Genomic DNA, 141,123 nt, shown 5'->3' on the forward strand with positions numbered 1-141,123 from the left:
GGGCGGCTTTTGTCCCCGCAGAAGGAGGCTCGGAGCTCCCGCCCCGACTCGGGGTGGGCTCACACCCGGTTCCCTCCCAATCCCAAAAAATTCCTCTTCCCGGGGTTTGCTTTGGGATGGGTTTGGGGGGTGCTGGAGGGTCCCAGGGGAGCTCCTGGAGGGGACTGGGGTGGGGTGGGATGGGATGGGATGGGATGGGATGGGATGGGATGGGATGGGATGGGATGGGATGGGATGGGATGGGATGGGATGGGGTGGGATCAGTGGGATGGGATGGGATGGGATGGGATGGGATGGGATGGGATGGGATGGGATGGGATGGGATGGGATGGATGGGATGGGATGGGATGGGATGGGATGGGATGGGATGGGATGGGATGGGATGGGGTGGGATGGGATCAGTGGGATGGGATGGGATGGGATGGGATGGGATGGGATGGGATGGGATGGGATGGGATGGGATGGGATGGGATGGGGTGGGGTGGGATGGGATGGGGTGGGATGGGATGGGATGGGATGGATGGGATGGGATGGGATGGGATGGGATGGGATGGGATGGGATGGGATGGGATGGGATGGGATGGGATGGGATGGGATGGGATGGGGTGGGATGGGATCAGTGGGATGGGATGGGATGGGATGGGATGGGATGGGATGGGATGGGATGGGATGGGATGGGATGGGATGGGGTGGGGTGGGGTGGGATGGGCCTTAAGGTCCCTCCCAACCCATCCCAGGATTCTGTGACTCAAGAACATTCCCAAAACCCCAGCAGACCCCTCATGGGGCCAACAGCTCTGCTCCAGGGGGGATTTGGAGCAGGAAAATGCCCGAGGGGTGGCCATGGTGCCAAGCTGCGCCCTGCTCATCCATTCCATTCCATTCCATTCCATTCCATTCCATTCCATTCCATTCCATTCCATTCCATTCCATTCCATTCCATTCCATTCCATTCCATCCCAATCCCACCTCATCCCATCCCAATCCCATGGATCCCATGGAGCCCATCCCATCCCATCCATTCTGTCCCACCCCAATCCCATCCCATCCCATCCCATCCCATGGATCCAATCCCACGGATCCCATCCCATGGATCCAATCCCATCCCATGGATCCCATCCCATGGATCCAATCCCATCCCATGGATCCAATCCCACCCCATGGATCCCATCCCATGGATCCAATCCCATCCCATGGATCCCATCCCATGGATCCCATCCCATGGATCCAATCCCACCCCATGGATCCCATCCCATGGATCCCATCCCATCCCATGGATCCAATCCCACCCCATAGATCCCATCCCATGGATCCAATCCCACCCCATGGATCCCATCCCATGGATCCCATCCCATCCCATGGATCCAATCCCACCCCATGGATCCCATCCCATGGATCCAATCCCACCCCATGGATCCAATCCCACGGATCCCATCCCATGGATCCCATCCCATCCCATGGATCCCATCCCAATCCCATCCCACCCCACGAGAACTCCTCCACGCCGACAGTAACGGCAGCGGATCCGCGCTGCTCCGCGGGGCCCGCACAAGGAAAACCCACGAGGCATCCCGGGATAACAAAGGGAGATTCCCGGGAACTCCTGGGAGCAGGAACCCTCTGCTCGGCCGCGCCGGCCTAACAGCCCCGACTAATTTCTAATGCCGGTTTTACGGCGGATCCGCGCGCCGGCCCAGCCGTGCACACGCAAAGCCGGGATGGCCGGGAATTTGTCTCCCGTTTTAAACTCCTTTCCAGACATTAAAGGTGAAGCGGACCGTGGAAGCGCCTCGTCGGCTCCTCATCCGTGCGGAAAACCGGGAGAGGGAGGAGAGCTGCCAGGGCCACCAGCAGCCAGCCCGCCCCGTCAGGTTAATTAATTCTCCTTAATTACGTCCCTTGGAATTTTCTCCGGGTCGGTGCCGCCCGCCGGGGTTTGCGGGGAGAGCTCGGCCTTGGCTTCCCGGGAAATCAGAGCGGGAGGTGGCGCTGGGATCCAGGCTGAGACCCCGGCCAGGCCCTGCCTCTTTAATGAATTTTTTAACGGCTTCATCGCCTGCCCAGCAGCTTTCTTTAATTGTTTATTAATTTATTAATTTCATTTGTTTACCGCCACCCGGAAGTGGAGCTGTTTGTCCCGGATGTTTGGGACGGCGCCGGAATAAGGTTGGATTTAGCTGGAGCCGAACCTTGCCGGGGTTTTTGCCCGTTTCTCGTGGAATTTGCAGCCTGGCTTGGCTCTGCCCTGCTCCTGATTCCCAGATTTCCAAGATCTCCTTATTTCGGCGAGGTTCAAATGACCTCTGGGTGCTTTAATTCCAGAGGGCTGTGCTCCTGCCTCTTCCACTTTTCCCATCTTTTTTTGGGGGGGAAAAAAAACCGGGAATAATGAAGGAAGCTCAGGCAGGGCTGGCACGGCCGTGACGTCGTGTCATCCCTCTTCCCTCCACGGTGACATTCCCGCCCTTTCCATCCCGTTATCCCTCTGCTCTCCAGCGTGTTCTCCCTCTCCCCTTCCACCACGGCGCCTCTGGAACGTCACAGCTCCACGCGATTTCCTTCCTAGGCCACGGAGAATTCCAGGATTTCATTTATCCATGGAAACCAGCGGCAGGGCTTCAGGAAAGAGGGAGGCTTTTCCCGACTCCCTTTGGACATTCCGAAGTCGTCATCTGCCGGCATCAGGCCTTTGTTTTGTCTGGAATTCTCTCCCGAAGCCATCGGGATCCCTTGCCCTGCCTCATCCCTCGGGGAGAATGAACGAGCTGCTTCGCTGTGGTCTGGGAATTCAGCCTGGGAATTCAGTCTGGGAATTCAGTCTGGGAATTCAGTCTGGGAATTCGGCTTGGCTGGGCTCGGCGCTCCTCGTCCTGGATTTACTGACGGATTGGCCGGATGGAACCTTTCATCTGGGAAAAGCCCAAGGAATGAGTAACCTGTCTCCTGGAGCGGGGATCCAGACGGGCTGGATTCCACAAACCACCTGGGATTCGTTGGGATTCGAGCAAATAAACCGGATGGAGACCAGCCGAGGAGAGAGCACGGATAAACCTCGGGGTTTTAACGGGAATAGCGACAAATCGCGGCTCACGTGGAAACTCCAGCTCCGCTCTCCCTGGGAAAGAAAGAGCTAATTAAAAATTCCCTAATGAGCCCGGGCTCGGAGGCTGAGCAGAAGGGAAGCACCTCGGAGCGGCGAATTCATTGCCAAGGACGGAAAACCCTCCAAGTGCGACGTGTTGCAGGGAAAATGTCACTTTATTGGATGTTCCCTCGTCTCGCTAACGAGCTCGCGGGTTCATTTTGGCTCCTCCGCTGCATCCCGGGCCTTGGCTCCCTCCTCGGCGGGAGTTCTCCCAGTTTTCCCAGTGGGAATGGGATTGTTCTGTCCCATTAGATCCCGGTGGGAATGGGGCTGTTCTCCCATTAGATCCCGGTGGGAATGGGGCTGTTCTCCCACCAGATCCCAGTGGGAATGGGGCTGTTCTCCCACCAGATCCCAGTGGGAATGGGGCTGTTCTCCCATCAGATCCCGGTGGGAATGGGGCTGTTCTCCCATCAGATCCCAGTGGGAATGGGGCTGTTCTCCCATCAGATCCCGGTGGGAATGGGGCTGTTCTCCCATCAGATCCCAGTGGGAATGGGGAGGATCAGGAATGGGCAGAGCTGGGATTGGGATGAGCAGGAACAGGATCAGGATCAGGAATGGGCAGAGCTGGGATTGGGATGAGCAGTACAGGATCAGGATCGGGATCAGGGATGGGCGGAGCTGGGATTGGGATGAGCAGGATCAGGATCAGGATCAGGAATGGGCAGAGCTGGGATCGGGATGAGCAGAGCAGGATCAGGATCAGGAATGGGCAGAGCTGGGATTGGGATGAGCAGGATCAGGATCAGGATCAGGAATGGGCAGAGCTGGGATTGGGATGAGCAGAGCAGGATCAGGATCGGGATCAGGGACGGGCAGAGCTGGGGCTGGAATGGGCAGGGCAGGACCAGGATCAGGATCAGGATCAGGATCAGGAATGGGCAGAGCTGGGATTGGGATGAGCAGGTACAGGATCGGGATCAGGAATGGGCAGAGCTGGGATTGGGATGAGCAGGATCAGGATCAGGATCAGGAATGGGCAGAGCTGGGATTGGGATGAGCAGAGCAGGATCAGGATCGGGATCAGGGACGGGCAGAGCTGGGGCTGGAATGGGCAGGGCAGGATCAGCACATCCCGAGCGCTCCGGGATCCCGCGGTGTCCCCTCACTCCCGGGGACATTCCCGCATCCCTGGGATCCACAGGACGGCTCTTGCAGCCCCGCCCGGCACCGTGGGCGCTCCTCTTTCCCTAATTCCCCGTTAACTGTCGGCGCTCCCGAGCTGTCCCCAATCCATCGGTTACACCCCCAAGGATCCGGGCCGGGAATAAATCCCGTGCTCCGCCCGGGGCTGCCGCGGCACCTTCCAGAGGCTCATCCCGGCGCTAATTCCATGGGAGCGCGGCTCAGCCGCCTTCCCGGCGCTCCGCATCCCCCGGGGCCGCGCCTGCAGAGGGGCTGATAAGGGAATCGGCTTTGGCCGGTGGAATCCAAAGATCCCGAACATTCGGGGATGTTTATCCCCGGTAATCAGCTCTTCCCCTGGATGTTCCCCGGGAAAGCCTGGATTGCGCCCGGGGGCAAACAGCTCTCATTAATATTTCACTTCATTTTCCTCCTTTTGTTTTTTTTTTTCCCATCTTTTTGTAATTTTTTTCCCCATCTTTTTGTATTTTTATTTTTTTTTCCCCCAGCTCTCAGAGCCTTGCAGGAGAGCGCCGGGATAATTTTCCCATCTCCCGTGCTCGCCCGCTCCGGCAATCATCGGATTCAATCACTCGGGCGATGTTTTTATGGATTAATAACGGGCACTTTGGAGAGCTGGGAGCTGCAATCTGTACAACCTTAATGAGCACCGTGGGGACCCGGTGCCATGGTTTCCCAAATCCTCTCCCTGCTTCCCTCTAAATCATTCCCCGCTCCCCACGGCTCTCCTGCCTCCAGCACGCCGGGCTCCCCGCTGGAAGTTGTCCCAATTAATTCTTTTTTTTTCCCCCTGTTTTCCCTTTTTTTTTTTTTTTTATTCCCCACCCCCGCTTCCCTAAAAGCTCCGGCTCTGACAAAACGTTTGTGTTGCGCTGGAGCTGCGGGGTGAGGGAAAATCTCCGCTCCTGGAGCTGGGAATGGCGGGATTGGAGCTCCGCAGGTGGCCGGGAGGGTGACACTGGGGACGGGGGTGGGCTCGGGGTGACACCACCGCAGCCAGGGGACGCCAGCAGGGGTGGGCACCTCTCCCTGGGGCCATGGAGTCATGGAAGCGCTTGGGTTGGAAAAGCCCCCCAAGGGCACTCCCAGCACTGCCAAGGCCACCCCTGACCTGTCCCCAGCGTGCCAAATCCGCAGGGATTTACATCCCAGAGTGCCACACCCGCAGGGATTTACATCCCAGAGTGCCAAATCCGCAGGGATTTACATCCCAGAGTGCCACACCCGCAGGGATTTACATCCCAGAGTGCCACACCCGCAGGGATTTACATCCCAAAGTGCCACACCCGCAGGGATTTACATCCCAGAGTGCCACACCCGCAGGGATTTACATCCCAGAGTGCCACACCCGCAGGGATTTACATCCCAGAGTGCCACACCCGCAGGGATTTACATCCCAGAGTGCCAAATCCGCAGGGATTTACATCCCAGAGTGCCACACCCGCAGGGATTTACATCCCAGAGTGCCACATCCGCAGGGATTTACATCCCAGAGTGCCAAATCCGCAGGGATTTACATCCCAAAGTGCCAAATCCGCAGGGATTTACATCCCAGAGTCCCACACCCGCAGGGATTTACATCCCAGAGTGCCACACCCGCAGGGATTTACATCCCAAAGTGCCACACCCGCAGGGATTTAGATCCCCATAGGATGGACCAATCCCTGAATTCCTGCCCCGGCAGGGATGGATCAATCCCTGAATTCCTGTCCCGGCAGGGATGGATCAATCCCTGAATTCCTGTCCCGGCAGGGATGGATCAATCCCTGAATTCCTGCCCCGGCAGGGATGGATCAATCCCTGAATTCCTGTCCCGGCAGGGATGGATCAATCCCTGAATTCCTGTCCCGGCAGGGATGGACCAATCCCTGAATTCCTGCCCCGGCAGGGATGGATCAATCCCTGAATTCCTGTCCCGGCAGGGATGGATCAATCCCTGAATTCCTGCCCTGGCAGGGATGGATCAATCCCTGAATTCCTGTCCCGGCAGGGATGGATCAATCCCTGAATTCCTGTCCCGGCAGGGATGGATCAATCCCTGAATTCCTGCCCTGGCAGGGATGGATCAATCCCCGAATTCCTGCTGTTTTTCCTGTGGACAGCCCTGGAACAGCGCAGCCCGGGCAGTGACAAATTCTCTTTTCCGAGCATTCCACAAGTGCCCGATTTATTCCCAGCCCCGTCCGGGGGGAATCTCCCAGCGCTTCGGAGCGGATCCAACTCCTCCTTTTCCCCGTCTGTTTACTTCCCGGGATTTTCAGCGGCTTTTCAGAGGCCTGTTCCCAGCCCGCAGCAATTCCAGAGCCCCGGGATGCAGCTCGGGGTGACTAAGGAGGAATTTATGGATTTATGGGGCCGTGGCTCCGAGTCGGGACAGAGGCCTCGGGCAGCCCCAGCCCAGACTGGGCTCAGACTGGGAGAACTGGGAGGAAAAACAGGCCTGGATTTCCCTGGATTTCCCTGGATTTCCCTGGATTTCCCTGGATTTCCGTGGGGAAGCTCACGGTGGGTGAAGGAATTTCCAATGTCTGGTGCTGAGCCGGGAGCCGGGCGGTGATTCCTGGCTGGATTTACGGCCGGGACGATCCAGGCCTGGAGAGGAGGAGCCCAAATTCCTGCCGGGATGGGGCTGGAGAGGGATTCTTTGGGATTCATTGGGATTTGTTGGGATTCGTTGGGGTTCCGGCTGCAGCAGGGATCGCGGGGTGGTGGAGTCTCCTGAGCTGGGAGGGATCCACAAGGAGCATGGAGAGCAATTCAATCCCAAGAATTCCACTCCGGGCATCCCGGAGAGATCCTGGGGGGGGGGGGTTGGCACCCCTCGGTGGCTGGGGACACCCTGGGGACACCCTGGGGACACCCTGGGGTCACTCTGGGGACACCCTGGGGACACCCGGGGGACACCCTGGGGACACCCCGGGGACACCCTGGGGACACCCTGGGGACACCCTGGGGGCACTCTGGGGACACCCTGGGGACACCCTGGGGACACCCTGGGGACACCCCGGGGACACCCTGGGGGCACCCTGGGGACACCCTGGGGGCACTCTGGGGACACCCTGGGGACACCCTGGGGACACCCTGGGGACACCCTGGGGGCACTCTGGGGACACCCTGGGGACACCCTGGGGACACCCCGGGGACACCCTGGAGACACCCTGGGGACACCCTGTGGACACCCTGGGGACACCCTGGGGACACCCTGGGGACACCCTGGGGACACCCTGGGGACATGCTGGGGACACCCCGGGGACACTCTGGGGACACCCTGGGGACACCCTGGGGACACCCTGGGGACACCCGGGGGACACCGTGGGGACACCGTGGGGACACTCTGGGGACACCCTGGGGACACCCTGGGGACACTCTGGGGACACCCCGGGGACACCCCGGGGACACCCTGGGGACACTCTGGGGACACCCTGGGGACACCCTGGGGACACCCGGGGGACACCGTGGGGACACCGTGGGGACACTCTGGGGACACCCTGGGGACACCCTGGGGACACCCTGGGGACACCCTGGGGACACCCCGGGGACACTCTGGGGACACCCTGGGGACACCCTGGGGACACCCGGGGGACACCGTGGGGACACCGTGGGGACACTCTGGGGACACCCTGGGGACACCCTGGGGACACTCTGGGGACACCCCGGGGACACCCCGGGGACACCCCGGGGACACCCTGGGGACACCCTGGGGACACTCTGGGGACACCCTGGGGACACCCTGGGGACACCAGTGCCACTTGTGGTGGTCACTCGGTGCCCTCACTGGCCGTCCCTGTCCTGAGCATCCCTGAGCCTTGTCTGAGAATTCCCCACTCCCGATCCTCCCCTGCCTTGGACATTTCCATCCCTGAGCGTCCCTGTCCGTGTTCGGCCCATTCCTGATCCTCCCCTGCCCATCCCAATCCTTCTCCCGGTTCTCCTCTGTCCCGGGAAGCAGCGCTGGGATTTTGGGAATGCTGGGGGGTGACTTTGGAAGAGCCACCCGTCACCCCAGGGCGCATCAGAGGCACCCCGAGCTGGGGGGACAGCCAGGAATTGGGAGCAAAATGGGGACACTCGGGAATTGGGAGCAAAATGGGGACACTCGGGAATTGGGAGCAAAAAAGGGGGATTCGGAGAATTGGGAACAAAAATGGGACATTTAGGAATTGGGAACAAAAATGGGGACGCTCAGGGAATTGGGAACCAAAAGGGAATATTTCGGAATTGGGAACAAAAAGGGGACACTCGGGAATTGGGGGATGATTCCCTTCCCTGCCCCAGGAGGGTGAGGGAAGCGGGAACTGTTAAAATGCGGCAAAAAAAAAAAAAAAAAAAAAAGGGGGAGAAATTAATAATTATCCAAAGCTCATCCCTATCGCTGCTCATCAAAAACATTCCCGAACTCCACGCCGGGCTCCTTTCTTCTCCCCGCCTCCAGTAAAGTGCTCGAACATCCCTTTAAAAATTAAAGGAGGAGGGTTCTGGAAGAGATAAGGGATAATTGCCTGGCTTTGACTGCGGCATTGATGTGAAAATGGGATTGGAATTACTCACTCCGGTTGAAAGGTTAGTTGAAGGTTATTACAGGAAAATTGTTATTCATCCTCTTTTTTTTTTTTTTTTTTCTTTTTTTCCCCTGTGCCGCTGGATAGCCCCAAAGATTAAATCCGGGGAGCGCATAATGACCCATCAGGGCGGACAATGGTGGGAATAATCTCCAGAGGCTCCCGGGAGCCTTGCCTGAATAATTCATGGCTCAGCAGCCCTCCCTCCTTCCCTCCCCGGCAGATTACACGGGAGTTTTCTTTGGGAAGAGATCATTTAAAGGAGATTTTTTTTTTTTTAATAAAAATAAAAAAACTCCCCCAACCCACCGCGCTTTTGGACGGAAGTGGAATTACCGGCAGCGTTCCCGAGGTTTGTTTATGCCTTAATAAATCTCCTTCCCCCCCCCCCCCCCCCGCTGACCTCCGTGCCATGGGAACAAAACGCCGCGGGATAAAGGGAGGCTTTGTGTTGGGATGGAGCTGGAGGAGCTCCCGGGAGGTTTTTCCTGCTCCGGGCAGAGGGGGGGAAAGAAAAAAAAAATAAATAAATAAGAAATGGGAGTGGTTTGGGTCACCTGGGAGGAGAAATGACAGGATTATTGCTCGCGACTCTTCTCCCTGGGAGGGGAGGGAGGAGCGGCTCTGGGCCTGTTCCTCCCGGGAAAATCCTTCCTCGTTAGTTCTGGGATGGGACGGGGCTGCAGGAGACACTTCGGCTCCACGCCCCGGCACAGAGGCCTCAGCTCAGGGTGGATGTGCTCCGAATCACGATAAATCTGCCCAGAATCAAGAGAAACCGGTGAAAAATCAACAGAAATCGGTGCAAAATCAATAGAAACTTACCTCGAATCAATAGAAATCTACCCAGAATCAACAGAAACAGATGCAAAATCAATAGAAACACACCCCAAATCGAAAGAAATCTACACAGAATCAACAGAAACCGATGCAAAATCAATAGAAACCTGCCCCAAATCAATGGAAACCTGCCCAAAATCAATAGAAATCTACCCAGAATCAATGGAAACCTACCCAAAATCGATATAAACCTGCCAAAACCCAGTATAAACCTACCCAAAATCAATAGAAACCTGCCCAAAATCGATATAAACCTGCCAAAACCCAGTATAAACCTACCCAAAATCAATAGAAACCTGCCCAAAATCGATATAAACCTGCCCCAAATCAAAGGAAACCTGCCCAAAACAGGCAGATTTGTATTGGTTTTGGGCAGGTTTCTCTTGATTTTGGGCAGATTTATCGTGATTTGGAGCACGCCCATCCTGAGCTGGGGGCTCTGTGCCGGGGCGTGGAGCTGAAGAGTCTCCTGCAGCCCCATCCCATCCCAGAACTAACGAGGAATTCTGGGATTAACGAGGAAGGATTTTTTCAGAAGGGTTGTCAGGAAGAATCCCGGAGTTCAAGGATGCCAGCGAGGACGTTCACGGATTTAACGGAGCTCCGACAGAATTTCCCACTAAAGCTCGCGTCAATAAATCATTTTTTAATTACGAGCTCCAATTATCAGCTAAGCTCGGCTTAACGATCTCTGGAGTGGCTCCTCCTTCAGAGACCCGGCGAGGATCCATCCATCCATCCTTCCTTCCTTCCTTCCTTCCTTCCTTCCTTCCTTCCTTCCTTCCTTCCTTCCTTCCTTCCTTCCTTCCTTCCTTCCTTCCTTCCTTCCTTCCTTCCTTCCTTCCTTCCTTCCATCCTTCCTTCCTTCCTTCCTTCCTTCCTTCCTTCCTTCCTTCCTTCCTTCCTTCCTTCCTTCCTTCCTTCCTTCCTTCCTTCCTTCCTTCCTTCCTTCCCTCCCTCCCTCCCTCCCGCTATTTTTTTCCCAGCTCCTGGAAAATCCGCCCCCTCCTGACCCAGTGCCCGTGTGTCCGATGAGATCCAAATGAAATCCGGGCCTCTCCTGAATCCGGCAGGGACATCCAAAGGCCCATGCAGAGGCCGTGGCTGGGTTCCACCCCCGGCACGGGCCATGAGCCAAGGGTTGATCTAGGGCCGGCTCCGGGGTGGGATCACATTCCCCAGCCTGCCTGGGGCAGCTCAGGAGGACTCGGGTGCCCTGCGGGTTATTCCGGGATTTGGGACATGTGGCGGTGCCGGGGAATCCTCGGGAGAAGGGGATGGATGACTCCCGGCCGCTCCTCGGGATCCAGTGGATCCCTGGTTTTGCCCTCCAGGATCCCGAGAGGGATTCTTCCCGTTCTCCATGGGATCCGGGCTGGGAATGACAGCGGAGTTTGGGAAGGGAAGTTAACAAGCCGGGAAAAGAGGAGATGGATGGCTCTGGAATGCCGCAGCCCCTGCACTCAATGTGCCATGGATGATTCCTGATGGGATTGGGCTGGGAATTGGGCTGGGAATTGGGTTGGGAATTGGGCTGGGAATTGGGTTGGGAATTGAGCTGTGCTCCGTGGCTCCGCACTGACCTGTTCCTTGGGAAATTGGTCTGCCGAGAATCCTGGGATTCCCATGTGGGAACGGTGGCTCCCCTCAGGCTGGATCATTCCCGGCAGGAGAATGTCCAACATGTGCATCCAATGGATGAAACCAATGGATGTATCCACCACGCGCACCAATGGATGCATCCAATGTTTGTATCCAATGCGCATCCAACGGATGGAACCAATGGATGTATCCAATGTGCATCCAATGGATGGAACCAATGGATGTATCCAATGTGCATCCAATGGATGGAACCAATGGATGTATCCAATGTGCATCCGATGGATGGAACCAATGGATGTATCCAATGTGCATCCAATGGATGGAACCAATGGATGTATCCACCGTGTGCATCCAACGGATGGAACCAATGGATGTATCCAATGTGCATCCAATGGATGGAACCAATGGATGTATCCAATGTGCATCCAATGGATGGAACCAATGGATGTATCCACCACACGCACCAATGGATGCATCCAATGTTTGTATCCAATGTGCATCCAACGGATGGAACCAATGGATGTATCCAATGTGCATCCAACGGATGGAACCAATGGATGTATCCACCATGTGCGCCAATGGATGTATCCAACTCTTGTATCCACCATGTGCATCCAATGGATGCATCCAATGTTTGTATCCAATGTGCATCCAATGGATGCTTCCAATGCTTGTATCCACCATGTGCACCCAATCCATGGAACCAACACCGGCATCCCGTATGTGTGTCCAACACTTGTATCCATGTCTGTCCAACGCATTGTATCCATGTTGTATCCGTGTTGTATCCAACACGTCCACCTCGTGCGTGGAACCAATGGATGCAACCAACTGATGCATCCAAAACGTGTGTCCCGACGCATCCATCCAACGCTTGTGTCCAACGTGTCCATCCAACGCCTGTCCCCACTCCACGCGTCCAACACCTGCATCCCACCTGCGTGTCCAGCACCTGCATCCCACCCATGTTCCAATGCAGATTCCAAGCCCTGAATCCCACCGGGAGCGCGCCCCAGCGCGGGCTCCCGCAGCATTCCCCCCTCCTCATCCACGGGGAATCGCTGCCCTCCTGCCGTTTCCCACCTGCCTCCACCTCTCCGTGCCCGGATTTCCTCCCTGGCCGCTCTGGGGAAGGATTCCCCATCCTTCCTCAGGAAGGGTAACGGCATTCCGGCCGCTCCAGGACGGACGTTTGTCCTTTGGATTTCCCTCTGGATTCATCCCCTCTGCTCCCAGGCCAGGAGGCAGCACGGATAGATTTTCCTAAGATCCTTTCTCTTCCATTAAAAATATTGGATGGCGGCATTGACAGAGCCCCCGGGTGGAAAAGGACGAGGAGATATTTCCGAGCGGTTTTTCTGGCGGCTGGGAATTCCAGCTCCTGCCTCTTATTGACCTCTAATTGTTTCCAGCAGGAGCGGGAGGACGGGAAGATCAATAGGGACGGGAGAGAGTTAAAACCCTCCCGGCGCACTTCACTGTAGTTAGGAACCGCTGGAATTCATCTTCCCGGGATTTCCAGCGGTAATTGGGACGTCGGGATTGCTCCGCGTGCTGGATTCCACGCAGAGCAGAAATTCCCTCCCCAGTCCCGCTCCCCACCTGGTCCCAGGGCTCGGAGCAGCCTCGCGGTTCTCCAGCTGCCTTAGGAAATCCAGGAGAGGCAAATCCGGGAGGGATTTTAAAGGAGCAGGGGGATTGTGGCAGCTGGAATTCCACAGGAAAGAAAGGATGGATAAACTGAACGAGGAGAGCGCTGACACGCCGAGATACGGGAGAGGATGTGGGAATGACGGGAATGACGGCCGGGAGAGAGGCCTGGAGCTGGGTTTTCCCGAGGCTGGGAATGCTCGGGGTGATTTTGGGGAGGGGACCAGGTGGGCACCGCCGAGTCGGTCCCATCCTGGCCATTGGTGTTTTCCTGGGAATTTCGCTCCACCAGGAGCTCCTCTGGCCTGTGGTGGTGCCGGTGGCACTCCCTGTTCCCGATGGAAGTTCCCTGTTCCTGCTGGAAAATCCCATTCCCAATGGAATCTCCCTGTTCCCACTGGAATCTCCCTCTTCCCGCTGGAATTTCTCGTTGGAATCTCCCTGTTCCCGATGGAATTTCTCGCTGGAATCTCCCTGTTCCCGATGGAATTTCCCAATGGAACCACCCTGTTCCCGCTGGAATCTCCCTGTTTCCATTGGAATCTCCCTATTCCCACTGGAATCTCTCTGTTTCCACTGGAATCTCCCTGTTCCCGCTGGAATCTCCCTGTTCCTGCTGGAATCTCCCTGTTCTCACTGGAATCTCCCTATTCCCACTGGAATCTCCCTGTTCTCACTGGAATCTCCCTGTTCCTGCTGGAATCTCCCTGTTCTCACTGGAATCTCCCTGTTCCCGCTGGAATCTCCCTGTTCTCACTGGAATCTCCCTATTCCCGCTGGAATCTCCCTGTTCTCACTGGAATCTCCCTATTCCCGCTGGAATCTCCCTGTTCCTGCTGGAATCTCCCTGTTCCCACTGGAATCTCCCTGTTCTCACTGGAATCTCCCTATTCCCGCTGGAATCTCCCTGTTCCCAATGGAATCTCCCTATTCCTGCTGGAATCTCCCTGTTCCTGCTGGAATCTCCCTGTTCCCACTGGAATCTCCCTGTTCTCACTGGAATCTCCCTGTTCCTGCTGGAATCTCCCTGTTCCCACTGGAATCTCCCTGTTCCCACTGGAATCTCCCTGTTCCCGCTGGAATCTCCCTGTTCCAAATGGAATCTCCCTGTTCTCACTGGAATCTCCCTGTTCTCACTGGAATCTCCCTATTCCCGCTGGAATCTCCCTGTTCCTGCTGGAATCTCCCTGTTCTCACTGGAATCTCCCTATTCCCGCTGGAATCTCCCTGTTCCCACTGGAATCTCCCTGTTCCCACTGGAATCTCCCTGTTCCCACTGGAATCTCCCTGTTCCCGCTGGAATTTCCCGCTGGAATCTCCCGGCTCCGGCGCCGCTGTCACCGGGAATGGCGGCCCAGCCCTAATCTGCCATTAGCGCGTTCAGCACTAATTGCTGGCAGGGTGCCACGCGCCTCTCTTCCCGTTTTAACAAAACATTTATGCACGGAAGATTTAATGCCAGGTATCAAGCATATCATTGTAAATTTACCACTAATTAAGCCCAATTAAAATAATTAAATGGCTGCGGAGTCGCGAGGCGAATGAAGAATCGCATTTCCTCTCGTGCGCTCGCCCCTCTCCCGGCTTCCCAACACACAAAAAACCAACCAAACAAAAAAAAAATTCCCATTTGGATGCGGGAAGAGAGAGGGTTTCATCCCAGCCGCACCGCTGGGATGTGGGGGGAAGGTCTCCAGGACCTCCGGAGATTTTCCTTTCCGGGGGGTGAGGGATGGATGGACAATCCGAGAAATCTGCTCCTCGGAGCTTTTGCGTCTTCATCACTGCTCGGGGTTTTAATCGGAGCCCGGGCCATGGATAATGGATTGGGATGGGATGGGGTGGGGATGGAGTCCAGGAGCTCCAGGGAATGCTCTGCCTGGAGATCCAGGAATTCCAGGGATTGCTCTACATGGGGGCTCCAGGAGCTTCAGAAGCTCCAGGGAATGCTCTGGGCAGAGGTTCCAAGAGCTCCAGGGAATGCTCTGGCTGGAGATCCAAGATCTTCAGGGAATGCTCTGCATGGGGACTCCAGGAGCTCCAGAGAATGCTCTGGCTGGAGATCCAAGATCTTCAGGGAATGCTCTGCATGGGGACTCCAGGAGCTCCAGAGAATGCTCTGGCTGGAGATCCAAGATCTTCAGGGAATGCTCTGCATGGGGGCTCCAGGAGCTCCAGGAAATGGAGGTTCCAGAAGCTCCAGGGAATGCTCTGTATGGGGGATCCAGGAACTCCAGGGAATGCTCTGGTGGGAGCTCCAGGAACTCCAGGGAATGCTCTTGGAAGGGCCTCCAGGAGAAACGGGAACTCCAGGGGATGCTGTGGCCGGAGGTTCCAGGAGTTCCAAGGGATGCTCTGGCCCGGGGCTGCAGGAAATCCATGGGATGTGCTGGGCAGGGATTCCAGGAGCTCCAAGGGAAGGAAGGAAGGAGGGAGGGCGGGAAGGAGGAGCCCACCCCGGGGCGGTCCCGTCCCCGCTGTCGCTGTCGCTGTCGCTGTCGCTGTCGCTGTCGCTGTCGCGGTCGCGGTCGCTGTCGCTGTCGCTGTCGCTGTCCCCTGTGTGGTCCCAGCCGGGCTCACAAAGGCCTCAAAGCCCCTTTTGTGCTCCGCCCGCAGGTTAGGCTCGGCTCATTCGAGGCCAGCCTGGCAAAGCTCCGATTAACCTTTGCTTTCCCAGGCACGGCCTCATTCTCCCTCGCGGCGGCGCCCCGGGAAGGGGCCGGGAAGGGCTGGGAATGGCCGGGAAGGGCCGGGAATGGCCGGGAAGGAGTTCAGGTCCTGGCAGATTGATCCCATCCCTGTGCCCTCTAGTCCCAAATAAAGTCCCCACTGGGCAGGATGCCGGGATGAGATCCGGCGTGTCCCGCTCCTGCAGGATTGGGATGTCCCGGGATAATACAGCGTGGCTGGAAGAGCCACAGGTTTGACCTTGGCACAGGTGGGAAAGACGGGACAGGTGGGACAGGTGACCTTCAATAACATCATCATACCACTGTGACATCATCATCATTGTCACCATCATCATCATCTTCATCTTCATCATCTTCATCTTGCTGTTACATCATCACAACCCTGCCATGACATCATCATCATCATCATCATCATCATCATCATCATCATCCGGCTGTGGCATCATCATTGTCACCATCATTATCATCTTGCCGTGACATCATCATAACTCTGCTGTGACATCATCCTCCTGCTATGACATCATATTCTCACCATGACATCACCCCCAACAGCATCCTCGTACTGTGACATCATCACCCACAATGACATCATCTTCATTCCATGACCTCATCCTGTTGGCATCATCATCCCAACATGACATCATCATCATCCAGTCATGACATCATCTTAGCACAACGGCATCATCCTTCTGCCATGATGTAACCTCCCCGCTGTGACGTCATCCTCCCGTTACGTCATCCTCCCCACCATGATGTCATCCTTGGTTTCCCATTCCGCCATTTTCTGGGAATCTCATCCTTCCCCAAGGGACACCAGAACAGGAGCCCACACCCTGCCCAGGTGTGTCCCAGGTGTGCCCAGCTGTCCCAGGTGTGTCCCAGGTGTGCCCAGCTGTCCCCAGGTGTGCCCAGGTGTGTCCCAGGTGTGCCCAGCTGTCCCCAGGTGTGCCCAGGTGTGTCCCAGGTGTGCTCAGCTGTCCCCAGGTGTGCCCAGGTGTGTCCCAGGTGTGCCCAGCTGTCCCCAGGTGTGCCCAGGTGTGTCCCAGGTGTGCCCAGCTGTCCCCAGGTGTGTCCCAGGTGTGCTCAGCTGTCCCCAGGTGTGCCCAGGTGTGTCCCAGGTGTGCTCAGCTGTCCCAGGTGTGTCCCAGGTGTGCCCAGCTGTCCCCAGGTGTGCCCCAGCTGTCCCAGGTGTGTCCCAGGTGTGCTCAGCTGTCCCCAGGTGTGCCCAGCTGTCCCCAGGTGTGCCCCAGCTGTCCCAGGTGTCCCCAGGTGTGCCCAGCTGTCCCCAGGTGTGCCCAGGTGTGCCCAGCTGTCCCCAGGTGTGCCCAGGTGTGTCCCAGCTGTCCCAGGTGTGTCCCAGGTGTGCCCCAGCTGTCCCAGGTGTGTCCCAGGTGTGCCCAGCTGTCCCCAGCTGTCCCCAGGTGTGCCCAGCTGTCCCAGGTGTGCCCAGGTGTGCCCAGCTGTCCCCAGGTGTGCCCCAGCTGTCCCCAGGTGTGCCCAGGTGTGCTCCAGCTGTCCCCAGGTGTCCTCCCGTGCAGCTCCAGCTGCTCCCCCAGATCAAACACCGTTTTTTGTTACTTTTCTCCCCGGGTTCCCATTTTTCCCTTTTCCCTGGGAACGGCCCCCCGCGGCATTCCCAGCTCCGCGGGCAAACGGAGCCGGTTGTCTCCCTGTTTGCTCATCCCATCCCAAATATTTGCCTGCCAAGCCCAGCGCCGCCTCCCGGGACGTGCGATTACCGGGATAATTAAGCAGCCGCTAATGAGAAAGGATTCCCGGGAATTACGGGCAGGATTTGTTCTGGCAGCCGGGAGGCTGCGGTGCTCCGATCTACCTGAGAGTTAATTAGTTAATTAGCGCCGGTGGATGGAGCACACCTGGAGAAAGCGGGCGGCCAAGAAAGGCTCGGGTTGGTTTTCCAGGATCCTGTGGCGGGACGCGTTTTTCCCGTGGGATATTTGGGGGAAAAAAAAAAAAAAACACCCCAAAATCCTCTTTCTTTTGGGGGGGATTGAAAGAAAATCCTCTTTCCTTCAGCTTTCCATAGGTTTGGGGGGATTTGGGATCTCCAGGAAAGGCTCAGACCACGAGGATTTGGGGCGTCCGGCTCCTCTGGGGGTTTGGTGGGAAGGGCCGTGGATTTTGCGGATCTTTCCCGGTTGCGCAAGCCCGCCCAGCCCCGGGTGACAAACCCCGCGTGGGGGGGCCGGCCCCGCGCCGATTAATTAGGAAATTACATTTATATAACCCCTAATCCCCCCCCACCCGGGCCGGGCCTTAGGGAATTACATCCAGATTAGCTGCGAGCCCGAGAAAACCCCCGGGGCCGGAATGATCGCCCCCGGGGGCACAAATCCCAACGAGCCGGGGAAAAACGGCCAAAATTCGGCTTTTTTGGAGTTTGTTTTTTAAAATATCCATGAATTCCCCCAGGGGTGAGCTCCGGAGCTGATCCCGGCTGAACGTGGCCTTCGGTTTGCTTTGTTGTTGGTTTGCTTTTTTTTTTCCCGACCGAAAAAAAAACAACAACAAAAAAATTGCGTTTATCCTTCCCCAACATGTGTTCCCGAAGATTACAGGGCTGTAATCCCGCAGGGGCTTAACCCAGGCCGGAGGGATTCGGGAAACGGAATTCCCTCCCCACTCCCTGCCTGGCTGGCATCGGGAATCCTGGTTATGGAATTAGAAAGAACCTTGAGGGATAAAAGGGTGGGCGAAGGAGGCCTTGGAATACCTGGGGGGATTTGGGGGGGGAGCGGTCACAACAAATCGTTTTTAAAGTGGGTTTTGGGTTTTTTTGCCCGGATTTGGGGTTTGTTTGGGGTTTTATTTTGGGGAGGGGGGCGGGTGGATTGGGAAATAGGCCGTGGCTTCGGGGTGATCCCGATCCGATGGTTGTAAGGGACGTGTTTTCCCTGGAATTATTGGGAGAAATCCAGGAGGAAGCCTGGAGGCTTTGGGAATGCTCCATGAACGGACAGAGCTCTGAGCGGGTTCCCTGCTCCGAGGGAATTTTGGGATGAATCCATCCCGGAAGGCACAGGGAGCCCAGGACATCCTTGGGAACGTCCATCAGGAGCGGGGGAAATTCCTGATGGATTCGGGATAGGCTGGAATGCAAGGAGAGGCCTCGAATCCCGAAATTCCCTCTGCCCCAGGGAGTCTGGGATGATCCAGCTGGAGCTGCCCCCTCCTCATCCCGCCCCGGTGGTGGGATCTGGCAGGAGCGGGATTCGTTCCGGGTTTGGGAACTGCTGGGGATGGAATTGCAGATCCTGAGCATCCTGTTGACTGGGATAATTCCCGCTGTCCTGGGATAATTCCCACTGTCCCAGGATAATTCCTGCTGCCCTGGGATAACTCCTGCTATCCTGGGAGAATTCCTCCTGTCCCGCGATAATTCCCGCTGTCCCGGGATAATTCCTGCTGTCCCAGAATAATTCCCACTGTCCCGGGATAATTCCCTCTGCCCTGGGATAATTCCCGCTGTCGCGGGACAATTCCCGCGGTCCCGGGATAATTCCCACTGCCCTGGGATAATTCCCGCTGTCCCAGGTTAATTCCCACAGTCCCAGGTTAATTCCCGCTGTCGCGGGACAATTCCTGCTGTCCCAGGTTAATTCCCGCTGTCCCAGGTTAATTCCCGCTGTCCCAGGTTAATTCCCGCTGTCCCAGGTTAATTCCCGCTGTCCCGGGACAATTCCCGCTGTCCCAGGTTAATTCCCGCTGTCCCGGGATAATTCCCGCTGTCCCAGGTTAATTCCCGCTGTCTCGGGACAATTCCCGCTGTCCCGGGACAATTCCCGCTGTCCCAGGTTAATTCCCGCTGTCCCAGGTTAATTCCCGCTGTCTCGGGACAATTCCCGCTGTCCCGGGACAATTCCCGCTGTCCCAGGTTAATTCCCGCTGTCCCGCTCCCCGAGAGGATCGTGAGGATTAAATGAAATCGTGAGGCACAAATTCCAGCCCAGACCGGCTTTTCCCGCTGGGAATCCGGGTTAAAGCCTCGGGAAGCGGGAACGTTTCCCTTGGCCACTCCCGAGGGCTCATTCCCAGCCGCCAGGCCTGGCCCGGGGCGCTGGGAGCGAAGTTTGGGATCCCAAACCCCGGCTGGGATCCCCTGACCCCACCTAAGCCCTCCCATGGAAGTGGGGCTGGATCCAGGGCTGGCTTTGCTCCGCCAGGACCCAAATCCTGCCAGATTTCCCGGATTTGGGGGATTTTCCCATGGATGCAGCTCCGCAGGGACACCTCCCGCCATCCCAGCCGGGCCTCGGGCACTCCCAGGGATCCAGGAGCAGCCAGAGCTTCTCTGGGAATTCCACCCCAGCCCCTCCCAGGGAAGGATTCCTTCCCGAATTCCCGGCTATCCCTGCCCTCTGGAAAAGTGGGAATGAACCCCTGGGATCCTCCCCGAACATGGACCAACCCCAGGCCCGCCATTCCCTGAACTCTCCAGGAATTTTCCCCTCCAGGCCTGGGGTAAAAAATCGGTTTTTTGGCCCCGGATCCCACAGCAGCCGCGGAGTCTCGGGGCTGCGGGTTTCCCCTCCTGTCAGGCGGAGCGAAGGAGATCACCCCGCTGCAAACCCCATGGAAAAGAATTCCCTTCAAAGTCCCTGGCGGAGCTCGGTAAATGACGAGCTGCTTCCCGGAGATACCGGGAGGTTAAAGAAACAAATCCCAGCGGCTGCTTTTTGTTTTTAAAGGGAATAAACAACCCCGGCCCCCCCCAAAAACCAAACCTTGGGGTTTTCTGGGGTTTGGGGCAGACCCCAAACCTGGGGGTGGAGGTTTGTCCCCCTCCGCTTGAGGGTGGGCAGGGGATAAACGGGATTTGGGGAGAGCGTGCAGGGGTGGTGGGAAAAGGGCCTGGAGGAGGAGGAGGAGGAAGGGGAGGAGGAAGAGGAAGAGGGGGAAGGGGAGGGAGAAGAGGAAAAGGGAGAGGAGGAGGAGGAAGAAAGCAAGAAGGAAGAGAAGGAGGAGGAGGAAGTGGAGGAAGAAAACAAGGAGGAAGAGGAGGAGAAGGAGGAGGAAGAGGAAGGGGAAGACGAAGGGGAAGGAGAAGGAGGAAGAAGAAAACAAGGAGGAGGAAGAGGAGGAGAAGGATGAGAAGAAGGAGGAGGAGGAGAAGGAAAACAAGGAGGAGGAAGAGGAGGAGGAGTGACCAGGGGCCCAGCAGGATTTGGGATCAGCCCCGGCCAGGGCAGGACGTCCCCCGGGACCCCGGCAGAGCCCACCCAGCTCGGGGCTGTCCCGGGACAACGGGTCTCCTCCTCCTCCTCTTCCTCCTCCTCCTCCTCCCAAGGCGCAGGAAACGCGGTTTCGGGGGAAGCCTTTCCCCCTCTGTTTCCCCTTTCCCCCTCTGTTTTCCCTTTTCCCTCTGTTTTCCCTTTCCCCCTCTGTTTCCCCTTTCCCCCTCTGTTTCCCCTTTCCCCCTCTGTTTCCCCTTTCCCCCCTCTGTTTTCCCTTTTCCCTCTGTTTCCCCTTTCCCCCTCTGTTTTCCCTTTTCCCTCTGTTTTCCCTTTCCCCCTCTGTTTCCCCTTTCCCCCTCTGTTTCCCCTTTCCCCCTCTGTTTCCCCTTTCCCCCTCTGTTTCCCCTTTCCCCCCTCTGTTTCCCCTTTCCCCCTCTGTTTTCCCTTTCCCCCTCTGTTTCCCCTTTCCCCCTCTGTTTTCCCTTTCCCCTCTGTTTCCCCTTTCCCCCCTCTGTTTTCCCTTTCCCCCTCTGTTTTCCCTTTCCCCCTCTGTTTTCCCTTTCCCCCTCTGTTTCCCCTTTCCCCCCTCTGTTTCCCCTTTCCCCCTCTGTTTCCCCTTTCCCCCCTTTGTTTCCCCTTTCCCCCCTCTGTTTTCCCTTTTCCCTCTGTTTCCCCTTTCCCCCCTGTTTTCCCTTTTTCCCGTTTCCCCTTTCCCCCCCCGTTTTCCCTTTTCCTTCCCCGGCCCCCGCTGGAAGCCCCGAGGGATTCCCGGCCTCCCCAGTTTTCTCGCGGATCCAGATCTTCACGGGCCGCGGGCTCGTCGCTGCCATTAAACGACACGGCGAAGAAGGAATCGATATTTATGGATCAGCGCTCCGGTCGGAGCCTGTCCCGGGATTGCGGCTCCGGGCGACGGGCGGGACAGCGAGGCCAAGGTCAAGGCCTCGTCGGGCGAGGCCCGGGCACTGACTTCCGAACGGGGAACGCACTGAGGGGCCGGCATTTCGCCGCTCCCGCTGCCCCTTCCCATTCCTGCCCTTTTCCCGAGGATAACCCGGGCCTTTTCCGAGCCCCGAACGCCTGGAAAAACCCGGGAGAAGCGCCCGGCTCCTCGCACCTCCTGCTTTTCCGGCCCGAGTTTTCCATGGGGAAAGAGCCCCGAGCTCCTTGGAGGAGGATGGGTCCTTGGGAAATTCATCCTGAGAGCCCAGAGGAGTCAGGAGCAATCCTTTAAAAATTCCTGGGTTGATTGGGATCTTTCTGCACCCCTTAAAAACTTTCTGGGCTGGATTTGGGATCATCCCTGCATCCCTTAAACCCTTCCCGGGTTGGATTTGGGATCATCCCTGCATCCTTAAACCCTTCCCGGGTTGGATTTGGGATCATCCCCGCATCCCTTAAACCCTTCCCGGTTGGATTTGGGATCATCCCCGCATCCCTTAAACCCTTCCCGGGTTGGATTTGGGATCATCCCTGCACCCCTTAAACCCTTCCCGGGTTGGATTTGTGGATCATCCCCGCATCCCTTAAACCCTTCCCGGGTTGGATTTGGATCATCCCCGCATCCCTTAACCCTTCCGGTTGGATTTGGGATCATCCCCGCATCCCCTTAAACCCTTCCCGGGCTGGATTTGGGATCATCCCCGCATCCCTTAAACCCTTCCCGGGTTGGATTTGGGATCATCCCCGCATCCCTTAAACCCTTCCCGGGTTGGATTTGGGATCATCCCCGCATCCTTAAACCCTTCCCAGGTTGGATTTGGGATCATCCCCGCATCCCTTAAACCCTTCCCGGTTGGATTTGGGATCATCCCCGCATCCCTTAAACCCTTCCCGGGTTGGATTTGGGATCATCCCTGCACCCCTTAACCCCTTCCTGACTTTCAGCTTCCAACGGGAAGTTGCTCCCTTTTCCTACCTGAAATCGGGAGCCTGGCTGGCCTAAAAGAAAAAAAAAAAAAAAAGAGAGAAAAAAAGAAGAAAAACTAAAGGAGATTTTAAAATAATTATTATTTTCTTTTTTAGTTTTTTTTTTTTTTCCCCCGGCCCTGTTCCTGTCTAATTCAAGTCTAATTCCAATGTCTAATTCCAGTGTCTATTCCAATGTCTAATTCCAATGTCTAATTCCAATGTCTAATTCCAGCAGCAGCCGCAGTGGTGGCCTCCGTGGCTGGAATCCAGGATCCCGGAGGGCTTTTCCCAGCCCTAAATCATTCCCTAATTCCGCGATTTCACCCGTTCTTTACAGCGTCAGGTACCTGCCGCTCGCAATTCCCAGGGATTTCACTCCCTGGAGCGGGAGGTTTTCACTCCCTGGAGCGGGAGGTTTTTCCCTCCCCAATCCCTGCAGAGCTGCACCCCGAGCGGGAAATGAGGCAAAAAGGAGAGATTTGGGGGAAGAAAAAAAATAATAATAAAATATATATATTTATTATTATTTTTTTTTTTTTTTTTTTTTGGCGCCCCGTTTATCCCCCCCGCCCGCCCCTCATTAAAACCCCGCTGGAAAAGTTCCAGCCCTGAAGCAGCCCCGTGCTCCCCTCCCCGGCCGCCTTTATTTCCATCACAATCGCCCCCAGCCCCCGCCAATTGTGTCAATTATTCTCCTCCTCGGGGGCCGAGCCCGGGATCCTTTTGTTCCCCGGCTGGTTTTACAAAAAAAAAAAAAAAAAGAAAAAAAAAAGGAAAAAAAAAGAAAAAAAAGAGCGAAATATCGGTGAGGTTTGGGACCTTTTAATCCCCCGCTGTAATTACCGCTCCCCGCAGGCTCGGGCCGCGGGCTTCGGCCTCCGATTAGACACACAAAGTCCCCGCTCTCCATCAAAGGCTTCCTTATCTGCCCGAGACAGCCCCGAACAACAAACCCGGCCCCGGAGCTCGCTGTTTATCCCGCCAGGCCCCCAAATAAAGAATTCGCCGCGGCCAAACAGGCGCTTTTTAATTTATTATTATCATGATTATTATTAATAATATTACTATTATTATTTTTCCCTGAGAACGGGGGCCGCCAGGATGGGAATGACAGCGAGACCTTCCTGAAGCGCTTTTTTTTTTTTCTCCACCGTTTTAGGCGTCGTCCCCCCCCCCTCCCCAAAATAAAAACCGCGCCACAACGGAGGATGAAACTAAAACGACGCGGAGGAATAATCCCCCATTCAGGCCTGAAAGGATTATTCTAATTACTTTGATTATTAAAGATCAGACAGATTTTTTTTTCCTCCTCCTTCACCCCTCCTCCTCCTCCTCTTTTTTTTTTTTTTTAAAATTTTTTATTTTTCCCCCTCTCTCCCTGCCAGCCACGCAAAGCAAACCAAGCCCCGAAAATCCAAATCCTCGCTTGGGAATTGAGGAACGTCTTAAGCAAACAGCGAGGGAACAAACGGGCTGTGTGAGGATCCGCAGGCTCCGGCAGCCGGCCCGGGGGACGGGGCGGGGGGAGGCCGGGGGGGTCGGACCCTTTTGTGCGGCCTCAATGGGGGCCCTAAACGCCCCCCCAAAGCCCCCCAGAGCCCGGGGGCCGCGTCTCGCCCCTTTTCACATGCAAATCGCGGCCTCGCGGAGGGGGCTCGGGCCCTTTATCCCCGCTCCGAGATGCCGGCGTCAAGCTGCGCCCGCCTGAATAAACCGGGAATTTACGCTTTGGTGGCATCGCCCAGGGGTTTCTTCCTTGGGGTTTTTTTTGGGGGGTTTGTTGGGTTGGTTTGTTTTTTTTTCTTCTTCCCCCCCCTGCGCGCAGATGGTGCCGCAGAAAACCTCCCCTCGGTCCCCTCTCCCTCCCCCGCTTAGGGGCCGCGGTTGGTTTTACGGAGTTCTGTTTGTTTCTGCTGCTGAGGGCTGTTAATTTGCGCGGCGGTCTCATTAGGCCTAAACCCACCAATTAATTCCTTTTGTTCTCCTTTAAACGGCTGATTCCGAAACATTTCTCGGCAGCCGCGGCGGATGGCTCCGAGCCGCGCAGCCCCGGCAGCCGGCCCGCCGGAGCTGGGAGCGCTCCGGGAGCCCCGCAGCCCCCAAACCTGGAATGGCCCGGGAGTCCTCCCCAAAAAACCTGGAATGGCCCTGGAGTTCTCCCAAAAAATCCTGGAATGGCCCAGGAGTTCTCCCCCAAAAATCCTGGAATGGCCCCGGAGTCCTCCCCAAAAAACCTGGAATGGCCCTGGAGTTCCCCCAAAAAACTGGAATGGCCCAGGAGTCCTCCCCAAAAAACCTGGAATGGCCCCGGAGTCCTCCCCAAAAAACCTGGAATGGCCCTGGAGTTCCCCCCCAAAAATCCTGGAATGGCCCAGGAGTTCTCCCCAAAAAACCTGGAATGGCCCTGGAGTTCTCCCAAAAAATCCTGGAATGGCCCAGGAGTTCTCCCCCAAAAATCCTGGAATGGCCCAGGAGTCCTCCCCCAAAATCCTGGAATGGCCCAGGAGTCCTTCCCCAGAAAACCTGGAATGGCCCAGGAGTTCTCCCCAAAAAACCTGGAATGGCCCAGGAGTTCTCCCCAGAAAAACTGGAATGGCCCAGGAGTTCTCCCCAAAAAAACTGGAATGGCCCAGGAGTCCTCCCCAAAAATCCTGGAATGGCCCAGGAGTCCTCCCCCAAAATCCTGGAATGGCCCAGGAGTCCTTCCCCAAAAAACCTGGAATGGCCCAGGAGTTCTCCACAAAAAACCTGGAATGGCCCAGGAGTTCTCCCAAAAAATCCTGGAATGGCCCAGGAGTTCTCCCCCAAAAATCCTGGAATGGCCCCGGAGTCCTCCCCAAAAAACCTGGAATGGCCCTGGAGTTCCCCCCCAAAAATCCTGGAATGGCCCAGGAGTTCTCCCCAAAAAACCTGGAATGGCCCAGGAGTTCTCCACAAAAAAATCCTGGAATGGCCCAGGAGTTCTCCCCAAAAAACTGGAATGGCCCAGGAGTCCTCCCCAAAAATCCTGGAATGGCCCAGGAGTCCTCCCCCAAAATCCTGGAATGGCCCAGGAGTCCTTCCCCAGAAAACCTGGAATGGCCCAGGAGTTCTCCCCAAAAAACCTGGAATGGCCCAGGAGTTCTCCACAAAAAAACCTGGAATGGCCCAGGAGTTCTCCCCAGAAAAACTGGAATGGCCCAGGAGTTCTCCCCCAAAAACCTGGAATGGCCCAGGAGTCCTCCCCAAAAATCCTGGAGTGGCCCAGGAGTTCTCCCCCAAAATCCTGGAGTGGCCCCGGAGTCCTCCACAAAAAACCTGGCACTGACCCCTGAGCCCTCCCCAGAAAAATTTGGGACAGCCCCAGGAGTCCTCCCTAAAAACCCCTGAAATCTTCCCCGGGCACCCCAAATCTTCCCCCGCAGCCCCAAATCCTCCCCAGCAGCCCTGGCCCTGGTCCCAGCAGCCCCAAATCTTCCCGAAATTCCCCAGGCAATCGTGGGATCCTCCCTTGGCAATCCTGGCACTGGAGCTCCTTATCCATGGAAAACCCTCATTGTCCATGGAAAATGTTCCCTGTCCATGGAAATCCCTCATTGCCCTTCCCTTGGAAATGGGGATTGGGGACAGTTGGGATGGGGACAGGGATTTGGGATTTGGGATTTGGGAATTGGGGATTTGGGGACTGTTTGGGATGGGGACAGGGATTTGGGAATTGGGGATTTGGGGCTGTCTGGGATGGGGACAGGGATTTGGGATTTGGGGCTGTTTGGGATGGGGACAGGGATTTGGGATTTGGGATTTGGGGCTGTTTGGGATGGGGACAGGGATTTGGGGCTGTTTGGGATGGGGACAGGGATTTGGGATTTGGGGCTGTCTGGGATGGGGACAGGGATTTGGGATTTGGGGCTGTCTGGGATGGGGACAGGGATTTGGGATTTGGGATTTGGGGCTGTCTGGGATGGGGACAGGGATTTGGGGATTTGGGGATTTGGGGCTGTCTGGGATGGGGACAGGGATTTGGGAAATGGGGATTTGGGGCTGTCTGGGATGGGGACAGGGATTTGGGATTTGGGGATTTGGGGCTGTTTGGGATGGGGACAGGGATTTGGGATTTGGGGCTGTCTGGGATGGGGACAGGCAGGTCCCAGCCTGGAGCTGCTCTGCCCCCGTGTCCCCGTGTGTCCCCAAGCCTGTGGGCTCCTGGACACTCTGGGAATATTCCTTTTCCCCCTGGGAATGCTGCTGCCCCCGGCTCCTTCTGGGGCGATCCTTGGAGTCCCAGGCAGGTCCTGAAAGTGTCCCTGGGGTCACCCTGGTGTCCTGTAAATTCCATGAGAAATTTATAGCCGGGACAGAATGGAAAAAACGGGGAAAGAGGGAAAAAACCCGAAACAAAACCAACAAATCCAAACCCAAACCCAACCCAAACCCAACAACCCCGCCGGGCTGTTCCCAGCCTCCCCGGAAAACAGCGGGATTCGCGTTCCCGGGGTGGATCCCGGTCGGTTCCGAGGGGAGGATCCCGGGGGGAAGCGCTGGCAGAGGGGAGGGAGCGGCCGCTCCTTTAGGGAAGCGCTGGAGGAAACCGGGCGAGGTTCCTGCGGCTCCGGAATTCCAGGCTGGGATGCGCGGAATCCCAGGGCCCTCCGTTCGCATGGAAAACTCCCAGGGATTTTTTTTTTTGGGGGGGGGGGGATTTTGGGGGAGCGGGGCGAAGGGAGGGGGCTGGATGCAGGGCTGGGAACATTCCAGGGGCAGCCGCAGCTTCCCTGGGAATTCCAGCCCAGGCCGGAGTCCTGCAAAGCCGTGGGAGGTGCTGGGAGAGGCGGAGGCGTCAGCAGCTCGGGTTCGGCCCTTGGGGGGCGTTAATTGGAGGCGTTAATTAACCCCCGGCAGGTGCCGTGGAGCCAGGCGGCGATCTCCCGGTTATCCCGTGCTCTCCTCCTTCGGCATCCCGGGTGTGCCCCGGGAGCGGCTGCTGGGCTGGCACCAGGGCTGCCCCCGTGTCCCCCGGCGTCCCCGGGGTCCCTGTCCCCAGTGTCCCTGTCCCCGGGGTCCCCCAGTGTCCCTGTCCCTGGTGTTCCCCGGTGTCCCTGGTGTCCCCAGTGTCCCTGTCCCCAGTGTCCCCGGTGTCCCCGGTGTCCCTGGTGTTCCCCGGTGTCCCTGTCCCCAGTGTCCCTGTCCCCGGTGTCCCTGTCCCCGGTGTCCCCCGGTGTCCCCGGTGTCCCTGTCCCCGGTGTCCCTGTCCCCGGTGTCCCCGGTGTCCCTGGTGTTCCCCGGTGTCCCTGTCCCCGGTGTCCCCCGGTGTCCCCGGTGTCCCTGTCCCCGGTGTCCCCGGTGTCCCTGTCCCCAGTGTCCCTGTCCCCGGTGTCCCCGGTGTCCCTGGTGTTCCCCGGTGTCCCTGTCCCCGGTGTCCCCGGTGTCCCTGTCCCCCGTGTCCCTGTCCCCGGTGTCCCCAGTGTCCCTGTCCCCGGTGTCCCCGGTGTCCCCGGTGTCCCTGGTGTTCCCCGGTGTCCCTGTCCCTGGTGTCCCCGGTGTCCCTGGTGTTCCCCGGTGTCCCTGTCCCTGGTGTCCCCGGTGTCCCTGTCCCCGGTGTCCTCAGTGTCCCCGGTGTTCCCCGGTGTCCCTGTCCCTGGTGTCCCCCGGTGTCCCCGGTGTCCCTGTCCCCGGTGTCCCTGTCCCCGTCCCAGCCCGCCTTTCCCGGGCTTTGGGTGGGATTCCCAAGAGCAGGAGCAGCTGGAGCAATTCCAGAGGCCCCGGAGACGCTCTGGGAATGTTTCCCTGGAGAAGGGAAGGCTCCAGGGAATCCTCAGGGCTGGAGGCAGCGATGTCCCCTCTGCTGCCCGCCTGGAACATTCCACGTCCCCCCGGCGGAGGTGACACGGTGCCGGCGAGGTGCCACCGCCTGTGTCACCTCCTCCAGCCACGAGCCCTCGCGGCCTCTCCCAGCCTGGAAACGCACCAAAAAACCCCCCAAAACCGCCAAATTTTATTAAAAAGCACCAAAAATCTCCCAAATCTCATCAAGGCCCGGCCGGCCCACCCCAGAAATCAACGTTTTAATGCAAATTTTTCAGAATCTTTTTCAAAGTGGGAGCCCCGGGACAGCCCTGGGGACACGCCGGGCTCAGCCCCGCGGGGTGACACCGGCACAAACAGCCTCCGCCGGGATTTTCCAGGATTTTTTTTTTTTTCCAGGATTCCTGCTCCCCGGGATAACGAGGCGCCTGGAGGATTTTTTTGGTTGGGGGCCGGAGGTGGCTGGGCGGGGAAGTGCTGTGGGAGGGTGTCGTGGAAAAGCCTCGGCTCCATCTGGGAGCTGGCAGGGAAGGGCTGAGCTCAGTCACGCCTCGTTATGAATAGCAGCCTTTAAAACCTTCTTTTTTATTTTTCTTTTTTATTTTAAAATTTATTTTCCTTTTTTTTTTTTTTTTAATATATATTTTTCTTCCCCACCCCGAGGTAAATTCCAGCTGGGATCAACACTCCGCAGGAATTCCCCCGGAGGAAGTTGGCCCTTCCCCAACTCATCTTGTAAAAAATAAAAAAAAAAAAAGAAAAGAAAATAAAAAATAATAATACTAATAAAAAGATCCATTATTCCCGTGGAGCTGAGATGAAACAATTCCCTGGAATTAACGAGGCTCCTTTTGGCCGGCCGAGGTGCTGCTCCGATGAAAAGTTTTTATGGCTGCCCAGAAAAGCCAAAAATAAAAACCACAAACCCCCAAAACTCCCCCAGGGGGGTGAGAACGGGGTCTGGGGCTCTCCCAGGGCGGAGCGGGGGGTGCCCCCAAACCCATCCCCATCATCCCAACATTCCCAAATCCCGCAGGGGTTTGTCCAGGCTGGAATCAGGGATGATCCGGGATCAGCGGGGGGAGTGAGGGGACCTCGGTGGGGGACACAGGAGGGGATTGGAGGCGAATCCAGCCCCCCCTGAGCGGGGGAAAAAAGCCTGGAGTGTCGGGGGACATCCCTGGAGTGTCGGGGGACATCCCTGGAGTGTCGGGGACATCCCTGGAATGTCGGGGGACATCCCTGGAGTGTCGGGGGACATCCCAGGAGTGTCGGGGACATCCCTGGAGTATCGGGGGACATCCCTGGAGTGTCGGGGACATCCCTGGAATGTCGGGGGACATCCCTGGAGTGTCGGGGGACATCCCTGGAGTGTCGGGGACATCCCTGGGGACGGGAATCCGGGGCAAAGGGATTCGTGGGTGGCGGAATCCTGGCACGGGTTGTGCTGGAAGCGACATCGGGGACATCCATGGGCGGGGACAGCCCCCCCCGGCCGCGGGCACTTCCAGGGATCCGGGGCAGCTCCGGGAATTCCAGCCCCGCCGCTCACACCGCGATCCCGTCCCACGTCCCGTCCATCCCAGCCCTCCGGCAGCGGGGAGCCCCTCCGCGTGTCCTGTCCCGTGTCCCCGCTGTCACCGACCCTGTGCCAGCCCCGGCGCAGCCCGGAGAAACGCAGCGTTGGGATTTTATTTTTAATTTTAATTTTTTTTTTTTTTGGCTGCTGGGTTGTTTTCGCTTCCCGCCTTGGGCTCCCATTGTTGATATTTTTGTTTTTATTTTTTATTTTTATTTTTATTTTTTTTAAATTTTAATTCTTGTTTTTATTTTTATTTCTATTTTTATTTTTTATTTTTGTTTTTTATTTTTTATTTTTATTTTTATTTTTGGTTTTATTTTTATTTTTATTTTTTTGTTTTTATTTTTATTTTTATTTTCATTTTTTTATTTTTATTTTTATTTCATTTTTTTTTCCAGAGGGGATTTAAGCCAAATGAGTTTTTTGGGGTTTTTTTTTTTTGTTTTTTTTTTCCTCCTCTCCAGCCGCTCTCCAGCGGGATCCCGGGGAGCGGGAAGAGGAGCAGGATGAACCTTTGGAAGCGATGCCCCCCCCGTCCCCGGCGCAATCGTTCATTAGAGCTCAATTAGTGCAATTACCAGCGCCGCGGGGCAGAGGCGGCGCCGCCGGAGGGAGCGGGGCCGGCGGGAGCCGCACGGGCGGCGGCGGCGGCGGCGGCGGCCGTGTCCCCGAGGGGCGCCGCCATCTGTCCCCAACAGCGGCGGCGACACCCGGGGGACCGGGATGGGAAAGGGATGGGAAGGGATGGGGAAGGGATGGGGAAGGGTGGGAAAGGGATGGGGAAGGGATGGGGAAGGGATGGGGAAGGGATGGGGAAGGGTGGGAAAGGGATGGGAAGGGATGGGGAAGGGTGGGAAAGGGATGGGGAAGGGATGGGGAAGGGTGGGAAAGGGATGGGAAGGGATGGGGAAGGGTGGGAAAGGGATGGGGAAGGGATGGGGAAGGGTGGGAAAGGGATGGGAAGGGATGGGGAAGGGTGGGAAAGGGATGGGGAAGGGATGGGGAAGGGATGGGGAAGGGATGGGGAAGGGTGGGAAAGGGATGGGGAAGGGATGGGGAAGGGATGGGGAAGGGATGGGGAAGGGATGGGGAAGGGATGGGGAAGGGATGGGAAGGGATGGGAAGGGATGGGGAAGGGATGGGAAGGGATGGGGAAGGGATGGGGAAGGGATGGGAAGGGATGGGAAGGGATGGGGAAGGGATGGGAAGGAGCTGGGAAGGGAATTGTTGGGGAAGGACGGAAAGGGATGGGAAAGGGTTGGGCAGGGGCATCCCGCTATCCCGGATTCCCTGGCAGGCAGGTTGTGGGGATGTGCTGAGGCACAGCGGGACGGGCTCTGCTTTGTCCCTGGGGTGGGCACGGGGGACACGGCATGGCACGGCATGGGACACAGGACATGGGACACACGGCATGGCACAGGGGACACAGGGCACGGCATGGGACACAGGACATGGCACAGGGGACACAGGGCATGGCACAGGGGACACAGGACATGGGACACAGGGCATGGCACAGGGGACACAGGGCATGGCATGGGACACAGGACATGGCACAGGGGACACAGGGCATGGGACAGGGGACACAGGACATGGGACACAGGGCATGACACAGGGGACACAGGGCATGGGACAGGGGACACAGGACATGGGACACAGGGCATGGCACAGGGGACACAGGGCATGGCATGGGACACAGGGCATGGGACAGGGGACACAGGGCACGGCACAGGGGACACAGGGCACGGCATGGGACACAGGGCATGGGACAGGGGACACAGGGCATGGGACAGGGGACACAGGGCACGGCACAGGGGACACAGGGCACGGCATGGGACACAGGGCATGGCATGGGACACAGGGCATGGCACAGGGGACACAGGACATGGGACACAGGACATGGCACAGGGGACACAGGACATGGGACACACGGCATGGCACAGGGGACACAGGACATGGGACACAGGGCATGGCACAGGGGACACAGGACATGGGACACAGGACATGGCACAGGGGACACAGGGCACGGCATGGGACACAGGGCATGGCATGGGACACAGGGCATGGCACAGGGGACACAGGACATGGCATGGGACACAGGGCATGGCACAGGGGACACAGGACATGGGACACACGGCATGGCACAGGGGACACAGGGCACGGCATGGGACACAGGGCACGGCATGGGACACAGGGCATGGCATGGGACACAGGGCATGGCACGGCATGGGACACAGGACATGGCACAGGGGACACAGGACATGGGACACAGGGCATGGCACGGCATGGGACACAGGACATGGGACACAGGGCATGACACAGGGGACACAGGGCACGGCATGGGACACAGGGCATGGCATGGGACACAGAACATGGGACACAGAACACGGCCTGGGACACAAGGTGACACGGGACACGGGACGTGGGACACAGGACACGGCCTGGGACACAAGGTGACACGGGACACGGGACGTGGGACACAGGACACGGCCTGGGACACAAGGTGACACGGGACACGGGACGTGGGACACAGGACACGGCCTGGGACACAAGGTGACACGGGACACGGGACATGGGACACAGGACACGGCCTGGGACACAAGGTGACACGGGACACGGGACGTGGGACACAGGACACGGCCTGGGACACAAGGTGACACGGGACACGGGACGTGGGACACAGGACACGGCCTGGGACACAAGGTGACACGGGACACGGGACGTGGGACACAGGACACGGCCTGGGACACAAGGTGACACGGGACACGGGACGTGGCAGGGCCCAGCACGGCTCTGCCAGCCCCTTCCCAGTGCTCCCCTCCAGGGACACAAACCCAGCCTGGGAACAGCTCTTGGGGAACTCCAGGACCATCCCGGGGATCGGGAATGACCCTGGGAATGCGGGAATTCGGGAATGCTGCTGGGAATGCGGGAGCTCCATGCCGGGAATTCGGGAATTCCGCTGGGAATGCGGGAGCTGCATCCCGGGGTTCGGGAATGCCGCTGGGAATGCGGGAGCTGCATCCCGGGAATTCGGGAATTCCCCTGGGAATGCGGGAGCTCTATGCCGGGAATTCGGGAATTCCCCTGGGAATGCGGGAGCTGCATCCCGGGGTTCGGGAATGCCGCTGGGAATGCGGGAGCTCCATGCCGGGAATTCGGGAATTCCCCTGGGAATGCGGGAGCTCCATGCCGGGAATTCGGGAATTCCGCTGGGAATGCGGCAGCTCCATGCCGGGAATTCGGGAATGCGGCTGCCGCACCCCGGGGCTCGGGAGCCGCCCGGTGCCGGGTCCCTGCCGGGGCAGGATGATCCCAAACCTTTCCCCGCATCCCCAAATCTCGGGAAAGGCGGGGCCGGGGCGGCCCGGGAGGAGCCCCCAGCACATTGAGGGGATGGGGGAGATGCCGAGGGCCGGGAATTTCTCCCGAGCGCTGGGAATTCCTGCCGGCAATGCCGGGCTCCAGCCCGCCTCCAGCCCCGGGGTCCCTGTGCCCCCCAGCCCTCCCCTGCTCCTGCCTTTCCCCCAGCTCCGTGAAATTCCAGGGATCGGAGGGGTTCACACACACTGGCCTTGCGGTTCAGCTTTAGTACATTGACTTTTTTATTCTTTTTTTTTTTTTTTTCTTTTTTTTTTTTGGCCCTTTTTTACAAAAAAAAAAAAAAAAAAAACCACAAAAAAACAAAAAAAACCAAAAAAACCAAAAAAACAAAACCAAAAAAACCTCCCCAAAAAACCCCAAAACCCCCCCAAAAAAAAGAGAAAACACCGAAAAAGAAACACAACCAGTGGTAGTTATTAACAGCTGTACAGATTCTGCTACAGAACTTTGGTGTGAAGTTTGGAGAGCCCGGCTCCGGGAGGCTCCACCAGCCGGCGATTAAAATCATTCCTGCTTTTCCCAGAGTCCTGGAGGTTTCGGGGAGGGAATGAACCGAGCAGAGGCGAGCCGCAGCTCCGGGGGCCACGAGCCGGGGCTGAGCCCCAGGCCGGGGGGGCTCTGGGGACAGGGCAGAGCCCCCCCAGCCCTCCCCATCCCTGCAGAGCTCCGGCCGGGAGCTGGGAATGCAGCAAGGATCCCAAAGAAACCGACCCCAAAAGAGTCCCGGGCCAGCCCCGGGCCAGCCCTGGAAACGCTTCGCCCTCAAAGCGGATTTTGGGAGAACTTTGTTGTTGTTTTTTCTTTTTTTTTTTTTTTCCCTCGGATCATCAGTGCCTTAAAATGGATCCCCGTCCTCGCAGCGCCGAGCCTGGAATGTTCCCGTCTCTCCTTCCCATGGAAACGCCGGGAATTACAGGCCGGGAATTCCCAGGGCGGCTCCTCCTTCCCCCAGCTCCTCGGGATTGGGATGGATCCCGGGCAGAGGCGCAATCCATCCTCCTCCTCTCTCCCCCCCTCTCCGAACCGTTCTTCCCCCTCAACCACCCTAAAACATTTTTTATTTTATTATTATGAATTTTTTTTTTTTCTTCTCCTTTCGGACCAGATCCAAACTCGCCCCCCCCCCCGCAAAAAAAAAAAAGAAGAAAAAAAATCAAAATCCTTAAAAACGCTGTATAAAAAAATTCCTCTGCCGTGTGCTACGATGCAGGCGAGCACTTTCTGCTACACAAATACTTTTATTTTCCCGTTTACGTCTTCGGGGGGGCGGGGGGGGGGGATGGATTTTTTTTTTTTTTTTTTGGTCTTTTCTCTCTTTTGGGGTATTTTTTTTTTTTTTTTGCGTCCTTTTTTTGGAACCCTTTATAGTACAAAAGGCCTGTGGGGGGCGGGGAGGGAGTTGCTCCATAAAACCAGAAGACACAAGACCATAAAAGCCCACGAGGACCACAAGCAGCCCCCCCAACCACCACACACAAACCCTACTTGTTAGTAAACTTTTTTTTTTTCGCTTTTTTTTAAAAAAAAAACCTGTATTTTTTTTTTGTCTTTTTTTTTTCAAGGTTATCAATTCTAATTCTTTTTTTTTTTTTTTTTTTTTTTTTTACTTTTCATTTGAATACAAAACACATAAGAGTTTGCTATTATCTTTCGTGGCTCCCTGAGCTGAATTTTTTTTTTTTTTTTCTTTTTTTCTTTTTTTCCTCTCTAAGCTTTTCTTTGAAATCACTCCTCGTTTTGCTTCTGTGTCCGAAGACCAAGAAGGGCTTTGCGTGGGCTTCCCCCTTTTTTTCTTCAAACATCCAAGCACGGAAAAAAAAAAAAAAAACAAAAATAAAACCAAACAAACAAAAAAATCCCCCCCAAAAAAATAAAAATAAAACGGATAAATCCATATCCTATAAAAAAAAAATAATAAAACCAACCAAACCCCCGAGGTGATGGTGCTGATGTCCCGTCAGTAGCTGAGGATCCGAGCGATTCCCCACCATCACTAACACACCACGCACGACAGGAGGGAACAACTTCTCACCCGCGGGACGCCTCTGCTCAGCCTGGATGGCAAAGAAAAAAATAAAAGTCCCCACGGACGATTCCGGAGATGAGGAGAGGAGGAGGAGGAGTGGGGGGGAGGAAGGAAAAAAGGGGAGAAAAAAAAAACCAAAAAACCAAAAAACCAAACAAAAAATAAAATAAAAAAACCACCCCCCCGCCAAGAAGAAAATTGCCACCACCAAAACCATCAGTGGAATACAATTACAGCAGACAAAAAATACACAACTAAGTGTACTGGGAGGGTTCTCCCCCCTTCCCACGCTATTTCCTAGTCCAGTATTTACATTTTTCACAAGTCTTATGCGGGATGCACAGGAAAAAAAAAAAAACCCAAAAAAATAATAAAAAGTCCCAATAAAAAAAAAAAAAAAAAGGAGTCCTTTTATAGTGCCACCAAAAGCCAGACGGAAAGAACCGGGGAAAAAAAATCAAAAAAAAAATCTTGAAAGAAACCCCAAAAAACCTTAAAACCAAATTTTTAAAAAAAAAAACCCAAAAAAAATCCGTTTAGGGCTCCCATGTGTGCCAAGAGTCGCAGATGTCCAAATAAATCCGAGCGTGGCGGAGCAGGGCGGGGGCCCGGGGCGGCCCCTCGGCGTTCCCGGAGAATTCCCGAGCGCTGCCAGTCCCTGGCTCAGTAGATGACCTCGTAGACCGTGGCCTTCTTGTCCCCAGAGCCCGTGACGATGTACTTGTCATCCGCCGAGATGTCGCAGCTCAGCACGGACGAGGATTCCTTGGACTGCGGAGGGCAGCAGGGGACAGAACCCGTCAGGTTTGGGGAGAGAAATTCCATCAGATTTGGGGAGAGAATCCGTCAGGTTTGGGGAGAGAAATTCCACCAGGATGGGAGAGAACCCGTCAGGTTTGGGGAGAGAAATTCCACCAGGATGGGAGAGAACCCGTCAGGTTTGGGGCGAAATTCCATCAGGATGGGAGAGAACCCGTCAGGTTTGGGGCGAAATTCCATCAGGATTGGGGAGAAATTCCATCAGGTCGGGAAATCTTCCATCCGGTTGGGATCCCAGGCTGCCCCAGCAGCACCCAGGCCCCGTCACCAACCCGGCCATCCCAAAGGATCTCCCCTCTCTCCAGGCCGATCCGGAAGGGGATTTTGGGAGGAGCCCCCACCCCACGCCCATCCCAAACGCTCCTACCTGGAAGATGCTGGCTCCGTAGGGCGTCCTCCAGGCGTTGAGCAGGTTGTCCTTCCCGGTGCTCACAAACCACTTCCCTGCACCGGGAATTGGGGATCAGCGGCCGAACGCCGCCCCGGCCACCTCCCCGTCCCCACTGGCTGCCTGACCCCGGGGATTTGGGAAAACCCGGAGGTTCCCTGCGGAGCCCTGCCCAGCCCGGCTCGGCTGGGACAAGCCAGGCGCTGCTTCCCGCTTCCCACAGCCGGGATGGGGTTATGGGATAAACCCACCCAAACCAGGGGGGATTTATGGGAATAACCACAGCCGGGATGGGGTCACGGGATAAACCCGCCCAAACCAGGGGGGATTTATGGGAATAACCACAGCCGGGATGGGTTACGGGATAAACCCGGCCCAAACCAGGGGGGGATTTATGGGAATAACCACAGCCGGGATGGGTTATGGGATAAACCCGGCCCAAACCAGGGGGGATTTATGGGAATAACCACAGCCGGGATGGGATTATGGGATAAACCGGCCCAAACCAGGGGGATTTATGGGAATAACCACAGCCGGGATGGGTTACGGGATAAACCGGCCCAAACCAGGGGGGGATTTATGGGAATAACCACAGCCGGGATGGGATTATGGGATAAACCGGCCCAAACCAGGGGGATTTATGGGAATAACCACAGCCGGGATGGGGTCACGGGATAAACCGGCCAAAACCAGGGGGATTTATGGGAATAACCACAGCCGGGATGGGTTATGGGATAAACCCGGCCTAAACCAGGGGGGATTTATGGGAATAACCACACCACATCCAGGATGGGATTTATGGGAATAACCACAGCCGGGATGGGTTACGGGATAAACCGGCCCAAACCAGGGGGGATTTATGGGAATAACCACACCACATCCAGGATGGGATTTATGGGAATAACCACAGCCGGGATGGTTATGGGATAAACCCGGCCCAAACCAGGGGGGATTTATGGGAATAACCACAGCCGGGATGGGTTATGGGATAAACCGGCCCAAACCAGGGGGGATTTATGGGAATAACCACAGCCAGGATGGGTTATGGGATAAACCCGCCCAAACCAGGGGGGATTTATGGGAATAACCACAGCTGGGATGGGTTATGGGATAAACCCGGCCTAAACCAGGGGGGATTTATGGGAATAACCACAGCCGGGATGGGTTATGGGATAAACCCGCCCAAACCAGGGGGGATTTATGGGAATAACCACACCACATCCAGGATGGGATTATGGGATAACCACAGCCACATCCGGGATGGGATTATGGGATAACCACAGCCACAGCCGGGATCCCCATCCATGAGTGAGGGCTCCACGAGGGGTGTCAGGTGGAAGTCACCCCCGAGATGACTTCAAGGTCTCTCCCAACCCGAGCCCAAGAATTCCCCGATTCCAGGACGCCCGGCCCGGCCCCGGCTCACCGCAGTAGGCGAACTTGAGGGAGAGGACGCAGCTCTCGTGCAGGTGCAGCTGGTACTTGTCGGGCTTGGTGTGGTGCAGCACCTCCACGTTGCTGCTCTCCATGCCCACCGCCAGCCACTCGCCCGTCGGGCAGTATCCCAGCGAGAAGATCTGCGGGAAGAGGGCGGGATCAGCGGGAATTCCCAGCCAGAGACCCTCAAGGTGCCTCCCAACCCAACCCTTCTGGGATCTGTGGCGCTGCTGGAGTTGCTGGCCAGCTCCAAATGGGTGAGAAAGGTTTGGAGAGGCAGATCCGTGGGTTTGGACGACTCCAGCCCCATGGATATTGCTGCCCTGGCCAATAGGACACAGGGGTTTATGGGGATAACCCCACCACAGCCAGGACGGGTTTATGGGGATAACCCCACCACAGCCTGGACGGGTTTATGGGGATAACCCCACCACAGCCAGGATGGATTTATGGGGATAACCCCACCACAGCCAGGACGGGTTTATGGGGATAACCCCACCACAGCCAGGATGGGTTTATGGGGATAACCCCACCACAGCCAGGATGGGTTTATGGGGATAACCCCCACCACAGCCAGGACGGGTTTATGGGGATAACCCCACCACAGCCTGGATGGGTTTATGGGGATAACCCCACCACAGCCAGGACGGGTTTATGGGGATAACCCCATCACAACCTGGATGGGTTTAGGGGGATAACCCCACCACAGCCAGGACGGGTTTATGGGGATAACCCCATCACAGCCAGGATGGGTTTATGGGGATAACCCCACCACAGCCAGGATGGGTTTATGGGGATAACCCACCACAGCCAGGACGGGTTTATGGGGATAAACCACAGCCAGGACGGGTTTATGGGGATAACCCCACCACAGCCTGGATGGGTTTAGGGGGATAACCCCACCACAGCCAGGACGGGTTTATGGGGATAACCCCACCACAGCCAGGACGGGTTTATGGGGATAACCCCACCACAACCTGGATGGGTTTATGGGGATAACCCCACCACCGCCAGGATGGGTTTATGGGGATAACCCCACCACAGCCAGGACGGGTTTATGGGGATAAACCACCACAGCCAGGATGGGTTTATGGGGATAACCCCACCACAGCCAGGACGGGTTTATGGGGATAACCCCACCACAGCCAGGACAGGTTTATGGGGATAACCCCACCACAGAAAGGACGGGTTTATGGGGATAACCCCACCACAGCCAGGACGGGTTTATGGGGATAACCCCACCACAGCCAGGACGGGTTTATGGGGATAACCCCACCACAACCTGGATGGGTTTAGGGGGATAACCCCACCACAGCCAGGATGGGTTTATGGGGATAACCCCATCACAACCTGGATGGGTTTAGGGGGATAACCCCACCACAGCCAGGACGGGTTTATGGGGATAACCCCATCACAGCCAGGATGGGTTTAGGGGGATAACCCCACCACAGCCAGGATGGGTTTATGGGGATAACCCACCACAGCCAGGACGGGTTTATGGGGATAAACCACAGCCAGGACGGGTTTATGGGGATAACCCCACCACAGCCTGGATGGGTTTAGGGGGATAACCCCACCACAGCCAGGACGGGTTTATGGGGATAACCCCACCACAGCCAGGACGGGTTTATGGGGATAACCCCACCACAGCCAGGACGGGTTTATGGGGATAACCCCACCACAGAAAGGACGGGTTTATGGGGATAACCCCACCACAGCCAGGACGGGTTTATGGGGATAACCCCACCACAGCCAGGACGGGTTTATGGGGATAACCCCACCACAACCTGGATGGGTTTAGGGGGATAACCCCACCACAGCCAGGATGGGTTTACAGGGATAGGATAAAGCATGGCCAGGATGGATTTATGGGGACAAACCCTGCCAAAACCAGGATGGGTTTATGGGGATAAACCACAGCAGGGATGGTTTTATGGGGATAAACCACAGCCAGGATGGGTTTATGGGCCACAGCCTGGATGGGTTTATGGGGATAACCCCACCACAGCCAGGACGGGTTTATGGGGATAACCCCACCACAGCCAGGATAGTTTTCTGGGGATAAACCACAGCCAAGATGGTTTTATGGGGATAAACCACAGCCAGGATGGGTTTATGGGGATAAACCACAGCCTGGACGGGTTAATGGGGATAAACCACAGCCAGGATGGGTTTATGGGAATAAATCCTGCCAAAACCAGGATGGTTTTCTGGGGATAAACCACAGCCAGGATGGGTTTATGGGGATAAACCACAGCCAGGACAGGTTTATGGGGATAAACCACAGCCAGGATGGTTTTCTGGGGATAAACCACAGCCAAGATGGTTTTCTGGGGATAAACCACAGCCAGGATGGGTTTATGGGGATAAGCCCCACCACAGCCGGGATGCCAGCTCTGCCCCTCAGGCTCAGGGAGGCTCTGCTGGAGGAGGCAGGATCCTGATCCCTGCTCCCATCCCACCCACGGGGCACCCAGAGAACCCCGTGACACGCGCAGGCACCCCACGAGAAGAGCTGCTCCCCAGCATCCTGCAAGGAGGGCACAGCGGAGGTGACACAACACGCAGGGACCCCCACGAGCTCCAGCACTCCCGGACCACACCAGGATCCAGCAGGAACCGTCTCCCTGATTTTCAGCCTTCTGATGGTTGTTTCAGTATTTCTAGTGGGGACTCCCATGTAAACAAAGCAGGCTGTTCTCACTCCTCTGCGTGATAAGACCTCTGCAATGACCACTGGGGTCAGAGAAGCGTCCCTTTCGTCCTCCCATCCTCGGTCCAACACCAAACCCTACTGAGACCCCAAACCACAATAAACGTCGCTTCCTTTCCCTCGCTTCAGCCCGTCGGGCGAGCGTGGCTCTTCCGCGCCCGTAACAGCGACAAGGAACGGCCACGCCCAGAGCGTTTTCCCAGCAGGAAAAGCCCCTCTCCTGGGGCAGAACTCCGTGATCTCCATGGGGATGGAGGGATGGATGGATGGATGGAGGGATGGGGGGATAGAGGGATGGAGGGATGGAGGGATGGAGGGATGGAGGGATGGAGGGAGGGAGGGAGGGATGGAGGGATGGAGGGATGGAGGGATGGAGGGATGGATGGAGGGATGGATGGATGGAGGAATGGGGGGATGGAGGGATGGAGGGATGGAGGGATGGAGGGATGGAGGGATGGATGGAGGGATGGATGGAGGGATGGATGGAGGGATGGAGGGAGGGATGGAGGGAGGGATGGAGGGAGGGATGGAGGGAGGGATGGAGGGAGGGATGGAGGGAGGGATGGAGGGAGGGATGGAGGGAGGGATGGAGGGAGGGATGGAGGGAGGGATGGAGGGAGGGATGGAGGGAGGGATGGAGGGAGGGATGGATCCCCGGGGCCCTACCTGGGAGGTGAAGTCGTGCTGCTGCAGCTGCCGCCCTTCCCGCAGGTCCCAGGAACGCACCGTGTTGTCCAGGCCCCCCGTCCACAGCTTCGTACCGTCGTGGGAGATGTCTATGCAGCTGGCCCCGTCCGTGTGCCCTTGGAATTGCCTTGGAAAGTCAAGGAAAAAACAGGGTGGAATTCCCAGGAATTCTTTTTTCTGGGAGAAGCCGCGTTCGGGGCGCTCGGGGATACGTCCGAGCGGCTCCGTCCGCACCCGGCGTTCCTGGAAATCCACCCAGGAGCACCAGCCCGGCCAAGGATTGGGCTGGTTTTTTAGGGATGAGAACCGGGAGATGGTGCAGCGTCAACAGATCGCTCCCTGGCACCAGCTCTCCATGGTGGGCTCTCCATCCCTGGAATGCTCACGGCCAGGCCGGACAGGGCTCGGAGCAGCCCGGGATAGTGGGAGGTGGTTTCGCCCAAGGCAAAGAGGAGAGGGACCAGGATGGGGGGAAGAGGAAGGAGATCGTGACGAGGGGGAAGAGGAAAGAGACGGCAGTGGGGTGGGAAAAGAGGAAAAGGGACACGGATGGAAGGAAAAGGGACACTGACAAAGGGAACAGGAAAAGGGACGTTGACAAAAGGAAGAGGAAAAGGGAGATTGACAAAGGAAGAGGAAAAGGGAGATTGACAAAGAAGAGGAAAAGGGGGATTGACAAAAGGAAGAGGAAAAGGGAGATTGACAAAAGGAAGAGGAAAAGGGAGACTGACAAAAGGAAGAGGAAAAGGGACGTTGACAAAAGGAAGAGGAAAAGGGAGATTGACAAAAGGAAGAGGAAAAGGGGGATTGACAAAAGGAAGAGGAAAAGGGACGTTGACAAAAGGAAGAGGAAAAGGGAGATTGACAAAAGGAAGAGGAAAAGGGGGATTGACAAAAGGAAGAGGAAAAGGGAGATTGACAAAAGGAAGAGGAAAAGGGAGATTGACAAAGAAGAGGAAAAGGGAGATTGACAAAAGGAAGAGGAAAAGGGGGATTGACAAAAGGAAGAGGAAAAGGGAGATTGACAAAAGGAAGAGGGACATTGATGGAAGGAAGAGAAAAAGGGACACTGACAAAGGAAGTAGAAAAGGGACGCTGACAAAGAGAAGAGGACAAGGGACGTTGCGGAGAAAGAGGAACACCGACAGGAGAAGACAGGAACCAACACAACGAGGCCAAACCCACCCCTCAGGCCCTCCCCGCGCCCCCAGGCCCGCCCCGGGCGGAGGCTCTCACCTGACCAGGGTCTGGTTGTGCAGGTCCCAGACGGCGATGTTGCCGTCGCTGCAGCACGAGAAGCAGACCTTGGCGTCGGGGCTGATGGCCAGCGCGTAGCAGGCGGGCGCCGACGAGGTCAGCTCGGCCTTGATGCGCGGCGTGGGCGAGGCCAGGTCCCAGATGGTCAGCGTGCTGGCCTCGCCCCCCACGATCAGCGTGCGCCCGTCCGGCAGCAGCTTGCACGAGCGGATGTAGTTGTCCCGGTTCTGGGGGCGGGAGGGAACGTCAGGGAACGGTTGGGGAGAGGGGATGGAAGGGAAAAACGGGGTGGAGAGGGAAGAGGGATGTGGGGAGGGAAGAGGAAAGGGAGGGCAAGGGGGTGGGAGAAGAGGAAAAGGGATGTTGATGGGGCAAGAGGAAAAGGGACCACGATGGGGAGAAAAGGAAAAGAGATGTTGATGGGGAGAAGAGGAAAAGGGAAATTTAAGAGGGGAAAAGAGATATAACAGGAAGAGAAAAACAGCCATGGAGGACAAAGAGTTGGTAACGGAGAAGAGCCACAGGAAGTTACAGGGGAAGGGGAAACACAGACGGCGGCGTGGGGAAGAGATGCTGATGGTAATGGGGAAAAAGACAATGAACACCACCAGAGGCGAGTGACCCGGGGAGGGGACACGGGGTGGGTGACCCCGGGGAGGGGACACGGGGTGAGTGACCCTGGGCAGGGGACACATCCCCGGGTGTCCCCGGGCAGGGGACACGGCGCTCACCAGGCAGTCCAGCTGTGAGATGGGGCTCTTGCTGCCGGGCTGGCTGATGTCCCAGATCTTGACGCAGCCCTTGCCGCCGGTGTAGACGTGGCGGGTGGGGTTGCTGATGGTGACGGCGCACACCACCTCGCCGTGGCCCAGCGTGTTGATCTGCCGCGCGTGCCGCGGGATGCCGGGCCCCGCCAGCGCGTCGTGCGGGAACGGCACCGGCTGCATCTGCCCGTCCGCGCTCACGTGGAACGAGTACGCCCTGCCGGGGGACCGAAGGGCTCAGCCTGGGCACGCCGTGGCCCCAAAGCCAGCCCTGGGGGAAGCCCTCCCCGGTCTCCTGAGGCTTGAGGGTTTAAACATTCCTGGGGGTTTTTTGGGTTTTTTTAAGCTTCAGTTTTAAGGCAAATCTTTTAATTTTAAGGTTTTGTGCGTTTCAGGTTCTGTGGCACCCAGGGGTGCGGCTCTGAGCTCACAGTCAGTGTCACTCAGCTCGGCACAGGGACACGAAATAAATCCTTCTCCTGCTGCGCACCAAGGACAGCTGGGACAAGTGCTCAGGCCCAAAAGTATAAACAACAGTGGGCCGAAGGGAGGAAACAATGATGGGAGCTCACAGCCTGGAGCTGGAATTGGACAATTCAACCCCAGTGCGCAAACGGAGCAAAACATAAAAGTGTAAGACCGCGTGACTGGTGGGCTGTTTTGGGACCGTTTTGGGTCCTTTTTGTGACCATCTTGGGTCCCTTTTGGGACCATTTTGGGTCCATTCTTGTGACCATTTTGAGTCCCTTTTGGGACCATTTTGTAACCATTTTGGGTCCACCTTTTGTGACCATTGTGGGTCCATTCTTGTGACCATTGTGGGTCCGCCTTGGGTGTAGCCCCGGCCAGTCCCCGTCCTGCCCAAGGTGTGTCCCAGAGACTTCTTAACAAATCCCGACTTTCTTCTGCCCGGTGTCTGTTTCCCTGTCCCACCGCTCCCCTCCCAGCCCACAGAATCCCCAGCGGTGCTTACGGTTTCCCTCCGGGGATGGAGGCCAGGCTGGAGGGCAGCCCCGGGGCTCGCATGGGGGGGTGTGGGTCAAACCCGACCTGCCGAGGGAAGCAGGGACACGGTGAGGCCAGGGCCGGGCCGGGAATGTCACGCAGATTCCCATCCGTCACCCCAGGGGACAACGGGGCAGCTCCCGCTCCTCCCCTGCCGCTCAGGAATCGGGGAAGCAGCCGAAGGTTTGGGGTCTGCACGAAGGCGGCGGGACGCGCTGCCCTCTCCCCGTGCGGGTCCCAAACCCCCGGGATGGGGTCAGCCACGCCGTGCGCCCGCGCCCCGAGGGCAGAAACCCCGATCCCGGGTTCAACGGAAGGGTTTGGAACGGGAGGGGGGTTGAGGAGTGGGATATGGGGCTGAGGAATGGGATATGGGGCTGAGGAATGGGATATGGGGCCGAGGAATGGGATGAGGGGCCAAGGAATGGGATATGGGGCTGAGGAATGGGATATGGGGCCGAGGAATGGGATGAGGGGCCGAGGAACGGGATGAGGGGCCGAGGAACGGGATATGGGGTCGAGGAACGGGATATGGGGCCGAGGAATGGGATATGGGGCCGAGGAACGGGATATGGGGCCGAGGAACGGGATACGGGGCCGAGGAACGGGATAAGGAGCTGAGGACCAGGATGAGGGGCCAAGGAACGGGAAGGACAAACCCCAACCCAGCGGCACATGCACGCCACCCCACGAGGAAGCACCTCCATCCCCACACCCCTCCAACCCCAAACCACCGCTGGCTTTGGGGCGAAGGGGAGCCCCACAACCTGCCACACCCCACACCCCACATCATCCCTGGGGGAGAAAGGAGCCAAAAGTGCCACGGACAGCTCCAAAGCTCCCACCCCAAACCATCGCCGGCCCCACACCTCCCCAGGCCCCCCCTGTCAGCCCCCCGGGGAGAAAGGAGCCAAAAGTGCTACGTACAGCTCCAAAGCTCACCATTGGCGCCCGGCCGTAGGCGGCGGCGGCGGCGGCGGCCGCGCTCATCTGCGGGGGCAGGTTGTGCAGGCCGGCGTAGGCGCCGGGGCTGCCCAGGGACCCGTTCATCTCGTGGTGCCCCATCATGGCAAAGGGCGCCGCGTACGAGCCCGCGATGGAGATGGGCGTGCGCAGCGCCGAGGCTGCGGGACGGGGGACAGCGTCACAGTGGGGACAGGGAACGGCTGGGACAGGGCTGGGGACACGGGCAGGGACGGGGCAGGGGACACAGAATGGCTGGGACATGACGGGACGGGACATAGGCAGGGCTGTGGACAGGGCTGGGGACACGGGCGGGGCTGGGGACGGAGCTGGGGACAGCATCATGGTGGGGACAGCATCAGCGTGGGGACACGGGCTGGGGACATGGCAGGGTTGGGACATGGGCAGGGGACACGGGCAGAGCGGGGGACACTGTCACAGGGGGACAGGGCAGGGGCATGGGCAGGGCAGGGGACACAGAATGGCTGGGGACGCGGGCTGGGGACACGGGCGGGGCTGGGGACACGGGCGGGGCTGGGGACACGGCCGGGAAGAGCAGCAGGGCACAGCCACAGGAAAAGCCAACACCGTGCAGTCCAACCCGTCCCAACAGCCCCGTCCCCAGCCCAGAGCACCGAGTGCCACCCCCGGGTGCTCCCCGGACACCAGCCGGGATGGGGGCTGCACCCCGTCCCCCCGGGCACCCCTGCCACGGCCCCGCCACCCTCCACAGGCACAAACCCCTCCTGACGTCCCCCCCGAGCTCCCTGTGGCTCATCCCGACCCTCCTCACCCCATCCCCCCTAACCCACAGCTGGAGCACGACCCCATAAACCTCACGCTGCCCCCCCAAAGGCCGCTGCTCCCCGGGGACAGCGGTGACACCGCGGCGACAACACGGTGACGCCGGCGTACCCACCCAGGGGGTCCATGCCGCTGGGCTTGCCGGGCATGGGCCGCAGCCCCGGCGTGCTGCTGGTGCCCGGGGTGGGAGCGTCGTTCCTGGGCGTGGGAGTGTTGGACTTGAGGCCGGGCGTGGAGGATTTGTCGTTCTGGGGGCAGAGAAAAGCACGGCGTGAGCTCCAGCCGGCGGGACACGCGCACACAGAGCGCCCCCGGGCGACCCCGCGGGCGGGCACGTACGTGGCCCAGCTCCTTGGTCTTGGAGGAGGGAGTGCTGCTGGAGGAGGCCACCGAGGCCGGGCTGTTGGGAGCGTCGCCCTTCTTCAGCCCGCGGGCTTTGTCCAGGCCGTTCTCGGGCGGCGAGTGGGCCGGGCTCACCCGGGGCGTGGCGGGGTCCTGCGGGGTGGGGCAAGGCTTTGGAATCCCGCGGGGGAGGGAGACCCTGAGCGATCGCCTCCCACGCGCGCCCGAAGAGCTCACCTCGTTGGAGACGTCCACCACCAGGTCGTCGCTCTTGTCGCCGTCGCTGTCCTGCAACGCCAAACGTGTCACACCCGCCCCCCCCCCAAAAAAAACTGTCCCCAGGGCCCAGGCCACCCCCGAGGGCGGCAGGACGCGCTCGGGATGGAGATCGGGGGGAGTCTGTGCGTGGGAAAGGGCTGGAGTCCGCCAGGGGAGGGGAGGGGGCACCCGGGGACGGGGATTGTGGTGGCCCTGGCGATGGTGGGACCCCCAAGACTCCGCGGCCTTTCCCATCCTGAATGATTCCACGATTCCCTGCCCCACGTCACGTACGGAGAAGACCAGCCCACCCCGCTTTCTGCCCCCGAAGCGCCGCCCCCCGGGCGTCCCTGCCCCTCACATATCGGCTCATGCTGTCCTTCTCCTCCGCTTTCCTCTTCTTGGAGTCGATGCCGTACTCGGCGGAGCTGCGGTGCTTCTCGCTGGCCCGCAGGCTCTCCGAGGGGGACACGGAGTTGTTCTGCGGGGATCAGACACGCCCTTGAGGGGTGGGACAGGAGGAAAGGGGACTCCGGATTCCCAGCAGTGGGGCGGGACCCCCGCGATCCAGCCCCTCACGCCGCGGGAGCCAGGGTCAGCCCGGCTGGGAATGCGGCCAGCGCGCCCGTGGGCATCCCGAGCTCCGTCGCCGCAGGGAAACGCGGCAGGAGGTGCCTGACCATAAAAACATCCGGGAAAACCCACGGGGGCGGGAAGGGCAGAGCCCGGCGCCCACGGCACAGCTCTGCCCCTTGGGAATTCGGCCCTTCCTTCGAGCTCCAGAGCTCAGGACACGCCGGCATTCCCGGGAAAGCTCCAGAGCCCGGGACACGCCGGCATTCCCGGGAAAGCTCCAGAGCCCGGGACACGCCGGCATTCCTGGGAAAGCTCCGGAGCCCGGGACACGCCGGCATTCCTGGGAAAGCTCCGGAGCCCGGGACACGCTGGCTTTCCCGGGAAAGCTCCAGAGCCTGGGACATGCCAGCATTCCCGGGAAAGCTCCAGGGCCCAGGGGACACGCCGGCATTCCCGGGAAAGCTCCAGAGCCCAGGGGACACGCCGGCATTCCCGGGAAAGCTCCATGGCCCAGGACACGCCGGCATTCCTGGGAAAGCTCCAGAGCCTGGGACACGCCGGCATTCCCGGGAAAGCTCCAGAGCCCAGGACACATCGGCAATCCCGGGAAAGCTCCATGGCCCAGGACACGCCGGCATTCCTGGGAAAGCTCCAGAGCCCAGGACACATCGGCATTCCCGGGAAAGCTCCATGGCCCAGGACACGCCGGCATTCCCGGGAAAGCTCCAGAGCCCAGGAGATGCCGGCACTCCCAGGAAACGCCGGAAACACCCGCGGCATCCCCAGCGGGAGGATTCCCGGCGCCGCAATCCCACCGCGCACATTCCCGCCCCGCCGCCGCGTCCCCCGGCCGGCAGGCGGATCCCGGCGGCTCCCGGGCCCTGCTCGGCCAGCACGGAGGAGCCTTTCTTCCCGGGCACTCACGCCGGAAAAAACCCCTCCCGGAGAACCGTGGCAGGCGTTTCGAGGCATCGATCCGTTCAGCCCCGCTCCCCTGGCCCGCCGCCAGGGAAATGAATCTTGTTTTTTTAAATCGCGCGAGGCAAAAAAATAAAATGAAAAAAAGAAGAGGGTTGGGGAGGGTGGCAAATAAAAATATGAACGACTGAGGCTGATTGTGGCAGGCCTTAAAGGCTCCGCGGGGAATCCCCCGGCTGGCAGGTTATGGATTGGGAAGCTGCCCGGCCCCGGAGCGGGTTAATGATGCCCGATTCCCCTCTGCCTCTCTCTCTCTCCCCCCTGCTCCTGGCAGAGCATCCTTCCCTTCCCCGCTCTCCAAAGGGCCGTTTGTGGGCTCGGGGCTGGCAGGAAATCCGCTGGTTGAGGTTTTTTTTGTTCCTGGCAGCTTTTCACAGGGAAAAAATAAAATAAAAGAAAAGCCGGGCTGGGGAAAAGAGCTGCGGGACGGCGGAGTGTGAGCGGAGAGCCAGCCCCAGCTCCGTCAGCAGCACAGGGAGCTCAGGGACACGGCCAGGCCCGCCCCGGGCGCCTCCGCTGCCCCAGGCCGCGGAGTGACAGCCCCTTCCACGGGAACTTCCTGATCCCGGTGCCCCTTTTCCCGGAACGCCGCGGTGGGAGGGGCTGGGTCAGCGCCAGCCCGAGAGCGGGGCAGCCCCAGCACGGTTCCTGCCCACCCTGAATGTCCCCTCCAGCCCTGATCCCGGGGGATCCATCCCCAGGGAATCCATCCCCAGGGAATGGCAGCCCCAACACGGTTCCTGCCCACCCTGAATGTCCCCTCCATCCCTGATCCCGGGGGATCCATCCCAAAGGAATCCATCCCCAGGGAATGGCAGCCCCAGCACGGTTCCTGCCCACCCTCAATGTCCCCTCCATCCCTGATCCCGGGGGATCCATCCCAAGAGAACAGCAGCTCCCACCCTCACTGTCCCCTCCATCCCTGATCCCACGGAATCCACCCCAAAGGAATCCATCCCCAGGGAAGGGCAGTGCCCACCTGGCTCCTGCCCACCCTCACTGTCCTCTCCATCCCCGATGCCAGGGAACACATCCCAAAGTGTCGCAGCCCCTCCAAAATCCAGGGATTTCCCTGGTTAGGAACTGCCTGAGCTTCCAAGCTCTGCCAAACCCAGCCGGGGTCAGGCGACCCCAGACAATGGGGAGCGACCAGGAGCGCAGCAGCTTCCCTGACCACGCTCATCCCGCCAAAAGGATGGAATTTCCCGAGGCTCTGCCGCCAGCGAAGGGATTGAAACCGAATTCCCAAACCCCCGCCACCCCCAGATGGGTTTTTTGGGGTTTTTTGGGTTTTTTTTTTTTAAGGGATAAATCAAACTCAGCCGTGCAGCCACCGAAAAATGGGAGAAAAAAAAAAAAGGAAGGAATGGGACTTACTGCACTTGAGTCTCGCTCTTCGGGAGGTGCAGAGGACGGGGCACAGCCAAAACAGAGCCAGGAGAATAAAGAGAGTTAGGACAAGTCTTAAACCAGGAAAACAAACGCAGACCCTCCTCTCGCCGCCTCAACTCCGACCCTTAAACTGCAGCTTTAAAATCCCGCTCCATCCACCTCTCCCATCCCACCCAAGGTGATTTACCTGGCCAGGGGCGGCCCAAATGCCAAGGGGAGGGCAGCGGCCCCACGGGTGGGTGCCTCAGGTCACCCCACAGCCCCTCATTTGCACCCAGATATTCCAGGCTTTCCCCGGAAATCCTGGCAGCTGAATCCATGGAAAGGAATGGAATTCCATCACTGCTGGCAATGGTTTTTGTTGTCTCACTGATTTTTGGGGTTTCTTTTTTCCCTACATCCCAAATCCCCCGAGCAGAGCCCAAGAGCTCGGAGAGGCTGTGGGAATCCGCCCTGCGCCCACGGGGAAATATCCCAAATCCTCCAGTGTGGGGATCTGCTGGGACAAACCCTGCAGCCGGAATCACGGATCCTTCCGTCCTGCCAACAGCCAGATCCCGAAAAATGGGAAAAACCAGCAAATTCCTGGTGCACAGAGCTGGATCCCTAAAAATGGGATGGAAAATCCACCAAATTCCTGCTGCACAGAGCTGGATCCCTAAAAATGGGATGGAAAATCCACCAAATTCCTGGTGCACAGAGCTGGATCCCTAAAAATGGGATGGAAAAACCACCAAATCCCTGGTGCACAGAGCTGGATCCCTAAAAATGGGATGGAAAAACCACCAAATCCCTGGTGCACAGAGCTGGATCCCTAAAAATGGGATGGAAAATCCACCAAATTCCTGGTGCACAGAGCTGGATCCCTAAAAATGGGAACAAACCCCAAATTCCTGGTGCACAGAGCTGGATCCCTAAAAATGGGAATAAACCCCAAATCCCTGGTGCACAGAGCTGGATCCCTAAAAATGGGATGGAAAACCCAGCAAATTCCTGGTGCACAGAACTGGATCCCTAAAAATGGGAACAAACCCCAAATTCCTGCTGCACAGAGCTGGATCCCTAAAAATGGGAACAAACCCCAAATTCCTGCTGCACAGAGCTGGATCCCTAAAAATGGGAACAAACCCCAAATTCCTGGTGCACAGAGCTGGATCCTTGCCCACGGGAAGGCTCCGATGGGGATGGAGAGGAGGAGGAGAAGGAGGAGGAGGAGGAGGAGGGCGAAGGCTCCTTTCCCATGAGGGCCCAGCACAGGAACTGCAGCCAGCCTCCTCCAAAGGCTGGGTTACCATTTTTCGGGAATTCTGCATCCCTGAAAGGCCCATCCCACGGCCTGACTGCAGCTGACCCCAGGGATGGCGGGGTGGGAAATGACCAGGGGTGTTCCCACAACGTCAGAGGGGTGTGGAGCCCCTCTGGGAGAGCTGGGAATGTTCGCCTGGAGAAGGGAAGGCTCCAGGGAGAGCTCGGAGTCCTTTCCAGGGCCGAAAGGGGCTCCGGGAGAGCGGGGGAGGGACTGGGGACAAGGGCTGGAGGGACAGGACACAGGGAATGGCTTCAGAGCGGAAAAGTGGAGATTGGGGTGGGATGTTGGAAGGAATTCCTGCCTGGGAGGGTGGGCAGGGCCTGGCACAGGAGCCCAGAGCAGCCCCTGGGTCCCTGGAATGCCCCAGGCTGGAACAGCGGTGGGATCGGGATGAGCCTTAAGCTCCCTCCCAACCCAAAATCCATCCCGGGGATTCCGTGATGAACAGTAAATCCCAGCCCTGCGCCCGCGGGGGCTGGAATCCTCTGGGTGGGATATTGGGAAGGAATTCCTGCCGGGGAAGGGTGGTGAGGACCCGGCACAGGGTGCCCGGAGCAGATCCAACGACCCCTCGGAAGCGCCTCGGATCGCCCCGGCGCCGCTCTGAACGTCTCTTTACCATTTTTTAACCTCTTCAACCTTTCCCTCCCTCCCAGCCCAACCCAAAGCAGCTGGGGGGCTGCGGGAGCTGGAGCGGCCGTCTCACCTCTGTGGTCCAGGTCGTGGTGGTTCTTCTCGTCCTTGACGGCCAGGTGAGCCTGGCCGCCCAGGGCGCCGAGCGCCAGCAGCCCCGAGCCGGCGCCGGTGACGGGCGGGATGCCGGGGGGCTGCAGCCCCGAGGGGTGCGGGGGCAGCTGCACCGGGGGCCCGTGGGCGGCGTGGGACAGGTGCTGCGCCTGGAGCTGCTGCTGCTGCAAGGAGAGCGCCCGTGAGGCCCGGAGGGGAGGAAGGGGATGCGTCCCCCCGCCCCGGGAAGGGATGGGGGGCGTGCCTGGAAGGAGAAGCCCCCCACCCCTAGGTTAGAGGTGAGGTAAGGGAGGTTCCACGGGGCGATTCCTGCATTCCCAGAGGGCTCATCCCTGTGGATTTGGGTTAGCTTGGCTTTGCCGGCAGTAAAAGGGGAAAAGAAAACCGGAATCCCACCCAGGGGGCAGAGACCCCATGGCTGGAGGGCAGGGAGGTTCCACGGGGCGATTCCTGCGTTCCCACAAGGCTCATCCCTGTGGATTTGGGTTAGCTTGGCTTTGCCGGCAGTAAAAGGGGAAAAGAAAACCGGAATCCCACCCAGGGGGCAGAGACCCCACGGCTGGAGGGCAGGGAGGTTCCACGGGGCGATTCCTGCGTTCCCACAAGGCTCATCCCTGTGGATTTGGGTTAGCTTGGCTTTGCTGGCAGTAAAAAGGAAAAAAAACTCCAAAACTCCAGGAGGAATCCCACCCAGGGGGCAGAGACCCCACGGCCGGAGGAGCAGCAGCTAAACCGGACAGAGAGAGAGAAAATTCCGGCAGGCAGGACAATTCCCAGGCAGCTCCTCCCGCTCAGAGCAGCTCCCAGGCGGGGAGAAGAACAAAAATCCCGCAGCACATCCCGGTGCCGGGCCAGGATCCTGCTGCTCCCAGCCCCTCCTGAGAGCACTGGTAAATCCTGCAGGGATTTTCCCGCTGAGCTGGGAAAGGCAGCTGCGGGGAGAGGGAGGGAGACGCCAGACACGGCCCCGGCTTCCAACACGACCTTGGGATGGAAAAAAATCCGGCTGAAAATCCAAGGAGACGCTTCCCGGAGCGCCCCAGGGCAGCCCGGGAGGGGCCTGGAGGTGGCGGCTCCGGCCTGGGACCCTCCAGCCTGCAGGCACGGCCGGCCCAGGGAACCACACCTGGGATAGCGGGAATGGGGGGACACCGGGAATGGGGGGACACCGGGAATGGGGGGACACCGGGAATGGGGGGACACCGGAATGGGGGGACAGCGGGAATGGGGGGACACCGGGAATGGGGGGACACCGGGAATGAGGGGACACCGGGAATGGGGGGACACCCCACAACGAGGGGACACCGGGAATGGGGGGACACGGGAATGGGGGGACACCGGGAATGGGGGGACACCGGGAATGGGGGGACACCCGGAATGGGGGGACACCCCACAACGAGGGGACACCGGGAATGGGGGGACACCGGGAATGGGGGGACACCGGGAATGGGGGGACACCGGAATGAGGGGACACCGGGAATGAGGGGACACCGGAATGGGGGGACACCGGAATGGGGGGACACCGGAATGGGGGGACACCGGGAATGGGGGGACAGCGGAATGGGGGGACACCGGGAATGAGGGGACACCGGGAATGGGGGGACAGCGGAATGGGGGGACACCGGAATGGGGGGACACCGGAATGGGGGGACACCGGAATGGGGGGACACGGGAATGGGGGGACACCGGGAATGGGGGGACACCGGAATGGGGGGACACCGGAATGGGGGGACACGGGAATGGGGGGACACCGGGAATGGGGGGACACCGGGAATGGGGGGACACCCCACAACGAGGGGACACCGGGAATGGGGGGACACCGGGAATGGGGGGACACGGGAATGGGGGGACACCGGGAATGGGGGGACACCGGAATGGGGGGACACCGGGAATGGGGGGACACCGGGAATGGGGGGACACCCGGAATGGGGGGACACCGGGAATGGGGGGACACCGGGAATGGGGGGACACCGGAATGGGGGGACACCGGGAATGGGGGGACACCGGGAATGGGGGGACACCGGAATGGGGGGACACCGGAATGGGGGGACACGGGAATGGGGGGACACCGGAATGGGGGGACACCGGAATGGGGGGACACCGGGAATGAGGGGACACCCCACAACGAGGGGACACCGGGAATGAGGAGACACCGGAATGGGGGGACACCGGGAATGGGGGGACACCCCACAACGAGGGGATATTCAGAACAAGGGGACACCCCACAATGAGGCGACACCCGGAATGAGGGGACACCCCTAAAGAGGGGAAAACCCCAATGAGAGGACACCCCACAACAAAGGGACACTCCACAACCAGGGGACACCTGGAATGAGATGACATCCAGAACAAGGGGACATCAACAACGAGGGGACATCAACAACGAGGGGACACCTACAATGAGGAGACACCCACAACGAGGGGACACCCCACAAGGAGGGGACACCCCACAAGGAGGGGACATCCAGAACAAGGGGACATCAACAACGAGGGGACACCCACAACGAGGGGACACCCCACAAGGAGGGGACACCCACAACGAGGGGACATCAACAACGAGGGGACACCCCCCGACGAGGGGCGGCTCCGGGTGGGACCGAAGGCCGCTCCCCACCCAAACCACTCCGGGGTTAAAGTCTCCCCCCGTGAAATCCAAGTTTCGGGGTCCCGTCCGGGGCCCATTCCCCATGGAAAAGGGAATTCCCACTTCGGGCAGCAGCAGCAGGTGACGGCCTGTCCCGCTCCGGGGACACGGCAGGTCCCGGCCGGGTCATCCCCGTGGGATGGAGAGGGAAATCCATCCAGGACAGGATTCCAGGCGGGAGCTGGGGGCACAGGCACAGCAGATCCATGGAATCCGCTCTGGGATCCCACCCCCGTGGGATGGAGAGGGATATTCCCATCCAAACAAGATTCCAGGCGGGAGCTGAGGGCAGAGGCGCAGTCCCAAATCCATGGAATCAGCTCTGGGATCCCAGCAGGAGGCACACGGAGAAGGGCAGGAGGCCTCGGCTGCAGGAAATCCATAAATCCCCCAGCCCTGGAAAAGCAGGAGCTGGTTCAGCCAGCGGGACGGGCGGGATCCTCGGGATGGACGTTCCAGAGCGTCCCCAGGGCAGGGCGGGGGGCGAGGGACACAAGGCTGGTCCCTCAGCATCGATCCTCCGGCCCAAAACCAACGGGGACAGATCCTCGGCTCTTCCCAATCCCAATTTCCCAGGATTTCCGTCCCTCAGCATCGATCCTCCGCACCAAAACCAACGGGGACAGATCCTCGGCTCTTCCCAATCCCAATTTCCCAGGATTTCCGTCCCTCAGCATCGATCCTCCGCACCAAAACCAACGGGGACAGATCCTCGGCTCTTCCCAATCCCAATTTCCCAGGATTTCCGTCCCTCAGCATCGATCCTCCAGCCCAAAACCAACGGGGACAGATCCTCGGCTCTTCCCAATCCCAATTTCCCAGGATTTCCGTCCCTCAGCATCGATCCTCCGCACCAAAACCAACGGGGACGGATCCTCAGCTCTTCCCAATCCCAATTTCCCAGGATTTCCGTCCCTCAGCATCGATCCTCCGGCCCAAAACCAACGGGGACAGATCCTCGGCTCTTCCCAATCCCAATTTCCCAGGATTTCCGCCCATTCCAGGCAGGGCTGGCCGTCGTAGCGGAGCATCAATCCAGAGAAGGGCCCTGCGCGGTTTTCCAGCACCTCCAACCATTCCCAAATTCCATCCCCTGGGAGCTGGGTGCCCAATCCTTGGAATTCACCAGCGTTTGATCCACAGCAACCTCCAGCTCCCAGGAAAATCTGAAAATCTTTCCACCCCCCCTCAAAAAAAAAGGGGATTCGCGCGGCCTGGCGGAACAGCAGCAGCACTCCAATTCCCGGGACGTCGACGGGAATTCCAGCCCTGAGGACAGCACGGCCCCAGGAGTTGCTCCAGCAGAGCAGGAAAAGAAAAGAAAAAAATGGATTTTCTTCCTGGTGGTTTTTTTCCAGGCTGCCAAGAGATAAATCCATGCAGGGGCGAGCTGCAGGAACGGCTCCTCGAGGTCGGGACACGACATCTCCAGAGCTGCGGCTCCTCCAGGTGGTTTTTACGGAGTTCTCCCCCTCTGGCAGCGGGAATTGCAGAATCCACGCGGGACATCCCAAAGGCCGGTGCCCCGTGGCCTGGGGGAAGCCAAATCCCAAAGATCCCAAAGATCCCAAAGATCCCAAAGCTGCAGAGCTCCATTCCCGTGGCCAGGGCACGTCCTGGAGAATTCCCAGCGCTCCGTCCTTCCCACGAGGACATCCCAGGAACTCCATGGAGGACAAATCCCAAATCCTGTGGGTCTTCTTCCTGTTTCCTCCCAGTTTTCCATGCTGGAAATTCCCTTTATCCCAACAAGGACATCCCGGGGACTCCATGGTGGACAAATCCCAAATCCTGTGGGTTTTCTTCCTGTTTCCTCCCAGTTTTCCCTGCTGGAAATTCCCTTTATCCCAACAGGGACATCCCGGGGACTCCGTGGAGGACAAATCCCAAATCCTGTGGGTTTTCTTCCTGTTTCCTCCCAGTTTTCCATGCTGGAAATTCCCTTTATCCCAACAGGGACATCCCAGGAACTCCATGGAGGACAAATCCCAAATCCAGTCGGTTTTCTTCCTGTTTCCTCCCAGTTTTCCCTGCTGGAAATTCCCTTTATCCCAACAAGGACATCCTGGGACTCCATGGAGGACAAATCCCAAATCCTGTGGGGTTTTCCTGTTTCCTCCCAGTTTTCCCTGCTGGAAATTCCCCTTATCCCAACAGGGACATCCCGGGGACTCCGTGGAGAACAAATCCCAAATCCTGTGGGTTTTTCCTGTTTCCTCCCAGTTTTCCATGCTGGAAATTCCCTTTATCCCAACAGGGACATCCCGGGGACTCCGTGGAGGACAAATCCCAAATCCTGTGGGGTTTTCCTGTTTGTTCCCAGTTTTCCATGCTGGAAATTCCCTTTATCCCAACAGGGACATCCTGGGACTCCGTGGAGGCCAAATCCCAAATCCTGTGGGGTTTTTTTCCCCTTTCCTCCCAGTTTTCTCCCTGCTGGAAATTCCCTTTCCCCCCTCTCCCATCCCTTTGTCCCCCATTGGACGGTTCAGCACTTGGCTTCCATCGTTTCCCGGGAAATCGTTTATTCCCAGGGCTACAGCCAAACCCAGGCTCCGGCCCAGCCCCGGCCGCCCCGAGCAGGAGCTGCCACACAACGGCCCAGAGGCAGAGAATGAACAATTCTCCACCTGGAAAGGGGCAAAAAAAAGGAATTTTGGAGCTTTTTGGGGGGTTTGGGGACACTGGGGACACCCCAGGGCAGAGCAAAGGCGGCCAGGGCTGCGCCCACCTGGGCAACCCTACAAAAACAACCTGCTGCGGGCAGGGCCCAACCCCAAATCCTCGCGGTTCGGGGGCCCAGGGGCTGGAGGAGACACCCAAAGCAGCTCCGCGCTCCGGGATGAGCCTGGAACCATCCCGAAAAACCACGGGAGGCCACGGGATCACCGTCCCCTGTGCCAGCAGCGACCCTACAATAACAAACCACAGGGTGCACAGAGGGGAGGAGGGAAAAAAACCCAAATCCTCGGGATTTTGTGTCTTTGGGAAGGTCTGGAGCACAGACCCAGCATCCAAAACAGCTCCAAACCTCTGGATAATCCATGGAATGCCATGGGATCACCGTCCCCTGTGCCAGCAGCGACCCTACAATAACAAACCCCTCCATGCACAGAGGGGAGGAGGGGAAAAACCCCAAACCCTCGGGATTTTGTGTCTTTGGGAAGGTCTGGAGCACAAATCCTGCACCCAAAGCAGCTCCACATCTCCGGGATGAGCCTGGAACCATCCCGAAAAACCATGGGATCACCATCCCCGCCTGCCAGCAGTGACCCTACAATAACAAACCACAGGGTGCACAGAGGGGAAGAGGGAAAAAACCCCAAATCCTTTGGATTTTGTGCTCTGGGAAGGTCTGGAGCACAAACCCTCCACCCAAACCAGCTCCGCATCTCTGGGATGAGCCTGGAACCATCCCTAAAAACCACGGGATCACCGTCCCCTGTGCCAGCAGCGACCCTACAATAACAAACCCCTCCACGCACAGAGGGGAGGAGGAAAAACCCAAATCCTCGGGATTTTGTGTCTTTGGGAAGCTCTGGAGCACAAACCCTCCACCCGAGGCAGCTCCAGATCCCTGCACAAGCCATGGGATCGCTGCCCAGCCCCTCCCAGAGGAGATCCCAGCCCCGATTCCCCCCGCTGGAAGCTCATTAGGGAAGCAATTAACGGGCTGTTAATGACAGCAGCGATCCCGGGAAGCAATTATCCCGGGAATGGGGGTCAGGGGCCTCCCTCTTCCACCTCAGTGGAATTCCAGGAGGGGCTGAGGAGCAGCAGGAGCACCCCAAAAAACTCAGCCCCCCACCCCCGCGGGGGTTTTTTATTCCCTGGGTTTTATTTGCCGGATTGGAGAGAGGGATCGACGTCATGAACGGAATTAATTGAATTTACCTCCCCGAAGGTGAAGGGAGGGAGGTCTCTGCGTCCTGGGTTTTACATTCGCTGAATTTGGCGCGTTGAATTTTAGAGAATGATTAATTTAAGGCCCGCAGCCCCCGAAACAGAGCGAGGTCTCTGCTTCTTTGGAGATAAAGACGATTTTAGAGACAGGAGGAGAGAAATTCTCGGTTTGGGGTTTTTAAGTGTTTTTTGGGTTTTTCTCTCGCAGCAAATGTCCCCACGAGACCCTGGAGAGACTCCGCTCCCAGAGCGATGCAAGGTTGTGTTTAAATAGTTAACCCTGACCGAAAACCTTCCTTTTCTCCCTCTGTGCTGCGCGAGAAAGTGACAGCTGCTAGGGAGAGAAAGGGGCGGTTCAAAAGTTTCGTCTGGGGTTGGGTTTTTTCCTCTTTTCTTATTATTTTCCTTCTCCTATTTTCCCTTTCCTTATTTTCCATTTCCTTATTTTCCTTATCTTGTTTTCCTTGTTCTCCTTTTCTTATTTTCCTTTTCCTCATTTTCCCTATTTTCCTTTTCTCCTTTTCCTTTTCTCCTTTTCTCATTTTCCTTATTTTCCTTTTCTCCTTTTCTCATTTTCCTTATTTTCCTTTTCTCCTTTTCTCATTTTCCTTATTTTCCTTTTCTCCTTTTCCTTTTCTCCTTTTCTCATTTTCCTTATTTTCCTTTTCTCCTTTTCTCATTCTCCTTTTCTCATTCTCCTTTTCTCATTCTCCTTTTATTTTCCTTATTCTCCTTTTCTCATTTTCCTTTTCCCGTTTTCCTTTTCTCAGTGTGTGCTAACAAAACCACCTGTTTACCTCTTAATTAAACCTATTTTTCCTTTTCCTCCTCATTCCATTTCTTTTTCCTCCTCATTCCATTTCTTTTTCCTCCTCATTCCATTTCTTTTTCCTCCTCATTCCATTTCTTTTTCCTCCTCATTCCATTTCTTTTTCCTCCTCATTCCATTTCTTTTTCCTCCTCATTCCATTTCTTTTTCCTCCTCATTCCATTTCTTTTTCCTCCTCATTCCATTTCTTTTTCCTCCTCATTCCATTTCTTTTTCCTCCTCATTCACAGCAGAAATTAAAAAAAACCCCCACTCAGACCACGACACTGAATTCAGCAAACAAAATTCAGCGGATGTAAAAACCACTGACCCCACCAGGAGGGGATCCAGCTGCTCCCTCATTCCCAAAAAAAACCCCAAATCTGGAAAATCTGGAGCCACCTGCCCTGGAGGTGTAAATACAAAAAAAATTAAGATAATTATCAATCAATTAATATTTTTCAGGGGAAAATCTGGAGCCACCTGCCCAGGAGGTGTAAATAAAAATAAAAAAAAAAAGAAAAATAACTATCAATGAATATTTTGAGGGAAAATCTGGAGCCACCTGCCAGGAGATGTAAATAAAAAAAAAAAAATAAAGATAATTATCAATCAATTAATATTTTTAGGGGAAATCTGGAGCCACCTGCCCAGGAGGTATAAATAAAAAAAATAAAGATAATTAGCACTGGAGGTATAAATTAGAAAAAAAAAAAAAAGATAATTATCAATCAATTAATATTTTTAGGGAAAATCTGGAGCCACCTGCCCAGGCAGTGTAAATACAAAAAAACCCAAAAGATAATTATCAATCAATTAATATTTTTAGGGAAAATCTGGAGCCACCTGCCCAGGAGATGTAAATAATAAAAAAAAAGGATAATTATCAATCAATTAATATTTTTTAGGGAAAACCTGGAGCCACCTGCCCAGAAGGGATTAAAAAATTAAAAAAAGATAATTGTCAATTAATATTTTTAGGGAAAATCTGGAGTCACCTGCCCAGGAGGCGTAAATAAAAAATAAAAAATAAAATAAAGATAATTATCAATCAATGAATATTCTGAGGGGAAACCTGGAGCCACCTGCCCAGGAGGCGGATTTTGGGAATCCCGACGTCCCGGCGATTCGCCGCGGGACCGGGCCAAGCGACGGCAATTAAAAGAAATCATTAAAAGCCCGTTAATTATCAAGCAGGGACCCGGCAGCCAGCGCGGGGCGGGGGAAAAGGGGTCAGCGCACGGGGACAAGAGCACAGCCCACACCCAGACCCGGCAGAGACAGGCCTGGCCTCAGGGCGCCGGGGGGCTCCCAGCCCACAGAAACCCCGCGGACGGCGGGGAGCCCCGGCGGGACGGCCGGGGGCGGCAGCTCCGCGCCGCGGGGCCGGGGAGGGTCTGGGGTTTGGGGACAGGCAGGAGCTGGGGGATCGGGGAGGGTCTGGGGTTTGGGGACAGGCAGGAGCTGGGGGGCCGGGGAGGGTTTGGGGTTATGGGGACAGGCAGGAGCCGCGGGGCCGGGGAGGGTTTGGGGACAGGCAGGAGCTGGGGGGCCGGGGAGGGTTTGGGGTTATGGGGACAGGCAGGAGCTGGGGGATCAGGGAGGGTTTGGGGACAGGCAGGAGCTGGGGGATCGGGGGGGTTTGGGGTTATGGGGACAGGCAGGAGCTGTGGGGTCGGGGAGGGTTTGGGGTCTGGGGACAGGCAGGAGCTGGGGGATCGGGGAGGGTTTGGGGACAGGCAGGAGCTGGGGGGCCGGGGAGGGTTTGGGGTTATGGGGACAGGCAGGAGCTGGGGGGCCGGGGAGGGTTTGGGGACAGGCAGGAGCTGGGGGGCCGGGGAGGGTTTGGGGTTTGGGGACAGGCAGGAGCTGGGGGGCCGGGGAGGGTTTGGGGTTTGGGGACAGGCAGGAGCTGGGGGGCCGGGGAGGGTTTGGGGTTATGGGGACAGGCAGGAGCTGGGGGGCCGGGGAGGGTTTGGGGACAGGCAGGAGCTGGGGGGCCGGGGAGGGTTTGGGGTTTGGGGACAGGCAGGAGCTGGGGGGCCGGGGAGGGTTTGGGGTTTGGGGACAGGCAGGAGCCGGGGGGCCGGGGAGGGTTTGGGGTCTGGGGACAGGCAGGAGCCGGGGGGCCGGGGAGGGTTTGGGGACAGGCAGGAGCTGGGGGGCCGGGGAGGGTTTGGGGACAGGCAGGAGCTGGGGGGCCGGGGAGGGTTTGGGGACAGGCAGGAGCTGCGGGGTCGGGGAGGGTTTGGGGACAGGCAGGAGCCGGGGGGCCGGGGAGGGTTTGGGGACAGGCAGGAGCTGGGGGGCCGGGGAGGGTTTGGGGACAGGCAGGAGCTGCGGGGTCGGGGAGGGTTTGGGGACAGGCAGGAGCCGGGGGGCCGGGGAGGGTTTGGGGACAGGCAGGAGCTGGGGGGCCGGGGAGGGTTTGGGGACAGGCAGGAGCTGCGGGGTCGGGGAGGGTTTGGGGACAGGCAGGAGCTGGGGGGCCGGGGAGGGTTTGGGGACAGGCAGGAGCTGGGGGGCCGGGGAGGGTTTGGGGTTTGGGGACAGGCAGGAGCTGGGGGGCCGGGGAGGGTTTGGGGTTATGGGGACAGGCAGGAGCTGGGGGGCCGGGGAGGGTTTGGGGTTATGGGGACAGGCAGGAGCCGGGGGGCCGGGGAGGGTTTGGGGACAGGCAGGAGCTGGGGGGCCGGGGAGGGTTTGGGGTTTGGGGACAGGCAGGAGCTGGGGGGCCGGGGAGGGTTTGGGGTCTGGGGACAGGCAGGAGCTGGGGGGCCGGGGAGGGTTTGGGGACAGGCAGGAGCTGGGGGATCAGGGAGGGTTTGGGGACAGGCAGGAGCTGTGGGGCCAGGGAGGGTTTGGGGACAGGCAGGAGCTGCGGGGCCGGGGAGGGTTTGGGGACAGGCAGGAGCTGCGGGGTCGGGGAGGGTTTGGGGTTATGGGGACAGGCAGGAGCTGGGGGGTCAGGGAGGGTTTGGGGACAGGCAGGAGCTGCGGGGTCGGGGAGGGTTTGGTGTTTGGGGACAGGCAGGAGCTGTGGGGTCGGGGAGGGTTTGGGGACAGGCAGGAGCTGGGGGGCCGGGGAGGGTTTGGGGTTATGGGGACAGGCAGGAGCTGGGGGGCCGGGGAGGGTTTGGGGTTATGGGGACAGGCAGGAGCTGGGGGGCCGGGGAGGGTTTGGGGACAGGCAGGAGCTGGGGGGCCGGGGAGGGTTTGGGGTTATGGGGACAGGCAGGAGCTGGGGGGCCGGGGAGGGTCTGGGGACAGGCAGGAGCCGGGGGGTCGGGGAGGGTTTGGGGACAGGCAGGAGCTGGGGGGCCGGGGAGGGTCTGGGGACAGGCAGGAGCCGGGGGGTCGGGGAGGGTTTGGGGTTATGGGGACAGGCAGGAGCTGGGGGGTCAGGGAGGGTTTGGGGTCTGGGGACAGGCAGGAGCTGCGGGGCCAGGGAGGGTTTGGGGTTTGGGGACAGGCAGGAGCCGGGGGGTCGGGGAGGGTTTGGGGTTTGGGGACAGGCAGGAGCCGGGGGGCCGGGGAGGGTTTGGGGTTTGGGGACAGGCAGGAGCTGGGGGGCCGGGGAGGGTTTGGGGTTTGGGGACAGGCAGGAGCTGGGGGGCCGGGGAGGGTTTGGGGACAGGCAGGAGCTGGGGGGCCGGGGAGGGTTTGGGGACAGGCAGGAGCTGCGGGGTCGGGGAGGGTTTGGGGTTTGGGGACAGGCAGGAGCTGCGGGGTCGGGGAGGGTTTGGGGACAGACAGGAGCTGTGGGGTCGGGGAGGGTTTGGGGTTTGGGGACAGGCAGGAGCTGCGGGGTCGGGGAGGGTTTGGGGACAGGCAGGAGCTGCGGGGTCGGGGAGGGTTTGGGGTCTGGGGACAGGCAGGAGCTGCGGGATCAGGACAGTTTTAGGACGTCCAGGAGCTGCAGGCTCGGGGCAGTTTCGGTGCTTTGGCAGAGCCAGGAGCCGCGTTTCGGGGTCACTTTTGGGATCCCGGGATGGCAGGGCCCCGGGAGCCGCCCTGTGGTCCCCCTGAGCGCAGGGCTGCCTCTGGCCGAGGTCAATGAAAGGAATAAAAGGGGAATACACACGGTGAGAGGCAGATTGGGAAGTCCACGTACCCCGATGATAGCATTCAGCTCCGTCATGGTCACCTGCTTGGCACGTTCAACAGCCTGGGCCACCTGCTGTTGGTGCTGGGGACACGGGGGACACACGGGGGACACACGGGGGACACACGGGGGACACACGGGGGACACACGGGGGACACACGGGGGACACACGGGGGACACACGGGGGACACGGGCACGGTCAGCCACAGCCCAGCTGCAGGACCCCCCAGCCCTTTTCCCCTTCTTTTGGGCTCTATTTTGCCCCTTTTCCCTGATTTTTTTTGTCCCATTTTTTTGCCTCATTTTGCCTCTTTTTCCCTATTTTGTTTGCCCTATTTTGCCCCATTTCCCTGATTTTTTTGGCCCCATTTTGCCCCTTTTCCCCTATTTTTATTGCCCCACTTTGCCCCTTTTCCCGTAATTTTTTTTTGCCCCATTCTGCCCGTTTTCCCCTATTTCTTTCCCTCATTTTCCCCTATTTCTTTGCCCCACTTTGTCCCTTTTCCCCTATATTTTTGGCCCCTTTTCCTCTATTTTTTTTCTGTATTTTGCCTCTTTTCCCCTATTTTTTTTCCCCATTTTCCCCCACTCTCCCCTATTCTTTTTCCCCATTTTCCCCCTTTTCCCCTATTTTTTTTGCCCCATTTTCCCCCTTTTCCCCTATTTTTTTCCCCATTTTCCCCCTTTACCCCTATTTTTTTTGCCCCATTTTCCCCCTTTGCCCCTATTTTTTTTTGCCCCATTTTCCCCCTTTTCCCCTATTTTTTTCCCCATTTTCCCCTATTTTTTTTGCCCCATTTTCCCCCTTTTCCCCTATTTTTTTTGCCCCATTTTCCCCCTTTTCCCCTATTTTTTTTGCCCCATTTTCCCCCTTTTCCCCTATTTTTTTCCCCCATTTTCCCCCTTTTCCCCTATTCTTTTTGCCCCTTTTCCCCCTTTCCTGTTGCCCCGTTTTCCGCTGTTCTTGCCCCATTTTTCGCCCCTCTCCCCCGTGTTTCGGAGCCCCACTTCCCCCGGGCCCAGCCCCGAGGGCAGCCGGGCCGCGGGGCCCTTACCTCCTGTGACAGGAACGGCATGATCTGCGCCAGGATGGTGTTGAGCCTTTTGGCGATTTCTGTCTGCACAAAGCCAGGAGGAGGAACAGTCAGCACCTCCCGGGCCGGCACCGGGGCGCGCCACAACCCCTGCGCCCTGCCCCACACCAAAACCCTGCCCCACACCAAAACCCTGCACTGCCCCACACCAAAACCAAAACCCTGCACTGCCCCACACCAAAACCAAAACCCTGCACTGCCCCACACCACAACCCCTGCGCCCTGCCCCACACCAAAACCCTGCCCCACACCAAAACCCTGCACTGCCCCACACCAAAACCCTGCACTGCCCCACACCAAAACCCTGCACTGCCCCACACCAAAACCAAAACCCTGCACTGCCCCACACCAAAACCAAAACCCCTGTGCCCTGCCCCACACCAAAACCCTGCCCCACACCAAAACCCTGCACTGCCCCACACCAAAACCCCTGTGCCCTGCCCCACACCAAAACCAAAACCCTGCCCTGCCCCACACCAAAACCCTGCCCCACACCAAAACCAAAACCCTGCCCTGCCCCACACCAAAACCCTGCCCCACACCAAAACCCTGCCCCACACCAAAACCCTGCCCCACACCAAAACCCTGCACTGCCCCACACCAAAACCCTGCACTGCCCCACACCAAAACCCTGCCCCACACCAAAACCCTGCACTGCCCCACACCAAAACCAAAACCCTGCACTGCCCCACACCAAAACCCCTGCGCCCTGCCCCACACCAAAACCCTGCCCCACACCAAAACCCTGCACTGCCCCACACCAAAACCAAAACCCTGCACTGCCCCACACCAAAACCCCTGCGCCCTGCCCCACACCAAAACCAAAACCCCTGCGCCCTGCCCCACACCAAAACCAAAACCCTGCACTGCCCCACACCAAAACCAAAACCCTGCACTGCCCCACACCACAACCCCTGCGCCCTGCCCCACACCAAAACCCTGCCCCACACCAAAACCCTGCCCCACACCAAAACCCTGCCCTGCCCCACACCAAAACCCTGCCCCACACCAAAACCCCTGCGCCCTGCCCCACACCAAAACCCTGCCCCACACCAAAACCCTGCCCCACACCAAAACCAAAACCCCTGTGCCCTGCCCCACACCAAAACCCTGCCCCACACCAAAACCCTGCACTGCCCCACACCAAAACCAAAACCCTGCACTGCCCCACACCACAACCCCTGCGCCCTGCCCCACACCAAAACCAAAACCCCTGTGCCCTGCCCCACACCAAAACCCTGCCCCACACCAAAACCCTGCACTGCCCCACACCAAAACCCTGCCCCACACCAAAACCCTGCACTGCCCCACACCAAAACCCCTGTGCCCTGCCCCACACCAAAACCAAAACCCTGCCCTGCCCCACACCAAAACCCTGCCCCACACCAAAACCAAAACCCTGCCCTGCCCCACACCAAAACCCTGCCCCACACCAAAACCCTGCCCCACACCAAAACCCTGCCCCACACCAAAACCCTGCACTGCCCCACACCAAAACCCTGCACTGCCCCACACCAAAACCCTGCCCCACACCAAAACCCTGCACTGCCCCACACCAAAACCCTGCCCCACACCAAAACCCTGCCCTGCCCCACACCAAAACCCTGCCCCACACCAAAACCCTGCACTGCCCCACACCAAAACCCTGCACTGCCCCACACCAAAACCCTGCCCCACACCAAAACCCTGCACTGCCCCACACCAAAACCCTGCCCCACACCAAAACCAAAACCCCTGCGCCCTGCCCCACACCAAAACCCTGCCCCACACCAAAACCCTGCCCTGCCCCACACCAAAACCCTGCCCCACACCAAAACCCTGCCCCACACCAAAACCAAAACCCCGCACTGCCCCACACCAAAACCAAAACCCCGCACTGCCCCACACCAAAACCAAAACCCCACACTGCCCCACACCAAAACCCCTGCGCCCTGCCCCACACCAAAACCCTGCACTGCCCCACACCAAAACCCTGCCCCACACCAAAACCCTGCACTGCCCCACACCAAAACCCTGCACTGCCCCACACCAAAACCAAAACCCCTGTGCCCTGCCCCACACCAAAACCCTGCCCCACACCAAAACCCTGCACTGCCCCACACCAAAACCCTGCCCCACACCAAAACCCTGCACTGCCCCACACCAAAACCCCTGCGCCCTGCCCCACACCAAAACCAAAACCCCTGTGCCCTGCCCCACACCAAAACCCTGCCCTGCCCCACACCAAAACCCTGCACTGCCCCACACCAAAACCCTGCCCTGCCCCACACCAAAACCCTGCACTGCCCCACACCAAAACCCTGCACTGCCCCACACCAAAACCCTGCCCTGCCCCACACCAAAACCCTGCCCTGCCCCACACCAAAACCAAAACCCCTGTGCCCTGCCCCACACCAAAACCCTGCCCTGCCCCACACCAAAACCCTGCCCTGCCCCACACCAAAACCCTGCCCTGCCCCACACCAAAACCCTGCCCTGCCCCACACCAAAACCCTGCACTGCCCCACACCAAAACCCTGCACTGCCCCACACCAAAACCCCTGCGCCCTGCCCCACACCAAAACCAAAACCCCTGTGCCCTGCCCCACACCAAAACCAAAACCCCTGTGCCCTGCCCCACACCAAAACCAAAACCCCTGTGCCCTGCCCCACACCAAAACCCTGCCCTGCCCCACACCAAAACCAAAACCCCTGTGCCCTGCCCCACACCAAAACCCCGCACTGCCCCACACCAAAACCCCCTGTTGCTTCCCAAACTGCCCCACAGACCCCACAGCTCCGGGGAACAACCCCACAGCTCCGGGAACAGCCCCACAGAGCCCACAGCTCCGGGAACAGCCCCACAGAGCCCACAGCTCCGGGAACAGCCCCACAGAGCCCAGAGCTCCGGGAACAGCCCCACAGCTCCGGGAACAGCCCCACAGCTCCGGGAACAGCCCCACAGAGCCCACAGCTCCGGGAACAGCCCCACAGCTCCGGGAACAGCCCCACAGCTCCGGGAACAGCCCCACAGAGCCCACAGCTCCCGGGAACAGCCCCACAGAGCCCACAGCTCCAGGGAACAGCCCCACAGCTCCAGGGAACAGCCCCACAGAGCCCACAGCTCCGGGAACAGCCCCACAGAGCCCACAGCTCCAGGGAACAGCCCCACAGCTCCAGGGAACAGCCCCACAGAGCCCACAGCTCCGGGAACAGCCCCACAGAGCCCACAGCTCCGGGAACAGCCCCACAGAGCCCACAGCTCCGGGAACAACCCCACAGACCCCACAGCTCTGGGAACAGCCCCACAGCTCCGGGAACAGCCCCACAGCTCCGGGAACAGCCCCACAGAGCCCACAGCTCCCGGGAACAGCCCCACAGCTCCGGGAACAGCCCCACAGAGCCCACAGCTCCCGGGAACAGCCCCACAGAGCCCACAGCTCCAGGGAACAGCCCCACAGAGCCCACAGCTCCGGGAACAGCCCCACAGAGCCCACAGCTCCGGGAACAGCCCCACAGAGCCCACAGCTCCGGGGAACAGCCCCACAGAGCCCACAGCTCCGGGAACAGCCCCACAGAGCCCACAGCTCCGGGGAACAGCCCCACAGAGCCCACAGCTCCGGGAACAGCCCCACAGAGCCCACAGCTCCGGGAACAGCCCCACAGAGCCCACAGCTCCGGGGAACAGCCCCACAGAGCCCACAGCTCTGGGAACAGCCCCACAGAGCCCACAGCTCCGGGAACAGCCCCACAGCTCCCGGAACAGCCCCACAGAGCCCACAGCTCCGGGAACAGCCCCACAGAGCCCACAGCTCCGGGAACAGCCCCACAGAGCCCACAGCTCCCGGGAACAGCCCCACAGAGCCCACAGCTCCCGGGAACAGCCCCACAGCTCCGGGAACAGCCCCACAGAGCCCACAGCTCCCGGAACAGCCCCACAGAGCCCACAGCTCCGGGAACAGCCCCACAGAGCCCACAGCTCCCGGGAACAGCCCCACAGCTCCGGGAACAGCCCCACAGCTCCGGGAACAGCCCCACAGAGCCCACAGCCCCCGAGGACGCTCCTGGCCGTCAGCCCTGGCGGTGATCGGGTGACACCCGCTGCTGCCCTCAGCAATTCCGGGCCCGGGAACGTGCCGGGACACGGTGCCAGGGCAGGGAGGGCCGCGGGTGACCCGGGCGCTGTCACCACGTCCCCGGGATCATCGTCGCCCGAGCGCGAGGCCGCAGGGAGTCGGCAGGCAGCCCGGGGCATCCGCGCCGCTGAGCGTGGAGGGGGCTTCGGGCTTCAGCCAGCTCCGCTCCCCGCACCTCCCAGGAGCCGCCTGTCCCCGAGGTTTTGGCCCTTTTATTGCCTCCTTTCCACTTTTTTTTTTTTTTTGCCTTTTTTGCCCCTTTTTCCCCATTACTTTTTGCCCCATTCTGTCTCTTTTCCCCCATTTTTTTGCCCCATTTTGCCCCTTTTCCCCCATTATTTTTTGCCCCATTCTGTCTCTTTTCCCCCATTTTTTTTTGCCCCTTTCCCCCTATTTATTTTGCCACTGCCCGTGTCACCAGCCACAGGAAAAGCTCCCTCCTCCCTCCCTCCCTCCCTCCCCGGCTTTTTGGCCCTGCAGCTTTGATCAGATGATACATTTAGCTGCAGCCCCATTAAAGATTCATTCCTCCAGCTCCAGCCCCTGGGCTGGGGGGACGCATCCAGCTCCAGCCCCGCTGCCCTGGCAGCCCCCAGGCTCCAGAACAAACCCGACCCACCCTCGATTTCCCCCCCAAACTTCCAGGCAGGACCTGGAGTCAAACTCCCCGTTCTCCACACGGAATCAGAGACTCCCCACGTGGGCAGCACGGAGATATTGGGTGTCTCGAATATTGTGTTTACGGCCCTGAGGTTTCCTGTGTTGAGCACCAGGCTCAACATTTCAACATTTGCTCGTTTTCCCCTTTTCCCCCACTCCCCGGCACAGCCAAACTCCAGTTTTCCCCACAGAAAACTTGAATTTTAGGGAAAGGGGATTGTCTGGAAGGGCAGGAACAGACACTTCCCCTCCCCAGGGCTCATCCATCACCTTTGCCCAGAGCCCCCGAGCTGCTGCTGCCAAGGAAAAAAAAAAAAAAAAACAACCTCCATTCCCCCGCCGTGGGTTGCCATGGCAATCCCAGCTCTGCATCCTCCCTGGTCCAGGGCGGATCAAACACCCGGGAAAGGCTCCCAAACACCCCTGGGAGCCAACCCTGCCGGTTAAAAAAAAAAAAAAAAAAGGTCAAGGAGTCGGGAGAGGCTGAAATCCCAACTAATCCCCCCTCGCTCCGTGTGTCCCTGCCAAGATCCTGCTCCTCCCGGCGTGGGGTTTCAGAGGAAAAAAAAAAAAAAAAAAAAAACCATCTGCAGCGGTGATAAATCAGCAGCAGGACCCCTTGGCCCCGGGCTGAGCCTCCTGTCACCTGCTCTGAGAACGGCCAGAGCCACCAGCAGCACCTGGAGCACCCGGGGACACGGGGACACTTGGCGGCTGGCACGGGGCTGGGAGCTGGGGAAGGGCTGGGTGTGAAATAGCCGGGGCTGCCTCTGCCCGGCGGCTCCAGCTCCACACCGGGACGGGGCAGAGGGGATTTAAAACATCCCCCAGGATGGGAGAGGCAGGGACTGGCTCTGCCCAGCTCCCTGAGCTCCAGCTCCACACCTCGATGGGGATTTAAAAACATCCCCCAGGATGGGAGAGGCAGAGCAGCCCTAAAACTGACCCAAAATCTGTGAGGGCAGAGCTCCAAGTGTTAAATATCTGGGGCTGGCTCTGCCTGGCTGCCTGAGCTCCATCTCCACACCGGGACGGGGCAGAGGGGATTTAAAACATCCCCCAGGATGGGAGAGGCAGGGACTGGCTCTGCCCAGCTCCCTGAGCTCCAGCTCCACACCTCGATGGGGATTTAAAAACATCCCCCAGGATGGGAGAGGCAGGGACTGGCTCTGCCCAGCTCCCTGAGCTCCAGCTCCACACCTCGATAGGGATTTAAAAACATCCCCCAGGAGGTCAGGGATGGGAGAAGCAAAGCAGCCCTAAAACTGACCCCAAATCTGTGAGGGCAGAGCTCCAAGTGTTAAATATCTGGGGCTGGCTCTGCCTGGCTGCCTGAGCTCCATCTCCACACCTGGATGGGGCAGAGGGGATTTAAAACATCCCCCAGGATGGGAGAGGCAGGGACTGGCTCTGCCCAGCTCCCTGAGCTCCAGCTCCACACCTCGATAGGGATTTAAAACATCCCCCAGGATGGGAGAGGCAGGGACTGGCTCTGCCCAGCTCCCTGAGCTCCAGCTCCACACCTCGATAGGGATTTAAAACATCCCCCAGGATGGGAGAGGCAGGGACTGGCTCTGCCCAGCTCCCTGAGCTCCAGCTCCACACCTCGATGGGGATTTAAAAACATCCCCCAGGATGGGAGAAGCAAAGCAGCCCTAAAACTGACCCAAAATTTGGGCTGAGTGTTAAATACCTGGGGCTGCCTCTGCCCGGCTGCTCCAGCTCCACATCGGGATGGGGCAGAGGAGATTTAAAAACAACCCCCAGGATGGGAGAAGCAAAGCAGCCCCAAAACTGACCCAAAATTTGGGCTGGGTGTGAAATAGCCGGGGCTGGCTCTGCCCTGCAGCCCCCTGAGCTCCAGCTCCACACTGGGATGGGGCAGAGGGGATTTAAAAACAACCCCCAGGATGTCAGGGATGGGAGAGGCAGGGCAGCCCTAAAACCGACCCAAAATCCGGGAGCGCAGAGCTCCAGGCTGGATGCAGGGGGGACACGCCGGGCTCTGGGCCGGGGGGTGATTTTTGTGCCAATTTTGTGGATTTGGCTCCCTGGGCCAAGTTGTCTCAGGTTTGGATGTCCCAGATGGGGGCTGCAGGGATGTCCCACCCCAGGGTGACCCCCCCATGGCACAGGAGAGGTGACAGATCCCTCCTGGGCTCCCTGCTCCCGGGAGGACGGGGCTGCCTGCGGGAACCGGCCCCACAGGCATCGCTCAGCGTCCCAAAAAACCTGCACGGGACATTCCCCAGAAAAACCCCAACCAGCAATGCCAAAGTGGCGGAGAACAGCCCACAACACCCCGCGCAGGACACACCAAAACACCCCCAACAACAGCCCCAAACCGGCGGAGAACAGCCCAAAACACCCTGCGCAGGACACACCAAAACACCCCCAACAACAGCCCCAAAGTGGCGGAGAACAGCCCAAAACACCCTGCGCAGGACACACCAAAACACCCTGCACAGCAACAACAAACCTGCAGAGAACAGCCCAAAACACCCTGCGCAGGAAACACCAAAACACCCCCAACAACAGCCCCAAACCGGCGGAGAACAGCCCAAAACACCCTGCGCAGGAAACACCAAAACAGCCCCAACAACAGCCCCAAACCGGCGGAGAACAGCCCAAAACACCCTGCGCAGGACACACCAAAACAGCCCCAACAACAGCCCCAAACCGGCGGAGAACAGCCCAAAACACCCTGCGCAGGACACACCAAAACAGCCCCAACAACAGCCCCAAAGTGGCGGAGAACAGCCCAAAACACCCCACACAGGACACACCAAAACCACCCCCAAACCGGCAGAGAACACCCCAAAACACCCCGCGCAGGACAACCCCAAAACAACCCCGAACAACAACCTGCAGAGAACAACCCCCAAACAACAACCCCAAGCCTGCAGAGAACACCCAAAACACCCTGCACAGAACACACCAAAAAAACCCCAAACCGGCAGAGAACACCCCAAAACACCCTGCACAGCAACAACAAACCTGCAGAGAACACCCCAAAACACTCTGCACAGGACACACCAAAAACACCCCAAACAACAACCCCAAACTGGCAGAGAACACCCTGAACACCCTGCACAGGACACACCAAAAAAAAACCAAACCGGCAGAGAACACCCCAAAACACCCTGCACAGGACAACCCCAAAACAACCCCCAACAACACCCCGCAGAGAACAACCCCAAACAACAACAACCCCAAACCGGCAGTTAACAACCCCAAACAACAACCCCAAACCTGCAGAGAACACCCCACGCAGGACAACCCCAAAACAACACCCTGTACAGGACACTCCCAAACAACACCCCAAACAACAACAACCCCAAACCGGCACAGAACACCCAAAACACCCTGCACAGGACACACCAAAAAACCCCCAAACAACAACCCCAAACCGGCAGAGAACACCCCAAACAATACCCTGCACAGGACACCCCAAAACAACACCCTGCAGAGAACAACCCCTAAACAAAAACAACCCAAAACTGGCAGAAAACACCCCAAAACCCCCTGCACAGGACAACCCCAAAACAACCCCCAACAACACCCTGCAGAGAACAACCCCAAACAACAACAACCCCAAACCAGCAGTTAACAACCCCAAACAACAACCCCAAACCTGCAGAGAACACCCAAAACACCCTGCGCAGGACACACCAAAACCACCCCGAACAACAACCCGCAGAGAACAACCCCCAAACAACAACCCCAAGCCTGCAGAGAACACCCAAAACACCCTGCACAGGACACACCAAAAAAACCCCAAACCGGCAGAGAACACCCCAAAACACCCTGCACAGCAACAACAAACCTGCAGAGAACACCCCAAAACACTCTGCACAGGACACACCAAAAACACCCCAAACAACAACCCCAAACTGGCAGAGAACACCCTGAACACCCTGCACAGGACAACCCCCGAACAACAACGACCCCAAACCGGCAGAGAACACCCCAAACAACACCCTGCACATGACAACCCCAAAACACCCCGCAGAGAACAACCCCAAACAACAACAACCCCAAACCAGCAGTTCACAACCCCAAACCGGCAGTTAACAACCCCAAACAACAACAACCCGTGCAGGACACACCAAAACCACCCCAAACCTGCAGAGAACACCCCAAAACACCCCACACAGGACACACCAAAACCACCCCAAACCTGCAGAGAACACCCAAAACACCCCGCGCAGGACACACCAAAACCACCCCAAACCTGCAGAGAACACCCCAAAACACCCCGCGCAGGACACACCAAAACCACCCCAAACCTGCAGAGAACACCCAAAACACCCCGCGCAGGACACACCAAAACCACCCCGAACAACAACCCGCAGAGAACAACCCCCAAACAACAACCCCAAGCCTGCAGAGAACACCCAAAACACCCTGCACAGGACACACCAAAAAAACCCCAAACCGGCCGAGAACACCCCAAAACACCCCATGCAGGACACACCAAAACCACCCCAAACCTGCAGAGAACACCCAAAACACCCCACACAGGACACACCAAAACCACCCCAAACCTGCAGAGAACACCCCAAAACACCCCGCGCGGAACAACCGCCAAACAACACCCCGCAGAGAACAACCCCCAAACAACAACAACCACCACCACCACCCCGAACGTCCCCCAGCCCAGGGGCCGCCGTACCCAACGCCAGCGGGGCGCACACCGCCGCCGGCAGCCTCCGCCGGAGGCAGGAGCGCGTCCCGGCGAGCGCAGGGCCATCCATCGGGCCCTGGAGCGAGCGAGCGGCGCGCTCGTCGCTCGGGCGCGCAATCAGGGGCACTTCCAGCTGTCTGCCGCTATTTCAAGAGCTCTCTCCTCGAGCGGGGCTGTCAACGGCGTGTTGAAAGCTATTTGCGGCCGCTATCGTTATTAGCAAAGTGGAGAGCGCGGCTCGATGAGAATTAAATTCAGGGCCGGGCAGGACGCAACCCCTCGTTAGGGAATTACAACCCCCACCAAAATTCCCGAATTTATTCCCAAAATCCAGCCAAGGGGAAGGAGAATTCCCGCCCCTCGCTCTGCCCTGGGGAGCGCTGAGAGCGCAGCTCGCCCGAATTACTCGGCTCCTGAAGGATTTAGCGAATTGTTGTTACCTGGCGCTCCTCGCTAAAGGAGGGCGGCAGAAGAGGGATGTTGTGTTGGCGAGAATGTTCTAGAAACGCAAAAAAAATAAAATAAAATAAAATAAAAATGCTGCCTCTCTTCCCTGCGGAAGTGTCGGGGGGGCTTTAGGTTTGATCCAGGCTTTGGGGAGGAAAATAAGAAGTTTCTGAAAGCAAGAAACCCAAAGGCGGCACAAAGGTTGTTGTGCTCCGAGGTGTCCCGCGTAAAATAAAAAAAAAAATTGAGTTTTTTTCCTGTCGGAACGGTTATTGTGATTGTCCGCGGGGATCCGCGCAGAAACAATGCGAGGCCGACGGGGCGGGGGGGGAGAAGAGAAGTTTCTTTTGGGGAAAAATCACTTAACCCGAACAAAAAAAAAAGGAAAAAAAATGAAAGAAAAAAAAAAAAGAGGAGAAAAAAAAAATTAAAAAAAAGAAAAAAAATGAAAAAAAAGAAAAAAAAAGAAAAAAAAAAAAAAAAAAGAAAAAAAAAAGTTTTGCCGGGGTTTTTCAAAAGAAAAAACTCCTGATTGGAGCCAGGTTTAAGGAAAGCCGAGCTCAGGGGTAAGGAGCGACTCACTGCAACCGACCGGGGAATCACTTCCTAAATATTTCCCTGCATATGGAGTTGTTTATGAAACTCCGGTTTGTTGTTTTGTTTGTTGTTTTTTTTTTCCTAACGAGAAACAAAACGAAAAGAAGAGAGGTGGGGGAAGGCACCAAAAAAAATAAAAAAAAAAATAAAAAACCAACAAACCCCCCCAAAAAACCCCAACCCCACACACGCAGCCACATATGCACACACTTAATATTCAGCGCGGAAGAGATAATCTGTTATATAAGCCCACAGACAGACAATCCCCCCCTTCTTTTTTTTTTTTTTTTTTGCTTAAAAAGATGAAGTATCCATCAATGTTTGTCTGGAGCAGATGTAATCACAGGCAGTCAAGTCTGGAGGGCAGGACACCGCATGAATAATTCAGGCACTCCAGTCTCCTCGATTGTGTGCAGATAAACACGAGTCAACCGCTAAACAGGTCAGCTGATAAAAAAAAAAAAAAAAAAAAAAGGAAAAAAAAAAAAAAACTTGTTTGTTCAGGACCAGCCACCCTCGGCCAGATGCCGGCAGGACCGCGCCGCAATTAGCGGGATGCCTTGCAGGGATGGAGGATGCCGAGCCAGGGATGCCGCGGCCCCGAAGAAAAAAAAAAAAAAAGGGGAGGGGGGGGGAAATAAAAATAATAAAAAAAATAAAAATAAAAATCCTTTCTCGCCGCGGTCCGGCGCTCCCCCAACTCGCCCCAGGTTTTTTTGGTTTTTGTTTTTTTCGCCTGGAAAAGCCGCTTTTGTTTGCTCGGCGCTGCTGTCAATTAAAGGAGGAGACGGATCCGGGTTCCTTTTTTTTTTTTTACCCCGTCCCCGAGTTCCCTCCCCGGCGGCGGAGGGCACGGAGCAGATGTCACCGGGAAAAGGACCGGGAAAACAGGGGGAAAAGGGCCCGGGAAAAACACCGGGAAAAGGAAAAGGGCTTGGGAAAAGGGCACCGGGAAAAGGCACTCGGGGAAAGGGGCCCCGGGCAAAACAGTGGGAAAGGGCACCAGGAAAAGGGCCCTGGGAAAAGGGGCGCCGGGAAAACACCGGGAAAACGCCGGGAAAACGCCGGGAAAACGCCGGGAAAACGCCGGGAAAACGCCGGGAAGACGCCGGGAAAACGCCGGGAAAACGCCGGGAAGACGCCGGGAAGACGCCGGGAAGACGCCGGGAAGACGCCGGGAAGACGCCGGGAAGACGCCGGGAAGACGCCGGGAAGACGCCGGGAAGACGCCGGGAAGACGCCGGGAAGACGCCGGGAAGACGCCGGGAAAACGCCGGGAAAACGCCGGGAAAACGCCGGGAAGACGCCGGGAAAACGCCGGGAAAACGCCGGGAAAACGCCGGGAAGAGGGCCCCGGGATGCTGCTGGAATCGCTCACGGAGCTCCCGGCACAGACCACGCCGGGCCCCCGGGCTGCCCGCACCCAGGGCATGAACCCAGCTGGGAATTCTGAGGTTCCTGAGACCCCTCAGGGCAGGGGGAGGACGGGGCTGCTCCATCTGCATCTCCCCGCGCTGCCAAAGCTCGGGATGCACCTGCGGAACCCTGGAAAAACACCCGGAATGTCTCGGGAACAGCAGCTCCCAGCAAAGGAATGAACCAAAATTCCGGGGTGTCATCCCAGCAGGAAAATCAACCAAAATCCCGGGGTGTCATCCCAGCAGGAGAATGAACCCAAATTCCCAGGGTGTGATCCCAGCAAGGGAACAACTCAAATTCCCGGGGCACCATCCCAGCATCTCCCAGCAAGAAAATCAACCCAAATTCCCAGGGTGTGATCCCAGCATCTCCCAGCACAGGAATCAACCCAAATTCCCGGGGTGTCATCCCAGCAGGAGAATGAACCCAAATTCCCGGGGTGTCATCCCAGCATGGGAATGAACCCAGATTCCCGGGGTGTCACTTCAGCATCTCCCAGCACAGGAATCAACCCAAAATTCCCGGGGTGTCATCCCAGCAAGGGAATCAATCAAATTCCCGGGGTGACATCCCAGCAGGAGATTGAACCCAAATTCCTGAGGTGTCATCCCAGCATCTCCCAGCAGGAGAATGTACCCAAATTCCCAGGGTGTGATCGCAGCATCTCCCAGCACAGGAATCAACCCAAATTCCCAGGGTGTCATCCCAGCAAGGGAATCAACCCCAAATTCCTGGAGTGTCATTTCAGCATCTCCCAGCATGGGAATCAACCAAATTCCCGGGGTGTCATCACAGCAAAGGAATGAACTCAAATTCCCGAGGTGTGATCCCAGCATCCCCCAGCACCGAGCGGAGCCGTCCAACACCCAGGTAACAACCAGGTAGGAAGAGGGCGGGCAGAGGAGACCCTGCGCCCCAGAGCCTGGGCTGGGGTCACCCCACAGTCCCCTCCGGGTCACCCCAGCGCCCTCCAGTCACCCCAGTGTCCCTCCAGTCCTCTTCAGGTCACCCCAGGTCACCCCAGTGTCCCTCCAGGTCACCCCAGTGTCCCTTCCAGGTCACCCCAGGTCACCCCAGTGTCCCTCCAGGTCACCCCAGTGTCCCTTCCAGGTCACCCCAGGTCACCCCAGTGTCCCTCCAGGTCACCCCAGTGTCCCTTCCAGGTCACCCCAGGTCACCCCAGTGTCCCTCCAGGTCACCCCAGTGTCCCTTCCAGGTCACTCCAGGTCACCCCAGTGTCCCTCCAGGTCACTCCAGGTCACCCCAGAATCCCTCCAGTCCCTTCAGGTCACCCCAGAGTCCCCTCCAGTCACTCCAGTCCCCCCCAGAGCCCTCCAGGTCACTCCAGGTCACCCCAGCCCCCCAGGTCACCCCAGAGTCCCTCAGGTCACCGCTGAGGGGGCAGCAGGCTCCGTGTCCCTCCGGCCACACCACACCCGTCCCCTCCTGGCCGGAGGGCCCCCCTCACAATCCCCAAATTTCGGGGTGCACGGCCCCCCCGAGCTCGGGGGTCCCCCCGCACAAGGACAGACGGGGGGAAGTGGGGGGTTATCAGCGCGGAGGGAGATATTTATCCAAAACCCCAGGACTAAGCAGGAATTATTTCCGCTGCCCCGTGACGAGGGCGCAGAAAGGGAAGAAGAAGAGAGGAGAATTCAGAGACGCTGCTTTGCATCTCATCAGAGCCTCCCCGGGAGCGGGGAGGTGCCGCTAATTAAGCCCGAAAACCACTTTTCATTAAGCCCGAAAAGCACTTTTGGGGAGTTTGAATGGGGCTGATTTTTGCGAGCCGGCAGAAGTTGATGTCAGCTCCTATCTGCCTTCAAAGTTCTTAATTGGAGCTCCTCCTAAAAACCAGTAAGCAGCAGCAGCACAAATAATCGGGTCTAATCTCAGTAATAACTTTATTCCTTTAAGTTTTACCGTCATGTGCGCAGCCTTTAGGCTCTTTACCGATAATCTTATCAAGGTAGCACACCACATTCTGCCGGGGCCCTTCTCTATTTTGGTTTTGTTGTTGTTTTCCCCCCCCCCCCCCCCTTCGGGCGAGTTTACACATTAGAGGAAGACTGAGAGGGGAAAAAAAAAAAAGAAAACAAACCAAAAACAAACCAGAACCTCAATCAGCCCCAAACATTGCTTCATTCCCCCGACGCAAAGACAACTCGGTGACGTTGAGCAACACACGGTGAGCTCGGGGAGATAACTGCCGGCCGGGTCTCACGCTCCGGCAGCGCCGGGAGCAGGGGGTGACCTTACAAAGAGCCCCGCTGTCCCCACAACACGAGCAGAGGCCCCCGGGCCGCCGTTTCCCGAGCGTTATTCCACGTCCTGACCTCCCCGGCGCGGGAGCTGCGAGGCTCTTCTCACCTCTTTGCATAAAACGCTCCGCCTTTTAACACCGCTAAAATTTCCCTCGTGGATTATCGGCCAAAGAACAACCGCCAGCGAGGGCAGCCAACCTGCGGGCTGCCGAGTGAGCAGCCGGGATATCCCCCACCCGGAGTCACACATCCCTGCCTCCAGCGATTATTATTCCCCACTGCGTGCGATCGGAGCCGGTTTGAGCTCAGGTGGAGGAAAAGGGCAACAGGAGGTCGATCGATCAATCAATCAATCAATCAATCGCGACTTCCCCCCCCCCCCACCTCGGAATCACTCACCTGTTTGTGCATTTCGATGTTCAAACCGTACGACATCTCGTAGTACTGGGGACGATGGAAGGAGGAAAGGGGGGTGAGGAAAAAAAAACCAACAAAACAAACCCAGAAATAAATTCAATTAAACGCCAGAGAGCCGAGGAGAATTTGAATTCAGCTCGCGGGAGGTATTTGCATATGGTCATTACCAAAAAGCATCCCGGGCAAAACTGGGCTTAAAGCACCGGGGCAGCCAAGGAAATTACACCTTCTAACAAGCAGATGTTTATGGGTTTAACCGGCAGGCACTTAACGAGGGGGACACTCCTTTGGACTCCTGTTTTCTCCTCCTAAGCTACTTAGAAAAACAAAGAGGCGCAGAGCCGGGTGACAGGCGTCTGCTCAGCCCTGGCAGAACAGGTACAGCCCGGAGTCTGGCCAAAAAAACCCCAGCTCCTCACGGCGGGGGGAGGATGCGTTCTGCCCCCGGGGAAGTGCCGGGAGCCCCGGGAAAACGGGGGCTGCGTCCTGCCGACCCCACCGGAACTCCCGGCCAGCCCACCCGGGGGCCCGCCAGGCGGTTTTGGCTTTAAAAAGAGCTTTTTGAGGCAGTAAAAGTGCCGATTTCCCTCGGGGAGGGATGAGCTGGGATTGCTCGAGGGGGGGTCCCCCAGCAACACCAGGGACCCCTCACCCTGAGCTGGGGGGGTCGCCGCTCCACCCCCCCACCCCCCCCCCCCCCCGCTCTGGACAGCAGCACCGCTCCAAAAGGGGTTAACAGGAAACTTGGGATCGCGCTTCCAGCCCCGGAGCGCCGGGAACCGCCGCCCCCCCCAGCCCCGGGGGTCCCCGGGCAGGCACTGCCGGTACCGGCGGGGGGGTCCCCCGGTTGTGTCCCCCCCCCGCCCCGTTCGCAGGCTCGCAGCTAATGACATTTCCAGGGCTGATCCGAAATCTGATTAAAGTCTCTCACCATAACGTAATGGCGCTGCATTTCGGTCTTCTCGTTCGCCAGCTTGTCATATTCCACTTTGAGGCTGGGGGGAGACGAGCGGGGGGGGAGGAGAGCGCACGGTGAGACCCCCGCGGAAACCGGGGGGGGGCTCGGGGCTGGCGGCCGGGGAGGGGGGGTGGGATCCCCCCGGGGGCTCACCTGTGGTACTGGGCCTGCAGGAACTGGAACTCGTCCTTGATCCGGTCGCAGGACTCGGCCACGGTGAATTTGAAGCCCGGTTGGCCCGGCTGGTGCGGAGCCTGCGGGAGGCGGCCGCGGGGGTTACCGGGGGGGGCACCGGCGGGGGCGGGGGGGGGGACACCGGGGCAGGACGGAGGGAGGGGAGCGGGTTTTAGGGGCTGGGGGTACCGGGACTCACCGGGTGCCGGCCCTGGGGGTACATGGCCGGGCTGGGGCGCGGTCACTGGAAGCAGCCGCGCCGAGCTTCGCTACGGCGATCGCGACGTGCGGAGCTGCCGCTGCTGCCCGCCGGCCTCGGAGCGCTCCCGGAGAGGCCGAGAACTGAACAAAGGGACGAGAGGAAAGTCCGTGCGGGGGGGCGGAGGAGGGAGGGCGGAGGGGGTTGGGGGGTAGGGGTTGGGGGGGGGGGGGGAAAGGGGGGAGCGGGCCCGGCCGGTTTTCCCCCCGCACATTCCCCCTTTTCTCTTCTTCTTCTTCTCTCCCCCCCCCCCCCCCGCACCGGCCCCGCAACCGCCGGGGAGGCGCCCGCGGAGCCGAGCCCAGCCCCGCAGCGCCGGGGCCAGGTGCCGACCCCCCCGGCCGCCGAGCTCCGCGGGCCTCCGCTTCCTCACCGCCCCCCCCCCCCTCCTCCTCCTCCTCCTTCCGGCACTCGCTGGCGGAAAAAAAAAAAAAAAATAGAAAAAAAATCACCACCCCCCCCCCTTCCACGAAAAAATTAAAAAGCAAAGAAAAAAAAAATAGATCAAGAAGCCACAGCGACGACGACAACAACAACAACAACGCGGCGGCGGCGGCGGGAGGAGGAGGAGGAGGAGGGTCCCGCGGTATTCCTGCGGCCGGGGAGAAGGGGAAGCAAAGCCAGGAACTAACGCCGGAGCACGACGGCCATGGAGGAGAGGAGGAGGGGGAGGAAGGCCGTACACATCCGACTTCCCGGGGGCGCCGCGGACATGCGAAGGGTGCGGAGCGGGTTCCCCCCCCGCCCGCGGGGCGGCCGTTCAGCTGCGTCCGGCGGGGCTGGCCGTAACTCCGGGAGCCATCGCGGAGCGGGCGCGGAGCGGGGCAGCGGCGCCCGAGCACGCGGTGCCGCCACAGCGCCCGGGCGGAGCGGGGCGGCGGGCGGGGGACAAAACCCGGGCGGCCTCTCCGCCGCCAGCCAATGGCGGCGCGCCGCGCCCACGTGGGGCCGCCGGAGGTGGGTGGTGATTGGTGCGCGCCGGCGTGACGTCACAATGGCAGCCTGTGTCTAGATGGCGGGGCGGTCGGTGGCCACGCCCACCCGAGCGCCACGCCCCGCCTCCGCCCCGCCCCGCGCCCCCCGGCCCGGCCCGGCCCGGCCCGGCCGTGACTCGGGCCCGGCGCTGCCGTAACCCCGTTCCGGCGGCCCGGTTCGGGCTGTGTAAAACAAACAGCGGCGCTTTGTCACCGCGACGCCTCGGCTGCGAGAAAAGCGCTCGGTGCCAGCTTCCCTTCCCACCCCCCCCCTCCCGCACCGGCGGGCAAGGCCGCCCTGCCTCCCCCGGCGGCCGCGCGGCCCCTTTGATGTGCGGTGAGGGCCGCGCTGCTCCCCCTCGCCGCCTCCCCTCACGCCTGAGGGGCTTTAACGAGGAACACGGGTAATGGCGTTAACGTCAGACCCTCCCGCCGCGCTCGGGGGACACCCGGCTGCGCCGTTCCCGCGGGGGGACGCTCCGTGCTCGCGGCAGCGGAGCGGGAGCAGCCCCGGTGCCGGCGGGCCGGGGGGAGCGGGCCGGGAACAACCGCGGCCCCACGGGCGGGCCGGGCCCGGCCCGGCCCCAGCGCACAAAATGGCCGCTGGCCCCGCGCGTCAGACGGAGCCTCCGCCCCACGTGGGGCCTCGCGCCGCTCACCCGCCGCTCCGCCAATCGCGGCGCGGAGCGGGCCGCCGCTGCAACGCTATTGGCCGGGGGGGAGCGGCGCTGTCAATCAAAGCCACGCGGGGCCGGCGGCGCGCAGCCCCCGCCCGCCCGCCCGCCCGCCATGGCGGCGTAATTAGCCCGGGCCGGCGCTTCCTCCAGCTCAAACAATCTGTCACCGCCGAGCCGGGCGGGCCGCGGCACCGCCGCGATCTCTGCGGCAACGCCGCGCCTCGCCGCTTTGCTCGGCGAGAACGAAGCGCCGCCGCTTAGATAATAAACGGTGCGGGCAAAGCGCCCCGAAACGCCGCCCCGCCTGTTCCCCCGTTTCTCCGGTGTGGGGGGCCAGGCGCCCCGCTGACACCCCGGGGTGCGGGATGGGGGTGCCCCGGTTCCCCCCCCCCGCCCGCCGCTAATTGGGCGCGTTCCGGTTGTTGACGTGACGAGCGCTGTCAGCCGCGGGCGCTGCTGATTGGCTGCCGCCGCCCGGCCACGCCTCTGCCCCACGTGGGGCGCGGCCGGAGCGCCGCAAAACGCGGTGCGGATTTGGCGGGGAGCGGAGTCACGGCGGGGCCGCTGCCCCCGCGGCCTGCCCGCCTCTTCCGCCATTGCCAGCGCTTCATGATTCCCTCATTCTGCCGCTTTTCGGGGATTTTTTTCTGGCTTTTCCTCTCTGGAGGCAGCAGCTCTTGGTGAATCCTCTGCACTGCACGGGGTTCATCGGGGTGAAGTTGGGGGATCCATTGGGGTATCCAGAGAAGCACCCATCGGAATGGACATTGGGCGCCCATAGAGGTTCCCGTTGGGGTGTCCATCAGGATGGGCATTGGGTGCTCATAGACGTGTCCATTGGGGTGTCCATCCCTTGGGGTATCCACAGGGCTGCACATCGGGGTGGACATTGGGTGTCCATTGGATCGTCTATGGGGATGGACATTGAGGTGTCCATCAGGATGGACATTGGGTGTCCATTGGGGCGTCCATCCCCTGGGATATTCATTGGAGCAGCCATCGGGATGGACACTGGGTGCCCATTGGCATGGACATTGGGTGCCATTGGGGCGTCCATCAGGATGGACACTGGGTGTCCATCGGGATGTCCACTGGCGTCCCCCCGGGGTGTCCGTGGAGTGACCCATGGGGACCCCCGTCGTGGTGCCCATTGGGGAGCGAAGCCCCCCCGGCAGGCAGACCCTGGGGGCTGGGACAACGTGGGAGCACAGCTCTCCCAAACCCTCGGAGCAGGAGCAGCTCCCGGGACCGCCGGCGCCAGAGAAACAACGAGAATTAACGGCAAGGAACCAGCCTGGAAATATTCCTGGTGGGGCTGGTCCTTACTCCTCCCGCAAAGTTCCCTCTCCTGCAGCTCCCGAGGGCAGCCAAGGTGACGGGATTTAGTGAGGGAACGTGCCCGGAGCTCCCGGTTTCCCAAACGGCCACCGCTCCCGGGGGATCCCGGTGTCCCAAACGGCCACCACTCCCGGGGGATCCCGGTGTCCCAAACTCCCACCACTCCCGGGGGATCCCGGTGTCCCAAACGGCCACCGCTCCCGGGGGATCCCGGTGTCCCAAACTCCCACCGCACCCGGGGGATCCCGGTGTCCCAAACGGCCACCGCTCCCAGGGATCCCGGTGTCCCAAACTCCCACCGCTCCGGGGGGATCCCGGTGTCCCAAACTCCCACCGCTCCCGGGGATCCTGGTGTCCCAAACAGCCACTGCTCCCGGGGGATCCCGGTGTCCCAAACGGCCACTGCTCCCGGGGGATCCCGGTGTCCCAAACTCCCACCGCTCCCAGGGGATCCCAGTGTCCCAAACGGCCACCGCTCCCGGGGGATCCCGGTGTCCCAATCGGCCACCGCTCCGGGGGGATCCCGGTGTCCCAAACTCCCACCGCTCCCGGGGGATCCCGGTGTCCCAAACGGCCACCGCTCCCGGGGGATCCCGGTGTCCCAAACGGCCACCGCTCCCGGGGCATCCCAGAGCAGAGGGAGCAGCACCTGGGAATCCTCCTCCCCTCGGAGGGGGAATGGGACACGCTGCCCTTCCTCCGCCCTTCCTCCCAGCTCATCCCGGCAGGAAAGGGGGGATTGTCCCCCCTCTGCCCCCCCAGGTGAGACCCTCCTGGATCCCAACATCAGAGGGACCTGGAGCTGCTGGAGCAATTCCACAGCTGCTCCCAGGGCTGGAATTCCTCTGGAGGCAGGCTGGGAGAGCTGGGAATGTTCACCCGGAGAGGAGAAGGCTCCAGGGAGAGCTCAGAGCCTCTTCCAGGGCCTAAAGGGGCTCCAGGAGAGCTGGAGAGGGACTGGGGACAAGGGACAGGACACAGGGAATGGCTTCAGAGTGGAAATAGGTGGGATGTTGGGAGGGAATTCCCAGAGCAGCTGTGGCTGCCCCTGGATCCCTGGGATGTCCCAGGCCAGGCTGGAACCTGGGACAGTGGGAGGTGTCCCTGCCATGGCACTGGAGGAGCTCTGAGGTCCCTTCCCAACCCCTCCAGGACTCAAGGGTTCTGTCCACTTCCACTGAGCTGGAAAACGTGGGAAAGGGGGTGATTCCCGTGGTGGGGCCGAGCCAGACCCTCCATCCCGGGGACTCTCCAGGGCCAGGCTCGGGGACGTGAGGCCGCGGGGGAGAGGAACAGGAAGGCGGCGATTTTTGCGCTGAAAAATTAATTTTATTGCTCAAAATAGAAGCCATTAGCCCCTCCCCTCCCCCCCCGGCGGTGCTTATGGACAAATTCCGATTTTTCACTTAATGGTTTCCCTGGAAAAAAAAAGGGGTTGTAATTTTCCTCCCGCTGCCATCGAGGCGCAGCCCCAGCGCTGTTTGTGGTGAGCTCCCAAGGGCCGAGGACGGCTCTGGTTAATTGATATTCCTCGTGCTGGGACTGCGCTGAAAGGAGGAGACGTTTTATTTTAGCTTATTAAAACTCACCTGGTTGGGGGAAACAAAAAAAAAATAAAAGGAATCTAAAGAACGATTAGGGGTGAAAGGAAACGTTCTGGTTCATATTGATTTAAGGTCCTGCTTCAATTGATATTTGCACATCCCAATTAGAAACCCGGGATCGTTTTTTCCCAGAACTGATTTTTTTTTTCTTTTCTTTTTTCCCGAGCTGGGTTTTCTTTTTCTGGAGGATCCCAGGGAAAAACCTCAGTGGGAGAAGCTGCTGTCTCCTGTCCTGGCTGGCCACCAGCGGGGACAGCAGTGGGGACATCAGTGGGGACATCACTGGGGACACCAGTGAGGATATCAATGGGGACATCAATGGAGACACCAGTGGGGACATCAATGGGGACACAAGAGGTGACATGATGTCCCTCCTCTCGATGAGGATGGGGACACCTCCAGGTGAGGATGAGGATGGTGATGAGGGCATTGAGGACATTCCGTGGCACCCCGTGTCACCATCACAGCTTCCCCTGTCCCATGGGAGGATTGGAGGTTTTTGGGGACGACGCAGTGACACCTCCCTGGGGATGTCACAGCCCCGAGGATGGCCGTGCCCCGTTCCCGGTGCCCTCTGAGGTGGCACGGCCGGGAAGGGAAGCTGGCGACGTCCCCTCCCCACATCCGGGGACAACCCCGAGCATTGCTCAGCTGCCGGGCACGGGGCGTTGTGACACTGGGTGACACCGTCCTGTCCCCGGCGGCCTTTCAGGGAAACCATCGGCGCTGCCCTTCCTTCCCCTTCCCTCTGTCCCCGGCCTCCCGCGGCCCCTCCCTGTCACTGCCACCCCCTGACCCCACTGACCCCTCGGGGGTGTCCACAGCCCCCCCGAACCCCCAGGAGGGGACACGAGGGAGGGACAGTCCCTCAGGATGAGGGCAGGGACTTCTGGAAGTGTCTGAGCATCCTCACAGCCACCATGGGCCTCCTGCGAGACAGGGCTGGGGACACCCCAGGAGGGTGTCAGGACACCCCGAATGTCCCCCTGTCACCTCCGGGGAGGCTGCAGCTGCCTGGGGAGAGGCGCATTCGGTGCCACAGGGGCCGGAGGTGACTCCCACGTGTGTCCCCGGTGTCCCTCGTGTGGTCCCCCTGGGACCCGCCCCAGAGGTGACTCTATGGGCAGCCGCGGTCCCCGGCACGTGTTGCCACGGCAGGTGACATTGTCCGCCCTCCGCACGGGGCAGGACCCCGCCCGCCCCGTTCCCTGCGGATTTCGGGTTTATTTAAAGAAGGATTTTTTTTATTTTTTTTTCTGGGAGCGGGAGAGGCGGCGCAGCGCCGGGCAGGGAGCGGGCCCGAGTGTCTGGGGTTGTGGGGGGAAAACGGGCTTTGTCTGCTCCGGGCTGGGAGGTTTTCCACCCCCCTGGGGAGAGAGGCTTTGGCCTGGGGGGCGGAAACCCGCTCCGGAACCCCCCAAAACCCCCCGAGCCCCCAGCATCAAACCCGACACTTCGCGGCTGCGTGTCCCCGGATTTGGGATTGGTGGGTGAGGAGCTCCCGGCTGCTCCTGGATGATCCTGGATGATCCTGGATGCTTCTGGACGCTCCTGGGTGATCCTGGATGCTCCTGAGTGCTCCTGAATTCTCCTGGATGCTCCTGTATATTCCTGGGTACTCCTGGGTGCTCCTGGGCGCTCCTGAGTTCTCTTGGATTCTCCTGGATGCTCCTGGGTGGTCCTGAATTCTCCTTGATGATCCTGAATATTCCTGGGTACTCCTGGGTGATCCTGAGTTCTCTTGGATGCTCCTGGGTGCTCCTGGGTGTTCCTGGATGCTCCTGAGTTCTCCTGAATTCTCCTGGGTGCTCCTGGATGTTCCTGGGTGTTCCTGGGTTCTCTATATCCTCCTGGATATTCCTGGGTGTTCCTGGATATTCCTGGGCACTCCTGGATGCTCCTGAGTTCTCCTTTTGTACTCCTGTGTGCTCCTGAATTCTCCTGGGTGCTCCTGTATCCTCCTGGATGTTCCTGGGTGCTCCTGGATGTTTCTGGGTTCTCCTGTATCCCCCTGCATCCTCCTGGATGGTTTTGGGTTCTCCTGTATCCCCCTGCATCCTCCTGGACGCTCCTGGGTGCTCCTGGATTTTCCTGCATGCTCCTGGATACTCCTGGGTGCTCCTGTATCGTCCCGGGTGCTGTCCCGTGCCCTCCAGCCCCGGATGGCGGCCCGGGGCCCCTCGGGCTCCCCCCGGCCTGCCCTCCCCTCCCGGGGCCACCAGCTCGGGCCCGGCGTTGGCCGAGCCCCGTCTAATTACAGATATTACATCGCAAGCGGCTTTTGGGCCCGCTAATGGCATTGCTGGTGTTGTTCTTGTGCTCGTTAATTATAACCAATTTGTTTGGGACGCCTTCCCAGTTTGGGGCTGTAATTGCTCTCCCCCGCTCCCCGGTGGCCGTGACTCAGCAGAAACTCCGCAGTTTCGCTCAGGGATGAGGTTTCTCTCTTTTTTTTTTGATTCCTCCTGCCAAGCGCGGCTGCAAGAGCGGCGTGGCCACCGCTGCCGGCCCGCCGGTGGCCACGGGAGGAGCGGGCAGGGCAGGGCAGGGCAGGGAGTGGGACCACGGCAGCTCCGAGCGGCCGGGCTCGGGTTTGGGATGCTCAGGAGCAGCCGGATCGGGGCTGTGAGCCCGCAAAAACCCATCCCAGGATCCCGGCGGTGAAATCCCGGCGGTGAAATCCCGGCGGTGAAATCCCGGCCAGCTCCGTGCGGCGCAGCCCGGGGGGAGAGAGAGAGAGAGAGAGAGGGGAGCGATATTAAAGCGATTGTTTTCTTTTTCCTCACGGCTAAACGCTGAAGGAGTTTGCTCTCCTCCTCCGGCCGGCATTGACTGCGGGTAAGTTATTTGGAGAGCGAGTATTTCGGGGCAGAACAGCCGCTCAAGTGGCCCTAATACACACACATCAGGGTCTATTTGCACTTAAAAGCAAGTGGGAGGCATGAAATCAGCCCCCGGCCAGATAGGCATTGTATAAACAGGAGCTGTTAACTCCTACTTGATAGCGATGAGAGCGGGGGGGGGGGGAAAGCAAAACAGCCCCGCGGTGTCACCGCCGGCCCGGGCACAGAGAGAGAGAAAACAAAACCCTGGGAGCTCACGGATGATCCCAAAGCCTCTCCCGGCCCCGGAGCGGCTCCCACACCTGCAGGACCAGCGGGGGACACGCGGTGGATGCGCTCGGGGACCTGCCGAGGCCACCAGGAGGTGGGGACAGGGCTGGGGGGTGACCCCGGGCGCGGCGGGGTTTCCACCCAGGACGGCGCTGGGCTCGGGGGGGGAACGCTGCCGCCGGGCTGTTCGTGAGATTCGTGAGTCAGAGCGAGCAGGAGAAAAGAGTTTTCGGCTGGCTCGGCTCAGCGCTTCCTCTGCCGCTCGCCTCGGCCTCTCCCGGCAGCGCCGCTTATCTCGGCCTGGAGCGGCGCCCACCCGGGTTCGCCCTCCCCTCCCTCCCTCCCTCCCGCAGCCACTCGAGCACTCTCGAGTTGTTCTCTGTGGCTGATCAAATGTCAAAACAAGCTGCCCCTGTGATCTGGAGAGCTTTCAGGCAGGAAGACGTTCACCGTTCACCGCCGGGACGCGGCAGCGCCCGAGGCGGCGGGAGCGGCCCCGGCTGGGCGCGGGTGCCGGGAGTTCCCGGGACTTTCGGGGTGTCTTTTGGGGGGTGGTCACTGTGGAGCTGTTAGCGCTGATCCCATGGCTCGGCCAAAGGCAGCGCTGCTGGGGCTGGGGCTTCTTCCGTCCGGATATCCATTAATGTATCCCTCCATATATCCACATATCCAGATATTCATATATCCATATATCCAGATATTCATATATCCATCCATCCCTCCATCCATCCCTCCATCCCTCCATCCATCCCTCCATCCCTCCATCCATCCCTCCACCCATCCATCCATCCATCCATCCATCCATCCATCCATCCCTCCATCCCTCCATCCATCCCTCCATCCCTCCATCCATCCCTCCATCCCTCCATCCATCCATCCATCCATCCATCCATCCATCCATCCATCCATCCATCCATCCCTCCATCCATCCCTCCATCCATCCCTCCATCCATCCCTCCATCCATCCATCCCTCCATCCATCCTGGTGGGCAGCAGCAACATTCCCAATCCTTGCACCTGACCCTAAACCAGGTGTTTTGGGGCCGGGGTGGCGTCACCAGCTCTGTCCTGGCTCTGTAGGGCTGAGGGACGGAGGGATCCAAACCTCAACCTCCCTTCCCACCCCAAATCCCTCCCGAGCTCTTTGTTCCCTGCTTTTCCAGAGCTCCGGCTCCAACCTCCCCACCGAGCGCTCCCCGGGGGGGCCCGTGACACCACCCCCCCCCCGGTGCCATCAGTGGGGCTGGGAGGGGACAGTGGGCGCCTTTGTCCCCGCGCCGGGCGGGCGGGCGGGCGGGGAGAGCTCGGAGGGTTTGTTTGGAGGGACATGAATGATCCCAGTGTTTGTCCGAGGCTGCGGGGAACGCCGGCCGCGCGGCTTTGGCAGCTGGGCTGGCACTTGTCAGCGCCGGGTCCCGCGGGGGGAACGGCCCGCTGTCCCCTCTGTCCCCTCTGTCCCTGCAGGGACACCTCCCACCATCCCAGGCTGCCCCAAGCCCCAGTGTCCGGCCTGGCCTTGGATATTCCAGGACATTCCTGTGCCAGGGCCTGCCCGCCCTCCCGGGGAACAATTCCATCCCCAAATCCCACCTCACGCGTGTGCTCCCGCAGCTCCCGCGCCTCAGCCCGCTGCTCCAGGCCTGGGATGCGGCTTTGGGAGGCGCCACCCGGCACCCCAGCGGTGTCTGCTGCTCTGCTGGGCTGCCCGGGCGGCCTCTGCCCCGGCCTGGGGCGGCTCAGGGAGGGCCGGAGCAGCTCCAGGGTGTGGTGGGGCTGGTTTGGGGCAGCTGCGGGGGGCGAGGGGGCAGTTTCTGGGCAGCTCAGGGAGGTGCAGAGCAGTTCCAGGGGGCGATGGGGCTGGTTTTGGGCAGCTCCGGGGGCAATGGGGCTGGTTTTGGGCAGCTCAGGGAGGTCCAGAGCAGTTCAGGACAGTGCAGAGCAGCTCCAGAGGCTGACGGGTCCGTTTCTGGGCAGCTCCAGGGGCTGATGAGGCTGTTTTTGGGCGGCTCCAGGGGCTGATGAGGCTGTTTTTGGGCAGCTCCAGGGGCTGACGGGTCCGTTTTTGGGCAGCTCCAGGGGCTGATGAGGCTGTTTTTGGGCGGCTCCAGGGGCTGACGGCTCCGTTTCTGGGCAGCTCCAGGGGCTGATGAGGCTGTTTTTGGGCAGCTCCAGGGGCTGATGAGGCTGTTTTTGGGCAGCTCCAGGGGCTGACGGGTCCGTTTCTGGGCAGCTCCAGGGGCTGATGAGGCTGTTTTTGGGCGGCTCCAGGGGCTGATGAGGCTGGTTTTGGGCGGCTCCAGGGGCTGATGAGGCTGGTTTTGGGCGGCTCCAGGGGCTGATGAGGCTGTTTTTGGGCGGCTCCAGGGGCTGACGGGTCCGTTTTGGGGCAGCTCCAGGGGCTGATGAGGCTGTTTTTGGGCGGCTCCAGGGGCTGACGGCTCCGTTTTTGGGCAGCCCCTCGGCCCTGCCCCGCCGGCACCGCAGGGCAGGCAGGGCTGACCCGGCTCCCTCCGGGCGCTCTGCGCTCCCAGCCCAGCCCGGCGCAACGGCCCCGGCTCTGCCCGGGCTGTGTAACGAGCCCGGGGCCGAGCCAGGAGCCAAACCCGCCCTCCTGACCCGGCCACGGCTCGCCCACGGCGGGCACGGGCTGGGACACGCTCCACTCCCGGCTCCCAGAAAACTGGGAATGCACCCACGGGGCTCCCGAGGCTTGGGACACTCTGATCCCTGCCGCGGCTGCACCCAGCTCTGTCCCACGGGATCCCAGGGTGGTTTGGGACGCCAGAAACCTTAAAACCCATCCCGTCCCACCCCTGCCACGGGCAGGGACACCTCCCACCACCCCAGGCTGCTCCAAACCCGGCCCGGGATGTTTCCAGGGATGGGCAGTGACACCTGGGCTGTGGGAGGCGTCCCTGGGGGACCTGGAGGACCTTTGGGGGTCCCTTCCAACCCAAACCATCCCGGGGTTCTGGGCTCCTGCTCGTCCCCGGTGCCGAGGTCACACGTGGGTCACTGTGTCCTCGATTCCAGCTCGTGGAACCCAACCTCCGCAGCCCCCAAACCTAAAGGGAAGGACAAAGCCTCCCGTGGTGCCCCCGGAGCACGGGAAATTCCCACCAAAATAAACGGGATTACGGCCCCAAATGAATCCCAAAATAAACGGGATTGCGGCCCTCCTGCTCCATCTTGGGGTGTTCCCTCCCCTCGTCCCTCTGGGCGGGCCCCGAGTGACCTCCGGAGCCTCGAGGAGCATTCCCGGGTCCCTTTCAGCCCCTTCCTCATGGATACCCCATGGAAAATCCTTTCCGGATGATGCTCCGGAGGAATCTGGCCTGGACATCACAGCGGCCTCGTTCCCTCATTAAGTCATTAAAAAGACGCTTCTTCAACAGCTCCAGAATTATAATTTCTTTTTTTTTGTTTGTTTCATGTGGCTGGGGCTGTTCCCGACCCGGCCCCGGCACCAATCCTCCCGTGGGCTCAAAGCCGTCTGGATTCGGGATAATTGGGACGAGCGCATTCAGAGGAGCCGGAGCTCGGCGGGGCCGACACCGCCCGGTCCCGGGGGAGGATTTCTGGCCCAAAACCCCGGGCAGGAGGGACAGGAGCCGAGCCCAGGACGGCCCCAGAGCAGAGGCCGGACCCGCCGCGGAGGTCAAAGGCTGTCAATTGCCGACCCGCAGCGTTTTGGGGTGATGGTCCCCCCGGAACGCGCCCGGAGCTCCCCGGGAACGGGCAGAGGGAGAGGACGATGCGACCTGTTCGTGGCTGCGGAGGACGCAAAGGAGCGGGCAGGGATGTGGGAATGCGGAGGGGGGGAAAGGGAGACTGGAAAAGTGGGAAAGGATCGGCGGGGACGGCTCTGGGGTGGCCCAAACCCCACGGGGATCCCACGGGAGACCCCCCCGGTGGGGATGGGGCGGCTGGAGAGGCTCGGCCCGCTCCTGGGAAAGGCCGATCCCATCGGGAATGACCCCGGGGGTGGCACGGAGGCTGCCGAGGGCCAGGGTTGTTCCCAGCTCGTGTCACCGCGTTGTCACCGCGTTGTCACCGCGTGCCCCGGGGCTCCGAGGCGCCGGCGGGAGCTGCTCCCTCCTCAGCCCGGGGCTGAGCTCCGGGAAAGGAGCAGGGAGAGGGGAGCCCAAACCCAGCCCGAGGGGACCCCAAACCCACCCTGCCACCCCAAATCCCCCCAAAGGGCGGCCCTGCCCCTGCCCCGCCGGTCCCGGGCTGAGGAACACCGGGATTTTTTCTTTTTCCCTGGAATTGGGAGGGCAGAGAATCCCCCCGGGGGGAGAGCGGCTCCTTCAGAGCCGCGTTTCGACAACCAGGAACTCGTGTGTGTCTTGGCCGGCGATGCGCTGCGGCTGGGGCCATGTGCGAGATGTAATTTAAGCTCCAGCTCCGGGCCCAAACGTTCTCCAAGCGCGGAGGTTTTGGCACCGAGGGGCTTGGTTTGGGTCCCAGCTTTCATGGCAAATTGAATAATCACAGGAGGGGGAGGAACGGGGAGAGAGAGCACGAGAAAAAAAAAATAAAACAAAAAACAAACCAAAAAAAACCCCCCCAACAACTCTCGACAGTTCTCCCAAAAGCGGAAAGAACCAAAACACATTTTGGCTCCCTCAGCCCCCCGAGCCGGAGTTATTTCCCTCCGGATCTGGAGCGGCTTTTCCCGACAAGCTTTTTTCAATTTGGCTTTTTTAATTAAAATCGAGCCGTGCCCTGGCAAAGCCGCGCACCCCCAAAACCATCCCCGCAGCTCCTGCCCGTGCTGCTGGCACCCCAAAACCATCCCCGCAGCCCCTGCCCGTGCTGCTGGATCCCCAAAAACCATCCCCGCAGCTCCTGCCCGTGCTGCTGGCACCCCAAAAACCATCCCCGCAGCTCCTGCCCGTGCTGCTGGCACCCCAAAACCATCCCCGCAGCTCCTGCCCGTGCTGCTGGATCCCCAAAACCATCCCCGCAGCTCCTGCCCGTGCTGCTGGATCCCCAAAACCATCCCCGCAGCTCCTGCCCGTGCTGCTGGCACCCCAAAACCATCCCCGCAGCTCCTGCCCGTGCTGCTGGCACCCCAAAAACCATCCCCGCAGCTCCTGCCCGTGCTGCTGGCACCCCAAAACCATCCCCGCAGCTCCTGCCCGTGCTGCTGGCACCCCAAAACCATCCCCGCAGCCCCAGCCCGTGCTGCTGGATCCCCAAAACCATCCCCGCAGCTCCTGCCCGTGCTGCTGGATCCCCAAAACCATCCCCGCAGCTCCTGCCCGTGCTGCTGGCACCCCAAAAACCATCCCCGCAGCTCCTGCCCGTGCTGCTGGCACCCCAAAAACCATCCCCACAGCTCCTGCCCGTGCTGCTGGATCCCCAAAACCATCCCCGCAGCTCCTGCCCGTGCTGCTGGCACCCCAAAACCATCCCTGCAGCCCCTGCCCGTGCTGCTGGATCCCCAAAACCATCCCCGCAGCTCCTGCCCGTGCTGCTGGATCCCCAAAACCATCCCCGCAGCTCCTGCCCGTGCTGCTGGATCCCCAAAACCATCCCCGCAGCTCCTGCCCGTGCTGCTGGATCCCCAAAACCATCCCCGCAGCTCCTGCCCGTGCTGCTGGATCCCCAAAACCATCCCCGCAGCTCCTGCCCGTGCTGCTGGATCCCCAAAACCATCCCCGCAGCCCCTGCCCGTGCTGCTGGATCCCCAAAACCATCCCCGCAGCCCCTGCCCGTGCTGCTGGATCCCCAAAACCATCCCCGCAGCCCCAGCCCGTGCTGCTGGATCCCCAAAACCATCCCCGGCCGTGGCCCCGAGGCCGCAGAGCCCCGGGCTCGTCTTTCAATCGCGCTGACTTTCTGGCCTGGCCCGGCTTTTAATTGTTCCCGTGTTTCCGGGTTTGCTGCAGCTTTTACAGGGTTTTTCCCCTCCGATGCCTGTTTTTCCTGACAATCAGCCCCGCTGGCTGGAAAAGCTCGGAGCCGGGCTCGGAGATGGAGCTGAGCATCCAAAATTCCCAAACCTCCCTGCTGGCGGCAGGCAGCCCTGGATCAGGATCAGCCCTGGGAGCAGTCCGAGATCCAGAGAGGGATCAGGAGCAGCCCTGGATCAGGAGCAGGATCAGGAGCAGGATTGGGATCAGCCCAGGATTAGGAGCAGGATCAGGAGCAGGATTGGGATCAGCCCTGGATCAGGATCGGGATCAGCCCTGATTCAGGAGCAGCCCTGGGAGAAGCCCTGGATCAGGATGGGGATCAGCCCTGGATTGGGATCAGCCCTGGTTCCAGTGCAGCCCAGGCTCAGGATCAAGATCAGTCCTGGATCAGGATCGGGATCAGCCCTGGATCAGGATCGGGATCAGCCCTGGAGCAGGAGCAGGATCGGGATCATCCCAGGATCAGGATCATCCCAGGCTCAGGATCAGGATCAGCCCTGAATCAGGAGCAGGATCGGGATCAGCCCTGGATCAGGATCGGGATCAGCCCTGGATCAGGAGCAGGATCGGGATCATCCCCGGATCAGGATCGGGATCAGCCCTGGATCAGGATTGGGATCAGCCCTGGATCACGAGCAGGATCGGGATCATCCCCGGATCAGGATCGGGATCAGCCCTGGATCAGGATCGGGATCAGCCCTGGATCAGGATCGGGATCATCCCCGGATCAGGATCGGGATCAGCCCTGGATCAGGATCGGGATCAGCCCTGGATCAGGAGCAGGATCGGGATCATCCCAGGCTCAGGCTCAGGATCATCCCAGGCTCAGGATCGGGCTCACCCCAGGCTCAGGCTGGACACCGGGGCTTGGGGACAGCCGCAGATGTCCCCGCCCGTGGCAGGGGTGACCCCGGGTGACCTCCAGCTCCCTCCCCGCCCCGCCCACCCCCGGCTCCCGCCATCCCTCCCCAGCGCTCAGGGACACCCCAATTTCCAGCCCCACCTGCAGAGCTGCCCCAGAGGCGCCGCGGGGAGGATTTCGGGGTGCGGGGGGTGCCGGCCGAGCGCCCCCGGGCCCTGCCCTGCCCCCGGAACGAGGCGGGCGGGTCGCCGTTATTCACCGACAAGCGCCGAGGCCCGAGGCCCCGCCGGCCGCGGCTCTCCGCGGGAATCAGGCCTCCATAAAAACCGAGCGGCGTGAATCTCCGAGATTTACACGCTGCCTTCTTAGCGGGTGGTTTGGTTTGGTTTGTTTCCCAGTTATTTCAGTAGTTAATAAACCCGAAGGCTGCTCTGTGTCAAAGGTAATGGGTTTACCGTCGGGGAGGGCGCGGGGTTCCACCGGCGCTCGGCGTGCTCGGCCAGCACCTCGCCCGCGCTCTCCTCGGCACCCACCCGGCGCGGATTAAAAGCAGACCTGTCGCAGATGGGCCTCGGCGTTGCGCTTGGCTCGAGCCGTCAGGCCCCCGGAGTTTAGGGGTTAGGCTTTAATGACTTCGAGGAAGTCGGGTGCTTTTCAAAGCTCGTTTAAGGAACGAGCACGAGCGGCTGTGGTGCTGCCGGCGTTCCCAAACAGGGCAGACTGGTTACGGGGACGCGGAATTCCCACTCCGGAGTCCGCCGGGCCCGGCCCTTCCAAGCAGGCCCGGCTCAGGGGTTTAACCCTCGTGCAAATGCGCCGTAAATTATTTACCAGATGGAAATGGCCGCCCTGGGAGCTTCGGTGGCGGAGCGGCTTCGCATGCCCACGGGTGGGACGGGATGGGATGGGGATGGGGATGGGATGGGATGGGATGGGATGGGATGGGATGGGATGGGATGGGATGGGATGGGATGGGATGGGATGGGGATGGGATGGGATGGGATGGGATGGGATGGGATGGGATGGGATGGGAGGGATGGGATGGGATGGGATGGGATGGGATGGGATGGGATGGGATGGGATGGGATGGGATGGGATGGGATGGGATGGGATGGGATGGGACGGGACGGGATGGGATGGATGGGGTGGGGTGGGGTGGGATGGGATGGGATGGGATGGGATGGGATGGGATGGGATGGGATGGGATGGGAAGGAATGGGATGGGATGGGATGGGATGGGATGGGACGGGATGGGATGGGGTGGGATCGGATGGGATGGGATGGGATGGAATGGAATGGAATGGGATGGGATGGGATGGGATGGGATGGAATAGGATGGGATGGGGTGGGATGGGGTGGGATGGGATGGGATGGGATGGGATGGGATGGGGTGGGATGGGATGGGATGGGATGGGATGGGATGGGATGGGATGGGATGGGATGGGATGGGATGGGATGGGATGGGGTGTGAGGGATCAGGTGGTGCTGCCCCAGCAGAGGGTCCTGGAATGGGGCGTTCAGTGTTATCCCATTCCATGGGAAGGGATATTCCTGCTGTCCCAGCCTGGCTTTGGGCCTTCCAGGGATCCAGGGGCAGCCACAGGCGCTCTGGACACCCGGCCTCTGCCCAGAGAGACCAGAGTGTCCGGAGGGTCTGGAGTGTCCGGAGGTGTTGTGGTGCTCAGAGGAGACACCTGGATGAGGAGGAGACACCTGGAATGAGGTGACAGACATCTGGATGAGGAGCAGACACCTGGATGAGAGGACACAAGGATGAGTAGGCACCAGGATGAGGACACACCAGGATGAGGAGCAGAGCCCTGGATGGGCAGACATGAGGATGAGGAGACACCTGGATGAGGAGACACAAGGATGAGGTGACAGACACCTGGATGAGGAGCTACCTGAGCTCCCAAGGACCTGCCACCCCGGGCCCTCGCTGGACTTCTCTCCAATGCTCCAGGACCTCTCCGTGCTCCTCTGTGCAGAATTTGGGATCCCCCATCCCCGTCCTGCCCGTCCCCCGTGCCGGGAGCAGCTCCGGGAACATCCCGGCCGAGCAGCCGCGGGCGTTTGATGTGGTTCAAATCAACCTCCAGCGCCGTCTAACGCTTTAAAGAGACGCTTTTCCCAACACGCGGGAATAATGTCGGAGAGCTAATGTTCCCTCCCGAAACGCCTTTCAGCGCGGTGATAAAAGGGCGCTTTAATCTGCCGTGAGAAGGCTCCGGGAGGGAGAGACGTCACCCCGGCAGGTGGGAGCGTGGAATAAATACAGTCATTAATGAGAGGCAGCAATTTGCATCTCCCGACTTTTCCACAACACCTGCTGGTTTGGTTTTTTTGGTTTTTTTTGTTTGTGTGTGTGTGTGTTTATTTTACTTTATTTTACTTTGTTGTACTTTATTTTACTATATTGTACTTTATTTTACTTTATTTTACTTTATTTCATTCTATTTTATTCTATTTATTTATTGGGTTTTTTTGGGTGGGTTGGGTTTTTTTGTTTGTTTGTGGGTTTTTTGTTTGGGTTTTTTTTTGTTTTTGTGGGTTTTTTGTTGGTTTTTTGGGGGGTGTGTGTGTGTTCATTTTATTCTATTTTATTCTGTTTTATTCTATTTTATTCTATTTTACTCTATTTATTTATTGGTGGGTTTGGGTGGTTTTTTTATTTTGTTTGTTTGTTTGTTTTTGTTTGGTTTGGTTTTGGGGTGTTTTTTTTGTTTTTTTGGCCTTTTGGTTTTTGTTTGTTTGTTTGTTTTTCCCCAAGCGGCTTTATTTCCTTCCCCGAGGGTCTGGAGAAGGCAGGGATCGGGGATCGCGGCCCCGTCACCGAGGCTGTGAAATGTCAGGGAGGCAGCGCCTGGGAACTGAGCGCTCCATTAAGTTTTTTGGGTCTTTTTTTTCCCTGTGAAATTAAGCGCCTTGATCGCCTCAAATGAGAGTTACGGCCTAAATGACGGCCCCATGCAAATCCCGAGCCCAGGGCGGGCAGGAGCTGCCGGAACAGGGAACGCTCCCAGCCGGCTCCTGCCCCGCCCTGCGCCGCATCCCGGCGGGATGGAGCCCGGAATTGCGGGATCAGAGGAATGCGGGGCGCCGGGAATGCGGCAGGAGGGGAGGTCTGGCCGTCCCCAGCCCCACAGGGCAGGAGGGATCCCGGGATTGGGGATAAATCCTGGTTCCGGGTCCCCATCTCGGCTTCCCACTGAGGCTTCAGCAGCCGGGAGGGTTCCCGAATTCCCACAGGGATGGTGGGTGCGGTGGGCGCTGCCGGCAGGGTGTGGCCACAGCGGTGTCACCCCAAAATATCAGCGTCACCCCAAAATATCAGCGTCACTCCCAAATATCAGCATCACCCCAAAACATCTGCCTCACTCCCGAATATCAGCATCACCCCCAAATATCAGCGTCATTCCCAAATATCAGCATCACCCCAATTATCAGCATCACCCCCAAATATCCAGGGCTGCTGGGAGGCGGACTTGGGATTCCAGGTCTCAGTTTGGGGTCCCGGGTCCTGAATAGGGTTCCCAGTTTTGGGTGCCAGGTCCTGGATTGGAGTCCTGGGTCCCAAGCAGGGATTCCAGGTCTCAGTTTGGGATCCCAGGCAGGAACTCCATGTCCCAGTTTGGGGTCCCAGGTTCTGAACTGGGGGTCCCAGGCAGGGATTCCAGGTCTCAGTTTGGGGTCCCGGGTCCTGAATAGGGTACCCAGTTTGGGGTCCCGGGTCCCAGGCAGGGATTCCATGTCCCACTTTGGGGTCCCAGGTTCTGGGCTGGGGTCCCGGGTCCCAGGACTTGAGATTCCTAGTCTCAGTTTGGGATCCCAGGCCGGGTCTCCACGTCCCACTTTAGGGTCCCACGAGGGATTCCCTGTGCCACTTTGGGGTCCCACGAGGGATTCCCTGTCCCACTTCGGGGTCCCACGAGGGATTCCCTGTCCCCCTTCGGGGTCCCAGCGTGCCTCTCCCAGGAGCCCGGGGACACCACAAACCCCGCGTGGGGCCGAGCCCAGCCGCGGTCCCCTCGATGTCCCCCGAGCTCCCGGGGTCACAGAAACCCCGGAGGGAAAAGCGAACCATGAAAAAGGGGATTTTGTTTTCCCCCTGGAAGCGCTCCCCGCCCTGCCCGTCTCCCGCCCAAGCAGGCTCGGCTTTCCTGGGCTCGGTCCCTACAAGGCGCAGCTGACAACAAAGATGTTCCGCTAAACCTAACACGAGAGGCGAACAGCTCCGGCGCGCAGCGAGTAATTAGAATCTAATTAATTTGCATTTCACAAGAGAGGCAAGAGATGTCAGAGGGAAAAAAAAAAAAAAAATTAAAATTCCCGTCCTCCCCGAGATGAAAGGAGAGAGAGAGGGGGAGCGCGAGGGATGAGCGGGATTAAACGGGAGCAGGTGGGAGGGTGACAGCTCCGGGAGCCGCGGCCAGCAGAGGTGTCTGCGGGTCAGGGAACGGCGCTGGAATGATCCAAACAGCGACTTTTCCCGGGAAAAAGCATCCCGGGCCCGGCGGGCTCCTTCCTGCCGCGGGGGAAAATCAGACCAGAGGTGCCGGGGTGGGGTCGGGAGGGGCGGGAGCGCCAGCCCCGGGCCCGGGCGGCTCCTTCCCCGAATGGAAGTTCGTGATGTGTCAGTCCCGGTGTTCCCCAGTCCGGCTCCCGGAGGAGAAGGATCCCGGAATAATCAAGGGAAGATTTACGGCTCCTTCCCGCAGCGGTGACACCAGGCGGGAGATCGCGCTGTCGGAGCTGCCGGCGCGGCCACGGGAGCCCCGGGCAGGGAAAACAACCCTGGGCACGGCCCAGAGTGCTCCGTGAGGGGCATCCCTGAATCCCTAATCCCTGAATCCCTGTATCCCTAATCCCTGCTCCATCACTGCATCCCTGCATCCCTGAATCCCTGAATCCCTGAATCCCTTCATCCCTGAATCCCTAATCTCTGCTCCATCCCTGCATCCCTGCATCCCTGAATCCCTAATCCCTGCCCCATCCCTGCATCCCCGAATCCCTGAATCCCTAATCCCTGCTCCATCACTGCATCCCTGCATCCCTGAATCCCTGAATCCCTGAATCCCTTCATCCCTGAATCCCTAATCTCTGCTCCATCCCTGCATCCCTGCATCCCTGCATCCCTGCATCCCTAATCCCTGCCCCATCCCTGCATCCCCGAATCCCTGAATCCCTAATCCCTGCCCCATCCCTGCATCCCCGAATCCCTGAATCCCTAATCCCTACTCCATCCTTGCATCCCTGAATCCCTGAATCCTTGGCCCACCCCTGGCCCATCCCTGCATCACCCCTGGCCCATCCCTGAATCCCTGCCCCATCCCGGCCTCCACATCCCAGCTCCCTGCCCAGGGAATCGGACCAGGGCTGGGATTTCAGAGAACCGTGGGACGGTTTGGGTTGGAAGGGACGTTAAAGTCCATCCCACCCCACCCCTGCCAGGGCAGGGACACCTCCCGCTGTCCCAGGGGCTCCAAACCCCCGTGTCCAACCTGGCCTTGGACATTCCAGGGATCCAGGGGCAGCCACAGCTGCTCTGGGCTCCTGTGCCAGGGCCTGCCCACCCGGCCAGGGAACAATTCCTGCCCAACATTCCCTGTGTCACTCTGAAGCCATTCCCTGTGTCCTGTCCCTTGTCCCCAGTCCCTCTGCAGCTCTCCCGGAGCCCCTTTAGGCCCTGCCAGGGGCTCTGAGGATTCCCTGGATCCTTCTCCTCTCCAGGGGAACATTCCCAGCTCTCTGAAAGTTTTGGGGATTTGGGGGAAGGAGGACCAGGTGCTGTTCCCGGAATTCCCTGCTCGGGGCCGGGAGGATCCACCCCAGAGGAGCCAGCAGCAACCATCCCTCCCTCCCTCCCTCCCTCCCTCCCTCCCTTCCCCCTCCCCACCGGAGCTTCCCGAACCTTCTCCCGGAGCTCTGCCCGTCCCCGCCCTCGGCTGTGGCTGTCACAGCGCCGGTGCCACCGCGGGGGCCAACATCTGGCACAGCTGCCCCAGGGAGGGGCGGGACACGGGGCGGCGGCGGATGCAAACAAACCCTGAAGGGGGATGCAAACCCATGGAAATGGGGAACCTGGGGCGGGGAAAGGCCTGGGGGGCACAGGGGACACGAGGGGGGGACACAGGGGACACAGGGGACACGGGGGGGACACAGGGGACACCAGGGACACAGGAATTTCCTTCCCCGGGACCGGCCCCCGGGGCTCCTCCTGCCCCGCTCCAGCCCCCAGAGCCCGCCCCGAGGCCGCCTTTCCCTTTCTCCCTGCCCGTGCCTCGGCCTCCAACCGCGGCGCGATCGCGGCACCGGCTCCGCTCTGCAAACACGCCGAGGGGGGATTTATTTTTTCTTCTTTTTCCTTTTTTTTTTTTTTTTTTTTTTTTTTTTTTTTTGTGTCTTGAAAGCAAAATAACTAAACAGCACATCAGAGGGAAGGCATTTAACTCAGCCGGCTCCTTCCTTTTGTCGGGAATCAAAGCGATGATGACTGGAGCGGGTTTCTCCCGCCCCGGGTGGGGAAATGTGCGGCGTGAGCGGCTCCGGCTCCGTCAGCCGCGGGATTTGGGGTGTCTGGGGACAGGAGATAAGGCTCCCGCTGTTCCCTGCCGTCCCAACGTCCCAGAGGGATCACAGGAGCAGTGGGGCGGCACAGGGGAGGGATGGGAGGGATGGGAGGGATGGGAGGGAGGCTGGGAGCGGGATCATCCCGGCAGGAGCAGCCCCAGCAGAGTTTTGAAGGTTCCCTCAGTCCTTTCCTCCCTCTCTTTCCTCCCCAGGCCGAACCAACCCCAGCCCCTCCCACGGAAGTTTTGGGCACAATCCACATTCCCTGTGCCCCATCCCGCCCCCCCGGGCACGGAGCCGTTGGGATCCGGCTGGAATTCGCCGTGGGATGAGGTTGTGAGCCCCGGAACCGCCGACACCCCGGGCTGGGACGGGATCACACGGGAATTCTGTTCCCCGCGGAGAGCCGGGGGTGGGATCCAGCTCGGCAGAACCATCCGGAGCCGCCCGCCCCGAGGTTCTCCCTGCCCCGGGGGCGTCACGGCGGCGATTCCGCCTCTCCAGCCCATCCATCCCATCCCTGGGAAAAACGGGAAAGCGGATCTCTGGGAAGCACCGCATCCCGAAAAAAACCCGCTGGGATGTGACGCTTGGGGACACGGCTGAGGGGTGACCGCGGCAGCGCGGGGCTCAGGGACCTCCCGAGGCCTTTCCCGACCTTTCCCCATCCCAGCATCCCGGGATTCGGTGCGGCCGCTGGTTGCTGCCCGAGGGAGGTGACACGGGGACGGCGCCCGGGGACAGCCGAGGGTCAGGCGGCACCTCCGGGCCGTGCCGCGCTCCAAGGCAGCTCCGCAGAAAGTTGTCGGAGGCGGCAGCTGTGGAAAGACGCCGCAGAAGGCGCAGCGCCGGTCCTGGCCCGCTCCCAGCGCCCTCCTCCAACGGGCCACGTGCGAACGAACCGGGCGGGATGGAAAGATCGATGCCCGGCCGGCCCCGGCGGCCGGTCCAGCCCGTCCCCGGGGGATTTGTGACTCGGAGGATTCGCCGTTCCCACCTCGCCCGTCACCGCCGCGCTCCGGAGCGATCGAGGGCATGGTGAGAATTCCGGGAGGTTCCCGGATTTGTCACTTGGCTGAAACAACCCGAATCGGGCCCGCTAAGGAGCCGGCTCCGCTGCTCGAACCGTCCCGAGCTCCCGCCGGGAAGGGTTGGCGGCGGAGATTATGGAAATGGGGATGTGCAGACGGAGAGAGCTGGCAGCGGGAGCGGCGCTGAAACGTCTATTTATAGCGCCGGGGGAAGAAAATAAACCTCGCCTGCTCCAGGCTGACAGATGGGCTCGGCGGCGGGCGGCAGCGGCGGAGAGCAGGGGACCGCGGGAAGGGACGGGAGCCGGGAGCGTCCCCCGGGACGGGAGGGGATGGGAGTTGGGGTCGGGGTTGGGCACCGCGGGTGTCGCCCCCCGCAGCCCCCAGGGACGGGCTGGGGGTGTCACCCCGAGCTCAGCCTCGTCCTGCCCCAAAGGCGGACTGGGATACACCGAATCCACACCCTGGGGGTCTGGGACACCCTGAATCTACATCCTGGGGGTCTGGGACACCCTGAATCTACATCCTGGGGGTCTGGGATACTCCGAATCCACACCCTGGGGGTCTGGGACACCCTGAATCTACATCCTGGGGGTCTGGGACACCCCGAATCCACACCCTGGGGGTCTGGGACACCCCGAATCCGCATCCTGGGGGTCTGGGACACCCCGAATCTACATCCTGGGGGTCTGGGACACCCCGAATCCACACCCTGGGGGTTTGGGACACCCCGAATCCACACACTGGGGGTCTGGGACACCCCGAATCCACACACTGGGGGTCTGGGACACCCCGAATCCACACCCTGGGGGTTTGGGACACCCCGAATCCACATCCTGGAGGTCTTGGCACACCCTGAATCCGTGGCCCCTCAATCGTCCCCAACCCAGTTTCCTTCCCCCAACCCAGTTTCCTTCCCCCATCCCAGGTTTTCCTTTCCCCATCTCAGATTTTCCTTCCCCCATCCCAGGTTTTCCTTCCCCCATCCCAAATTCCTTCAAACCTCATCCAACCCTGCCTGGGACGCTCCAGGGATCCCAATTCCCTGGAAAACCCCGCGCCGGGGCCCCCCCAGCTCCGCAGGGAGGAATTCCTGCCCCATTCCCACCCTATCGATCCCCGTCAGGATGGAAAACCTCCCGGAGCTCCCAGCGCAGCTCCGCTGCCAGCCGGGGGCTTTTGTGGCGTTCAATAAATATTATTAGAGAAGCGCGAGATAATAATTATGTCAATTAGAGGACGGGTAATTGGGCCTGCAGAAGAAAAGCGCTTTTCTCCCCTAATTGCCGAGGCCGCGTGCCCGTGATTGCGTGTGCGCCTTCCAAAAATTAAAGGGCAGCCCAAGAGTGGGAAAAGCGCTTTTGTTTTTTTCCCCCAGTGAGCTCCGTGTTGGGAATTGAGGGGAGGGAAATCGTCCGGTGGTGCGTCCATGGCCCAGGCGGGGCGGGAGAAGGATCCCGGGGCTGGGAGGGGAGAAGGGACCCAAAACTGGGGGAGAGGAGCCCCAGAATTCGGGGAGAAGAATTCCAGGACTGTGGGAGAGGAACTCCAGAACTGGAGGGGAGAAGGGATCCAGAACTGCAGGAGAAAAGACCCAAAACTGGGAGAGGAATTCCAGAACTGGAGGGGAAAGAGATCCAGAACTGGGGGAGAATGGATCCAGAACTGGGGGGGAGGGGATCCAGAATTGGGGAGGAAAAGGGATCCAGGACTGAGAAAAAAGGGATCCAGAACTGGGGGAGAAGGGATCAAGAAGTGGGGAGGGGGGGAAGGAATTCCCAAAACTTTGGGAAAAGGGATCCAGAACTTGGGGGGGGTGGGGGGGGTAGGGGATCCAGAATTGAGGGGAAGGGATCCAGGACTGGGGGAATTCCAGAATTCCACAGTTCTGGAATCCTGGGGCACAGGGAGCTCCGTGCCCTCTCCAGATCCCTGGGCCCAGCCCCTCCCTCAGCAAACATTCCCACGGGGCAGGGGAGCCAGAATTCCCTCTGAATCAATCCCAGCCCCCGGATCTGCATTTGGCTTGAGCATATTCCCAAATCCTGGAGATCCGCCCTGAGCACCCGGCCAGCCCCGAGCCCTGGAGGGCAGGAGGGGGAAGGGCTGTAAGCAAAGCAGGAGGCTTCGTTTCAAACGGGAGCTAAAAAAAAAAAAAATTAATTAATTAAAATCTTAATTTTAATTTTCTTTTTGGCTGCCCCGGGGGTGCCGCTGGAACATACGCACAGACGAGTTACGCGGAATTCCTGCACGGAGATGGCGCTCGGCTGGCTCCTCCGGGTTTATCGGCTCGTCCAGGGAAATCCGGGTGGAAAATCTGGAGCCGGGCTCTGCCCTGCCTGCAGGGCTGTCCCGCAGTGTCACCGCCCCCGGGAGGGGACAGAGCTCCCTCCTGCTCCCCACCCCCGGCTCCTGACTGGGAATTCCCGACATTCCTCCACCGGCAGGAGGAAAAGTTCCGGGCCAGGCTGGACAGAGTTTGGAGCAACCCGGGCTGGGGGAGGATGTCCTCTGAATGTCCCCTCCAACCCAAATCCCTCCCAACCCGAACCATTCCGGGTTTCCTGTGATTCCCAGGGCTCCTCTGGGATGGCGGCTCCCACCCAGGAATTCCGGAGAGGTTTCCAGGCTGTGTCCAGGGGGATGGTCCTGGAGATGGTCCCACATCCAAAGTGATGTCTGGGAATGGTCCAACATCCAGAAGGATGGTCCTGGGAATGGTCCCACATCCAGAGGGATGGTCCTGGGAATGGTCCCACATCCAAAGTGATGTCTGGGAATGGTCCAACATCCAGAGGGATGGTCCTGGGAATAGTCCCACACCCAGGAGGATTCCTGGAAATGTCCTGGGAATGATCCCACAGCCAGAGGGATACCTGGGAATGGTCCCACATCCAGGATGAATACTGGGAATGGTCTTGGGAATGGTCCCACAGCCAGGGGGATTCCTGGGAATGGTCCTGGGAATGGTCCCAAATCCAGGATGAATAGTGGGAATGGTCCCGGGAATGGTCCCACGCCCAGGGGAATGCCTGGGAATGTCCTGGGAATGGTCCCACATCCAGGATGAATACTGGGAATGGTCCTGGGAATGGTCCCACAGCCAGGGGGATTCCTGGGAATGGTCCCACGCCCAGGGGGATGCCGGGCCCGGCACAGACGGAAACCCCACAGGCAGAAATCCCGGGTTTTTTCCCCACCGCTTCTGGTAAATATCCACAAAAATCCGGCCCTGCGGAGCTCCGACCACAACCGCGGCAGGAAACCAGGGATAACGCCAAGCCCCGGCTGCTGCTGCAGCCTCCAAACCCGCGGCTTTGAGGCGCTGCCAGGAGCCAGAGGTCTCTCCCAGGCTCCTGGATCCCACACACCGGGATGTGTTCTCCCGACCGCCGCTTTTCCCTGCATAATCGGCGTTATTTACGGCCAGGAGCTGCTAATTGTCCCGGTTATCTCATCAGCGAGGGGGGGAAGGCGGGGCTGTGCCGGGCATCGGCTGCGGCTTGGGGAGAGTCTTCCCGGCGGGAAACGGGAACCGGGAACACCCTTGGACTCGCCGCGGTGGGAATTTCAGAGAGGGAGATTGCAAAGATGAGCCAGATCCGCAGCCCGGGTTCGCCCATCATCCCCCCCCCCTCTGGGCTATTTCCGAGCGTGGCAAAAATTTCAGCTTTTAAATCATCTCCCGAGCTCCCTTCCCGTCCTGACCGCGCTGCCGGCCCGGGAGCATCCCACACACCTCCCTGCCACCAAACCAGGCCTGTTTAAACCGCGAGAAAGTGGATTGAGGTGGGATCTTGGGGTGAAATTCCTGTTTAAACCGCGAGAAAGTGGATTGAGGTGGGATCTTGGGGCGAAATTCCTGTTTAAAGAGCAGGAAAGTGGATCTAGGTGGGATCCTGGGGTGAAAATGTGAGGGAGCTGAGGTTTCCCAGAGCAGCCGTGGCTGCCCCTGGATCCCTGGCAGTGCCCAAGGCCGGGTCGGACACCGGGGTTGGAGCATTTGGGGACAGTGGGATGTGTCCCTGCCGCGGGATGACCCATTCCAGGATTCCATTTTGAGGCCAAATCTCCCATTTCCTGCTCTGAGCGATCTGGGCGGGCGGGGATGTGGGCAGGAAAAGCTGCGGTGACAGCGAGGGGACAGCAGCTCAGGGGACACCGGGGCGGGGCTGGACACGGGCCGGGGTGACCCCGGGGTGGGCAGGTCCCCTCAGTGACCACGGCCACCACTCCGGCCACCGTCACCGCCCTCACTGTGCGGGAACCTGGTTCGTCTCCGCCGGGGCCAAAATCAGGGAATGATAAAATCAGGGAATCAGGACTGCCAGGAGCCTGGTTAAATCGCGGCAGGCACAATGCAGGGCTCAGATAAAATCAACCCCGGGTGGGCTGATCTCAGCTCCGCCGGTTCGGAATCAGCAGGAGCTCGGGCGTAATTTATCAGTGACAATTTAATTCATCCCGAGTAACGAGCGACGGGGCAGAGTTATGTGACACAATGGGGTGAAGGCCGGGGAGGACCCGGAATAACCCAAAATTGGGATAATTCCAGAGGCTGGGAAGGGCAGGAGGCCATGAGGGTTTCTTTTTTTCCTTTTTTTTTTTTTTTTTTTTTTTTTTTTTTTTTTTTTTGATGGTCGCAGCCCTGCAGGTGCTCAAAATATTTGGATTTTCCTGGTGGAGGTGAAGACACGGACGGGCCACCAGACCTGGGATGTCAAAAAGAGATCCAAGGCTTTTCCAGGAGCCCCCTGGAGCCGGGAATTCCCAGCGCTCCCTATCTCACCGTCCCAGCAAGGGGAACTCGAGGGGGTTAAGGGGAGGTTACTTCAAAGAACAAAAAGTGATAAAAATATAATAATAATAATAATAATAATAATAATAATAATAATAATAATAATAATAATAATAATAATAATAATAATAACGCCTTTCTGCCCCGCCGAGAGGAGCCTTGGGAAGCGTTTCCTTCCGGCAGCCCAGTTTTGTCGCCGGGGCTGGCGGGTTTTCCAGCGGGAACAGTGGGAAGGGCTGCGGAAGGAGAGGGCGGGATGACACCCCTCGGAAAGGCCCGTCCTCCTCTCCATGCCCGCGCCGGGATCGCCTTCCCGCAGATATTGGAGCCCAGGAGTTAAGTGGTGCCTAATTACGGCATTGTAGTGGCTAATTAGGATCCCACAATGAGATCGGGGCTGCGAGGAGATGAGGGTTTGGAGCAGGCTCAGTGCCCAGCTCTGGGAATTCCGGCTGGGAGCCAGGAGAGCTCGCAGGGAGGGTTCAGGGATAAACCCCAACCCCACCGACCTGCCCCCAAAAACCCCAACCCCATCGATCTCCCCCCAAAACCAAAACTCCATAAACCTGCCCCCAAAACCCCAAGCCCATAAACCTGCCCCCAAAACCCCAACCCCACCAACCTCCCCCAAAAACTCCAACCCCATCAACCTCCCCCAAAGCAGGACCTGTCCAAACTGCAGGGCCCCCCAAAATCCATCCATCCATTGCAGCCCCTGGGCTCTTTTTGGCTTTGCTGGGAAAGGAAATAAAATATAAAATAAAATAAAATAAAATAAAATAAAATAAAATAAAATAAAATAAAATAAAATAAAATAAAATAAAATAAAATAAAATAAAATAAATTTTTTTTTAAAAATGACCGTGGTTCACTGAGACCTGACTGCTGGGGGCCACAGCTGCTCCGGGCACCTGTGCCAGGGCCTGCCCCCCCTGCCAGGGAACAATTCCTGCCCAACATCCCATCCGGCCCTGCCCTCCTCCTGTTTCGGGGGCAGAATGTTTATTCCTGCAGCAGCCAGAGGGAATTTCACATGCCCAAACCCTTTGTGCGTCCACAGGGAGATGGAAATCAAAGCACGGATTGCGTCTGCAGGGATCCCGGGATGAATCATGGAATGGTTCGGGCTGGGAAGGGCCTGAAATCCCAGCCAGTCACCCTCTGCCATGGGCAGGGACACCTCCCGCTGTCCCAGGGGCTCCAAACCCCATCCAGCCCGGCCTGGGACATTCCCGGGATCCAGGGGCAGCCACAGCTGCTCTGGGCACCCTGTGCCGGGTCCTCATCACCCTTCCCAGCCAGGAATTCCTTCCCAATATCCCACCCAGAGGATTCCAGCCCCCGCGGGCGCAGGGCTGGGATTTACTGTTCATCACGGAATCCCCGGGATGGATTTTGGGTTGGGAAGGAGCTTAAAGCTCATTCCGATCCCACCGCTGTCCCACTGTTCCAGCCTGGGGCATTCCAGGGATCCAGGGGCTGCTCTGGGCTCCTGTGCCAGGCCCTGCCCACCCTCCCAGCCAGGAACTCCTGCCCGACACTCCCCGTGTCCTGTCCCTTGTCCCCAGCCCCTCTCCGGCTCTCCCGGAGCCCCTCCAGGCTCTGCTCGGGGCCTCAGCCCTCCCAGCAGCGGCCCGGGATGAGCTGGCACGCACGGAAAAAAAAAACCAAACAACAAAACCCAACAAAACCTTAATGAAGCCAAGGAGCGTTAATGAGCAGCTGGAAACCATCAACCCAAACCTGTTTTGGCTGCGGGTGCCGCCCCGACGTGCCAGACGAGCCGGGAGCTCCGGGGGAGGAGGAGGAGGAGGAGGCGGTGAAGGCTGCGGCTGCCCTCGGGGCTGTGCGGAGATGAAACGGGGGTTTTGTAAATCCGCGTCGGCAGCCGGGGCTGGGGAAGGAAGGGACGGGCAGGGAGCAGGCAGCGCCCTGAGTCACCCCGCGCTGCCCCCGAGGGCGCCCGAAACCCGCCCGCCCTTCCCTGACGCGCCTTCACCCGCTGCACAACCAGCCGGGGAGCTGAGGGGAAAGTTAAATCTGATTTCAGCGCTTTCTGCCTCTCTTCTTCTTTATTTTATTTTATTTTTTCTTCTCCTCTCCCATTTAATTCCTTGTTATTACTTTTATTAGCCTCGCTTCTTTGGCTGCGGGGCCTCGCTCCGGAGAATGGAGCGTGGCGTGGGTGTTACCGGCTGCTGGCGCTCTCCCCGGCTTCAGAGAGAAATGCCAATTACTAATTTCATGGAGATAAGCCGTGCCGAAGGAGGGGGGGAGGCGGAGAAAAAAAAAAAACCAAAAAAAAAAAACCAAGGAAGGGATTAAAAAAAAAAGATTTAAAAAAAAAAAAAAAGAGAGAAGGGGGAAAGAAGATCCTCCCGGCTTTGAAATGCGAAAGTCGTTTATTTATTTCTTCTTTTTCATTTCTTTATTTCTTTTTTTTCTTTCTCTGCAGCTGGCGGGGGGGGGCACCGGAATTTCTGTCAGCGGAGGGGTGGGGGCTGCTGGGAGGCGGGACTGGGATATCCATGGATGGATCCATGTCCACACAGGTGATCCCGCGTCCTGCCGGATGCGATCCCGAGCCTCCCGAAGCTTGGATCCCACCAGTATCCGCCAGTCTCCCGCCCTCTGGCAGCTCCCACAGCCCGCAAGCACCGAGGGCAGGGGCCGGGGAGGGAGGGTGACGGTGCCCGGAATGAATCTGGGTGTAGTTTGCATTTTTATTGCTCCAGCCTCAGGTTCCAGCCCACAGAAAGGTTTTAAAAAAAAAAAAAAAAAAAAAAAAAAAAAAAAGGGATTAGATGCCATAAAACCTTTAATAATCCTCCCACATCTTAGGTTTAATTATTGTTTTTACACATGCGGAGCCAACACGCCTGGAGCGAGCAATCAAGGCTCGCACGCCACTCCTCCTCCTCCTCCTCCTCCTCCTGCTCCTCCTGCCGCTTCCCGGCTCCCCCGGAGCCTGCCCGGGATCAGCTCCCGGCTCTCCCAGGTCTCCTCCTTCCCAAAAAACCGCTCCTCCTTCCCAAAAAACCGCTCCTCCCCACGGCCCGGCCCGAGTAAAGCTCATCCCGGAGCGGGAGATGATCCGTGTGCTCCATGGTGGGGTTGGGATCGGCGCTGAGGGAGCCCCGGGGTGCTGGGGACACCCAATCCGTGTCCCCGGGGTGCTGGGGACACCCAGTCCGTGTCCCCATGGGAGCCCCGGGGTGCTGGGAACACCCAATCCGTGTCCCCATGGGAGGTCCCCGGGGTGCTGGGGACACCCAATCCCTGTCCCCATCCCTGGGAGGTCCCCGGGGTGCTGCAATATTCGTAATAAACTGTGTCCAGGCACCTGCTCTGCATCCTGAGCGTCGGCCACACGGGTGGCACTGGTGTGACACCCACGGGGACGGCATTGGTGTCACACCCATGGGGATGGCACTGGTGTGACACCCACGGGGATGGCACTGGTGTCACTCCTGTGGGGTGGCACTGGTGTCACATTTACAGGGAAGGCACTGCTGTCACCCCCACGGGGATGGCACTGCTGTCACCCCCACGGGGATGGCACTGGTGTCACTCCTATGGGGATGGCACTGGTGTCACCCCCACGGGGATGGCACTGGTGTCACTCCTATGGGGATGGCACTGGTGTCACATCCACCGGGGTGGCACCGGTGTCACACCCAGGGGGACGGCACTGGTGTGACACCCACGGGGAGGGCACTGGTGTCACTCCTATGGGGATGGCACTGGTGTCACATTTACAGGGAAGGCACTGCTGTCACCCCCACGGGGATGGCACTGCTGTCACACCCACGGGGATGGCACTGGTGTCACCCCCACGGGGATGGCACTGGTGTCACCCCCACGGGGATGGCACTGGTGTCACACCCACGGGGATGGCACTGGTGTCACTCCTGTGGGGTGGCACTGGTGTCACATTTACAGGGAAGGCACTGCTGTCACCCCCACGGGGATGGCACTGGTGTCACTCCTATGGGGATGGCACTGGTGTCACCCCCACGGGGATGGCACTGGTGTCACTCCTATGGGGATGGCACTGGTGTCACACCCAGGGGGACGGCACTGGTGTGACACCCACGGGGAGGGCACTGGTGTCACTCCTATGGGGATGGCACTGGTGTCACATTTACAGGGAAGGCACTGCTGTCACCCCCACGGGGATGGCACTGCTGTCACCCCCACGGGGATGGCACTGGTGTCACATTTACAGGGAAGGCACTGCTGTCACCCCCACGGGGATGGCACTGGTGTCACTCCTATGGGGATGGCACTGGTGTCACACCCAGGGGGACGGCACTGGTGTGACACCCACGGGGAGGGCACTGGTGTCACTCCTATGGGGATGGCACTGGTGTCACACCCAGGGGGACGGCACTGGTGTCACACCCACGGGGAGGGCACTGGTGTCACACCCAGGGGGACGGCACTGGTGTCACACCCACGGGGATGGCACTGGTGTCACACCCAGGGGTACGGCACTGGTGTCACACCCACGGGGAGGGCACTGGTGTCACACCCAGGGGGATGGCACTGGTGTCACACCCACGGGGATGGCACTGGTGTCACACCCAGGGGGACGGCACTGGTGTGACACCCACGGGGAGGGCACTGGTGTCACTCCTATGGGGATGGCACTGCTGTCACACCCACGGGGATGGCACTGGTGTCACTCCTATGGGGATGGCACTGCTGTCACACCCACGGGGAGGGCACTGGTGTCACACCCAGGGGGACGGCACTGGTGTCACACCCACGGGGAGGGCACTGGTGTCACTCCTATGGGGATGGCACTGGTGTCACACCCACGGGGAGGGCACTGGTGTCACACCCAGGAGGGTGGCACTGGTGTCACATCCACCGGGGTGGCACCGGTGTCTCATCCACAGCGACTCAACAACGGAAATGTTCGAGGCCACCGGGCCACGCTCCCGTGGGGACAGACACGGGGTGGGGACAAATAATTCCATCAGGGCATTTCCCTAATGGCGAGGGCGAATAACTCCATCAGGCTCCCAGCGAGCTGGTTTGTTATTATTCATTATTATCGCTATTATTATTATTAATCTTTATCACCCTCATTATCACGATTGTTGTTGTCATTAGCGCTGCTGCCTGCAGCGCGGGGGAAGGAGTTTTCCCGGTTATTTTTGGGCTGGGGGAACCAACCAGTTCTCCCACTCCTGCGCCCGCTGGAACTCTCCAGCCAATCCCAGTGTCTTCAGGAATTTTCCCCTTTGGCTCAGCGGTGGGCTGGGATGTGTGGGGCGGGCCCCAGGTGAGGCAGGAGATGTCCCACCCCCGGCAGTGTCCCCGCTCGGGGACGGGGGAAGGTGTCGGTGCCCAACCCGAGCCGTGCCAGCCCCGGGAGGCGTCTGAGAGCTCTGCGGGAGCCGCTCTGACCTTTCGCCCTCGGAAACTCGCCGAGTTGCAGCGATTCTGCCCCTGAGTCATCGCCGAGAGAGGCTTTTCTCACAGCAGCTCCCAGGCAGGACAGACACCCAGCGCCACCAGGGCCACCAGGGCCACCAGGGCCACCTCCCTGCGGGGACCCGTGCCCCCCCGGGCCGGGCAGGGACAGGAGGAACAATCGCTCGTTTCTTCGTGGCCCGTTAAAATCCGGGCCGGACAAAGGCGGCCTGTGCTGCCCAGATGTTTTATTCATGGCCGGCCCGGGAGCGCAAACAAGCCCGGCTTATTCCGCCGCCCTTTGTGCTCCGTGCCTGCGGGGCCGGGAGCGGCACGGCGGGGCCGGGAGTCCTTGTGGGACCGAGGGGGCTGCTCCCCGTCCCCGGGCTCTGCACGGGCTGGGTCAGGATTTGGGATCCCCGTCCCCGGGCTCTGCACGGGCTGGGTCAGGATTTGGGATCCCCATCCCCGGGCTCTGCACGGGCTGGGTCAGGATTTGGGATCCCTGTCCCTGGGCTCTGCACGGCCTGGGTCAGGATTTGGGATCCCTGTCCCTGGGCTCTGCACGGCCTGGGTCAGGATTTGGGATCCCTGTCCCTGGGCTCTGCACGGCCTGGGTCAGGATTTGGGATCCCTGTCCCCGGGCTCTGCACGGGCTGGGTCAGGATTTGGGATCCCCGTCCCTGGGCTCAGCACGGGCTGGGTCAGGATTTGGGATCCCCGTCCCTGAGCTCAGCACGGGCTGGGTCAGGATTTGGGATCCCCATCCCCGGGCTCTGCACGGGCTGGGTCAGGATTTGGGATCCCTGTCCCTGGGCTCTGCACGGCCTGGGTCAGGATTTGGGATCCCTGTCCCCGGGCTCTGCGCGGGCTGGGTCAGGATTTGGGATCCCCGTCCCTGAGCCCAGCACGGGCTGGGTCAGGATTTGGGATCCCCGTCCCTGGGCTCAGTACGGGCTGGGTCAGGATTTGGGATCCCCGTCCCTGAGCTCAGCACGGGCTGGGTCAGGATTTGGGATCCCCGTCCCTGGGCTCTGCACGGGCTGGGTCAGGATTTGGGATCCCCGTCCCTGAGCCCAGCACGGGCTGGGTCAGGATTTGGGATCCCCGTCCCTGAGCTCAGCACGGGCTGGGTCAGGATTTGGGATCCCTGTCCCTGGGCTCTGCACGGGCTGGGTCAGGATTTGGGATCCCGTCCCTGAGCTCAGCACGGGCTGGGTCAGGATTTGGGATCCCCATCCCCGGGCTCTGCACGGGCTGGGTCAGGATTTGGGATCCCCATCCCCGGGCTCTGCACGGGCTGGGTCAGGATTTGGGATCCCCGTCCCTGGGCTCTGCACGGGCTGGGTCAGGATTTGGGATCCCCGTCCCTGGGCTCTGCACGGGCTGGGTCAGGATTTGGGATCCCCGTCCCTGGGCTCTGCGCGGGCTGGGTCAGGATTTGGGATCCCGTCCCTGAGCTCAGCACGGGCTGGGTCAGGATTTGGGATCCCTGTCCCTGGGCTCTGCGCGGGCTGGGTCAGGATTTGGGATCCCTGTCCCTGGGCTCTGCACGGGCTGGGTCAGGATTTGGGATCCCCGTCCCTGGGCTCTGCACGGGCTGGGTCAGGATTTGGGATCCCCGTCCCTGGGCTCAGCACGGGCTGGGTCAGCCCCAGGATTTGGGATCCTTTCCCAGCTCCCTGTGTCCATCTGGGGCTCAGGAGCAGGTCCCCCCATCAGGCTCCTGGGGACACGGGGACACTCCCTGCTCCAGCAGCGGAGAAAGGCCGCTGCAAACACGGCGCTGATGGCAGAGTCACCTCAGTGCCCCCTGACCGATTTTATCTGAGTGTTAAACCCATTTAAATCTTCCTCGACTGCTGCATTTCAGGCCCCCACTGCCCACTCTGAAAGGGAGCATTAAAGAGAGATTGAAATGGGTTTCATATTCAGATATTCAGAAGATTTTAGTGGGTTTCATATTCAGATATTCAAAAGATTTTAGTGGGTTTCATATTCAGATATTCAGATTGGCCTCAGAGAGGCCACTGGGGCAAGGGGAGGGAGGCCCCAAATCTCCATTTCCACCCCGGAGCTGCTGCTGCTCGGGCCACTGCCAACAACCAACCCAAGCTCCTGTCCAGGCACGGTTTTGTTCTCCTGCTCCAGCCCAGGCTCTGCAGAATTCCCAGCACGTGTCCTGGGACACGGGTGAGGGTAAAACTGGGGGGGAAAATATCTTTAAAAAACCCCCGGGATGTCACCGAGAGGTTCAGCCTGAGCGGGGCTCTGCCGCCCCTCGGTGTCACCCTCCCGGGCTGGCCCGGGGTCCCCGCTCCCCTCCAGCCGCCCGGGGAGCGGTTTAATCCCGGTTTAATCCCTTCCCAAATCGGGACAAGCCCCGGGATTGGCGGAGGAGGAGGCCGGGAGGCGTGCAGGGAGCTCGGCTGCCAGAAATACCAGAGGAATTAACAAACCGGGCAGCAGCCCCGCAGTGAAACCATCGATGGGGGCCGGTCCCTGCCCTGATCCTGTGTCACCGGAGCTGAACCCTGCCGGGCTCGGGGCCCGGCCAGCCCCGGGGCGACTCCGGCGCTGGAAATCCTCCCTCGCTCCTTGCCCAACGCCATGTGCAAGTCAAGCGCGTTTCTTTCTTCGCTTTGTAATCGCGGAGCGCCGGGAGGAGCGCCGGGAATGTCTGGGCTGGAGCTGAGGTGTGCCCGGCAGCTTTACCTGCCCGTCTCCTCCCGCCGGACACCGCCACGGCACGGCACGGGATTTGGCCGGGACAGGACCGGGATTTGTCCGGGCTTGAGCAGCTCCGGAGGCGCTCTCGGGGTGGAGGTGGCAGCGTCAGACACCGACCTGCCCTGGCCCTGTGACCCCAAATCATTTCAGACACCGACCTGCCCTGTCCCCTGGCCCTGTGACCCCAAATCATTTCGGACACCGACCTGCCCTGTCCCCTCATCCTGTGACCCCAAATCATTCCAGACACCGACCTGCCCTGTCCCCTCATCCTGTGACCCCAAATCATTTCAGACACCGACCTGCCCTGTCCCCTCATCCTGTGACCCCAAATCATTTCGGACACCGACCTGCCCTGTCCCCTGGCCCTGTGACCCCAAATCATTTCGGACACCGACCTGCCCTGTCCCCTGGCCCTGTGACCCCAAATCATTTCGGTGTCCCCAGGGAGCACAGGGCAGAAAGCTCCAGCAGGACTCGGGCTGGCCCAGAGGGAACAGCCTGTCCAAGGAAGCGCGGGATCATGGAATCATGGAATCAGTCATGGAACCGCAGAGTCCGTTGGGCTGGAAGGGGATGGAAAATCATCTCGTTCCTTGCCCCACCTTCCACCAGATCAGATGAGTCCAGCCCCGACCCCTCCAGGGATGGGGCAGGGGGGAGTTGAACACTCCCGGTGTTTGTTCGAGGGACGTTCTCACGGGGAAAATAAAACCCCTGGTGACTCTGGAGTGGAGGGAGGAACGGCCTTCCCAAGGCACTGTGACAGCTCGACAGGGAAGGGACAAAGAGCTGCCCCTGGGGAGCTCCCTGGGGTTTTTTGGGGGGGAAAAAACCCAAACACCAACCCCTCCCCCCCCAAAAAAACCCTAACAACAACAACAACAAAAAACCAAAACCAACCAAACAAAAAAAAACACCCCAAAAAACAACCAAAACAAAACCCCAAACAAACAAAAAAACCAACCAAACAACAACAACAAAGGCAAAAAATATCCTAAAATACCCACTAAAAACCCACCAAAAAGGCGCAAAAATAAAATAAAAGAACATCCAATGCCCCCAAAACAAACAACCAAAAAACCCCCCAAAACCCAAAAAATAACCCCAAAAAACCCCCCCAAAAAACCCCCAAACCAAAAAACAAACCAAAGAAACCCTACCACAAATAAACCCAATCAAAAACCACCCCAAAACCGGTGAAGGAGGAAGCTTCGAAGCAGGATGGATCAAATGCCCGCCGAGGGAGGCTCCATCCTGCCGGCAGCGCCGGGAGTTCAGGCGGGGCCGTGCCAGCCCCGCTGACACCCAGGGCTGCTCCCCCGGCACATCCCGGCTCCTCTCCGGCCTCCGGAACCGCAGCCCTTTGGAAATTTGGAAATTTGCCCTTTGGGAATTTGGAAACAACTGCCCTTCTCGGGGCTTTCGATGCCGCCCGGGAGGAGCTGCGTGCTGAGCTGTTGCCTCACCGCTGTTTGTGCAACCCGGCCGCTGCAAATCCCTCATTATTCACGATGCTATCTCGCCCGCTTGATATGCAGAATTGCTCAGAGGTACCGTTGACTGCATTTTTTTTTTATTTTTTTTTTTCCCCCAGCCCTTTGATGTGCCAGAGATAACTCGTTTCTGTTTCAGCAGCCATTAAGCTCGGTGGAAATCATTACGGGGCGCGTTTTAAACGCGGGCGCTTGTTCTTCTTTAATCAGCGCCCTTCGGGTTCCAGGCTGGGTGTCGCAACCTGTCAGGGGCGGAAAAGGATCCTGTGAACGGCGCTGGGGGAAGCGAGAGAGGCTCAGCCGAGTTTGTGCCGGCTCGGCGATGCGGGGCTGAGCCCTCGGGGGGGTCCAGCACCCCCGCGGGGGCAGCAGGGCTGGGGGGGCTCCGGGGGTCCCACAACTGGCCACATTCCGGACACGTGGTGGGTGATACAACCATCCTGGTCAGGCCCCACGGCTGGTAAATCATCAAATCCTGGGGTGGTTCGGCCTGGAAAGGACCTTCAGGTCCCACAGGTGGGACCCTGTGCCCACCCCGAGGCCGCAGGAGGGTGGCCAGGGTGTCCCCGGCAGGAGGAGAGGAGGGGAGAGGAGCAGGGAGCAGCTCCAGGAGGGAGCCGAGCTCTGAATTCACCAGGAATTCCCTCGTGGAAAGGCGGATCAGGCACTGGGAAAATCCGGGGAGGTTTGGAGTCACATCCCCGGAGGTGTCCACGAGCTCCCGGGGGCGGGAGGAGCCACGAGTGGCCCCGGTGGTGGCCCCGGTGGTGGCCCCGGTGGTGGCCCCGGTGGTGGCCCCGGTGGTGGCCCCGGTGGTGGCCCCGGTGGTGGCGGAGCTGTTCCCCGCCCGGGCTGGCCCCCAGCGCCTCCAGAGCCCTGCTCGCCTTGCAGATGTTGATCTCGCCTTGCAGATGTTTATCGCGCCTTGCAGATGTTTATCGCGGCCCGCGCAGCTGCGCCGGCTCTTTGCACAAGAGGAAGGCGAGGTCCTGCAGCGCTGAGCCCATCCCGGCCCCGCTGCAGTGGCTCCTCCGGGGGTCTTGGGGGTTCCCCCATTCCCGGGGCTCCCTGCGGCACCTGCAGGCTGCAGAGGGGCCACCGAGGCCCTGCCCAGTTTGCCCAGTTTGCCCAGTTTGTCACCGGGCAGGGCTCAGGGCGGGGATTGGGGTAAACACGGCCCGGTGATGCCGGCCCTAATTCAGCCCGGCATCCCCGCTCAGAAGGCACCGGAGCGCGTGCTGGAAGATAATCACACGCCCAAAGATCTCTCCTGAACAAACCCGGATTTAAGGCCGAGTTTGGTGTCTCCTGTATTTACCCGTGACTCAGCTGAGCTCCCCCGCTCAGCCCAAACCCAACCTCCCCGCAGGAAAACAAATATCCTCCTCCTTCCTCCCGGCTTTGTGGGTCCTTTTTCCTGCTGGAGCTCCCCTTCCCTGCCAGCCAGCGGTGCTGGGAGCTCAAACGGCTCCGGTGCCAGGCCGGGGGAGAAGCGAGGCAGCAAGGGCCGGGTGGAGACGGCCCCGCCGCGAGGGGCACGGCTGCCCCGGCTCCTCCGCTCGCTCGCAGTCACTTTTTCCACCGCATTTGCATCTCTCGGCTCTTCTCTCGCTTTCCCCTCAGCAGTTTTTTCTGCTCAGCCCGCGGGTGTGAACCCAGGGCTGCGGCTGCTGCTGCTGGCTCTGCCCCCGTCACGGGGTCACGGCTGTGCCTGGGGACCCCCGGCAGGACCCACAGCAGGGGCAGGTGGGGCCCCAAAGCTGCCGAAATCCCCCGGGGTTGGTGAAGGGTGTGGGGCCGGTCGGACCCGGCCGCTCCCGGCCGTGGCTTCTGCTTTTGACATCATTTCTTTAACAAATCAGGGCAAGGCCTCGCAGGAGGAAAGGGGCTCCAGGCAGCGGTTTGGGCGCTGTGCTGCTGAAATTCCCCAGGGAAACATTCCCGGAGCCAGAGAGGCCTGAGACCTGCCTGGAATGCTGGCAGGAATTCCATCCACGGGGAGTCTTTTTGGAGGGTTTTACAGGGCAGTTTCTGGCACACGCGGTCACACGCTGGGCCCATCACCTCCACGGGGGCTCTTCCCACCCTCCCCTTGGCTACTGATTTCTTCCACTTGGCCACTGACTCTTCCCCTTGGTCACTGACTTTTCCCCTTGGCCACTGATTTTTCCCCTTGGCCACTGACTCTTCCCCTTGGCCACTGATTTTTTCCCCTTGGCCACTGATTTTTCCCTCTTGGCCACTGACTTTTCCCCTTGGCCACTGGCTTTTCCCCTTGGCCACTGGCTTTTCCCCTTGGCCAGGACTTTTCCATGGGGCCACCCTTCAATCTGCTGGCAATTCCCGCCTCAGTGGCCGAGCCAGCATTCCCATTCCCAGCAGGAACCTCCCAGGAGCGAGTGCTCCCACCACCCTCACCCATCAGCGTGTCCCTCCATCCCTCCCTGCCCTCCACAGCCCCCTGGAGCGGGGATAACCCCTCGGGGAGACCCCCAGGCCTTTCCCAGGCTGCCTTTCCCCCCCGAGCCCGTCCCACACCCCACCGCCCCGAGCGGTTTTTGGGGTGCTGCCGGTGCCAGGCCCCTTCCCGGAGCTGTGGTGGAGCTGCCGCCGCATCCATCAGCGACAACAAACATCATCAGGCGGCTGGGCTGTGGCAGGCCGGGTGATAAGTGCCGCAGGAGCAGCTCCCCGGACACCTCGGGAGATTCATCTGCGTCTCATTAGCGCGGCCTTCCCTCGCTGATTGTCGTGCTCGAATTAACTCCGCTCCTGCGGGATGGAGGGGGAGAGGTGATCCTCCCTGCCTGGCACGGCACGGCACGGCCCAGAACAGCCCATGGCTGCCCCCAAACCCACGATGGGTGTGGGGGACCGGCCCCAAAATTACCCAGGGCTGTCCCCATGTCCCCTTCTCCAGCCCATTCCATCGGAGCTGCATCCCAAGAGGCAGAAATGCCCCGGAGTGAGGGGTGGGGGGCTGCAGCTCCTCTCTGCCACCCTTCACCTCCTCCAAAAGCTGCCCCAAAACGTCACCTGTCCCCTCCTGGCGAGGACATTTCCACCTTTGCATCCTGCAGGGTTCATCCCCGGGGTGGGACCTGCCACCCTTCACCTCCTCCAAAAGCTGCCCCAAAACGTCACCTGTCCCCTCCTGGCGAGGACATTTCCACCTTTACATCTCACAGGGTTCATCCCCGGGGTGGGACCTGCCACGCTTCTTCTTCTTCCTCTCTGCCACCCTTCATCTCCTCCAAAAGCTGCCCCAAAACGTCACCTGTCCCCTCCTGGCGAGGACATTTCCACCTTTGCATCCTGCAGGGTTCATCCCCGGGGTGGGACCTGCCCGCTCCTCCTGCCCACACCTCACCTGGGCCGGTTTCACGGCCGGGTCCCACCCGTGTCCCCCGGGGATGTGTCCCCGGGACAGGGGTGACACCGCCGGGGTCGTGCAGGGCCGGGAGGAGGAGCCGGGCTGGCCCGGGGCTTCCCCCGAGCACGGCGGCGGCGGCGACAACCGGGGGAATTTCGTGTTTGCGCTCACATGTCCTTAACCCCGTGGAGCCGAGAAGGCTCCTGTGAAATCACATCTGCTCCTCGTCAGGCTCAGCGCTTCCCCCGGCTGCCAGAGCCACCGGGATATTTATAAAACACGGCGGAGGCAGCGCAGAGCCCACAGCGAGCACGGCTGTCAGTCACGGGCAGCGGCTTCAGGATGGAATTTGGGCTCTGCAGCACGGCCGGGGCTGGGGGCGGGCACCAAGGACCCCAAACCACGATCCAAATTCTCACCTGGGGGACACGGGGTGAGGCCAGGCCAGCAAAGAACCCAAATTCTCACCTGGGGGACACGGGGTGAGGCCAGGCCAGCAAGAAACCCAAATTCTCACCTGGGGGACACGGGGTGAGGCCAGACCAGCAAAGAACCCAAATTCTCACCTGGGGGACACGGGGTGAGGCCAGGCCAGCAAAGAACCCAAATTCTCACCTGGGGGACACGGGGTGAGGCCAGACCAGCAAAGACCCCAAACCCCAAACCAAATCCACTCCTGGGGGACACGGGGTGAGGTCCAGCCAAGGGCTGGAGGTGCTGCTGTGGGATTCCGAGGTGATCCAGGCCCTCCGTGCCCAAGTGAGCTCCGTGGGAAGGACACAAATGGTGCCAATCCACGGGAAAATTCATCACAAATCACCCCCAGGATGAGCCTGGAGCTCCGTGTCCACCCTGGCCTGGATCCCTGTGGTGGTGGGATGGAATCCAGACCCCCCAGGGATGTTCAGGGATTGTTTTTTCACAGAAAACTGGAATGGTTTGGGTTGGAAGAGACCCCAAAATTCATCCCGTCCCACCCCCTGCCACAGCAGGGACACCTCCCTCTGTCCCAGGCTGCTCCAAGCCCAGTCCAGCCTGGCCTGGGACATTCCAGGGATCCAGGGGCAGCCACAGCCCGGAGGTGGGATGGACGAATTGAGGGAGAAATGCTGGAGTGTGGGGAAAAGGAGACTCTGGTGGCTCCCAGTGAAACCAAGGGGGCTTTGGAAGAGGTTGGCACAGCATGGCAGGGAATGGCAGGGATGTCACGTGTCTTGGTTTAGATAGACAGGGATCTGCCAGGGAGGGTTGGAGTCTCCCTTGAAATGTAAGCCCCTCCCCCCCCTTTTCCAAATTATCATAAATTTGTAATTAAAAGACTGTCAGGCAAAGATTTTTGGGAATCGGTAATAGCAGTTCTTTACTAGGGATATAAAAGTACAGATGTTGTAGTACAGAAGAATAAGCAACCAAACAAACAAGAAATCCTAGAAAACCCTGACAGAGTCAGAAATACAACCTGACACCCTGTTGGTCAGGGTGTTGGAAGCAGTCCGGAGTGAGCCCTCCTGGAATGGCAGATGTGGTTCTGTTGGAGTAGAGATGGTCCCGTTGGAGAAAAAGGGTCCAGTAATGGTGAGATGGGTCCGGTCTTCCTCCAGGGATCCGGTGGGAAAACTGGATCCCTAGTGGGACTGTGGCTCCTTTTTATCCAGGTGAAGATGGTTTGGCTCCTCCTCCCTGTGTGGAGCAGCTACAATAGTGCACTGTAATGTGTAATGTCATTGATGAGCTCTCAATGGTCCAGTAGCAGAAGACATTCCCATGGGAGTAGTGAAACAATGGAGAGAGATAAGTAGCACTCCACCATCTGATAAGCGACACTGACCCATTTGGGCAAAGAGAAGCAATTCTGCTCCACCCAGATGGAATAGAATAAGATGCTCTTTACAAAACCCATGACATCAGGGAATGGAAGGAATGGCAGGGAATGGCATGGCAGGGAATGGCAGGGATGTCAGGGAATGGCAGGAATGGCAGGGATGTCAGGGAATGACAGGGAATGGCAGGGAATGGCAGGAATGGCACCACAACCAGAACCCTCACTCCTAACAGGGGGTTCCCAAAAAAAAAAAAAAACAAACCCGGAATGAAATCTCCTCCGTCTTGCCCATTTTGGGAAGCAGAGCCCCGGGGCTGGCCGGGACGGGCTGGACCATTTCCCTGCGCTCCAGGCCGTGCTGGAAATGAAGGATGAAGGTGATAAAGGGTTTATTCCAGCAGCAGCAGCAGGCAGGGAGAGCTCGGGAAGGCGCCGAGGCAGAGCTCAGCCGGCCCCATTCCCATTCCCGTCACGTGCCTCCCAAAATTGCAAATGGAGATTTGTTACATTTCATTTGCTCCCGTCCCTGGGAAGCCGTTTGTGAGGAGTTCACGGTTCCCTGGAGGCTCCGTCCCAATCAGAGGGAAAAAGAGAGGAGGGGAGGAAAGGAAAGGAAAGGAAGGAAAGGAAAGGAAAGGAAAGGAAAGGAAAGGAAAGGAAAGGAAAGGAAAGGAAAGGACAAGGAAAGGAAAGAAAAGGAAAGGAAAGGAAAGGAAAGGAAAGGAAAGGAAAGGAAAGGAAAGAAAGGAAGAGGAAAGGAAAGGAAAGGGAAAGGAAAGGAAAGGAAAGGAAAGGAAAGGAAAGGAAAAGGAAAGGAAAGGAAAGGGAAAGGGAAAGGAAAGGAAAGGAAAGGAAAGGAAAGGAAAGGAAAGGAAAGGAAGGAAAGGAAAGGAAAGGAAAGGAAAGGGAAAGGAAAGGAAAGGAAAGGAAAGGAGCCCAGCACTGAGAGCTCCAGGGTTAAAACAGGAGGCCCATGGCACTGGGACACTGCCACAGGCTGGGGACACTGCCACAGCTTGGGGACATTGCTCCAGGGCTGGGGACACTGCCACAGGCTGGGGACACTGCTCCAGGCTTGGGGACACTGCCACAGCTTGGGGACACTGCTCCAGGCTTGGGGACACTGCCACAGGTTGGGGACACTGCCACAGCTTGGGGACACTGCCACAGGCTGGGGACACTGCCACAGGGCTGGGGACACTGCCACAGGCTGGGGACACTGGCAAAGCAAACCCCGGATTTTGGTGGGCTCAGGGAGCACAGCTCAGCATCTCTTTCAGGCCAAACAATTTTCCCTTCCCAGCCCCAGAAGCCGAGAGCAGGGAGGGCTGGGCCGGCTTGTTTCGGTTTTTTCCTTTGGCTCCTCATTTTTTCCCAGCTCCAATCTCGTTCTCAGCCGGGAGCGCCGTGGTGGCTGAGGGCTGTTATTGATGAGGGCTGGTGTGGAGGAGCAGGAGCCGCCTGCCATCCTCCCTGCCTGCCCGCCCGCCTGCTGCTAAATTGAAATCTCCTAATCTCCCCAATCCTTTTAAGCGGCGGCAAATGAAAAGGCAGCACGGTGAGGAAAATCTCAGCTCCGGGGGGGGGAGCAGAGCGGGATCTGCCGGAGCCAGGGGGTTCCCGGGGATCTGCTGCCGGGGCGGGGAGCAGGACAGGGCCACCGGGGCCACCCCCGGGCACAGGGATTCATCCAGGCCCTGTTTGCACCTCGCTGACAGCGGCCAGAGCCATCCCCGGCAGCAGCAGGTCTGGGGTTTGGGAATTTGGGATGGACATTCCCAGTTCCCACTGAGCCAGGCCTGGGAGCTCAGGTTGTCCCCAGCTCCGTGAGGGATCAGGGATGTCATAAAGCCAAAACAGAAATCCTAAATAAGGTCCTCGGGCTGTGAGAGAAATCCCTGCTCTGGAGGCAGGCTGGGGGAGCTGGGAATGTTCACCTGGAGAAGGGAAGGATCCAGGGAAACCTCAGAGCTGCTGCCAGGGCCTGAAGGGGCTCCAGGAGAGCTGGAGAGGGACTGGGGACAAGGCCTGGAGGGACAGGACACAGGGAATGGCTTTAGGTGAAGGAGGGATGGATGGGAGAGTGGGCAGGAATTGTTCCCTGGGAGGGGCTGGGCTGGAGTTCCCAGATTTGCTGTGGCTGCCTCTGGATCCCTGGAAATGTCCAAGGCCAGGTTGGACACTGGGGCTTGGAGCAGCCTGGGACAGTGGGAGGTGTCCCTGTTATGGCAGGGGTGGCACTGGGTGGGATTTAAGCTCATCCCAACCCATTCCATGAATCAGGGACTCCACTGTTCCCTGTATCCCATCCAGGCTGAATTCCCGGCTGTTGGGCAGCGTCTTCCCTTCCCCTTCCCCCAAATCCCTCCCCCACAGCCCCAGGAGGGTCCCCCCGGTCTGGGATCACCCCGGGGCTGTGGGGACACCAGGAGGGGACATCCCTTATCCCGTTTGTATTTCCGGGACTCGCCGCCAGCCAGGAGCGGAGATCGCGCTCCTCAACCCGCCCATGCCGGCCGGGAGAGACAATTGCTGCCATCAGCGCTCACGAATAAATCCCACCATCTGATTTGGTTATTTATATCCTTCCTGCTGGGAAATTAATTAATGTTTCATTTGCGGCGCTTCTCCCTGCTCTGGGTGCGGGCGTGTCACAATGTCACCGCCTCTGCCGGGCGCTTTTCCTGGGAACAGCCTCGGGAAACAAGGATCACTGTCCTGCTGCCCCTCTCCGTGCCCTCACCCCGTGGCCGCCATCCGGGGGTGCTCCTGCAGGGCAAAGGGACGGCTTGACTCTTCCTCCTGGATTTCCGGCAGGAAAATCGTGCTCCTGTGGCTGGGATGGTTGTGGTGGATCCACGCGGGGACGGGATGGAGCAGCCGGCGGCGCCAGGAGTGCTCGGGAAAGGAGGAAGGAAAACTTCCACAAGGAAAACTTTCAGGAGAGGGATGGAGGAGAAAGGGGATTATTGTCTGATCACGGGGCAAACCCCGAGGCTCTGGGGGAAGGAGGAGCCCCCCTGGAGCTGCTGGGACAGGTCAGGGAGGCCGGGATGAGGCTGGGATGGGGCCGGGATGAGGCCGGGATGGGGCCGGGATGGGGCCGGGATGGGGTCGGGATGGGGCCGGGATGAGGCCGGGATGGGGCCGGGATGAGGCCGGGATGGGGCCGGGATGGGGTCGGGATGGGGCCGGGATGGGGCCGGGATGGGGTCGGGATGGGGCCGGGATGGGGCCGGGATGAGGCCGGGATGGGGTCGGGATGAGGCCGGGATGGGGCCGGGATGAGGCCGGGATGGGGCCGGGATGGGGCCGGGATGAGGCCGGGATGGGGCTGGGATGGGGCCGGGATGGGGCCGGGATGGGGTCGGGATGGGGCCGGGATGGGGCCGGGATGAGGTGTGGGAAGCGTTGGGGCTGCCCAGGGTGGGCATGGCCCCCCACCCGCTCCCCTGACAGCTCCCGGGGCTGGAACCCGCGTGGTGAATGCACCCCTGGGGCTGGGGTGTCCCTGGGCTGGGATCCTTTGGAATCTCCAGGGTTTCCCAAGGCCAGGACAGAGAAGGGCAACATGTGACTGATGGATGGATGGAGGGATGGAGGGATGGATGGATGGATGGATGGATGGATGGATGGATGGATGGTTGGATGGAGGGATGGAGGGATGGATGGAGGGATGGATGGATGGATGGTTGGATGGAGGGATGGAGGGATGGAGGGATGGAGGGATGGAGGGATGGATGGATGGAGGGATGGAGGGATGGAGGGATGGATGGAGGGATGGAGGGATGGATGGAGGGATGGATGGATGGATGGTTGGATGGAGGGATGGAGGGATGGAGGGATGGATGGAGGGATGGATGGAGGGATGGATCGAGGGATGGATGGAGGGATGGATGGATGGAGAGATGGATGGATGGAGGGATGGATGGTGTTCCACTTGAATAATTCCCTAAAAATAGATGGTGCTCCACGATTTAGAGGGATGCCCTCAAAACAGATGGACAGTTGATGTTCCTCTCCAGGTCTCCATTCTCCCCCCAAATCTCTCTAAACCAGAAGGATGCTCCCTGCCCTTCCCATGCCAAAGCCAGGAACGTGCCATTCCCAGTCCTGCTGTCATTCCTCTCTGTTTTTGGGATGCCGTTGGAGGGTTTGATGCCGCATCCCCGGATCCTCAGCGCTGAAGGCCCGGAGAGTTGTCACGGGCAGGGCTGTTCCTGCCCGCGCCTAATGAATATGAATGTGCTCCTCATAAACGCGGCTTTGTGTCATTAAATTCCTTCACACCTCGGCGCCCGCGGAAAGGTTACCCGGAATTAAACGTAAATCACAGATTTACTGGGACGAAACCGCCGGCGCGGCGGGGCTTTTCAAAAACATCGAATTTAATCACGGGGCGGCAGGGGGAGATCTCCCCGATGGATTCCGGGCTCTGGAAGGTGATCCAGGTCCCAACCGATAGGCGATTTTCATCCTTTTTTCCCCCAAACTGCGGCCCTTGGTTCCTGATGGTGCCAGCACCAGAGGAGATATTTCCCCCCTCTGTCGCTCGGCGTAATTAAAAGATTAAGGAGCGGCTTCTGTCGGGTATAAACGCAGGGCGGGGGGTGGCTGTGGGGTGGGAGCACCGTCTGATCCACCTGACCCCCCCCCCGGGCCCATAATGGGATCACAGAATCCCAGACTGCGGGATTGGGTTGGAAGCTTAAAGCTCATCCCGTTCCAACCCCCCCACCATGGGCGGGGACACCTCCCGCTATCCCGGGATATCCCAAAGCTCGTCCCACACAACCCCGGAGGTTTTTAGGGGGGTGGGGGGCGGGCCGGACACCCCCAGGCCACGGTGGGCACAGGTGGCTCAGGGGGACGGGGGAAAACGGGGGGTCCCAGCCGAGCCCCCTCCCCAGAGCGCTCCGAGCAGCCCGGGCACGTCTCGGCCCGCCGGGGAGAGCTGATTAGTAATTAAATGGCTTTTAAAAATAAAACCATTAAGACTAATCCCATCAAAATTGGAGCTTCATCCCAGTAACTCTTATTAATTATCAGCCCACCTTTTGCGGCTTCCAGGGGCGGGGCTGGAAATAAACACGTGGAATTTTTTTGGGGGGGGGGAATTCTCGCTGGGAACGAACACCTGGGGTTTGGTAAATTCGCTCTGGGAGTGGGGAATTTCCTCTCCAAGGTGGGGTGCTGCTCCAGGTCCCCAGCCCCTCCCAGGATGTGAATTCCCAGCGCCGGGAATGTTCTGGAGGAGCCCGGGGATAAACCCAGGGGCTGAGCCCGGCTAATCCCCGCGGGGGCTGCTGCTCGCCCCTCGTGCCCGCAGCTTCCTCCCGGTTATTTCCCTCGGAGCCTCCGCAGTTCCGGGGTTAAGGAAACAAAAAGCTCCTCTCTCTCTCCCTCTCTGCTTGTTTGTATTTTCCCCCTCATCAATAGCGGGGCCAGGCAGGCCACTCGCAGCCGCTCCCCGGGGCCTGCTCAGCTATTAAAGGCAGAAATTACATCTTCATAACCCGCGATATTGCCGCTCGCTTATTTATGGCTGGCTCCATTGCGAGAATATTTATTCTAGACAGGGAGCCTGATAATTTTCATCCAATCTACTCCTCATAGCTCAGGGCGAGAGAATGGAACAGCTCAATTGAAGGAGCACTTTCCCATTATTGCCAGGTAAGGGCACAGCACGCCGAGCTCATTGCTGCCCTCGCCTCGCCACCGGGGATTTTTTTTTTAAATTTACTTTTTTATCTTGCTTTTTCTCTTTTCTGGGTGGTGATTTTTTTGGTTTTTTGGGGTTTTTTTCTTGATTTTTTTTTCCCTAATTCATCGAGGAATGGCAGCCCACACAACCACTTAGAGGAAGCACTGCATAAATCCCAGCGCGGTAATTACCCATTTGGAACACGAGGCTTTATAGGAGCGGCGGCACCGTGCCAGGACGCTCGGCACGCCGCTCCTGCTCCAGCTGAAATCCTCCCAGGGCTCGTGGGGAACGGCTCCGGCTGCGCTCACAGGCTCGTAAAACAGAGCCCGTCCAGCTGGGGCAGGGCCTGCTGCGATCCCCGGGGACGGGGGAAAGCTGGGAGGGATCAGGGAAGGGAAACGCCGCGGGATGGGATGGATGGAAAGGGGGAGGGCGTTGTGGGGAGGGGCAGGGGGCACAGACAGCCCGGGGGGACAGATTCTGGGGAATAGATCCTGGGGGAGGGAGGGAGGGATGGAGGGATGGAGGGATGGATGGATGGATGGATGGATGATGCTCCATGATTAGGAGTGATTCCCTAAAAATGGGTGGACGGATTATACTCCATGTATTGGAGGGACTCCCTAAAGATGGATGGTGATCCATGATTTGTAGGGATGCCCCAAAAATGGATGGATGAATGGATGGATGGACGGATGGAGCGATGCCCCACAAGTTGCAGTGATATCCCAAAAAAACCCAGCAGCGCCCCTGAATGCAGAGCGATGCCCCATGAGCCGGAACCGTACCCCAGACTGGAACACCGCCCCATAAGTCACTCAGAGCAAAGCCCCATAAACCAGAGTGAGGCCCCACAACCCCGAGGGACACCCCACAACCTCAAGGGACACCCCACAAACCCCAGGGCTGCCCCAGAAGGCGCCAGCACCGCCCTGCCCGCGGCACCCAGCACCCATCCCCGTTTTCTGGGCAGGAAAACCCTTCCTGCCGCGGCTCTGCTGCCGCCTGCCTTAAATGTCAGAGCCAATGAAGTGTTGCAGAGGCTTTATTGCTTTCCGTGGAGCCGATTAGGAATCTCTTCTGCTGGGTAAAGAGCAATATTGCAATATGAAGGATGGAGGGGGGAGCGGGAGGCAGCCCGGCGTGAATTCCCCACAGGAAGCTCTGTTCTCGCAGCCAGAACAGTTATCAAAAAAGACAATTTAGGCGGGATTGTGCTCTAAGTGGCTGGAGGACAGGGGAGCCAGCCTCAGACAGGAATCTTTCAGCTCCCAGTAAATGAAACTGCGGGAAAAAAAAAAAAAAATCAGCTTTGCTGCCTGGTCTGCAGGGGAGGAAGGTGCCAGAAGGAATTGGGGTTTTTTTATAACCATTAGCTCAGCCCCAGCACTCCCTGCCAAGGCCAGGAGCTGCCGGGGGGATGGATGGATGGATGGATGGATGGATGGATGGATGGATGGATGGATGGATGGAGGCGGCTCAGCAGCCTCTGCTCCCCAGCTCTGCGGCAATTCCAGCCCCCAGAACACCCAGCAGGGCACGGGGGAAAACTCCCACCCCTCCTTCTTTCATCCCAGCTGACGCTAAAAACCCGGCTGGGGGCAAAGCGAGACCTGTGTCACCCTCAGAGGGAGATTCCTGTCCCCCGTGGGACACCTGATGGCCAGGTTGGGATGGGGAGGGGGTGTTTGTGGGGAGAGAGGTTTTGGATGGAAGGGAATCTTCATTTCTGGGGCGGAAATTTCTTGTTCCGTGGGCACATCCCGACCTGGCCAGCGCTGGGATCCCTGGGGTGCCCCGTGTCCCATCCTGGAGGGAAGCAGGGCAGGCTCAGGGCTCTGCAGGCAGGGAGGAGCCCGTGCCAGGCCCTGCTGTTAATGACAATTATTTCTGGAGCAGCACAAGGGCCCAGGGCAGCCGCGGTGAGGGCTGTGGGAGGCACAAACCCATTTCCACCGGCCCTGCCGGGAGCTGGCCCCGGCCCCGGGAGCCGACAGACGACGCTGCCAGCGGGAAAATGGCAAATTCCCAGCCCGGAATTACATCCGCACACGGAGGGAGAGAAAATCCACGCCGTTTGCGCCTTGGTCAGGCAGGAATGAGAGGAAAAGTTCTCCGGGTGGGATCCCTACCATGCCCTGGGAGGGAAATCACTGGGAAATCACCGAGGAATCACCAGGAAATCACCGGGAAATTGCTGGGGAAATCGCCGGGAAATCGCTGGGGAAATCGCCGGGAAATCGCTGGGGAAATCACCTGGAAATCGCCGGGGAAATCGCCGGGAAATCGCCGGGAGAACTGCAGGGAACCACAGAGGGGAGGGGAGCCCGTGGTGGTGCCCAGCTCCGGCAGAGCCCTGCCCGTCCTGCTTTGGGTGCACGCGGTTTCCAAGGATTTGCCGGAATTTGCAGGTGTTTTTCCCTGGATAATTTGCAGGTTCCCAGCGCCTCGCCAGGCTCAGCCAGGTTGTGGGGCAGCAGGAAAACGAGGGTGAGCAGCGCCTGGGGCGGGGCTGAGGCCGGGAATCCTCCAGGGAGGGCGGTCAGGGATTCCCGGTTCCCTGCAGAGCTGGATCCCGGCGGGATCCCGGAACTTTTCCCGTCCTGGTCCCACGGGGCTGAGCAGAGAGATCCGCGTGGATCACCCGGGGGGATTTGCTCTCCCAAAACCTCAGCGCGGGGGTTGCACGATCTCCTTCAAAGACAGTCGGAAGGGTTGGGTCTCAAAGGATGAATTCGGTGAATCTGATGAGAGGAAATCCCCTCTCTGGGATCTGCTGCTGCTCGGCTCGGCCCGACGCCGGCCCGGATCCTTCGCGGCTGATGGACAGACATCCCTCGTGCAGGGAATTCCTGATTTAACCCCCCGAGCATCCCAGGGGACCATCCCAGCGATCCCCTCCTGCTCCAGGCCCCGGACACGGGGAGGGGACCCAGCTCAGCCCCTCCCCTCTGACAAACACCCGGGGCTCGGATGGTCCTGCCCTCTAAAAAAATCTCCCCTTGGTGCTCCCGGAGGTTTTCCCTGAGCCTCTGGAAGCTCCGGGAGCTCAGGCTGCAGGCGATGGAAGCTGCAGCGCTCCGCCATTCCTCGGGGAAAGCTGGCGAAGGTTATTGGGGGTTGTTTGTTTTCGCAGCCTTTGTCTCCGCTCCCGCAGCTTTTCCCGGGAAGTTTGAGGCAGCCTGGCTCGCACCTCCTTCCGAAGTGGAGAAGCTCATTAAACCGATGATCCCGGGATCCTTTATCCAGAATCTCCCGTCCTTATTAGAGGCATTAATTAAAACAATAGCAGATCAAAGCGCTTTGGGCGAAGCGTCTCGTTCGGGACGGTGCCTCCTCCCCTGCGCCATCCCTCGTTTTTGTTTTTTTTTTTTTATTTTATTTTGTTCTCATCCCTTTGAGGTCAGCAGCTCGTTATTGCAGCCGCGGCGTCCCGGGGCCGGGCGGGACGAGCGGGGGGGAGCGCGCTGCCGCTGGAACCCTTCACAAGGGCACGGGGGGGTGACAATTCCCCATCCCAGCTCCGGGGAAAAAAAGCTTCTCCATCCTCCATCCCCGGCTCCCGGCCGCTGTCGGGGCTCGGAGCGCGGCCGGGGACCTCTCCCCGCCCCGGCGGCCCCGCGCCGGTGCTCGGGCAGCAATTAGCGAGCGCTGGGTGTGATGGGCATCTCCTCCCGGCTCCTCTCAGGGCTCCTCCAGCTGCTGCTGATTAGCGCTGGGGAGCGCGGGGCGGGGAGAGGAAAAAGCGGGAGCAGCCTGACCCGGGGAGATGTGCAGGCTTTTATTAGCGCCGCGGATAATTACGTTTAATAAGGACAGCAGCTTTTCCCACACCAGAGAGCTGAACCATCAATCTCGCCTCTAATAATAAAACCCTTCTCCCAGCTCATTTGCATTCCTTGTTCCTTTTTTTTTTTTTTGTTTTGTTTTGTTTTTGCAACACGACGTTCACCCGCGTTTTAGGGCCACGGCGGGGGGGCTGTGTGGAGCGGGGGGGCCGAGCCGGGCCAGGGCTGTCCCCGGGGGTCCTGTCCCCATCCCTGTCCCCACGGGACTTGTCCGGGGGGAGCCACAACCCCCCCGAGCACGAGAGCAGAGTGAAATTTCCCAATAACCCGGTGGCTTTGTGAGCTCGGGGGCAGTCAGTCACCTGGCAGGAACCTGCAGCGCCAGGATTGCAGCTCCAGGGATCCCGGGATGAATCATGGAGTGGTTCGGGCTGGGAAGGGCCTGAAAGCGCAGCCAGAGCCACCCCTGCCAGGGCAGGGACACCTCCCGCTGTCCCAGGGCGTTCCAAGCCCCAGCCAGCCTGGCCTGGGACATTCCAGGGATCCAGGGGTGGCCACAGCTGCTCTGGGCTCCTGTGCCAGGGCCTCACCCCCTCACAGGGAACAATTCCTGCCCAACATTCCCTGTGTCGGCCTGAAGCCATTCCCTGTGTCCTGTCCCTCCAGCCCTTGTCCCCAGTCCCTCTCCAGTCTCCTGGAGCCCCTTTAGGCCCTGCCAGGGGCTTGGAGCTCTCCCTGCATCCTCCTCCTGTCCAGATGAACATTCCCAGCTCTCTCCAGCCCCTGGAACATCTCCCTGGCCTCCTCTGGGCCCTCTCCAGCAGCTCTAGGTCCCTCTGAAGCTGGACCCCAGCTCTGCAGGTGGGGTCTCACCCTGTCCCTTCCCTGCTGCTGGCATGGATCACTGCACGGGGAATGTTCCGGAGCACGTTCCTGTGAGGCTCAGCTGGTGGGATTTCAGGGAGAGAAGCAAACGCCGGCTCCGTGCGTTGGGAAGCTCAGAGTCCCTCAGGAGACAGGACAAAATAATGGATAAATGAATAAGAGCGCAGCAAACATTCATCTTCAGGGCTGAAATTGGAGAGGAAAGCGGAGGGTGTTATAAATCCTATTTTGCTGCTGCTGCTGCTTCGGTGTCGTTTGGTTTTGCTGGCTCAGAGCAGGACAGATAATTCCAGTTTTCCCTCCCTGGTGCTTTCCCAGCGCCCGCGGTGGGGAGCTGGGGGGTGTGGGGATGTCTTCTCCTGGCCTGGGGTTCTGGAGGACACCAACATCTGGGGCCGGGGGGGCAGATGTGGGGTGTGGACACCAACATCTGGGGCCAGGGGGGCAGATGTGGGCTGTGGAGCCGATATTTTCTGAGCCTGAGAACTGCCAGCTCTTCCCAAAGAAAACCGTTGGGAAATTTTTCCCTCGGGAAGAGCTGGCAATTCCCAGGCTCAGAAGATGCCAGGCCGGCAGTGGGGCTGGGGGCTTCTCCCACCTTCCCCATGGGGTGATGGAGAGGGAGCAGGGAGCTGGGGCTGGATGGGGTAGCAGGAGGTGTCCCTTCCAACCCCATCCATGATTCCCGTGATGCCGTGACCTCACAGGGCCGGGACACTTCCCCTGCCGTCCCTGTGCCGTCCCAGCACCGGGGGAGCTGGCAGGGTGAGGATCTGCCGCAGGAAAGGGCAGCAGAGAGGGCTGAGAACCTGCAGAACCTTCCCTGTGATCCCATCTGGCCGTGCCCGTGTGCCCAGACCCTCCTCCCCTGTCCCTGGGCCAGCAGCCGGAGCCGCGGGCGGTGTGACAATGACATCATTCCCAACAGGGACGGGCGGGATCCTCACCCGCCGAGGGGAATTTGGGGTGCCTGGGTGCCCCAAACCCTCCTCCCCTGTCCCCGGGCCAGCAGCCGGAGCCGCGGGCGGTGTGACAATGACATCATTCCCAACAGGGACGGGCGGGATCCTCACCCGCCGAGGGGAATTTGGGGTGCCTGGGTGCCCCAGGGCGCTGCCTGGGGTGGTCTGCAGCAGCCAGGCTTCCCCGATCCCTGCCAACACTCTGGGATGTGCGGGGAGCTCCGGGCACAGCCCTAATCCCTGAGGAGCAGCAGCCGGGACACCCTGTGGGATCTGCCCGGGAGGGGCCGGCAGCCCCACGCCCGGGCTTCGTCTGGGCTTAGTCTGGGCTTAGTCTGGGCTTAGTCTGGGCTCAGGGCTCATGATCAGCTCAGCACTGGCCTGGTCTTGGCTCCTGCTCCTTGGGCACCTCCCAAAATCTCCTGGGATTCGGCGTGCCTGGCCTGGAGCAGCCCATCCATGGGGGAGCAGGGTTTGGAATGAGCAGGGGTCTGAGAGCTGGGTTTAACGGGGAGCCGAGAGCTGGGTTTAACGGGGAGCCGAGAGCTGGGTTTAACGGGGAGCCGAGAGCTGGGTTTAACGGGGAGCCGAGAGCTGGGCTGGGGAAGGGCAGCTCCTGCTCCAGCCAGGAAATATTTGCCTCCCTCACCCCGGGGCCTTCCCTTCTCCAGCTGAGCCCCCTCGGCATTCCCAGCCCTGTCCCCTCCCCGGTGTGAGCGGAGGTGGTGACAAGGTGACAGTGGCCTAAAAGCCAAGTGACAGCGGGGTGACAGGCAGGGAGGGTGCGGAGCAGGGGGGTGCCGGCCTGGCAGGAGAACAGGCAGGTGCGGGAGCCAAATGAGGGATGCGGATGGATGCAGGATCCAGGCTCTGGGTGCAAGATCCGGGCTCTGGGTGAAGGATCCAAGGTCTGGGTGAAGGATCCAGGCCCTGGATGCAGATGGATGCAGGATCCAGGCTCTGGGTGCAGGATCCAGGCCCTGGATGCAGATGGATGCAGGATCCAGGCTCTGGGTGCAGGGTCCAAGGTCTGGGTGAAGGATCCAACCTATGGATGTGAATGGATGCAAGATCCAGGCTCTGGGTGCAGGATCCAGGCTCTGGATGTGGATGGATGCAGGATCCAGGCTCTGGATGCAGGATCAAGGCTCTGGGTGCAGATGGATGCAGGATCCAGGCTCTGGGTGCAGGATCCAAGGTCTGGGTGAAGGATCCAGGCTCTGGATGCAGATGGATGCAGGATCCAGGCTCTGGGTGCAGGATCCAGGCTCTGGATGCAGATGGATGCAGGATCCAGGCTCTGGGTGAAGGATCCAGGCTCTGGATGCAGATGGATGCAGGATCCAGGCTCTGGGTGCAGGATCCAGGCTCTGGGTGCAGGATCCAGGCTCTGGATGCAGATGGATGCAGGATCCAGGCTCTGGGTGCAGGATCCAGGCTCTGGATGCAGGATCCAGGCTCTGGATGCAGATGGATGCAGGATCCAGGCTCTGGGTGCAGGATCCAGGCTCTGGATGCAGGATCCAGGCTCTGGATGCAGATGGATGCAGGATCCAGGCTCTGGGTGCAGGATCCAGGCTCTGGGTGCAGGATCCAGGCTCTGGATGCAGATGGATGCAGGATCCAGGCTCTGGGTGCAGGATCCAGGCTCTGGATGCAGATGGATGCAGGATCCAGGCTCTGGGTGCAGGATCCAGGCTCTGGGTGCAGGATCCAGGCTCTGGATGCAGATGGATGCAGGATCCAGGCTCTGGGTGCAGGATCCAGGCTCTGGATGCAGATGGATGCAGGATCCAGGCTCTGGGTGCAGGATCCAGGCTCTGGGTGCAGGATCCAGGCTCTGGATGCAGATGGATGCAGGATCCAGGCTCTGGGTGCAGGATCCAGGCTCTGGACGCAGATGAATTCTCTTTTCCCCTCTGAACCCCTCTATCCCTCAGCCCCCACCCCTGGTCCCCATCCCTGGGCTCTCCCCATGGGGCGCAGATCCCACCCCAGGGGATGTGGGCGCTCCCGCTCCAGGCCGTGTTCGCAGTCGGGTTTATCACGGGGGTGTCCAGGGCTCTTTTTTTCCTTCCCCTCCAGACCATTTCCCAGCCCAGCGATGTTCACCACGTGTCCCACCACACCCCGTCCTCTCCTGGGAACAACGGGAGCCGCCGGGTGGGAAAAAAAAAAAAAAAAAAACCCCAAACCACCGGGGATCGTCATGTGGGAACAACTCGGTGAAAACCCCCCACCAAGCCACGTCCTGGAACTTATTTATTCCCTTTCATCTCCCGCAAGGCGCGATCGGCCGCGGCTCGGCAGGAGCCGCCTCAGCCGTGTGTTATCTCTGTGATATCCCGAGCCGATAATCCCGCGGCTTTGTGCCTGACACCCCCTGGGAGCAGCGCCTCCGTCCCGCCGTGATTTTCCCCTCTCTCCTTTCGCCCTCCCAGCCTGGAAATATTTGTGTAAGAGCCTCTCTCCCCCAGCTCCGCCACCGTTCCCATTTCTCCAGCATCACAGGCGACTTTCTTTCTTTTTTTTCTTTTTTTTTTTTTCCCCTCCAAACTTTTTTAATCCCGATCATTAATCATTTAGAGAAATGTGCAATTACTCGAGTCCAATTACAGAAAATGTGCAACTACTTGAGTCCCATTACGAGCCCCTAGAAAATGCCAAGGACTTGATTAGAGCGAAACCACCAGCCAGCCCCACAGACTTTCAAAGCAAACACTGCGAGTTCTCCTGGCAGGGGAAGAGAAATCCCAATTTATTTACGCGCAAATGTGTCCAAGCCTCGCCGGCAAGATGGGAAATCTTTCCTATCGGCTGGAAACGTGAGCTCAGCGTTCCCCGAAGGAGATGTCTCTCCCTTAATTAAAGCAAGGCCTGAACTCGCTGTAACCTCCTGTTTTCGTGGCGGGGGATTTTTTTTATTATTATTATTTTTTTTTTCTTTCCAGAGGGTTTGTAATTACCCCCACGGCTGGCCGGGCCGGCTGCTCCTCTTTCCAGCGGCGTCTGGATGGGCGGGAGAGGGGACTGAGCTCCCTCCCAGCCCCGGGCAGGGCCAGGGGAACGCCGCGGAGCTCCCGTAATCTCCACCTTGGCTCCGTTCCCTAATCCATAATCGCTCCAGAAGTGTCTCCCCGCTCCGTCCCGCGTCCCGCCGCACGTTGTTCCCCGTATTTAGGTCAGCGCTGCCCGGGCGTGTCTGGGGGAGCCAGAGGAATTACGGTTTATTAGGGATTAGGCCGGGGTTTAAGGCCCGTTCTTAGCCAGGGGGGGCTGCGGGGCCCAGCCCGCCTCCCAAAGTCGGAGATTTTCAGGAGAATCTCGAGCTAAGGGGATTTAAAGAGAGGGGAGGGGGGGAATTAATTTCCTGGGACGCCGCGGCTCGTCCGGAATTTAACAACAACAACAACAACAAAAAAAACCCCAAACAAATCTCTTATAAAAGTATAATTTTCTCCTTGTTATTCGTGATTACAAAATAATAAGATTGTTTTTAAAAAAAAAAAAAAAAATCCAACCGAGTGGATGTCAATATTGGCAGGGGATGTAATTGCGAAGCACGTGCCAGCCGTCCGTGGCTTTTCTTAATTTTAATTAGGATAAAATTCACTAATCTTGCCGGGCTTGCAGGAGGAGGTTTGCCAAGAAGCCATCAATTGATCTGGATGATATTGGCTCCCTTTTAAGAGCCCCTCGCTCGCTGCCGTGCAAAGCCCGGGCTTTCAGCTCCCTCCTCAGATCCTCTCCGCAGCCGTTCTTTTGGCATGTCAAAAGGCCAGATGTTTTTTATTTGAGAGCAAATTGACACGTTAAATTACATTGTGCAAACAGCAAAGCCAGCCACGGGTAAACAGGCGGGCGAGGATTCATTGAGTTTTATGGGTCGCAATAATGTTTATGTAATTTAGCAAATTTATGCTTCGTGTCGGCTCCACCGCAAGAGTCATTCATTCCAAAAGGAGGGGAAAAAAAAATAATAAATAAACCCAATGACATGACAGCCCCCATGGATTGCGCCTGGGAGCCGATCAGGGGATGGCAGTGACAGTGACACGGGGGGTGTGTGACCAGCACGGCACAGCCAGGCCGGGGCTGTTGCCCGGTTCGGGTCTTTTTTGGGGGGTTTTCACTGGAATTTGATGTTTTTTTTCTCCTGCCCAGAGGGGGCTGGTGCTGCTCCAGGCTCTGCAGAAGGCGCTGCTGAGTTCCCTGATGCGTTTTCCAGGCGCAGGAGGATTTGGCCGGAATGAGGGATGGGTCGGGCTGTCCTCACTCCCCACCAGGAGCTCACCCAGGCGGGATTCCTCTGGCTGGGAACGGGGTGTCAACATCCCAAACCCTCCTGGCTGCCGAAACGCAGAATTCCCTGAGAATTCCCTGAGAATTCCCTGAGAATTCCCCGCGGGTGAGGGCGGGCAGGGATTTTGGGGAAGCCAGGCTGCCCGGGTTAAGGTGGGAATGTGGGATTTTGGGGAAGCCAGGCTGCTCCCAGCCCGGGTTAAGGTGGGAATGTGGGATTTTGGAGAAGGCGGGCTGCTTCCAGCCCGGGTTAAGGTGGGAATGTGGGATTTTGGGGAAGCTGGGCTGCTCCCAGCCCGGGTTAAGGTGGGAATGTGGGATTTTGGGGAAGTCGGGCTGCTCCCAGCCCGGGTTAAGGTGGGAATGTGGGATTTTGGAGAAGGCGGGCTGCTTCCAGCCCGGGTTAAGGTGGGAATGTGGGATTTTGGGGAAGCCAGGTGTGGGAAGTTCATCAGGCCTGGAGAGTGGCATCAATCACCAGGGGCAGCACAAGGAGGAAAACCCAGAGAGCAAAGGGAAGGCACCTCTGGCCTTTTCCCAGAGTCTGGAGGGACAGGACACAGGGAATGGCTCCCCACTGCCAGAGGGCAGGGCTGGGTGGGATTTTGGGCAGGAATTGTTCTAGAACACAGGGAATGGCTCCCCACTGCCAGAGGGCAGGGCTGGGTGGGATTTTGGGCAGGAATTGTTCTAGAACACAGGGAATGGCTCCCCACTGCCAGAGGGCAGGGCTGGGTGGGATTTTGGGCAGGAATTGTTCTAGAACACAGGGAATGGCTCCCCACTGCCAGAGGGCAGGGCTGGGTGGGATTTTGGGCAGGAATTGTTCTAGAACACAGGGAATGGCTCCCCACTGCCAGAGGGCAGGGCTGGATGGGATTTTGGGCAGGAATTGTTCCCTGGGAGGGTGGGCAGGCCGGGGCACAGCTGTGGCTGACCCTGGATCCCTGGCAGTGCCCCAGGCCAGGCTGGACATGGGGCTTGGAGCAGCCTGGGACACTGGGAGATTTCTGGGGTGGCTCAGGGTGGGATTTAAGGTCCTCTCCAACCCGGACCATTCCATGATCCCATGAGCTCCAGCTGCCCCTCCAGGCTTTGTTTCCCCTCCACGACAAGGCGGTGCCTCCAGGAAGCCCAAAACACCTCGGAGGGGGCGGCAGGGGAAGCTCAGGTTTTGCCAGCTGAAGGGAAAGGTGCTGCTCACACCCCGAATTTCCCCTCTGGCTCCTCTCCCTGCCAGCAGGGAGCTGATTCCCGTGGCTAAATGGAATTTAATGCAGGCCTGAAGGAGATCCGTGCACAGGACACGGAGAGGGAACGAAGGGTTATTGCTGTCAATATAATTAATTTCAAGCTAATTTGAGCATCTGATTAAGTTTAGCATTACCATAAAAACCGAAGCTGCTATTTAAACCGGAGAGAGGTTTATTAAATAAGTGCTGGAATGCCAACAGAAAGCAAAACGAAGGCAATAAAGTCACTTGAAGTAATAAAATTAAGCGAATGCCGGAGAGAATCCTTTGATGGATCTTTCCTTTACCCTTCCCGGGACGGAGATCTCCTTTCCTCAGCTGGTATTTTCCATCCAGGCCTCTGGAATCCTCGTGGGTCCGTCCAAATCTTCATGGGACCAGAACACGTGAGAAGAAACGGTCAGTGAGATGATTTTTGCTGGGAAAAGGAGGAGAGAGGGCTGTGAACCAGCTCCCGGCTGGAGCTGTTGGCTCCCACAAGGTCGGGGCCAGCTCATCCAGCCGGGAATTGCGCCGGGAGCAGGGAGAGGACAAAGGGGATCCCCCCGTGGGCGCTGCTCTGGGGGTTCCCTTCACCTCTGCCCGCCTGGGATGAGACATTAGCGCGGGCAGACGGCGGGTGGTGAGATCCCCGCGGGGCTCCCGAGCCGGCCCAGACGTGCCCCCTCCTCCCCAGGTCCCCGTGTCACCGCGGGAAGACACTCATCGGCTCTGAAGGGCCACAGGAGCCCGGGAAGGCAGCGGCTGAGATAACGCTGATAGGATCTCACAGACATCCAGATGCATTTGTCCCGCTGCCCTAAGCCGGAGTGACTCGGGATGGCGGGGAGAGCTCTGAGCCCCCGCTGCTCCCGTGTCGGGGTCAGGGATTGGGGTGAGCCGGTGTCACAGGGATCCCAAATCAGCGACTGGGGTGAGCCGGTGCCACAGGGATCCCAAATCAGCGACTGGGGTGAGCCGGTGCCACAGGGATCCCAAAGCAGGGATTGGGGTGAGCCGGTGACACAGGGATCCCAAATCAGGGATTGGGGTGAGCCGGTGCCACAGGGATCCCAAAGCAGGGACTGGGGTGAGCCGGTGACACAGGGATCCCAAATCAGGGATTGGGGTGAGCCGGTGACACAGGGATCCCAAATCAGGGATTGGGGTGAGCCGGTGCCACAGGGATCCCAAATCAGGGATTGGGGTGAGCCGGTGCCACAGGGATCCCAAAGCAGGGATTGGGGTGAGCCGGTGCCACAGGGATCCCAAAGCAGGGATTGGGGTGAGCTGGTGACACAGGGATCCCAAAGCAGGGATTGGGGTGAGCCGGTGCCACAGGGATCCCAAAGCAGGGACTGGGGTGAGCCGGTGCCACAGGGATCCCAAATCAGGGATTGGGGTGAGCCGGTGACACAGGGATCCCAAATCAGGGATTGGGGTGAGCCGGTGCCACAGGGATCCCAAAGCAGGGATTGGGGTGAGCCGGTGCCACAGGGATCCCAAAGCAGGGATTGGGGTGAGCTGGTGCCACAGGGATCCCAAAGCAGGGACTGGGGTGAGCCGGTGCCACAGGGATCCCAAAGCAGGGACTGGGGTGAGCCGGTGACACAGGGATCCCAAAGCAGGGATTGGGGTGAGCCGGTGCCACAGGGATCCCAAAGCAGGGATTGGAACAATTCCTGCCCAATATCCCACCTATCCCTGCGCTGGGGCAGTGGGATCCATTCCCTGTGTCCTGGAACAATTCCATCCCAGTCTCCCATCCATCCCTGCCCTGGGCCAGTAGGATCCATTCCCCTTTGTCGCAGACTTCACGCAAACCCTCAGAGCTCACTGAAACTTCTCCTGCTGCTCTCCAGAGCCCCTCGGGATGTTTCCCAGACCTGGAGGAGCCCCACACCGACATTCCTCAATTTTTAGGCCGTTCCAGGCAATATTTCCTTCCATCCCGAGCTTCCCCTCCTAAGTTTTCCATCCGGCACCAGGGTTTGCAGGTGACTTCCA

General features: G+C 59.3%; 1 protein-coding gene and 1 long non-coding RNA gene across 8 annotated transcripts; one reads left to right on the forward strand and one right to left on the reverse strand.

Annotated features, from left to right (window-relative positions):
- Window positions 1–35,410: 35,410 nt before the first annotated feature.
- On the reverse strand, window positions 35,411–81,330 carry TLE3 (TLE family member 3, transcriptional corepressor). Of its 7 annotated transcripts, none has more exons than XM_066208171.1 (21): window positions 81,134–81,330; window positions 80,442–80,584; window positions 80,222–80,322; window positions 80,042–80,105; window positions 79,093–79,137; window positions 64,466–64,528; window positions 63,420–63,494; window positions 51,910–52,111; window positions 49,880–49,896; window positions 47,310–47,429; window positions 46,928–46,978; window positions 46,688–46,843; window positions 46,464–46,596; window positions 45,524–45,705; window positions 44,550–44,626; window positions 43,544–43,793; window positions 42,792–43,039; window positions 41,535–41,682; window positions 38,145–38,295; window positions 36,698–36,774; window positions 35,411–36,282 (listed from the first exon to the last, which is right to left on the reverse strand). In XM_066208171.1, the coding sequence occupies exons 2-21, from the start codon at window positions 80,463–80,465 to the stop codon at window positions 36,175–36,177; spliced, it is 2,292 nt and encodes a 763-aa protein (XP_066064268.1). In that variant the 5' UTR covers window positions 80,466–80,584; window positions 81,134–81,330; the 3' UTR covers window positions 35,411–36,174. The 7 variants fall into 7 exon arrangements, with proteins under 7 accessions (XP_066064268.1, XP_066064266.1, XP_066064265.1 ...); XM_066208169.1 differs by having other exon boundaries at window positions 45,509–45,705; XM_066208168.1 differs by having other exon boundaries at window positions 45,509–45,705; window positions 51,910–52,114.
- Window positions 81,331–116,889: 35,559 nt separating this feature from the next.
- Window positions 116,890–126,388, forward strand: LOC136304691 (uncharacterized). Its single transcript, XR_010724747.1, has 3 exons — window positions 116,890–117,102; window positions 125,058–125,278; window positions 126,300–126,388. It is a non-coding gene; the product is annotated as an uncharacterized lncRNA (long non-coding RNA).
- The last annotated feature ends 14,735 nt before the right edge of the window (window positions 126,389–141,123 follow it).

Source organism: Chamaea fasciata, unplaced genomic scaffold (assembly GCF_029207755.1).
Source record: "Chamaea fasciata isolate MVZ Bird 193981 ecotype frontalis unplaced genomic scaffold, bChaFas1.0.hap1 SCAF_145, whole genome shotgun sequence".
NCBI classification, from domain to species: Eukaryota; Metazoa; Chordata; class Aves; order Passeriformes; family Sylviidae; genus Chamaea; species Chamaea fasciata.

Excerpts from the sequence above, each read along its gene's own strand:
- TLE3 (XM_066208164.1), bottom strand. The coding sequence starts at position 80,465 with ATGTACCCCCAGGGCCGGCACCCG. Across the intron at positions 80,106-80,221 it reads CTGCAGGCCCAGTACCACAG|CCTCAAAGTGGAATATGACA; the intron begins GTGAGCCCCCGG and ends GTCTCCCCCCAG. Across the intron at positions 64,529-79,092 it reads ACATCGAAATGCACAAACAG|ACAGAAATCGCCAAAAGGCT; the intron begins GTGAGTGATTCC and ends GGCTTTGTGCAG.